Raw genomic sequence first — 143,871 nt, forward strand, 5'->3', positions numbered from 1 at the left:
AGACATGTAGACCAATGGTACAAAATAGAAGACACAGAGACAAACCCACATAAATACAGTTCTCTCATAGTAGACAAAGGTACCAAAAATATAGATTGGAGATAACCTCTTCAACAAATGGTGCTGGGAAAACTGGAAATTCATATGTAACAAAATGAAATTAAACCTCTATCTCTCACCCTGCACAAAAATCAACTTGAAGTGGATCAAAGACTTAGGCACTAAAAAGAGACCCTGCACCTAATAGAAGAAAAAGTAGGCCCAAATCTTCATCATGTCAGCTTAACAAGACTCCTAAAGGCAAGAAGTAAAATTAAGAATCAATAAATGGAATGGATTCAAACTGAAAAGCTTTTTCTCATCAAAGGAAACAATCAACAACTTTAAGAGAGAGCCCACAGAGTGGGCAAAAAATCTTTACCACACACACCTCAGATAGAGCACTAATCTCCAAGATATATAAAGAACTCAAAAAACAACATCAAAAAAACAAATAACCCAATCAATAAATGGGCTAAGGAACTGAACACTTCACAGAAATATAATTAATCAACAAACATGAAAAAATGTTCACCATCTCTTGCAATTACAGAAATGAAAATCAAAACTACTTTAAGATTTCATAAAAAAAAAAAAAAAAGATTTCATCTCACTCCAGTCAGAATGGCAATTATCAAGAATACAAGCAATAGTAAGTGTTGATGAGAATGTGGGGAAAAAGGTACTCTCATACATTGTTGGTGGGACTGCAGACTGGTGCAACCACTTTGGAAAACAGTGTGGAGATTCCTCAGAAAACTTGGAATGGACCCACCATTTCACCCAACTATCCCACTCCTCAATTTATACCCAAAGAACTTAAAATCAGCATACTAAAGTGGCACAGCCACAACAATGTTTATAGCAGCTCAATTCATGATAGCCAAACTATAGAACCAACCTAGATGTCCATCAATAGATGAATGAATAAACAAAATGTGGTATATATACAATATGGAATATTACTCAGTCTTAAAGAAGAATGAAATTATGGCATCTGCAGGCAAATGGGTGGAACTGGAGAAGATCATGTTAAGTAAAATAAGCCAATCCCAAATAACCAAAGGTCAAATGTTTTCTCTGATAAGTGGCTGAAGATCCATAGTGGAGGTTGGGTAGGGAAGAATGAAAGAATTTTGGATTATACAGAGGGGAGGGAGTGGAGAGGTGGGGTGGGTGGGAATGGGAAGAATGGTACATTGAGACAGTCATTATTACCCTATATACATATATGAAAAAAATTTTTAAAATAAACATTAAAAAAATAAAAATTAAAAAAAAACAAAAAAACAAAACAATCCTGTGAGAGCCATAGAGAATTTAAGCAACTTGCCCCAAATCACCCGGATACTAAATGGTGGGAGCAGAGATTTATTTCTCTTCTGATGTCAATTTTGACAGTTTATACTTATTAAATAAAAAGCCATCTGGAAAAAAATTGAATTGACTCATGATACACTGCATATCAGTATAAATTCCAGATGAATCAAAGACTTAAACATAAAAGGTGAGTTTTTTTTCTCCTGTGGTGCTGGGGAATCAAACCCAGGGCCTCTGTATTCTAGGCACATGTTCTACCACTCAAATATGCCCAAAAGATAAAATCTTTTGGTTTTTTTTTTTGGGCACTACAAGGGCTAAAACCAGAGCACTCTACATCGAACCACATCCCCAGCCCTTTTAATTTTTAATTTTGAGACAGGGTCTTGCTACAGTTGCCAAGGCCTTCCTTGAACTTGTGATCCTCCTGCCTCAGCCTCCTGAGTTGCTGGGATTACAGGTGTGCACCAAGGCATTGAGCTCAAAACCAGTGGTTCTTGGTGCTGATGCAGCTTTAGAATTACCTTGGGAGTGTATTTAAGAATTAACAATTTAAGTTGGGTGTGGTGGTGCATGCCTGTAATCCCAGTGATCTGGGAAGTTTAGGCAGGAGGATCACAAATTGGAGGTCATTCTCAGTAACTCAGAAAAACCCAGTCTCAAAATGAAAAATGCAATGGGCTGAGGATGTAGCTCAGTGGCAAAGCACCCCTAAACTCAATCCTCAATACCATAAATAAATAATAAATAAATAAATAAAACTTTAAGATTATCCATTTATTCCAAGCAGAATCCCTCCAAAGGAAAGCTAGGCCCTGGTATTTTTTAAAAAACATCTCTGATCAAGCAGGGCACGGAGATGCACACCTATAATCCCAGCGACTGGGGAGGCTGAGGCAGCAGCATTGCAAATTCAAAACCAGTCTCAGCAATTTAGTGAGGCACTTAGCAACTCAGGGAGACCCTGTCTCTAAACAAAATATTTATAAAAAGGGCTGAGGATGCGATTCAGTGGTTAATCATTCCTGGGTTCAATCCCTAGTACCAAAAAGGAAAAAAAAAAAAAAAAAAAAAAAATAGCATCCCTGATAGATGAGTAAAATAAAAGTCAGGACTGAAAGGTGCTGATCAAAAGAAAAATGGATAGGTTAAAACAAAATCAGGAAAAGGAGAAAGCTCTCTTTGTATGTTATGAAACTTAAAAGTTCTAAAGAAACAACTGATAAATTTAGTAGTGGGGGGGGGGGCGGGAAGCGCCAGCGGCGGGGGAAGGCGAGGGTCATTCCCAGTACCCACCCCCTGCGCGGGGTCCTTCGGAAGAAAGAACCAGTGGAGGAGGTCTGGGTCCTGTGCCCTTCAGCAGGGAAGCATGGTCTCGGCTCAGCTGTCCCCACACAGTGGACTCAGTACCTGCCACCGTGCCTTCTGTTGCCGCTTCCCCGGGGGACCCGGAGCTTCTGGGACCCCTGTAGGTGCTCTACGCAGCCCTCATAGGGGGGGACCCCCGCTGTGGCAGGCGGGTGGCTGAGTTCTGAGCGGCGTGGCTGCACTGACTGCGGTTGCGACGGAGAATGGAGTGTGTCGGGCCCCAGGCAGGCAGGACGGGACTGCATTGTTAAGCAAGGCCGGTGAGAGTGTCCTTGAAGCTTTCCTCATTGCACTTCTTAACGGAATACTGAGAGGTGACAAGCCCCTTGTTACGTTCCTAAATGCAGCTAACGTCGCAACAGGTCTGGTCCCTATGGAGACTGTTGGGAGATGGGGTCAGAAAGAGAGTTATCTCGGATACTTGAGGAGGGCAGTGTAGAACAGTGGAGCGCAGGCTGGTGTTTAATACACGGCCTTTGAGCAGACATTTAGAATTAGACATTGAGTTTTATAGAAGGGAGTTAAATTCAGTGTAGTTTACCTAAGCCAGTTTTCTAGAGTTGTCTGGAATTACTTGTCATTTGTCTTTGTTTATATAAGAGTAGAATGGAAATATGATTTAAAATCTTAGAGAAATAGTTCATTATTTGTAATATTCATTATCCTCATAGTTTTATTTGTAGCCATGAAATTAATTAGTTTTATCATATATTTAAGTTTTTGTCTTACATAATTTTTTTTAATCATAAAAACCGGGTTATCTATGAGAGAAGTATTATACAGAGGGATTCTAGCCAGGTGTCAGATAATATGATGTCGGAAGGCCTATTCCAAAAGGAAATATATGCTCAATTATATTTAGACTCATTATACTTGAAAACACTGCAGGCAAACAAGAAATATGACACTGCCAGGATCGTATCTCCCGAAGAAGCTATTGAAGAATTTTGAGGAGCTAGTTGCCACATGGCCCGATGATGTTCAGCCTGGGCCTGATTTTTATGGACTACCGTGGAAGCCTGTACTTCTCACTGTCTTCTTGGGAATTGTTTCATTTGCCATTTTCTTCTGGAGAACTATTCTTCTTGTAAAAGATAGAGTATATCAAGTTACTGAACAGCAAGTTTCTCAAAAAATTAAAGACATCATGAAAGAAAATGAACTGGTGCAAAACTTGTCAAATTATGAACAGAAGATCAAGGAATCAAAGAAACATGTTCAAGAAACCAAGAAACAAAATACGATTCTCTCGGATGAAGCAATTAAATATAAGGGTAAAATCAAGCTACTTGAAGAAACTAATGAGATTCTTGATGACAGAGCTAAAAGTCTTCACGTTATGTTAGAATCTGAGAGAGAACAGAATGTCAAGAATCAGGACTTGATATGAGAAAACAAGAAATCTATAGAGAAGTTAAAGGACGTTATTTCAGAGAATGCTTCAGAATTTTCAGGGGTTCAAATTGCTCTTAATGAAGCTAAGCTTAGTGAAGAGAAGGTGAAGTCTGAATGCCATCGGGTTCAGGAAGAAAATGCTAGACTTAAGGAGAAGAAAGAGCAGTTGCAGCAGGAAATCGAGGACGGGAGTAAATCACATGCTGAGCTCAGTGAGCAAATAAAATCATTTGAGAAGTCCCAGAAAGATTTAGAAGTAGCTCTTACTCACAAAGATGATAATATTAATGCTTTGACTAATTGTATTACACTGTTGAATTGGATAGAGTGTGAATCGGAATCTGAGGGTCAAAATAAAGGAGCTGACTCAGATGAATTAGCCAATGGAGAAGTAGGAGGTGAACAGAGTGTGAAGGTGAAAAATAAAATTAAGCAGCTGATGGATGTCTCTTGGACACAAACAGCAATATCAGTAGTTGAAGAGGATCTAAAACTTTTACAACTTAAGCTAAGAGCCTCAATGTCCACAAAATGTAACCTAGAAGACCAAATGAAGAAATTAGAAGATGACTGCAATTCACTACAGTCTGCTAAAGCTGGGCTGGAAGATGAGTGCAAAACTCTGAGGCAGAAAGTGGAGATTTTAAATGAACTGTACCAGCAGAAGCAGATGGCTCTACAAAAGCAACTGAGTCAAGAAGAGTATGAGAGACAAGAAAGAGAACAGCGACTGTCAGCTGCAGATGAAAAGGCGGTTTTGGCTGCAGAGAAAGTTAAAACTTACAAGCGAAGAATTGAAGAAATGGAGGAAGAATTACAGAAAACAGAGCACTCATTTAAAAAACCAGATTGCTACTCATGAGAAGAAAGCTCATGATAACTGGCTCAAAGCTCATGCTGCAGAAAGAGCTATAGCTGAAGAGAAAAGGGAAGCTGCTAATTTGAGACACAAAAAATGACCCAAAAGATGGCAATGCAGCAAGATGAACCAGTGATTGTAAAACCAATGCCGGGAAGACCAAATACACAAAATCCTCCCTGGAGAAGTCCACTGAGCCAGAATGACTCTTTTGGCCCATCCCCTATGAGTGGTGGAGAATGTTCCCCTCCACTGACAGCAGAGCCAGCTGGGAGACCTGTCTCTGCTACTCTTAATCAAAGAGATATGCCTAGAAGTGAATTTGGGTCAATGGATGGACCTTTACCTTGTCCTCGATGGTCTTCTGAGGCATCTGGGAAACCCTTTGCCTCTGAATCAGGATGTGGTCCAGCTCCTGTGAACAGCAGCTCCGGGAGCTCTTCTCCAGCCAAGGTGGTGGATGAGGGCAAGGTTAATATGGCTACAAAAGGGCCCCCTCCTTTCCCAGGGATATCTCTCATGGGCTCCCCTGTGGGAGAGCCTCTACCACCACCTGTTTGGTATGGACAGCCACTTCAGCTTGGTGGGCCTTTTGGGCCTCGGCCACTTCCTCCATCATTTGGTCCTGGTGTGCGTCCACCACTAGGCTTAAGAGAATATGCACCAGGTGTTCCACCTGGAAAATGGGATCTGCCTCTTCACCCTCGGGAAGTTTTACCAGGACCCACACCATTTAGACCTTTAGGTTCATTTGGTCCAAGAGAGTACTTCATTACTGGTACCCGATTACCACACCCAACCCATGGTCCCCAAGACTACTCACCATCACCTGCTGCAAGAGACTTAACACCTTCAGGCTCTAGAGATGAGCCTTCACCTGCCTCTCAGAGCAGTAGCCAGGACTGTTCGCAGGCTTTAAAACAGAGCCCATAACCATACCTCTGACACTTAGGCAGAATGTGGACTATGAACTATTCATTGTGTTAAGGGATTATTGGCTTTGAAATCCAAAAGTTTTAAGGGTTTGTTTTTAGAACTAAGCTGCCTTGGCAGTATGCATTTTTGAGTCAAAAAATTCAAAACTAGCATTTCCTCCTCTAAATAATGATCACCTCTTAAGCTAAAGTAGTATCCTTCCAACTTTGAAATGTGCAATAAGGAATACCTGTGTTTTAGTTAATGTAGCATATATAGTTGCTGAATGATTTAGAATGTCACAAAATATGAACATTTCCTGTGGAAATGCTTTAAGAACATGTATTTCCATTATCCTATTTTGAGTGTATTCCAGTTGATAGAGAGCAATGGTGTTCATAAGCTTGATCTTTCTCAATATCTGGTCACAGACTGTTACACTAAAAATGTTTACTCAAAGATCATAACCTTATTTCCCTTCTTGCTGAAGTTCTTTATAGTAATAGTTCATAAAAAATTGTTTATTAATAAAAAAAATTTAGTAGTGGGGAATTATTGCTTAATAGTTTCAACATAGTTTCCATTTAGAAAGATGAAACCTTCAGGAGCTGGATGGTGCTGATGGTTGCACGATAGTGATGGTATTTCATGCCACTGAACTGCATACTCAAAATGGTAAAAATGGTATATTTTAGGCTGAGGATGTAACTCAGCGTTAGCACTTGACTAGTGTGTATGAAGCCCTGGGTTGAATCTCTAGCACCTCAAAAAACAGAACAGCAACAACAACAGAAAAGGAGGGGAATACATTTCAAGTTATATTTTATCACAATTTAAAAAATCATATTATAAAAAAAATCATAGGTACTATCCAAATATAAACAACAGATTAGAAAAAAATAAGGCCACTCATCATAAAAATTCATTCATATATAAAGAGCTCACACAAATCAATAAGAAGAAAAACAACAACCTGAAGTAAGATGGGTAAAAGATATGAACAGTTTACTGAAAAGAAAATAGGAATGTTTTTTAAACATAGGAAAAAGCCCATTCTCACTTACTGTAAGAGAAAAAATGCAGTTACACTAAAATATCATTTTCATTTAAGTTTACTGAGGAGATTTAGAAAAAATTGGGTAACTCAATTGTTGGTAAGAGCCTAAGGGAAGAGCCATTCATTCTCTGCTGGTGGGAGTACAGATTGGTATATTTTCTAGCACGCGCCTATTTGGTAGTCTCATTCAAAAATCTCAAACTCACCAATCGTGGTGGCACATGCCTATAATCCCAGTGGCTCAGGAGGCTGAGGCAGGAGAATTCCAAGTTCAAAGCCAGCCTCAGCAACTTAGTGAGGTTCTAAGCAACTTAACAAGACCCTGTTTCAAAATAAAAAATAATAATAGTAAAAAGGGCTGGGGATGCAGCTCAGTGGTTAAGCATCTCTGGGTTTGATCCCTAGTACAAAAAAAAAAAAAAAAAGAAAGAAAAAATTCAAATGCTTGCACAATTTGATCCCACAATGCCACATCTAGTAATTTATCCTATAGTCATATTGATATAGAAAAGAACTTGTATAGAGTTATTAACTGCAATTATTTGAAATAGTAAAAGGGAGATACAAACATCCACTAATCAAAGACTCGTGAAATATTGATATGTCCATCGTGTGAACCTGCGAAAAAACCCCGTAGCATCTGTATATGCTTTTATGGAATGATTGGCACTCTGAAAACAGCAAGTGACACAGGAGAGAAGGAAGATACAATAGATACAATTTTGGTAAGAAACTGGTGAGCCAAGTTGCTTACCAGTCAATAAAGGGGCTTGGGCTACAAAGAAGACATTTACGCTGTGTGCTTTTTTCATATTATTATTATTATCATTTTAAAAATTCTGTGCATGTTTAATCTCTCCAAATGGATTATTTTTTTCTTTAAAGACAGTTTCACTGGAGAGGGAGAGAGTGATATGAAGGGACAGAGGGTGAAGGGCTTATTGTGGCTGTGGCCCTAGGCTCGTTTGTAAACATCAGGGGATCACATGTGTGTGTTTATGTGATGTAGAGATAAAATCAGCAGGAAGGAAAAAGTTGATGGAGCCAGTTCTCTGGGGAGGAGGGCAGGAGTGAAGATTAGCCCAGAAGGGAGGCATTGGCTCTGGGCAGAAGACTGGCCCCTGTCCCTGAGAGGTAGGGGCACAGGAAGGATCAATCCCAAGAGAGATGAAACTGGGGGTCCAGGTAGTTTTCCAGAACTCCTGCCTCTTGGCCTCTATTTCCTTTTCTTTCTTTCTTTCTTTTTTTTCCTTTTGGTACTGGGGATTGACATCCTCAGCCCTTTTTTTGTACTTTATTTACAGACAGGGTCTTGCTGAGTTGCTTAGGACCTTGCTAAGTTGCTGAGGCTGGCTTTGAACTCAGGATCCTCCTGCTGCAGCCTCCCAAGCTGCTGGGATTACAGGCATGTAGCACCATGCCTACCCCAACTTCTATTTTCTCAGAAAAATATTAAATTATCTGCTGCTAGTGAGAGAGGAGATGATGGCCCCGGGGCGTAAGAACAGGGTTAAAATGTAAAGTAGCTGTCATGGGAAAGCCAGCAAGCTCAGAAGATGAGAGCTGGCAGGGAAGGGTGGAGGGTGTGGGGAGGGGTGTAGGGAGGAGACCCCTCAGCTGTAGCCCTGGCAGTCTACCTGGTTGAGAAGTCTTCTCTAGCAGTGTTCAGCAACTAAGCAGAAGGCCAGAAGAAAGTGACAAAGGGAAGGAAGGGGGGGAGAGGGGGTTCCAGGGGATCCAAGTGTGTTGAGCTATGTGGGGGGAGGGTAAGCAGTATGTCCTGTGGGTTGCCTATTTTTCTCCCCAGTGGATTGAGACCCCCTCCCACCTCCAGGGCAGGGATCCCCATGCCTGAGTGGGTACCTGATTGTGGGATGCGCTCCAAGGATAGTTCTCAAATTACTCAATTGGGCGGGGGTGTGGCTCAGTCATAGAGAACTTGCCTCACATGCAGGAGGCTCTAAGTTCCACACCTAGCACTGAAAAAAAAAAAAAAAAAAAAAAAATCAACTGATTCTGCAACACAAAAACAGCAAACAACCAAAAGCCCAAAACAAACAAGCGAGAGCCCCGTCTTAGTCTTAACCATCTTAACCGCTTTATTGATGCTGGTTCTCAGAAGGCTCTTGTCCCACATGGCATTATCCAGCTTATTTACCTATTTCGGTCTCAGGAGACTTGTTTTTGCCATTGCCAAATATAACACCTGCCCTCAAAGGAAGAAGAGGTTGAGGATGTATTCTTTTAAATATGCTCCGGGCTATGTGACAAACCACCTGCTGGACTCCACGTAGCCTCTTTGCATGACTTTCATCAGTTGTGCTTGAATCTCTCTCTTAGGGATCCAAGGGTGCCTACCTCTCTCCCAAAATGTGGTGGTGTGCTGTGGAGGGTGTGGGTAGGAACTCCCGCAGCGGGAGGCGCGCAGGACCCTGGGAGATAGGTAACACTCTGTCAATGGCACCTTAGTGCCAGTGCTTTGCAGCTCAGAGGAGCCAGCAGGCCAGGGGATCTTGAGCGTGGAAGGCATAAAGAGGGACCTCTGTGAAGCCATCTGAAGATAAATGTGTGCCCTAGGTCATTGGGAAGGGTTTGCCTTTCTTCCCCTCCACAGGATCTGCTCTCCTCTCACCTCCAGCAGCAGAGGAGCTTACTGCAGTTTCGGGGAGATCCTCCTTCATTCAGGTATTCTTGGGACAGTATCTGAGCTAGGGCACTAGCAGTGGCCCTGGCGTGGGAGGAGGAATGCAGAGGCCCCTCCCTTGAGGGCTCACAGGCAGGAGCCTTCAGATCCAGTTGGTTCAAGGTCCCATGGTTGCCTTTGGATATTATTGTCTGAATCCTCAGATTAACATCTCACTACTGAACCCTGAGCAAACGAGAGACAGCAGTGCCCTCCAGGGACCTGGCAGAGTGTACATGTCAGGCAGCACGTAGCTGCTAGGGCAGGGATGGAGCTATTGCCATGGAAACGGCCCAGGCAGCCTTTCCACTCACAACCTCTAGGTTCCTTTGTTCGAATCATCTGTTTCAAGGAGACACTTGCATAGCTCTCTCTCCTTTTTATCTCATCTTTGGGAAGAGCTGGGGCGGATTTGTGGGTAAATGGGGTGGGAGAAGTGGAGCGAAGCCTGGGTGGGAAAACAGCTGTTGGGTGCTGGGCTTCCAGCAGACCACAGGGGCAGTGGCTTGTGGCCCAGCCTGTAATCCAGTCGCTTTGCTGAGAGGAGCCCTTCCTCACTGATCACACTGGACACCTGCTGCCCTCTCCTCCCCTGGCACAGAGAGCAGAGCAAGGTCAGGTAGAGCAGGACGTGCTATAATTAAACCTTGTTCAGTTTCCTAAGAGCCAGGCGTGAGGGTCTGGGGATTCCAAGGCAGTGAGGTGCAGCTGAGGGAGCACTAGAATTAGAATTAGGGGCCCTGGATTTTGGCCTTAATCTTGGCACCATGTGACCTTAGGCAAGTCATTGCCATCCTGGCTCAGTTACTCATCTGTAAAGTGAGAGAGAGTGAACAGAACAATTTCTAAGCACTGTATGAGAGTCATCTGAGAATCTTTATTACACAGGGAAAATTTCTAGGCCCAACCACAGGGATTCCTAATAAATGTGTCTGGGTGGAACATGGAAATCTGCATTAAGATCAATGTAAATTCACTTCATTTTAAGAGTCTGTTGATATACTTGACATAATTAGAGGCACCTTGAAATCAGTCATACCAGAACTATGAATCACTGAATTTCAGGTGAATGTCAAGTACACTTGGATAATTGAACAGAATCTACCAAGAGCACATTATCTGATTACTCCCAGGCCTTTATGGCAGTGATACCACTTATCTCATCATATAGTATGTTTTGTTGCAAAAAAGAACCATCACTGAAACTTTTAGGCAGGAATGACGGCAAAGTGTCCTTTAGCATCAGGAATGGGTGGACACTCACTCAGACTCTCAAGTGACCATCAACTTCCAACTAACAAACAGGGCCAAGAACAGAACATTTAATACTTTCTTGAAACTTCCTTTTGCTTTAGTAAATGCATTCCCTTTGCATCCTTCCTGACTCTTCAGTTATTTATTTATTATGTAATATCAACAACATATTGGGCTGGGCACTGGGGTTACAATGGAGAAGAGATTATAACCAATTACAATCAGATGTCATACATGCTAAGAAGATGCCATGGGAGTACCTAGGAGGGATTTCAACCCAGGTTAGCCCCAAATATGTCCTCCCTTCTTTTGTCTCTAAGTATGGATGTTCCTCAAAACTCATTTTGTGCAGATATAAAATGGCTTTTACTGGCAGCATTATGGAACAGAATAAGGGTAGATTTGATGAACAGGCTGAATTGAAGGTGACCCTGGCAGAAAAAATTCCACAGTTGGTGATGTGAAGTTCAAAGTAGATATCAATCAGTATCATGAAGGTCCAAATATCTGGGAAGAGATGAATATCCTATTAGGCAGGTGATAACTACACAGGTAGGTGTGTTACTCAGTTTTACATTACTATAATGAAATACCTGAAGTTAGGTAACTTTATAAGGAAAAGAGGTTTGTTTTGGCTCATAATTCTGGAAGTCCAAGGCTGAGGGTCTCATTTGGCTTTCTTGCTGACAGAGTCCCAACATGACATATGGGATATGTCTCTCACACATACCCCATGGAAAGAGACAAGGAGAGCACGTGTGTATGTGTCTCTCTCTTATATTGCCCCAAGTATTCAATCATAGGAAGTCTACCCTTGAAGGCCTTATCTAATTCTAATCAATTCCAAAGGCCCCACCTCTAAATTTCATAGATTAAGTTTCCACCCTCTTAATAAATTGAAACATATCCCTTGAGGGATATACCCAAACTATATCCAAACCATAGCAGTAGATATCCCATGAATGATCATATGGTCAGTGGTCACATGAACTCAGCCTCAGGGTTCTGAGGCAGGACCAGGGTGGTGTCTTGTCTGGGGAAACTGGGAGAATGAGCAGGGCCCTCAGGCAAGGACACAAACATGAAGCATGGTAGAGAGGAGTGGTGAGGAATTCCCTGGAAAATGATGTTTGAGTTAAAACCTGAAGGATGAATAAGAATTCACCAGAAAAATAGAGGAGGAAATTATTCCAAGAACAGGATGCCAAACCTGGAGGACCAGGAGAAGAGGCTATCAATGCCTGCTATCTGAATATAATCAGTGGGCTCCCTTTTGGAGAATGAACAAGAACTTGGAAAACTAACATAACTGGGAAGATTGGCCAGGCCCTGGAAGACATTATGGAATCTTCAAAGACGATAGAATCTGGGAGTGAAACTCCTTCCTAACCAAAGAGAAGATTGATAATCTTTTTGCAGTTCATCTGAAGATCCTTAGGAGACCAAGTTTAAATGCCTTCTTTATTTTTTAGAGATGATTAGGTAGTGGGAGAGAAAATAGGAAGTTGGGGATATAGTTAGACACTTTACTTCCACGAATCCCTAAAATTTAATATCAATTTAATGGATATTATTATTTTTGATTTAGTCAGTTGTCTTAAAGTCTAAGAAAAGAAAGAAAACAATTAAAAAACTTTTCCCCACCTATTTTTATTTTTATTTTTTTAAATTTATTTTTATTGTAAACAAATGGGATACATGTTGTTTCTGTTTGTACCTGGAGTAACAACAAACCATTTGCATATTCATATATTTACATAGGGTAATGATGTTTGATTCATTCTGTTATTTTTTTCCTTCCCCCCACCCCTCCCAGCCCTCTTTTCCCTCTATACAGTCCCTCCTTCCTCCATTCTTGCCCCCCTCCCACCCCCCATTATGTGTCATCATCCACTTATCAGTGAGATCATTCGCCTTTTGGATTTTTGAGATTGGTTTATCTCACTTAGCATGATATTCTCCAATTTCATCCATTTGCCTGCAAATGCCATAATTTTTTTATTCTTATTTTAAATTTTTTTTAAATTTTTAAATTTTTTATTGTAAACAAATGGGATACATGTTGTTTCTCTGTACATGGAGTAAAGGCATACCATTTGTGTAATCATAAATTTACATAGGGTAATGTTGTTTGATTCATTCTGTTATTTTTCCCCTTCCCCCCACTCCTCCCACCCCTCTTTTCCCTCTATACAGTCCTTCATTCCTCCATTCTTGCCCCCCTCCCTAACCCTAACTCTAACCCTAAAACTAACCCCTCTCACCCCCCATTATGTGTCATCATCCACTTATCAGTGAGATCATTCGTCTTTTGGATTTTTGAGATTGGCTTATCTCACTTAGCATGATATTCTCCAATTTCATCCATTTGCCTACAAATGCCATAATTTTATCATTCTTTATGGCTGAGTAATATTCCATTGCGCATATATATATATATATATATATATATATATATATATATATATATCAATCACAGTTTCTTTATCCATTCATCAATTGAAGGACATCTAGGTTGGTTCCACAATCTGGCTATTGTGAATTGAGCAGCTATGAACATTGATGTGGCTGTATCTCTGTAGTATGCTGATTTTAAGTCCTTTGGGTATAGACCGAGGAGTGGGATAGCTGGGTCAAATGGTGGGTCCATTCCAAGTTTTCTAAGGAATCTCCACACTGCTTTCCAGAGTGGCTGCACTAATTTGCAGCCCCACCAGCAATGTATGAGTGTACCTTTTTCCCCACATCCTCTCCAAAACCTATTGTTGCTAGTATTCTTGATAATCGCCATTCTAATTGGGGTGAGATGGAATCTTAGGGTGGTTTTAATTTGCATTTCTCTAATTACTAGGGATGATGAGCACTTTTTCATATATTTGTTGATCACCTGTATATCTTCTTCTATGAAGTGTCTGCCCATTTCCTTAGCCCATTTATTGATTGGGTTCTTTTTATTTTGAGTGTAAAGTTTTTTAAGTTCTTTATAAACTTTGGAGATGAGTGCTCTGTCTGAAGTGTGTGTGGAAAAGATTTTCTCCCACTCTGTAGGCTCTCTTTTCACATTATTGATTGTTTCTTGTGCTGAGAAAAAACTTTTTAGTTTGAATCAATCCCATTTATTGATTCTTGCTTTTATTTCTTGCACTATGGGGGTCTTGTTAGGGAAGTCTGGTCCTAAGCCAATGTGATGGAGATTTGGGCCTACTTTTTCTTCTATTTGGTGAAGGGTCTCGGGCCTAATCCCTATGTCCTTGATGCATTTTGAGTTGAGTTTGTACAGGGTGAGAGATAGGGGTTTAGTTTCATTTTACTGCTTATGGATTTCCAGTTTTGCCAGCACCATTTGTTGAAGAGGCTATCTTTTCTCCATTGTAAGTTTTTGGCACCTTTGTCTAGTATAACTGTACTTAGGTGGGTATGTTTCCATGTCTTCTATCCTGTACCATTGGTCTACCAGTCTATTTTGGTGCCAAAACCACACCATTTTCATTAGTATTGCTCTAGAGTAGAGTTTAAGGTCTGGTACAGTAATACCTCCTGCATCACTCTTCTTGCCCAGAATTGCTTTGGCTATTCTGGGTCTTTTGTTCTTCCAGATTAATTTCATGACTGCTTTTTCTGTTTCTATGAGCAATGTCGTAGGTATTTTAATTGGAATTGCATTAATCTGTATAGCGCCTTTGGAAGTATGGCCATTTTGATAATATTAATTCTGCCTATCCTAGAACATGGGATATCTTTCCATCTTCTAAGGTCTTCTTCAATTTCTTTCATCAATGTTTTGTAATTTTCATTGTAGAGATCTTTCACTTCTTTGGTTAGATTGATTCCCAAGTATTTTATTTTTTTTGAGGCTATTGCGAATGGAGTTATTTTCCTCATTTCCCTTTCAGATGTTTCATCACTTATGTATAAAAATGCTTTAGGTTTATGCATGTTGATTTTATATTCTGCTATTTTGTTGAATTCATTTATGAGGTCTAGAAGTTTTCTGGAGGAGTTTTTTGGATCCTCTAAATAGAGAATCATGTCATCAGCAAATAGTGACTGCTTAAGTTCCTCTTTTCCTATTTGTATCCCTTTAATTTCTTTAGTCTGTCTAATTGCTCTGGCTAGTATTTCAAGGACGATGTTGAATAGATAAGGTGAAAGAGGGCACCCCTTGTTCCAGTTTTTAAAGGGAATGCTTTCAGTTTTTCTCCATCAAGAATGATGTTGGCCATGGGATTAGCATAAATAGCCTTTACAAGGTTCCTACTATCCCTATTTTTTCTAGTGTTTTGAGCATGAAGGGGTGTTGCGTTTTGTCAAATGCTTTTCCTGTATCAATTGAAATAACCATATGATTCTTATTCTTAAGTCTGGATTACATTTATTGATTTATGGATATTGAACCAACCTTGCATTCCTGGGTTGAACCCCATTGATTGTGGTGTGCTATCTTCTTAATATGTTTTTGGATACGGTTTGCCAGTATTTTGTTAAGTATCTATATTCATCCAGGATATTGGTCTAAAATTTTATTTCTTTGATGTGTCTTTGCCTGGTTTGGGTATGAGGGTGATATTAACTTCACAGCATTTCTATGAAGTGCTCCTTTTCTATTTCCTGTAATACTTTGAGAAGTATTGGAATGAGTTCTTCTTTGAAGGTCTTATGGAACTTGGCTGATAATCCATCTAGTCCTGGGCTTTTCTTGGTTGGTAGGCTTTTGATGGCTTCTTCTATTTCATTGCTTGATATTGATCTGTTTAAATTGTGTGTGTCCTCCTGGTTCAGTTTGGGAGGATGATATGTCTCTAGAAATTTGTCTATGTCTTCAGTAGTTTCTATTCTGTTGGAATATAGATTTTCAAAGTAGCTTCACACTGTGTTATATATTTCAGTGATGTCTGTCATGATATTTCCTTTTTCATCACGAATTTTAGTAATTTGAGTTTTCTCTCTCCTCTTTATTAGTGTGGCTAAGGGTTTGTCTATTTTGTTTACTTTTTCAAAGAACCAACTTTCTGTTTGGTCAATTTTTTGAATCGTTTCTGTTGTTTCAGTTTCATTGATTTCAGCTCTGATTTTAATTATTTCCTGTCTTCTACTACTTTTGGTGTTGTTCTGTTCATCTTCTTCTAGGACTTTGAACTGTAATATTAGGTCATTTAGTTGTTGACTTTTATTCTTTTCTTGAATGCGCTCCATGCAATGAATTTTCCTTTTAGTACTGCTTTCATAATGTCCCAGAGATTTTGATATGTTGTATCATCATTTTCACTTATCTCTAAGAATTTTTTTTATCTTCTCCCTGATGTTTTCTGTTATCCATGCATCATTCAATGGCATATTATTTAGTCTCCAGGTGTTGGAGTAATTTCTGTTTTTTATTTTGTCATTGATTTCTAATTTCATTACATTATGATCTGATAGAACACATGGCAGTATCTCTATTTTTTGCATTTATTGAGGGCTGATTTGTGGCATAACATATGGTCTATTTTTGAGAAGGTTCCATATGCTGCTGAGAAGAAAGTGAATTTGCTTGTCAATGGATGGAATATTCTATATATGTCTGTTAAGTCTATGTTATTGATTGTGTTATTGAGTTCTATGGTTTCTTTGGTTGGTTTTTGTTTGGAAGATCTATCTAGTGGTGACAGTGGTGTTTTAAAGTCACCCAGAATTATTGTGTTGTGGTCTATCTGATTCCTGAAATTGAGAAGGATTTATTTGATGTACGTGGATGCACCGTTGTTTGGGGCATAAATATTTACAATCATTATGTCTTCCTGATTTATGTTTCCCTTAAGCAGTATGAAATGTCCTTCTTTATCCCTTCTGACTAACTTTGGCTCGAAGTCCACTTTATCTGAAATAAGGATGGAAAATCCCGCTCTTTTACTGAGTCCGTGTGCGTGGTTAGGTTCTTTTCCCATCCTTCTACTTTTAGTCTGTGGATGTCCTTATCTATGAGATGAGTCTCTTGAATGCAGCATATTGTTGGGTCTTTCTTTTTAATCCATTCTGCCAGTCTCTGTCTTTTGATTGATGAATTTAGGGCATTAACATTCAGGGTTATTACTGAGATATGATTTATATTCCCAGTCATTTGGGCTTATTTTTAGTTTTTAACTTGACTTGGTTTGTCCTTTGAATGGATTTTTCTCTAAGGTAGTTCCTCCCTTTGCAGACCTACATTGTTGTTTTTCATTTCCTCCTCATGGAATATTTTGTTGAGAATATTCTATAGCATAGGCTTTCTATTTGTAAATTCTTTTAACTTTTGTTTATCATGGAAGGATTTTATTTCATCTTCAAATCTGAAGGTTATTTTTGCTGGATATAGGATTCTTGTTTGCAACCATGTCCTTTCAGAGCTTGAAATATGTTGTTCCAGCCCCTTCTAGCTTTTAGAGTCTCGGCTGAGAAATCTTTTGATATCCTTATTGGTTCCCCGCTACATGTAATCTGATGCTTTTCTCTCGCAGCCTTCAAAATCCTATCTTTATTTTGTATGTTAGGCATTTTCATTGTAATGTGCCTTGGTGTAGATCTGTTGTGATTTTGTGCATTTGGTGTTCTGTAAGCCTCTTGTATTTGATTTTCCATTTCATTCTTCAGGTTTGGGAAATTTTCTGCTATTATTTTATTGAATAGTTTGTTCATTCCTTTGGTTTGTGTCTCTGCGATCTCTGTGCCTTCCTCAATCCCAACAATTCTTAAATTTGGTCTTTTCATGATGTCCCATAATTCTTGGAGGTTCTGTTCATGATTTCTTACCATCTTCTCTGTTTGGGCAAATTGATTTTCAAGATTAAATATTTTGTCTTCATTGTCTGAGGTTCTGTTTTCCAAGTGGTCTAGTCTTTTGGTGATGCTTTCCATTGAGTTTTTTATTTGGTTTATTGTTTCCTTCATTTCAAGGATTTCCTTTTTTTTTTTTTTTTTTTTTTTTGAGAATCTCTGTCTCTTTGTTGAAATGATCTTCTGCTTCCTGCAGTTGTTCTTTCAACTGCTTATTGGAGTGATCATTCATTGCCTGCATTTGCTCTCTTATGTCATCCTTTGCCTCATGAATCATCTTAATCATGTATAATCTGAAGTCCTTTTCTGACATTTCTTCTACCATTCTGTCACTGGATTCTATTACTATAGATCATTTTCTTCCCTTGTTTTTTTTTCATGTTGTTTATGTATCTTCCCCTCTAGCTGAGCAGGTCTGGGGTATTGTAGTTTCCCCCGTATAGGCTTATAGTGACCCTAGAGGTTTACAATACCTTTTCTTTAAGGGGGAGATCAATATTAGCAGTGCCCAGTTCAGATAATATGCAACCCTAAACCAAATAGCCCCTATGTGGACATTAACAATATTGTCATAATAAATAGAATGAGTTCAATTATTATCTTCAGTATAACAAATAGATTTGCAATAAGGTCTGCAGTTTCTAAAGGAGGACAATGAGGATGGGGAGGAGTGTAGTATGTAGCTGTTAATGGGATAAGAAAAGAATATATAGAAGTTCTAGATCATAGAAAGAGTGAGAGTGTAATCAAAAGAAGTTGGTTGTTAGCATGCAAAAAGGGAGAAAGAGACTCTGAGGGAACAGGTGAACAAAAGAAAGTGAGAGTAAGAAAAGTAAAGAAATAAAAACATAGAATTTTTCAATAAGGAGAAAAAAAATCTACAGTAGGGCTGGGGATATAGCTCAGTTGGTAGAGTGCTTGCCTACCAATCCCCAGTACCACAAAAAAAAAAAAAAAAAAAAAAAATCTACACTATAACAGTCGTATAGTATTCAAACCTTCAGTAGCCTGATGTATGAGAGGTACCTGACAATGAGCTTCCAGTCTCCAGGAGGCATCTTAGGATGAGATTTGCCCCACCTAATGATGGGAGATACTGCTTCCAGGATTATCCAAGATGGCCTCTTTGGCTTCCAAATGTGTTGGCAAATGGGGAGCTGCAGCACAGGGTGTGGGTGTGGTTGGCTGGAAGTCCTGGAGACCGGTGCAGTTGGTCGGGCAGGGATCCTGGTGGTGGGGAGCAGTCAGTCAGTCTGAGGGCCCCAGAGGCAGGGAGTGGTCAGCCAGGCTGAGGAGTCCTGGAGAAAGGGCTCAGTCAGTCTCCAGGAGTCTTACAGTTCCTGGTTGATTTCTCAAAATGGCAGCAGCCACGTGTAACCAAACCTGCAGGTACTATGACAATGAACTTCCAGGTACTAGCAGGCAGTTGGTGCTCCACTGGCAGTCTGCTGGCTGCTGTCAGATGATTGGCAGATGAACCTCAGGTGGTGGGTAATGGGTAGGTGAAAGGCAGGCGATAGACAGGCAAGAGGCAGGCAAATGGCAGATGATAGGAGCCAGATAGCGAGCAATCTGCACTCAAATAGTAGTCGAAATGTTGGCAGACTGCAGGTGATTGCAGTAGACAAATGGGGTAAACAGCAGGGAATCAATAAGCAGCAGAAACTGCCTCACCAAGAAACATATCCTCTGCTTGAAACCCAAGTTATGGAGCAACAAGGAACACAGCCTCCCTCTAATCCGCCATCTTGGATCTCTCTCCTTTCTTTTCTTTTTCTTTTTTCTTTCTTCTTCTTCCTTTCTTTCCTTCCTTCCTTCCTCTCTCTTTCTCTTTTTCTCTCTCTTCTTTTTTTCCTAATATAAGGGTTTGAACCTATGTGATTTCTACCTCAGAGTTACATCACTGACCCTTTTCTTTTTCATTTTGAGACAGGGTCTCCCTAAGTTGCCCAGATTGGCCTTGAACATTTTTGATCTTCTTACCTCAGCCTATGCAGTAACTGGGCTTATTACATACCCAGTGTGTTAGTCACCTATTTGTTGCAGTGACCAGAACATGTGAGAAGAACAACTTAAAGGAGGAAAAGTTTATTTTGTTTAATGGTTTCAGAGGTTTAGTCCAGGGTGAACCAACCCCATTGTTCTGGACAGAACATCATGGCAGAAGGGCATGGTGTAGGAGCACTCCTCAGCTGGGGCAACCAGAAAGCAGAAAGGGCCACAAGAAAGATAATCCCTTCTTGGACATGCCCCAGTGACCCACTTCCTACAGCCATGCTTCCCCTGCCTACAGTTAACACGATTAGTTCTTTCAAACTAGGATGAACTGACTAGGTTATAGCTCCTGTAATTCAATCATTTCACCACTACATATTTCTGCATTAACACAGGAGTTTTGAGGGGGACATCTTGTATTCAGACCATAACTTCCAACCTGAAATACTTTCTACCTTCAATTCTGAAGGAATTTTCACTGGATAATTGTAGTTTGACAATGCTATTCTTTCAAGACTTCACAGATAATGTTTTGTTTTCTTCTGGTCTCTACTGCTTTTGGTGAGCAAGCAATTAGCTCTCATTCATTTCTTTAATTCTCTGTGTATAATGCCTCCACAGCTCATTCCATTTTTAAATTTTTTCTTTCTCTGTGTTTTCCAAAAATTCAACTGATGATATGGTTATCTTTGTTTTTTTATCTTACTAAAATTTTGATGAAGTTCTTGGGTCTCTAAATTGTTGTTTTTCATCAAATTTGAAAACCTTTTGGTTGATATTTCTTCAAACATTCTTTATCTTTAATTTTTTCTCTTTCTGGGATCTCAGTTGCCATGTGTTAGACTTCTTACAATCTTGCAAGTCATAGAGGTCCTGTTCATTTCTTTCCATTCTTGTTTCCATTTTTGAAAGAAATGAATAGGACTTCAATGATTGGAGAATTTTTATTGATCTATTGTTAAGTGCACTAATTCTTCTACATTGTATAATCTACTCTTAATCTTATCCAAAGATTTTTCTTCATTTCAGATATTAGAATTTTCATTTTTAAAAGCCCAATTTGATTATTCTTCAGTTTTTCACATCTCTCCTAAAACGTTCCATCCTTTCATCAGTCATATTCATCCACAGGTGCCTTAATAGGTTTATCATAGTTATTTTAAAGTCCTGTTTGCTAAATTAAACATATAGGTTTCTAGTGCATTTGCTTCTACTGAATGCTTTCTCATATTTTCCTGCTTCTTCACAAGTCTTATAATTTTTTTGTATACTCAATATTGTGGATATTACAGTGTAGAGATGGAGTTTAGTTATCTTACACCAAAGAGTGTTAAGTTTTGTTCTAGTTGGCAGTTAATAAGGAGAATCACCTCATTCTTAGAAATATTTCTTTTAGGTTCTGTTATAACTGGGCTCTTTTTCTCTGACTCCTAGTTGTAATTAGCCCTTTGTCTTGAGGCATGGCTCTTACTCCTAAGTTACACCCCTTCTGGAGTTTCACTGGAAAACTAAAGCCCTCTAAATTAGGGGATTTGAACTTCAACTCAGTGTCCCTAGTACCAGACAGCTATTGAAATCTCTGCACCCTTTTGGCCTCCCAGTTGTTACCTTCTTTTGACTTTCTTGGATTCTTTCCCTAAATATGCAGTTTTGAATCAGTCAAGGATATGAAGGGAGTTTGCACACAGATTTTGGGGTACCTCCTCTGTGCCTCCCTTCTTACTAGAATTTCTCCCTCTTTGTCCAGCTGCTTACTCTGACCTCTGACTCTGTAGCCCAATAAAACTGATGATTTCTGCTCAAACTCTGTTCCCATGTCCTTCACCAGTCTTCCTAGAGACTGGCAGTTGGAGCTGTTGCCAAGTGGTTTTACAGGGCAGTTTCAGATTAGCCACTCAGAAGAGGACTCTGCTCTGAGGAGAGGCGAGCCCACCAGGTGAGCAACGTAGCCTCTGCTGATTGGCAGATAAATGCTTCCCACCTCAGAATTTTAATTTGAGTTTCCCAGCCTTTCCTGCTTTGCAAACATTTAGCTAAGATGATAGATAACACCTAATTGTACACTTGTCTTCCTGAAAGCATTTCGAGCAAGCCTCTCTCAGGATCCAGACTGGCTGGAGATAAGACAGAAGGAAGACTGTTCCTTAAGTACCATTTTCCCTCTTAGGAACTCAGCTTCAGCTGGTCTCCCATGGGCTTACCTGAAGCTGGACAAGGCAGGCTCTGGGTGCTGATCTGGGTACTGATCAGGGTGCCCCTACTAAGCTGACAGGCTAAACAATGGCTTAACTCCATGTGGGGAGAAGGTGGACAAAGGTGTGGAGGAGGTGGTTGTTCCTGGTGTTCCCTGGTGAATGAAGATGTCACTAAGCAGAAAAAGGATATAGGAGGAGTAGTGTATTAGGGGAGGAAGATCATACCTCCATTCTGAACTGTTTGATTTGAGGGGCCTGTGGGACACCCAGGTGCCATTCAGTAGTCAGGGAACTCCATAAGTTTGGAGCTCAGAAGAGAACCCAAGGGTGAGGAGAGAGTGAAGACTAACTCCAAATGGCCCGTGGGCAGCAGGTCACTAGGTGCTGTGGAGTTGCTCCAGTCCTTCCTAAAGTTCTTCCTGTGGATTGAAGAAGGTTGTTCTACACCTCCCAGGTGGAGAACCTCTATAAGCAAAATTTTCAGAATTGAAAAACTCCTACCTCTTAACTACTCTGTGAGTTGAAGCAAATAGCTACTTGTCTCTGGGACTTGGTTTTTGCATTTGTAAAATGAAGGGATTAGCACCTCCACCCCTATGGAACCTATACTTCTATATCAGTGTCTTAAGGTGCTCCTCCAAATGAGGAGGGTTAGAGGGAATGAGACTTTTGACAAAACACAGTCAGATCTTAGAGCTCTAGAAAGAAACTTGCAGTGGCATTCTTGAGGCTTGAGGGTCATGGAAGGGACTGATACTTTTTACCTATTTATTTATTTGATACTGGGGATTGAATTTAGCTGTGTTTTATTGATACTTTTTACCTTTTTTGGGTTTTTTTTTGGTTGGGGGAGGGATTGAACCCAGGAGTGCTTTACCTCTGAGCCACATCTCCAGCCCTTTTTATTTTTAATTATTTATTTATTTATTTATTTTGCAGTGCTGGGTATTGAACCCAGGGCCTTGTGCTTGTGAGGCAAGCACTCTACCAACTGGGCTATCTCCCCAGCCCTTATTTTAATTTTGAGACAGGGTCTCCCTAAGTTGCTGAGGCTAGCCTCAAACTTGTGATCCTCCTGACCCAATCTCCCGAGTCACTGGTATTACAGGCATGAGCCACTGTGCCCAGCACTTTTTAACTTTTACTCAACATTTATAGTAGTTTTTCAGTATCCATGGGGGATCTGTTCCAGGATACTCTCCATCCCTGCAGGTAACAAAACCCACAGATGCTCAAGTCCCTTCTATAGAATGATGTTGTATTTACATATAACCCATTTACATCCTCTTGTATACTTTAAATCATCTCTAGATTACTTACAATATCAAGTACAATGTATATATTCCATGTAAATAGTTATATTATATTATTTAAGGAATAATGATAAGAAAAAGTGTGTTTATGTTCAGTAAAGACACAACTATCATAGGCTGAAATAATTTTTTGTTTTTGGACCCAAGGATACTCTACCACATCCCTAGCCCATTTTTTTTTTATTTATTTTTATTTTTATTTTTGAGACAGGACCTGGCTAAATTACCTAGGCTGGTCTCAAACTTTCAGTCTTCCTGTCTCAGCTACCCGAGTCGCTAAGATTACAGATGTGTACCATCATGCCTGGGTTAAAATACGTTTTTGATCTGTGGTTGGTTGAATTTGCTGATACAGGACTGGTGGATACAGAGGGCCAACTATACCATGCACCAGGCACTGAGGAAACTTTTTGCTTCTATTATGTTGATCGATCCTTACAACACTCATTCACATCTTCAGATGATAAGCTGAAAGTATGAGAGGTGAGATGCCTCCTTGAGCTCATTTGACTTAGAGAGTTAAAGAATCAGGATGCAAATTCAGGGCTCCTCAGTTGCACACCAGTGCTGGTCAACAGCAGCATGAATTGATGGCAAAGCTGAGAAGGGGTGGGAGTAAGAGGCTAGTTTGGTAAACTAATTTGGATCTTGTAAACATTTTTTTTTTGATGTTGTGTAACTAATAATAACAGTAAAAATATTCCTTTAAATTTTTTTTTTTCAGTCCTGGAGATTGAATCCAGTGTCTTGCATATACTAAGCAAGTTCTACCACTGAATTATACTCCCAGCCCAGATTCTTTTCAAAGTCTCTTCAAATTTCAAAAAAGGTACTCAGTAAATTCTCTTTTTTTTATTTTGTTTTTGTTTTGTTTTGTGGTGCTGGGCAAGCACTCTACCAACTGAGCTATATTCCCAACCCTATCAGTAAATACTTTTAAAATTCCTTCTTAAAAAATTTTTTCACACATACCTATAATCCCAGCAGCTCAAGAGGCTGAGGCAGAAGGATCCAGAGTTCAAAACCAGCCTCAGAATTTAGCAAGGCAATAAGCAACTCAGTGAGACCTCGTCTCTAAATAAAATATAAAAAAGAGCTGAGGGTGTGGCCTAGGGGTTAGGTGATCCTGAGTTCAATCCCCAGTACCAAAAAGGAAAAAAAAAAAAAAAAAAAAAATTCCAGTCCTTTTTTTAGATAAAGGAAAGGAACACCCAAACCATTTCTAGTGTAATGACAGTTAGTTTCCCACTTGCAGGGCCAACAGGGGTCCTGCCCCAATGCCTCTCCTCCCTTCAGGTCAAGGGAGCACAGAAATTAGGGTGGGTCTGACCTGATTGTGAGTAGGAAGGTGCTGAAGGGAAGGTGCTGGTGGGCTATGGTGGGATGACTGTTGCCTAGTGGTCTGGGGTTGGTCAGTGGTCCTGTGTAGAACTAGACAGGTAATTACAGGAAAAAGCACAATGTGTGGCACAGGGTAGGCACTGAATAAACCATAATTATGATTATTTTCACTGTTCTTTTTGAAAGCACTCTGTACAGTGGAATCCCAGGCCAATGCAAATGCTAGTGCATATGAGAATGCAAGTGAGCTCTCAGAGAGCAGAGACCAAATGGCAGGGACAAGAGGATTGTATTTACTATCATATCCCTAGGTCTAGCAAAATACCTGGTACATAGTAGGTATTCAATAAATATTGACTAAATAAATGAATAAATAAAATCAGGCCACACTGTTTATTTCTCCAGTGATATAGTATAACATGTTGGTAAAAACATTCTTGAGTCAGCTATGGTGGTGCATGCCTGTAATCCCAGCTACTCTGGAGACTGAGGCAGGAGGATTACAAATTCAAGGCCAGTCTGGGAAAAGTTGTCTCAAGATTAAAAAATTAAAGGGCTGGGTTTGTAGCTCAGAGGAAGAGTGCCCCGGGTCCAATCCCTAGTACTGCAAAAAACAGTAAAATCTGGACTCTAACCAAATTTTCTGGTTCATAGCCTGGTATTGACTAGCTGAAAGACTTTGGGAAAGTTACTTAACTACTATGTACCTCAGTTTCTTTTCTAGAAAAGAAGTGGGGGGGGGAGATAATGAAAATAACTCCTTCAAAAGATTGTGGTGAGGTTTAATGAGTTAATACAGGAGATAAAGTTGCCCAGGAGTGGCATCAAACTTGTGATTTTCCTGCCTCTGTCTCCAGAGCAGCTGGGATAACAGGCTGGGCCTGTAATGAGATGACTGAGTTTAGCCCAAAGGATGAATTATTAACGACTAAATTACAGTATCTTTTTTTTTTTTTTTTTAGTATCTTTCAAAATATACTGAAAAGGCAATGTCAGTGCAAGTCTCAGCTCACCAAGAGAAGAGTGAGGGAAATTTGATAAGCAGAGTAGTTCTGGATCCCAAAAGCAAAATTCCTAACTTTATGGCATTTGCTGGTAAATGGATGGAACTGAAGACTATCATGCTAAGTGAAATAAGCCAATCCCAGAAAACCAAAGGCCCAATATTCTCTCTGATATGTGGATGCTAACACACAATAAGGGGGTGAGGAAAGAAAAGAATTTCATTGGATTAGACAAAGGAGAATGATGCGAAGGGTGTGGGGATGGGAACAGGAAAGACAGTAGAATAAATCAAAATAACTTTCCTGTGTTCATAAATGAAAACTCGACCAGTATAACTCTACATCATGTACAACCACAAGAAAGGGAAGTTATACTCCATGTATGTATGATATATCAAAATACATTCTACTGGCAAGTATATCTAAAAAGAACAAATAAAAAAACCATTTAAAAAAATCCCTAATTTCTGTTTCCTAGAGATGAGATGCTGGGGGATCACCACCCCAGTGTCTTGTTCATAGAGGAAGGGAGGAGGTGGCTCAGACCTATGACGATTCTACCTCCTAACACAGCCTGTACCTTCCTGTTGGCCCAAGACCTGAGAAATCTTCACAGCACCAAATCCGTGCATAGTCAGAAATGCTTCCTCTGCTGATTGAAATCTAGAAATGAGCACATTTTCATTAAGTGACTAGATCAGACATGACCAATATCAGAAGTTAGGAACTAGGATAGAGAAGGGCTTTCACCATTAATCCTGCTTATACTAAAATAGGTTGTGTTACTTGTACCAGTCTGGGTTCAGTCACGGAAGTTGAAATGCTATGAATATTGTAGAATCAAGACTGTATTAGAGGAATTAGACCTTACACTATTGTGGAAGGGCCTGGGAGAGCCCAGATCTGCAAGGGGAAGTTGAAGGATCAGAGTCACGAATGGTCCTAGTGCTGGTTAAATGAGCTGAAACTTGCAGGGAAATCTGAAAGCAGCTGGAATGACCCCTCGAAGTGGGCTGTTGTTTGTGGTGGACTCAAGATGACCCCTGTGGATTTGAAGTAAATGTTGGTTGGTGGGGTTTGGGCTTAATACTAGTCAGCAGGGTTGGCAATTGGGAAAGAGCAGAAAGGAGAGCTGGTCACTAAGAGGGGAGCCCACCTGTACTTTTACTGCTGTCTCTCATCTCTAGTGTATGATGACCTTCAAAGCATGATGACTGTGCCTTCTGTCCCCTCATCTGGCTCAACTTCAACTTTGAGACCTAGGACTTTAGAGGCAAGAGGATTTTGTGAAACAGAATTCCCAACGTTGCCAAGTTGATGCTAGCAAATTATTATAATGATGTAATATCATTGATGGTTGCTTTGGTTTATTTGCATGTTTATTAATTTGTGTCTTGCCTCATATATAAAATAACTTCTTTTTTCCTTTTCTTTCTTCCTTTCTTTTTTGTTTTAGTGTTGTGGGCTGAATCCAGAGATGCTCTACCAATGAGTTATGTCTCCAGTCCTATTTATTTTGAGACAGAGTCTTGCTAAGTAACTTGAAATCCTCCTTCCTGAGCCTCCTGAATAGAAGTGGTCTGTGTGTCATTGACTTTGGCCTTCAAAACATATTTCAGAGGTGTTTTGGAGAAACATTTATAATTTTATTTGTCACTTTTCTGTTACTATAACAAATAACTGAGACAATCAACTTACAAAGAGAAAAAGTTTATTTTGGTTCAAAGTTTGGAGGTTCTGGTCCATGACTGGTTGGCCTTGTTGGTTTTAGGCCTGTGGTGAGGCAGCACATCATGGCGGGATTGTATGGTGGAACAAAATTGCTCACTTCATGGCCAGGAAGTGAAATAAAGAAGAGAAAGGACCTGGGGTTCCACAATCCCTTTTGAGGGTATACCTCCAATGACCCAATGACCTCCCACTTGATCCCACCTTTTAAAGGGCTCACCAACTTCCAAATGGTACCATCATGGGGACCAAGTCCTTATCATTTGAACTTTGGGGTCATTTAAGATCCAAACTATAGCAATTGAGTTGAATTTTATTTTACTTTACTTTTTTGAGGTGGGATCTCACTATGTTTCCCAGGCTGGTTTTGAAATTGTAGGTTCAAGTAGTCCTTCTGCCTCAGCCTCCCAAGTAACTTGGACTACAGGCATGTTCCATCATGCTTAGCATGAGTGTAATTTTAAAAGAAAGTGACAGATGTTTTCATGAAATAATTCCAAAGGAATATTAATATTCAATAAATTCATCTGAGAGTCTGTTCCATTGCAGATGGGACTGTGGATGTGACTCAGGGTGTCCTCAGAGCCAAAGCAAATATTTTGTGACAAGGTTATCCCAAAGGGAGTGCACAGATTTTTCTGGTCTTGAGACTTAAGAGAAATATCTCATAGGGGTCCTTAAGAAGGTAGTCTTTTATATTGATCAATAATTCAGTAACTACTGAAATTAATTATTAGATAGTACTTTGTAGTAGTCCTTAGATTCAGTCCATATAAAAATGTCAAGCACTTATGTGCAATCCCTGATTATGGTAAACTCAGTATGGTTTTTGTTTGTTTATTATTGTTGTCAATATCCTATACGGTTGAGCTCTGTCCATGAAAATATAGGAACTGAATTGTTTTAGTGGTTGTTGCCAACTTTTAAATTACTTTTTATTATTTTCAAGCCAAATAGAAACGTGCACCTCCTGTGCCTTTTTTCCCCCTCTTGGAAAATATAATTACTTGGAAAAAGTTCAGATTCTGCTAGTCAGTCATTTCCATTGTATTTCCCTCCTACAGAGTCTACCATGTACCTGGTTTGGCAGTCATGATGACTCCAGGTTTATTAGAGAATGCACTAACTAATAAGATCTTTTGAGATCAGAAAACAGTTTTTTGTCGTCTTCCTCCTTTTATTTCTGCCCACATTTTTGAAGTTGTTGCCTTGCTGCTTGAATCACATAAGGGCAGCGGGAGAAACTTCACTGAAGTGATATTTTTCTAGGTGCTACTTTGTCAGAACTAGGTGGTCTATTTCTTTACTTTCTTTAATGTGTTTGGCTATAAAATAATTAATATAATTCTGTTCTAGAAAAGTGTTAACATATGAATATGTTAAACACAACATTATTTTATTTAAAACTGGAAGTGATTCGAAAGGGAAAATATATTTAGATGACAGGTATAAAATTGATAGAGCTTTTCTGCTCCCACTTACAAAATTTAATGAAAAAAGTATATTCTATTCTGAAAGGTCATAATAGCTTTTGCGAAAGAGGTAGACATCTTATACACTGAGCAAGATGGATATACTACATGTAGCTCTGTCACGATAATTTTTGTAGATACCATCTTTTAGTGTCCCATGTGTACTCAGTGCTTTTATATGGTAGATTCCTGTTTAAGTACTGATTTATTTTCTTTTGCTGGTTTATTATATTGTTGTGTAGAATGTAAGATGTACAGTGAAATAAGTTATTAAAGCATGTGTAAACATTGTTATGTATCTCTTCTCCTAGTTGGAGAGTTTTGAATAAAATATCTTTGAAATTAAAAAAAAAAAAAAGAAGGTAGCCTTTTGATAAAGAGCCTTGGAAGCATTCAATGAAACTGGATTAAGAGTTTGAGACAAAGTAGTCCTGGCACGTGCTCTGGACTTTCTTGGCTGAGGGGCAGGAGAAAGTTTCCAAACTTTATCTCCATGGGAATGGATGCTCTGCACATCCTTCAAGCTAGGTGTCATAGTTTGGATGTGAGAGATCCCCCAAAAGCTCATGTGTGAGAGAATGCAAGAAAGATTAGAGGAGAAATGATCAGGTTATGAGAACTTTAATCTAATCAGTCAATTAATCCAGTGATGGGATTAACTGAGTGGAAACTGAAGGCAGGTAGTGTGTGGCTGGAGGAGGTGGGTCATTGGGGGTTTGGAGTATATATTTTGTTTCTAGTGTTTGGAGTCTCTCTCTGCTTTCTGATCATCATGCAAACTGCTTCTCTCTACCACTCTTCTGCCATGATGTTCTGCTTCACCTTGAACCCCAAGGGATAGAGCCTATTGTGTATGGATTAAAACTATGAGCCCTCAAATAAACTTTTCCTTCTCTACAATTGTTCTGGTCAGATCTTTTAGTTAAAGCAGTGAAAAAACTGACTAAAACACTAAGGGTTGGCAAACTTTTCCTCTAAAGGGCAAGATATTAAAGTTTTAGGCTTTGCAGGCCATTGGATCTTTGTTAGAACTACTGAACACTAGTACTGTGAAAGTCATAGTACTGTCATAGTACTGTAAAAGCAGCCACAGAGAATAAATGAATGTGGCTGGGTTCCAATCAAATTTCATTAAGGGACACTAAACTTTGAAATTCTTATAATGTCTATGTATCACAAAATATGAATTCTTCTTTTGAATATTTTTTCAACATTCGAAAAGCGTAAAAACCATTTTTAGCCATGGAGTATAGCTGTAGGGAAACAGGCAACAGACTGAATTTGGTTCACACGCCATGATTTGCTGACCCCCTGCTTCATATGGTCCTCCATAAAGAGAGCAACTCGTAACTGACTAAGAAAGTTGACTAAAAATTAGTGCAATGGGGTTACTTTAGCAAAAGACGAAAAGCTGGGTATTTTGAAAACAACAGAAATGCATTGTTAACACTGCTTTAGGCTGGGGAGTCCAAGATCAAGGCATATTTGGTGTCTGGTAAGGGTGTGCCCTTTGGTTCATGTGTAGTGCCTTCTTCCTGCATCCTCATGTGGCAGAAGGGGCAAATGAACCAGCTCCCTTAAGCCTCTTTTATAAGGTCACTGATCTCATTCATGAGGGCAGAACCATCATGACCAAAAATGTCTCCAGATGATGCAAATGTTCCAAGGGGACAAAACTGCCTCTGAGGGAGAATTGCTGAGTAACTGAATGATTAGAGTCCTCATGACCCAATCACTTCCCAAAGGACCTACTTCCTAATACCACCACCTTGGGGGTTAGGATTCCAACATATGAATTTGGGGGTGGGGCACAAACATTCAGACCATAGCAGAGTGGTTTGAGGGTAGTTTGAGTAATACTAGTCACCATAGTAGACAAAACTCAAAATGTCTGTGAGTTACTAAATGAGTGCATTTCTCCTTACATAAAGTAAAAATGGAGATATATATATGTATATGTAATATATATGTATATATGTATATATATATATACATATGTCTATATTGTGTGTGTGTGTGTGTGTGTGTGTATCTACACACACATATTTATGTATTTTAGGAGGGGTACTGAAAATTGAGGCCAGGGATGCTCTACCACTGAGCTATGTCCTTAACCCTTTTAATTTATTTTATTTTGGAGTCTCAGTAAGTTTCCTAGACTGACCTCGAACTTTAGGTCTTCCTGCTTCAGCCTTCCAAGTACCTGTGATTACAGGCATGTCTGAATTCCATGCCTGTGTGGATGGCTCTCCTTTGAAGGCTGCAATAGATGGGGAAAGACAAGATGATGGTGGGCTTGCTTCTCAAGTATATCAGCTCAGAAGGGATGCACAACATGGCCATGTTCAGAGGCAAGAGAGTGGGTGAGGGGCATGCTGAGAAAGATATTACCTGACTGGTCAGGTCCTGGTATGGATGCTTCCCTGTGAAATGGAATTTGCTATAATTTGAATCTGAAATATTCCCCCAAAGCTCATGTGTTTAAGGCTTGGTCCCCACACAGAAGTGTTCAGAGAGGGGACCTCAGGGAGGTTATTTGATCATGAGGGCTCTGATCTCATGAATGGATTAATTCATTTTTGGAGTCTTTTTTTTTTATGTACTAGGAATTGAACCCGGGGTACTCTACCACTGAATCACATCCCCAGTCCTTTTTGTATTTTTTATTTGGCAGGGTCTTTATAAGTTACCCAAGCTGACCTCAAACCTGTGAACCTCCTGTCTCAGCCCCAAGTAGCTGATATTACAGGTGTGTGCCACCATGCCTGGCTTTTTTAAAATTCATAATTTAATTGGCTATTGGGAGAGGGTAGAAATTTTAGGTGAGGTCCAGTTGCGGGAATTAGAGGACCTAGGTCATTGGAGTTGTGCTCTTAAAGGGATATATCTTTTTCCTGGCTGCTCTTTCTTTGCTGAGAGGTGACAATTTTTTTTTTTTTTTTTTTTTTTTTTTTTTTGCCATGTGCTTCCACAATTGTAGAGTGCCTCACTGTAGAATGAACCAAAAGCCACTGGGCCAAGTGACCATGGACTGAAACCTCTGGAACCATGAGCCCAAATAAACTTTCCTCCTTTAGGTTGATTGTCTCAGGTATTTTGTCACAGTGACAGAAAGCTCAAATCTGTGTTGAGTTGCTAGCTGTTCCTGTCATTTTGATGTTCTATACAGAGAACTTAAATGGAGATAATGCTATTGATTAAAGGGTGGTTCTGTGAACCAGTCAGAGTAGAATGAGGACATTCTTCTATGAAAATTAAAAATACTGCTGGGCTGGGGATATAGCTCAGTGGTAGTGCACTTGCCTAGTATGCATGAGGCCCTGAGTTCAATCATTAGCACTGAACAAAACAGTAGTGAAAAATAAAGATACTAACCAAGTCACATACTGAGATACATGGAAGACCAAGACTTCCCTCTAAAAACCTCTTTTGTATTGAATGTGCCCAGAAGATACAAGCTCCAACACGTAGGAGGTGGAAGTTTCAATGTTCTTTACTCAAAAGCATGACTGTAGCATATTTTGTCTGGAAAAGCTTCAAAGAGTTGTGACCGTTGCCCAATGTGGCTATAAATAACCATTGACCAAGAACCTGGAGAACTTATAATATTAAGAAATGTGACCTCTTGTTGAACCTTCCAAAATATAGTCATCTTGAAACACATTCCCAGGTACCTCTCAGCCATGGCTGAAAATCATAGTTTAGGCTGATTACTCATGGGCTGTCCTGTACCTTAGAGGACGTTAGTAGCTTCCCCTGCCTCAACACACAGATGTCAGTAGCATCCTCTGTTCTCCTACCAAAAATGTCTCAACCAAAAATGTCTCTACATGTTGCCATATGTCCCCTGGAGAGCAAAACTGCCCCAGGTTGAGAACTTCTTAGTAACTGGAATGATAGAGGTTTCTGAACAAAACTGTTGAATATGAACTGACTAAATGTTGCAGGTCCTAAGCCATAAATGATGACCTCTGGAGTGGTTCATCTCCGGTCATCCTTTCTGACATTTAGGAATTGCATGGGTCCTTTAAGAACCTCTCCTGGTGTAGTGGGGCACAACTTAAGAGCAGACCAATCACCATTTGAGAGTCTTTATTAAAGTCGGCTAGCTGATTGTCTCACACAATGCCCCGAAAATGGCTATTGGGAGAACAGCCCCGACCATAGGGTTGCAGGGGTTTTTATACCATAAGTCAGTTCATCAATCATAAGTGTCTGTTGCTAGGATTCAAAATTATAAAATAATATCATGGTATCTGAAATCACTAGCAGAGGGGGAAGTGGGTCAAAATGACCTTACTTAGGTACAAAGAATGGTTACTAACATCTAGACAATCACTGTTGATATCACTATTAACATGGTACATTGTTTAGGAAACTAGGAATCAAAAAGAGAACAATTTTTCATTATACAAGAATTGCCATTTCATCATTTTGTATTGCCAAACAAGTCAAGCAACTGTTGACAAGTACAGAGGTGGGGCGTTCCCATGGGAGAAGCATTTCCTACATAACATGGAGTCTCAAGGTAAAATGGAGTCTATTTAGTCATTGCCCATAGAGCCTTGCCTATAATATTTCCATGGAGCCAAATATGTCAACCCATCACACCGGAAAAAGATGTTAGCACCTATTGAGCAGCATAGACAAGATGGCTACCCTTAGTAAGTTCTTTTCAATTCTCAGTAGCAGGAGGGCATTGAGCGATGCATCGGAAAGTGATTTCATGTCAATCCATTTAAAGTAAATAAAATGAAGGATATGAAATTAGGGTTAAAATATGGCAGAATTAACTTTTTTGAAACTATTCTCTGATCTTTCAGGTTGTTCCTATTAACCTCGATCTTGGAGGGAGCTCTAAGTTGCAGGTTTTGAATACATAAATACTGTTCAGAGCCCTTGACCGTTACTGTTTTCTGGCTTCCTACTCAAAAGGCCAAGATGTGATTGATAAAAGTTTAAAACCAGATCTATTTCTGACTGCTTTTTCCACAGTGTGATGGGGAGTGCACTTAGTCTTACAGCTGTAACAAAATGAATAATAATTGTTATTGTATTAGCCAGAGTTCTTCAGAGAGTCAGAACCAATGGGATAGATAGATGATAGATATAGATAGATAGATAGGTGACAGGGGATTTGTTAGGAGAATTGTTTCATGTGATCATAGAGGCTAAGAAGACCCATGATAGCCCCTGTGCAAGCTGGAGACCCAAGGAAACTGGTAGTAGGGCTCAGTTCAAATCTGAAGGCCTCAGCAGGGAACTGATAGTGTAATTCTCAATCTGAGACTGAAGTTGAGAACCAAGGAGGGCTGCTGGTGTTAATTCTCACAGTCCCAAAGTCAGATGTCCAAGGGCAGGAGTAAGGGCATTCCAGGTCCCAAAGCACTAGTGAGAGCAAATTGGCTTTCCTTTGCTTCTTTGTTCTGTCCTGACCCTCAGCTGACTGGATGGTTCCCATCCACTTTGGGCAAGGATGGATCTTCCTCGTTCAGTTTACTGGATCAAATACCAACCTCTTCTGGAAACACTCTCACAGACCCAGAAATAATGTTTTACCAGCTACCTGAGTATCCCTGAATCTAGTCAAGACGACATCAAGAATTAACCATTGCTGTTATCTTTGCCATTATTATTGCTATTACCATTGATATAATGACGGAGAATAGCAGAGTGACTTTGCCTGAAATTATGCAAACTTGTGGTGTACAATAACTCTCCACCTCTTGTTATTAAGGAGAAAATTAGAACAAAATACAATCCAGACTCTTTAATATGACCTTTGAGGTCCTTCATGTTCCCACTCCTGTCTGAATCTCGCCTCATCCTACCTTGGTTCATCAAACTCCATCCCCTTGGATTTTTATTTATTTAATTTGGTGGTTCTGAGGCTGGAACCCAGGGCTTCGCACATGCTAGACAAGTGCTCTACCACTATGCTACATCCCTGCCTCCCCCTTGGCTTTTTGAAGTTCCTCCATCTGGGGAGATTTTTGGCAGTAGGTCTGAGGTGGATTCAGAAACCAGTACTTTCTTTGAGCCCCGCCCCCACTATGGTTTTGATGGATAGATAGATTTACAAGTTGTGGCCATGACCTGTGCTTTGAGCCTCACCTGCCTCCAAAAGTCAAACAGATACTCTGTGGAGTTCAGACTTCTTCTCTATGGATGGGTAGCTGCAGTGCAGTAGCAATGTGGGCTGGAGCCTGGACTTGCTGAGGGTGACGGGCGGTGGAACAAGCTCTAGGAAGTCACAGCCCAGTAGGCAAAGTGAATAAAGAGGCTTCCACTTCAGGAGTCACCCCTAAACTTGAGGGACGAAGGAGGAGTTCAAGGCCTTGGCGCTGGGCCGGCTGCTTGGAGAAGAGAGTGGAATCTCATAAGGGGTGGTGATGGTGGTGTCAGTATTTAGAGTAAAGCTTTCCTATTGTTGAAATTGCCTTCCAAGACCCCAAATTTGCCCATGAGGTCCATGAGAGTGGATTGGAGGTGAGGATTTTGAGTTCAGCTCCCTGGTTTTTGCTCCAGGGAATTTGGCAGTGGGAACAGGGCAGGGAAAGGTGCATCTCTACAGGAGAAGAAACTGCTAGAATGGTAGACAGTGTGATTACTATTGTCAAGAGACCTTCTCAGAAAGCCTTGACCCCACTGTGGTCGCAAGCTATGAGTCATCGGTAAGAAATCTCGCCATGTAAGAAGAGTTGTTGGGAGTCAAAAGACCCAAGTTCAGTCCTAATTTCAGGTTATTAGAACTTAAACAAGTCAGAACACTCTCACCAAACAATCCAGATATGATAGCAAATGAGAAAATGTTATAAAATGCTCTAAGTACAAGGTATTATTGTAAAAGTTGACATACCTTCATTAGGAGGGTGATCCTTGTGACAGGACAGAATGTCTTGTACCACTTTTTCTGAAGCCATGGTGTCTGCTGTCATCCACTGAAGCACTTAATAGGAGCCACTTGAAAGATTTATTTGAAGCTTTGCTCCAGAGTGACTTGCTGGCAACTTACCAGGTAACTTCTTTCACTCAGTTCTTTCTTACCAGGCACACTTAAAGGTCAGTGGTTGTTATTGCTCGGTACCAGAATTAGGGATAGTTCTCATTTTATTTTGTATATGGTTCTGCCTTTTATATATATATATATATATTTTTTTTTTTTTTTTTTTTTTTTCAGTGCTGCAGTCAGAACCTAGGACTTTGCACATGCTAGGCAAGTGCTCTACAATGAACTGCATTCCCAGACCTGGTTCTTCATTTTAAAAACAAAAGTATGGACATGCGATGTAGTGGGAAGAGATTGGGGAACCATTAGAGATCAGGTGTGACCAGAAGGTGGAGTATATGGGAGAGTGGTGGGAGATGGAGCAAGAGCTTGATGATAGCCATGAAGGACATGGTGTTTGGGGGGTCCCTTTTTCAAAGGCCCTTAAAGCCATGCTGCCCCAGGTTCAAAGCAGTGAATTTCACAGTGAGATACCCAGACCAGTAACATCAGCTCACCTGGGGATTTGGAAATGCTGACTCTTCTGGGCATGGTAGCACATGCCTGTAAAGCTAGCAAATGGGGAGACCGAGGCAGAAGGATTGCATGTTTGAGGCCAGCCTCAACATTAATTTAGCAAGACCCTATTTCAGAATAAAAATAAAAGAGCTGGGAATGTAGCTCTGTGGTAAAGCACCTCTGAGTTCAATCCCCAGTACCACTAAAAATTATTTAAAAGTTTTTAAAAATCAAAACCAAAATAAAATAGGGAAAGTGGGTGCTCAGTCTCACTCCAAACATTTTGCATCAAAACTCTAGATAGGGCCCAGTTCCGTGTTTTAATACCCATAGGATGATTGTGATGCATACTGAAGCCTGAAAATCACTGAATATTTAAAGTATTACCAATTTGGACAATATCCCCTATCCCCCAATGTGCTAGCAAAAAACCCAGCCACATCCATTATCTATTAGCCCATCCTCTTGGGTGGGATCCCCTGGGTTTGTTCTCCAAGTTCTAGAAAAATTCCCTTCTCAGTCATAATGACAGTCAGGTGAGGACTTGCCTCCAAAAGAATAGTTTATTCACAGGCACTGAAGCTCAGGGAGGGACAGACTTTACAGCACTTCTCAAATCCAGCTGCTTCTTTCTGGGTTAAAAAGATCTGGAAATAATCCAAGGAGGTGCTCAGAAGGTCCTGGGTCATCTAGTGCTAGGGTGTTACAATGTGTTCTCTGCTGTTTCTCTAGACTCTGCTGCTCTTCCCTGCTTGTTCCCATTAGTTAAGGACAAATTTCTCACTCTGCTGATCCCACAGACAAAGATGCCTTTAGTGCATTGAAATTGCTATGAACCCCCCGGGTCCAGGTTCACCACCTTTGACCTTCAGACCCCTCACCGGGTCACCATCTCTGCTTCACCTGAACTTTTTCTGCTCTTACACTCTATCTGGAATTACAACCAGTCCTGTACATCTTATCTTCCTTGAAGTCCAAAGTGCTTAGCATACAGCCAAGGAGCCCAGTAAATCATAGTTACTATTATTGATGTTACTATTTTGTATTCGACAAGGGGAGAAGAGAGGAAAAGCATCCTAGGGAGAGGGAACATCAAGATTGGTTACGTAATTGGTGGAGTTCAGTGCAAAGTGAAAATATGAGGCCTGGCTAGAGGTGGGGGTGATAGTGATAGGGATCTGGGGAAATCAGTCTCTTCTTCCTACAAGTCTATTCTTCTAACCCATGTCTGACAGGCAACCACCAAGGGATGCAACCTCTGTGTGGGGACATGCATGGAACCTGGAGTGGATGAGAGGCCCCACTGAATCACTTGTCAAATATACCATCACCAGGACACCTGCAGCCCAGAGCAGGAATGGCTGCCAATCTGCAGAGAGCATGCTCAACTCTGGTGCCCCTCCCTATTCAGGCACCTCGACTCTGGCTGGGGCTGGAAGTCAATGGAGGAGTGACTTGGTTGTCACTCAGGCAGAGGGTGACAGCTCACATGAGTTGGGAAGGGGGATATTGAGCTCCTGGTTCCTGAAGTTGGTGGCCAAGAACTCATTTGAGGGATGTAGGGGGAGTGGGACACACATGAGTCGTCCTCTCATCGGTGACACCTATGGCTTTCCAGAAAGGGCCAGTTTCATGGCCCTATGACTATCACAGGGCCTCTCTCAGAAGGGGTCTATGCTTGGCTTAATGCTCTGCTGTTGCCATCTTGGAATCTTAATGATTCCAACTTTGAACTTGGGTTTAGTTAGTGTAGTCTAATGGAATAATGCAGCATACCCACGCACAGAGGAGAAATGAAACGTGTGTCTACCATTCCTGACTGCCCCATTTGCTGATAACATTCCTGATGCCCTATGAACCCAGAATTTGGTGGGCTTGTGATGGGTGGGAGTACAAGGTAAGCATGTTATGTCTAAAACTGAATCAGTGGGGACTTAGCTCCAGAGATCACTTTCCATTCCAGCTAGAAATTTCTTCAAATGCAGAAAGAAAGCATTTGAAAACAACCAAGGAACCCTATCAGATCCTTTCTTTCCTGTCAAGCATTTTTGCTGAAGAAGATGACACAGAAGAAAGGGACAGCTTGCACAACCCTCAGTTCCTTCACTTGCAGTCCTCCCTTACTCAGCAGGGAGCCAAAAATAGGAAGCACAGGTATGGCACATGTTTTAATCTACTTTTTGTTGCTCTGATCAAAATATCTGACGAGTACAACTTAGGGGCTGAAAAGTTTATTTTGGCTCACAGTTCCAGAGGTTCAGTCTATGTTCCAGGGGTTCAGTCTAAGGTCAGCTGAGTCCATTGCTCTGGGCATCAAGGCAGAAGGGCATGGCCTAGGAACTCCCGTTCATGCAGCCAGGAAGCAGAGAAAGAGAAAAAGCAAAGAGCCCACAGGGAAGAGTGACCCTTCCAGGGTATGCCTGCAGGGACCCGCCTCTTTCAGCCAAGTCCCACCTGCTTTTGTTGTTGTCGTTGTTGTTCTACTGAGGATTTAACCCAGGGGTCCTTGACCACTGAGTTACATCTGCTGTCCTTTTTATTTTTTATTTTGAGTCAGGGCCTCACTAGAGGGTCTAGCTAAATTGCTGAGGTTGGCCTCAAACTTGGGATCCTCCTGTCTCTTGCTCCACTGAGTGGCTTGGAATATAGGCATATACCACAGAGTGTACCCACACCCCATCTATCTGCAGTTACCACTAGTCAGTCCATTCAAACGAGCATGGGCTGATTAGGTTACAGCTCTCACAGTCGAATCATTTCAGCTCTGAACAGTCTACATTAACATAGGAGCTTTTGGGGAACACCCAATAAAAACCTTAACAGTGAACATATTCAAAAGTGATAGAAAAACACTTGAATTTGCTTTGCAAAGCATTTCCACCGTATGAATGAAATACGCCTGCTGTACAAAGCTATGAAATACAAATTGTGTAATTTGGGTGATTTCGAGTATGAGTTAAATGTGTTTTTTTAAAATATTTTCTTAGATGTTGATAGACCTCTATTTTTATTCATTTATTTATATGTGGTGCTGAGAATCAAACTCAGTGCCTCCTACATGCTAGGCAAGCACTCTACCACTGAACCACAACCCCAGCCCTGAGTTAAATGAGTTTTTGTTTGCATTTATTGGTATTGCATAATAGGAAGATGAACAGTAAAATTCATTATAATAATTTAAAATTATAACTGTTCTGTAGTTAAGACAACAATCCATAGCAAATCAAAAACAACATAATTTGAGAAAAAAAATAAGCCGAGCGTGGCGGTGTATACCTGTAATCCCAGCGGCTCTGGAGGCTGAGGCAGAGGATTGCAATTTTAAGACCAGTGTCAGCAATTTATCCAGGTCCTAAGAAATTTACTGAGACCCTGTTTCAAAATAAAAAAAATAATAAAAATTTAAAAAGGGTTGGGGTTGTGGCTCAGTGATAGAGCTCCCCCGAGTTCAATCCCTAGTGCCAATTAAAAAAAAGAGAGAGAGAGAGAAAGAATAGAAGAAAAAATCCTTATATTTTAGTATCTTTAATGACAATTACTCTTTGAACAAGGTGTCTTACAATTTCATTTTACTCTGGGACCCACAAGACTTACCTTCATGGTCCATAGGCTTCCTCTCCACCCTAAGACAGAATGGTTCAACCTCATTTTTGAAGTTGTCAGGAGTCTCAAGAAGTTGAATTGAACAAAATATGACAACTAAACTACATCTTTAAAAAAGTTTTCTTTTGCTCCTTCGCGTGTTTATTTATTTCAGCTAGTTAAGGCTGTGCAACCCTAACCTTGAGACTCTCCAGCTTCTGAGTATCACTTACTTTTCCAAAGGCTTTCAAGAGATGAGACTATTTCCACGTGAAAATGGCTGCACAGCAGTTATCTGCACAGACTGTGGTGACATGCCTAGGTACCTAGTGCTCAGGGGAGTAGTCCTTAAGGAATACCACCAGTCACAGCATTTGCTAGCTCCCAGCTACACTGAGGTACACGGTCTCTATATTATGCCGATCACCCCCTGCTTGTCTTTCATGGCCCAGTTAATCTTCCTGCTGTTGCCAGTGCCCAAGTCAATCCTGATATACTTGGTCCTGAAGAAAAGCATGACAGTAAATGGATTGTACGACTCATACATTTTCTTGAAGTCAGGTACTTCTGTAATATCCACAGGATAAAGAACCAAAAATTCTAATCTTTTCAACTATGCTTTGTGAAACCTCATCCATCTTCATGCAGGTGGAGTTCCTGTCATGTCCAAACCAAGTGACCACAATGAGGTCTCCTCCCAGAGGTCCACCTGCCATCTGTTCTGAGGCTGTTTGCAGGTGCAGGAGCTTGTCTGACATTGTGGTCTGGCCAGGCTCTACGGCAAGGTGCTGCACATGAGCTGTCTCCTGAAGGTGCCAGTTCCTCCCCTAGCAGCTACACTGCATCTTAAAGAATGAGTTGGAATTGGATAGGCAATTAAGGGAGAAGAGGGCAGGGCATTCCAGGTTGAAGGGTAGGGTGATGGGCGGCACACAGTCTGAGTTGAGAATCGGAGATAGCATGGTGCATCAGGAATTCATTTTTTTCAAGTGGTAAGATAGGGAAACAGCAGGAAAGATTTTGAGATCCATGAAAAAACCTGTATTTACTGGGAGTCTGCCATTGCCAGGTAGTGAGAATGCACATGAGCATTAGGTAAAAGAGGTTGGAGAAAGGTGCTTCTGCCTTCAGGGAGTTAATAAGTTGGGTGTGTGTGCGCGTGCACACACACACACATACACACACACACACACACACACACACACACACACACGGCATTCTCCATGGGTTGGAGTTATCAGAGATGACTTTGACCATAGTAGTTATACATGTCTTATGTTTGGGATGAAAGGCAGGGGAAGACCGGGGTGGAGGGGATGGACAAGAGAGAAAGGTGCAGCCACCATCTGTTAACACAGGTTCAAAGGTGGCTCAGAGGAGCCCAGTTTCCACCACCCTGGGAAGAGATCAAACTTGCTGGAAGGGAGAATTTGTGTCAGGAGGGAGGCTAGAACAGGACGGAACAGGGAAGGTCATGGATACCAACTGACTTGTGCAACTTGGACTTGATCTTGTGGGCAGTGGGGTTTGATCAAAGCAGGAGTGTGGTGAAATTTTTATGTGTGTAGGATGGTGATATGGATGTAGGAATAGTGCCTGAAGGGTAGGGTTCCTGGGGGTGGGAGGAGGATGAGGCTAGGGAAACATTATGAAGGGCTTTGAATGATAAGTTAAAAAGTTTGAAGTTTATCTTTCAGACGAGTGCTTTCCAAAAGAGTTTTAAAGCAGTGAACCCTTTCTTTTGTTTGTCAAAATAATCTTAGCAGAAGTCCAGTGTACCAAATAGATGTAGGCAGCCATCAGTTCACCTGGTTTGAAAGCCTTTGCTGAAGGTGATGGGGATTTGGGGGAGCTGTAAACTCCATGGCCATGTGTGATCTCGCTGAAAGGACAGAGAAGGAGCAAGAGGTGATGAGGAGGTAGATGACAGACATGAAAAGAGCATGGTGGGTTTGAAGATTTAGGAAGGAGAAGTAACAGGAGGGAAAGGGAAGAGCCCAAACCCACAGGAGGGATGAGGGAGGGTTCTTGGTGGTGGTTGTGGGGTGAATCCTTGCTTCCGATCAGGGAGGAGAACTTGAGAACATCTGACCCAGCCACTGTTAGAGGTGGTCCTTACAAACTTGGTTCTCTAAACTTTGTTCACTGCTGGACTTCTTTGAAAAGACTTCTGGAAGAAGATTTGAATGTGATGAAAAGTGCAATGGCATGCACTTGTTCAAGCAGTCTAACAACCTGAAGAAGTAAAAGAACTCTTCTTTCTGGGCTACCAGCAAATTTGGTTTAAAAGTTCCAACATAGTTCTTGATACTGCTGAGACTGCTCTTGAACCCTGTGTTAAAACACAGGTCTCTGACTGTTAAGAATTGTGAAGGCTTTCAAATTTTATCCTACTAGCAAGCTAGAAAGCCTGACACCTGGGTGCTGAGAGAAAGCATGTCTCATGGGTTAGAGAGAAAGGACGGCTTATTACTCACAAGTAAGAGCAGTAGCCAGAGAATGATCAATTTTGCATTAATTCCTCAAACCCCTATTTCCACAGGGTGACATGAAAGAGCCAGTAATGCTTGCATATGCAGTGGGTTACATTGTAAGACAGGAGCCCCAAGTTTAGAGAGACAAAATTTTATACTGGACAATAAACTTACCTAAACTTTTCCCAGAAGGCAGACACTATTACACTGGACAGTAAGCAAACTTGACTTTTGCTCTGGAAGAAGACACTATCTCTGTCTTCTGAGGCCGTTTGCTACAGAGACATCCTTGGAAAGAGCCTGGAATAAAGGCAGATAGTGCTCTGACCCCAAGATATGCAAAAATGCCAGCGATTTGGGAAGAATCATCTCCTAACATGACAAGATTTTGATAATGCTGGAGGGATGACGAATTTCTTTCATTCCTTATCTTTTTTTTTTTTTTTTCACTGTGGAACTCAACATATTTATGACTTTTTCAGTTATTTAAAAGGTCAAATCTTCTATCACATTCATGTTCTTTTTTTTTTTTTTTTCCTATACTGGGATTGACCCAGAGACACTTTACCACTGAGCTATGTCCCTAGTCCTTTTTATTCTATTTATTTTTTGAGAGAGAGGGTCTTATTAAGTTGCCCAGACCGCCCTTGAACTTGGGACCTTCCTGCCTTCGCTCACACTAGCATTCTTTGAAGTGTCTCAAAGGCCACTAGGATCTGAAATTCTATACTAAAAGGAAGTTCTACTTGTCTGTAAATGGCTAGTTCTATAATCCTTCACTGACCAGGTCTTCACACTACTTTGATTCTTTTTTTACCTCAGAGCACTCAGATTCCTTACTAGCTTGAAGTTTTGTAAAACTGGATCAATTCCATGGGACACAGATGCTGACTGAGCTCATAATTAAGAGATGTATGAGTAATGCTCAGAAACTTTCCTAAGGGATTTTCTCAAGTTCGTTAGAAAGAAAATGCATATATAGCTTTGCAAAAAGGAGTTGTAAAATGGAACAGCCAACACACCTTGATGAAAGATTTTTACAAGTCAATTGATGATAGCAAATTTCCACATATTGATGGTTCTTCTGGGATGCCAGTCTCATTGCTTTATAATCTTATAAGATTCACACTCTGGCACCTACAGATGAGTATAACTTGTTAAATCAGCCTTGCAGATAGGACCAGGAACTACAGTTCCTTCAAGCTAAAGCCCTGGAGAAGGGTAAACTCTTAGTCCCTTACAAGGTTAACTATCTCAAGGGGAGGTTGCATCTTGTTGCAGTTGTCCAGCAGTATACATTGAGTAAAACTATTTTTGTTTCCATTAAAATGGGTGTTTGAACCAGGGATCAATACCCACACCAAAGGCAACTGTGTATAGATTTTATATCATAGAGCTCCATCCATTGTGTTGTGGGTGGCTTGGAGAAAAACAGCTAAGCACAGAAGAATCATACTGGATGGAAGAGACAAACATAACCAAATCCTCTGCACTGAGGAGTGTAAATGTAAAATGTCAGATCCACAGAGAAATGTCAGCATACCGTTAGTAAACAAAGCTGTTGATGTTGCACTACTCCTTGAGAACCATTGGTCATCCAAATCTAGGAGACACTGTAAATTGAAGATTTAAGAAGAATAAACAAGACCAGCATGTGGCACACACCTCTAATCCCAACCACTCGGGGGTGTGGGGGGTGGGGGCTGAGGCAGGAGGAGGATGACAAGTTCAAAGCCAGCCTCAGCAACTTAGACAGACATTGTCTCAAAATTAAAAAAATAAAAAAGGGCCGGGAATGTGACTCAGTGGTTCAGCTCCCCTGGGTTCAATCTCCAGCGCGTGCGCGCACACACACACACACACACACACACACACACACAAAGAATAAACAAACTGGGTGTGGAGGCGCACACCTGTAATCCTGTAATCCTAGTTGGGAGGCTGAGGCAGGAAGTATCACAAATTTGAGGCCAGACTCAGCAACTTAGTGAGACCCTCACTCACAATAAAAAATAAAATAAAATAAAAAGGGCTGGGGATGTGTCTCTCAGTGGTAGAGTGCTTACCTAGCATGTGTGAGGTCCTGGATTCAATCCCTAGCACTGCAAAAAACAAAACAAAACAAACAGATCCTGCAAGCCCTCCCATCCCCTTGCATCCTCATCTCTGTTTTTACTCACCCTTGAAATCTTATGGAGAGTAACATTATTATGTCCTAAACAATTAAAAGTCCCAGCCTCAACCCTGGTACTAGAAATTGAAGCCAGGGGTGATCTACCACTGCATCATATCCCCAGTCTTCCTTATTTTTTATTTTAAGACAGGGTCTCACTTAATTGCTCAGGCTGGCCTTGAAATTGTGATCCTCCTGCCTTAGCATCCTGAGTAGCTGGGAATATAGGTGGGTGCCACTGTGCACAGCAGAAAAGTCTTTTTTTTTTTTTTTTTTTTTTTTGTACTGGGGATTGAACACAGGGACACTTAACCACTGAGTCACATTCTCATACCCTTTTATTTTTTATTTTGAAACAGGGTCTCTCTTAATTGTTCAGGGCTTCACCAAGTTGCTGAGGCTAGCTTTGAACGTGTCATTCTCCTGCCTCAACCTCCCAAATTGCTGGGATTACAGAGGCGTGCCTCTATGTCTGGCTGAAAAGCCTTTTAATCAACATGTAAACAGATCTAGTATTAGAGGTAAAGAGTTGGAGAATAAATCCCACATACAGGAGAGCTGAGACCCTGGAGAAGAGACAGTCTGCTGTTGTTCAAGACTCCACATGTTGGTCAAACATCTACTGTTCAGGAGAGAAAATTAGCTTTACCATCTCTACTGCCAAAGGCAGAGGTAAAGACTTTCTCCCAGCCGCTTCAGGAAATAGTAAATGGTGTGGACTGTATGAGAGACTGCAAGGTTTCAAGCCCATTAGAAACAATAGCTGCTTTGTCCATGCTCTCTGGTAGGGGAGCTCATCCTTTCCCATGGCTCTAAATACAACTTCAGGCCGACAACTCCCAAGTTTTATCTCCAGTCAGATTTGTGATATGAACAGAAACTCATATAACCAGCCGTCTGCCTGTCATCCGTACTCACATTATCACAGCATTTCAATTTAACATGTCCTAAATGAAACTCCGGATCTATGCACTAAACCCATTGTTCTCCATACCCGCCCCCGCCCCGTCTCAATAAATGGTACTACCCGTCTACTTGAGCCAGAAATCTGAAGTCCTTTTTCACCTCTCACATCCAGTCCACAGCAAGTCATGTCAGTTCTATCTCCAAAACATGTCTTGACTCCATCCACTTTTCTCCCTCTCTCCAGTCATCATCCTTTGCCAGGTCTCGCCTTCTTTTGTCTGGTTGACTACCTGTCCTGCTCTCTTCCAATCCACAGCAGCCAAAAGTGATTAGAAACACACACACACACACACACACACACACACACACACACATTGACTCATGAATGGTGCCATCGCCTGCTTAGTGTTCTTTCGAGTCTCCCCTTGAAGTTAGAATAAAAACCTCACCTTCACCTCATGGCCCTCCAGGTTCGCCATGAATCTGAGCCTCATCTCATGATTCCTTCCTCTAGGCAGCTTCCACTCTGTGCTTCTCTCAGTGACTTTTCCTTGTCAAGATGTTTCCGGCTCTGGTGGCTTGAGTGTGCTGTTTCCCTCCTGTAAGGTTTTTTGGCCCTGGCTTTGCCTGGCTGGCATCTGGGGGTGCCATGCATATTGTGTTTTCCTGGAGCAATGCCCCCTGGAGGTGTGCAGCCAGGCAGCCCTCTTTCCTTACCATGCAATCTAAAATTGCCTGCTGACTTCTTACTCTCAGAGTCTGCATCATAATTTGTAGTATATGTTAATTTGGATCTTTGAATGTCTGTCTCAGACTATAAGGTCCATGAAGCTAGGGATCATGCTTGACATGTTAACCGCTGTATCTCTGGGCTTGATGCTATGCTTGGCAGAACATGTACTCCATACATTTTTGCTGATTGAATGAACGAAAACCTACAGGGCAAGGGGAATAGGGTCTTACAGTGCTGAGTAGGGATGAATTGAGCAGAGGCATGACACAGATACTGAGAGAACTCTGAGCTTGAGGGCATGACATGCTGGTGCTTCTCTGAGAGTTCCATCTGTCAAAGCCCTTATAACTGTGTGCTGATCGTTCTTTAAGTGGGGGTAAACATTAGCACACCATAATTGCCCTCAATGTGAACTCAATCTGCACAGTACTTATCTCTTGTTATGATCACCAGACCCACTAAAGGAAGACAAATTAGTTCAGGATTCTCTGCCTTTCTTCTCCTGAATATACTCCTACTAGATGCCCTGATATTCTTTGTCCTTTTAAGCTTCTGTGTGGTTTATTTTATTTTATTTTATTTTTATTGTAAACAAATGGGATACATGTTGTTTCTGTTTGTACATGAAGTAAAGGCATACCATTTGTGTAATCATACATCTACATAGGGTAATGGTGTTTGATTCATTCTGTTATTTTTTCCTTCTCCCCCACCCCTCCCACCCCTCTTTTCCCTCTATACAGTCCCTCCTTCCTCCATTCTTGCCTCCCTCCCACCCCCCATTATGTGTCATCATTCGCTTATCAGTGAGATCATTCGTCCTTTGGTTTTTTGAGATTGGCTTATCTCACTTAGCATGATATTCTCCAGTTTCATCCATTTGCCTGCAAATGCCATAATTTTATTATTCTTTATAGCTGAGTAATATTCCATCGTATATATATACCACAGTTTCTTTATCCATTCATCAGTTGAAAGACATCTAGATTGGTTCCACAGTCTGGCTATTGTGAATTGAGCAGCTATGAACATTGTTGTGGCTGTATCTTTGTAGTATGCTAATTTTAAGTCCTTTGGGTATAGGCCAAGGAGTAGGATAGCTGGGTCAAATGGTGGTTCCATTCCAAGCTTTCTTAGGAATCTTCACACTGCTTTCCAGAGTGGCTGCACTAATTTGCAGCCCCACCAGCAATGTATGAGTGTACCTTTTTCCCCACATCCTCTCCAACACCTATTGTTGCTTGTGTTCTTGATAATCACCATTCTAATTGGGGTGAGATGGAATCTTAGGGTAGTTTTGATTTGCTTTGTCCTTTTAAGCTTCTGTGTGATTTATTTTAGTTCTTCCTTCTCCACATCCGGAAGGCTGCCCCTGCTTTTTTTTTTTTTTGTTTTGTTTGGTTTGGTTTGGGGATGAAATCCAGGGGTGCTTAATAACAAAGTTACATCCCCAAGGGTCTCACTAAGTTGCTTAGGGCCTTGCTAAGTTGCTGAGGCTGACTTTGAACTTATGATCCTCCTGCTTCAGCCTTCAGAGTTGCTGGAATTACAGGCGTGCATCACTGTACCCAGCTGAAGGTCATCTTTTCTTTTTGGCTTCTGTGTTCCAGAGGAGTCCTGGGCATTCTTACCCTTGACTTTGGGCATTCTTGCCCTTGTCTGGATCAATCAACTTTCAGGCTCAGGTCTTTCTGACCATGCGGACTGATGGATCAGCATGCCACCTGTGTTACCTAACACCCACTCTCTCAGTCTACGGGCAGCTCTCTCTGAAGAGTGAGGGAGCCATTTCTCATGCCCCTGTGGTTTGAGGAGAAGGCATTGTTTTATCACTAAGCCCTTAGAAAACCATTCCCCAGAATAAAGACATACCCCTTTCTCTGTAATGTCTTTCTACTTCCTTTTTTTTTTTTTTTTTTTGGTTTGTATATGTAGTCAACAGAAGTTAAGATCATAGCTGAATGGACATCAAAGTTACTGCTTAAAAAAACTACTTGGTAGAATTTTGTGTATGTATATTTATTATTATTATTTAATTTTTCTTATATTTGATCATATTGTACATACTATAAAATTCAATGCATATGAAAAATAAACATGGAATATGAGGTCTCCCTGTCATGTCCATACTTCCCCTTTGTAAGTTTTTTGCATAACCTTCAGAGGCTTTTTATGCATTTACAGAATGCATGTACAGGTAACTTAGCTTCACTATCCTTCTCCCTCCCTCCCTCTCAGTCTGTCTCTCTCTCTCTGTGGTATTGGGGATGGAACCCAGGAGTGATCTACTCCTGAGCACCATCCACAGCTCCCCGCCCCCTGTTAAATTTTGAGACAGAGTCTTGCTTAAATTGCCAGGCTGGCCTTGAATTTGCCATCCTCCTGCCTCAGCCTTTCAAGTCACTGGAATTACAGGTATGGGCCCCAGTGCCCAGCTTTACTCTCCTCTCCTAACCATTTTTTTTTTTTTTCCTCTCCTAACCTTTACATTGTTTTGTTCCTTGCTCTGTCCCTAAACGGTATGTTCTATATTGATACTCCAAAAGCTTTCTAACTTTTTAAAAATACATAAATAAATATATAAATATATTTTTAGCTATAGGTGGACACGATACCTTTATTTTACTTTTATGTGGTGCTGAAGATGGAACCCAGGGCCTCACATGTGCTAGGCGAGTCACAACCCCGTCCAGCTTTCTAACTTTTTATAGCTATGTAATATCCTATTATTTGGACAATGATAAATTTTGGGAAAATGTAAAATACAACTTCACATTAATTCAAATATATTCTTGAATAAATTTTTAGAAATCAAAGGATTAACTTTGGGGCACTTAACTGCTGAGCACTTAACTGCTGAGCCTCATCCACAGCCCTTTTAATTTTTTTTTTTTTTTTTTTTGAGACAGGGTCTCACTAAGTTGCTTAGGGTCTTGCTAAATTGCTGAAGTTGGCTTTGAACGTGCCGTCCTCCTGCCTTAGTCTCCCGTGAGGCTGGAATTACAGGTGTACACCACCACACCCTGCTGTTCACTTTTAATTTGATACAGAGTGTCAAGTTGCCCTCTAATTTACAAGAATGCTGTCTTTATCAATACAGTTTACACAATTTTTTCTTGTCTGGGAACTGAAAAATGCATTGACATTGTACTTTCAATTTGCATTTCTCTTGATCTCAAGCATGTATTTTATGTTTAGAGAATCTGTTTCTTTTTCTAAGAACTCTTCATGCTTTTGCCCACTTTTTCAAATGGGACAATAGTCTTTTCCTTATTGATGTGTAAAGGTAATTTACGCTTTAAGGAAAGTTGTTCATGATAGATTTGTTTTTAAGAATTAAAAAAATTTTTAAGGTATCAAAATTCACCTTTCTTTCAAGAAATCTGTTTTTTTTTGTGTGTGTGTATGTGTGTGTCACACTTAGGAAAGCTTTAATTGGAGGTTATTACAAAAGTTCTCTCACGATTTTTTTCTAATAATTTTAATTTTTAGGAAGATACATCTGCTCCATCTGGAATTATAAGAAGTAAGAATCCAAGTTAATTTTATTCCCACGTGGTCACCTTGATGTTCCAACACCACTTATTGTTTAATCTATCTTTTCCCTGATGACTTAAAAAAAAAACCTTTATCATATGCTAAACCCTTAGCTGTCTCTGGATCTGCCACAGGGCTTTTTGCTTTTTTCCACTGGTTTGTCTGTGTAATCAGGTCTAGCTTCATGTTTTAAACTCTTTTAACTTCTGTTATTTCAAAGGGTTACAACAGTGTTTTCGATTTGTGTCAGTGGTTGTGTTGATATCCAGCAAATCTAAATAGACTAGTCTCCAACTAACTATGGAGACTGAATCCTTAACTCTGGTCTAAATAACTTTTTATTTATCCCAGTGCCAACTATTCTAAAACAGGTTCTGACACTTTTAAGGAACACTGGGCTGAGGTTGTCTAGACACCACATCCTGCTTGCACTTAAGTCTCCAGGACTACCCTATAAGGCAATGTGTTCTCTGGGCTATTTTGGTTGCAAGAAACAGATTCGCTGAGGTTGGTTCATATAACACGGGGTATTGTGTGTATATTTGTAGATGACAGATATGAATCTTAGTCACTTCATCAGGAGAAGTCACACAGCAAGACCTCACAGGAAGGTCTCTTGTCTTTGTTTTTTAATGCCACATCATTTATGTAATTTAAAAATGTAAACATATGAAATTGATTGTATCAGCTTGAATGTTTGTATATTGAGGACCTATATCAAACATTTTAGAATGCTGCCCTGTGACAAGTGCTGGGAAGGAAAAAGGGTACACAGATATGAAGATCAAAGTATAGAAAGAAAAAAGTGAAAAGAAATAAACTAGAAATAGAGGGTTTGTATGTTGACTGATGAGAGCGTGAATAGTGAACTACTTACACCTGAGGTGCTTTAAAAATCAAAAGTCAAGCTGGGGGCTGGGGTTGTGGCTCAGTGGTAGAGCACTTGCCTAGCATGTGTGAAGCACTGGGTTCAATTCTCAGTACCACATATAAATAAATGAATGAAATAAAGGTCCATTGACATCTAAAAAAATTTTTTTTAAAGTCAGTCTATGCTGGAGGATTGTAAGTTCAATGCCAGCTCATAAATTCAAAGCCAGCAGAGTTTAGTGAGACCCTCTCTCAAAATAAAATATAAAAAGGGTTGAGGATGAAAAAGAAAAAAAAGGTCAAAATGCAAGACTCCAGATGTTGGGGTGTGAAGTGAGAAGTAGGAAATCAGATGGAGCAATACAGGGAGGTGTCAGGAGGAAGCAGATGTCTTCAGGAGAGCCAACATTTCAAGAACCATATCCACAAGGATAAAATAGTTTATTCCACAGTAACAAATGACCCCGCACCTCAGTGGCTTAAAACTGAGACTTACACTACTTGTCAATTACAGGTTGATGGGGACTCCACTCCATGCCATCCTCCACCAGGGATCTACACTGATGCAGGCTCTGCCTCTATGCTTCTACCATAGCCAGAGTGCTATCATAGTGTTGATGTGCACTTGCTGAATTGTTTGCTAGCCAAAGAAATTCACATTGCAGCAACTAACCTTAGAGGGACACGGTAATGCAATTCTGCCTTGAACTTAGAGGGAGAATAGAACTAATAATAACCACTGGTAGTTACTGCAGCCTGTAGAGATGTGAGCCATACGGTGAACAAACCCAACATTAGATTTCTGAACAGAACTCTGGGATAGAGTCATGTTGGCTCACAAGTCAGCTGAGATCTGCTGGGAGGTGGCTGCATACTGAGGACACCAGCAGTCCACACCTGTGCTTCAGGCATGAATTGCTCCTCAAAACTTTTCCAAAGGCTTAGCAATCAGAAACACGGACAACCATACATTCCAAGAATGGACAGTCAACCTTGATCTTTGCCCTAAAAATCTGGTCTCTGTAATTAACGTTTTTATTTTTAGTCCAAAGAGATATTGGACAAATAACTGTCAAAGCAAAAAACCAAGAACAGGGACATATTGTTCTTCTAGATGTTTTAGCTGGTACTTTTACCTTGACTCCCTGAACTCCTATGTCCCCTTGAAATACCAACTAAGTTGCAAATGGGAGCAGCCAACTCCACATTTCCCTCTGATGGCTCAAATCCTGCCAATAGTGGTGCCATATTTTTCTCTCTGATAAGATTTAGGGAAGCAATTTTGTAATATTCTCAGATTGACCAATGAGTGTTCTGTGGGCTTTTTGAGTGACAGCTTTCTAGTTCTGCAGAAACATAAATACTAAACAAAACTGTTAGCCTCGCTGGGGCCAGGACTATAGATCTGTACAATCCATTGTGATGAGACCACCTGTTTCTAAATTGCCCATCTGGGTTACCTAGCAGGAAGCAGGCACTGGATCTGTGAACCTGGGAAGCAATGACATAGCAGGCATTGCTGGCTATTTCTCCCCCAAGACCCTGATATTTTTTGGACTCTATCCAATGACAAAAGGGAAAATGACGCTTTCCTCAGCTCTAGGGGTGGCCCCTGATTAGTCCCAAGCCAGGTTACTTCAGCCTTGGCACAACTGAGATTTGGAGCTGGATAATTCTTGACTGTGGAGGCCTGTTGTATGTATTTTACGATGTTTAGCAGTGTTGCTGCCAGTAGCATTTCTCCATTCCAGTTGTAACAATCAAAAATATCTCTAGAGCTGGGTGCAGTGGTACATACCTGTAATTCCAGCAGCTTGGGAGATTGGGGTAGGGAGATCTCAAGTTCAAGTCCAGCCTTGTCAACTTAGTGAGATCCTCTCTCAAAATTAAAAATAAAAAGGGTTGGGGGTACAGCTCAGTGATAAAGCACCCCTGAATTTAATCCCCAGTATCAAAAGAAAAAAAGTGACTCTAGATATTATCAAATGTCTCCTGGGCTTGTCACCCAATTGTGAGCCACTAGGATAGGCTAACCATTATAAACCTATTCCTCTTTTTAAGTAACTGGTTGAAAAATGGAAATGTGATCATTTGGCTAATAAAATTAAGAGGAAAGAAAGTTGCTGAAGGCTTTCAGGAAGTGCCTTTTTCTGTTCTCTCCTTCTCCTCCTCCTTTTTATAACAAAAAGACCCATGATAAGATATTTCCTTTCTCTTTCTCTGGATATCATTATCTGTGGACAAAACCTGGATGCAGACATCTTGCCACCAGTTTGAAGATGAAGCAAAGTCAGGGAGCAAAGCAGAGCCAAGAGATTCTCAGAGAAGTAGGGCCAGACCCTGACGCATGGGCCTGGCACCTGGCCAACCGCCGGGCAGCTTTTATTTGAAACAACAAATATCCTTATTGTTGGAGGCAGGGTGTTCTGTTACTTGCATCTGAAACCAAACTAAGCGAAGTCATTGGGAGAGAGTGGCACAGAAAAAGCCTCCTTCAGTCTGCTGGAGATGCCACCAACAGGACCTGGGCTCATGCCTGGTGGGACCAGCCCCTTCTTAATTAGAAACAATACATTTCCCATTATTGAGCTGACAGGAGGTTAGGAAGTTCACTTCGTTTTTCAGCAAGTTCATAAGAAGAAAACTGAGCTTCTGCTATCTAGAGGCAGGGACGAGGCAGCTATAAAGATAAGAACAAGATGCTGCTGGGCCAGGAAGAGATACAAAGATTGGAGACAGGCAAGGGGTCAAACTGGTGCTGAGGGGCCAGAGGAGTCAGATCTAGATGCTAAAGCTGACCCAGATTCAGCATCTCCTAAACACTAAACCAAACACCCAGAGTCACAGTATAGCCCCCCCCTTTTTTTTTTTTTTTTTTTTTTTTTTTTTTAATCATTGGTTACATATTGGAACCACCAGGAAGGTTTTAAAAAATTCTAATGCCTGGGTTCCATCCCCAAAGATTTTGATGTAATTGGACTGGAGTGTGGTCCGGGTATCATTTAATTTTTTTCAATTTAAAATTTGATGGATTTATGTATCTTTACTTCCAGTCCCATGTCCTTTTTATTTTACTGTGCTTCCTTCACACCAGAAGGCTCTTAATTCCATTTCTTTTGGCAAGCAAGATATACTTGTACTGGTACATGCCAGGTGGGATGGTGTACACCTGTAATCCTGGAGACTTAGGGGGTTAAGGCAGAAGTATCACAAGTTGGAGGACAGTATCAGCAACTTAGCTAGAACCTTAGAAACTTAGTGAAAGCCTGTCTCAAAATAAAACATAAAAAGAATTGGGGGTTTACAAAGGCCAAATGTTTTCTCTGTGCATGACAATATATAACGGGAGGAGGATGGCGGGGGGGAAGAGAAGAATGAAGGAACTTTGAGTGGTGTAGAGTAAAATGAGATGGGAGGGAGTGGGGGACGGAAAGATAGTAGTATGAAACAGACAGTATTACTCTATGGACATGTATGATTACACGAATGGTGTGAATCTACCTTGTGTACAACCATAGATATGAAAACTTGTACCCCATTTGTGTACAATGAATCAAAATGCAGTCTGTAAAAATAAAAAAAGATTTTAATTAAAAATAAAAAGAATTGGGGGTTTAGCTCAGTGGGAAAATGCCCCTGTGTTCATCCCCAGTACCAAAAAAAAAAAAAAAAAAAAAAAAAAAAAGGATAGAATGTCTCTCAGACACCTAGTTTCTTTCTTAAAGGATAATTTATGACTGTATGCAGGTGTTATGGTTTGGATCTGAAATGTCCCCAAAGGCTCATGTGTTGAAGGCTTGGTTCCCAATACAGCAGTATTCACAGGTGATTGGATCATAAGGCTCTTATCTCATCAATGGATAGGTCCACTGGTGAATTCATAGTTGAATGCACTACTGGGAGGTGGTAGAAACTGAAGGCAGTGGGGTCTATTTGAAGGGAGTGGATCCTTGGAGTCAAGCACTGAGATTATATCCTGTCCCTGAACCCTTTACTCTCACCCTTTCTGCTTCCTGACCACCATGAAGTGAGCTGCCCTATCCTGCCATATGCTTTTTGTCATGAAATTCTACCTTGCCACAAAACCATAATGATGAGGCCAAGTGACTATACGGGCTGAAATTCTGAAACCATGAACCAAAATACATCTTTGCTCCTCTAGGTGGATTTTTCTCAGGTATTTTATCACAGCAACAAAAAGTAACTAAAACAACAGGAATATATTTATTTTTCATTAATTCTTTTATGTACCAATGGTGACTTTCTATGCATACTGTTCTACATCCTGCTTTTGACTTAACTGCACATTACAGATCATTCTATATTTATATTTAGTTTTTTTTTTTAAATACAGTGGTCAATTTATTTTTAATTAGGAATTGAACCCAGGACTTCACACATGCTATGCAAGTGATCTACCACCAGCCCTTTTTGTTTTATTTTGAGACAGAGTCTCAATAAGTTACTGAAGCTAGACTTAAATTTGCAATCTTCCTGCCTCAGCCTACCAAGTCACTGGGATTACAGGTTTATGCCACCACTCCTAGCACAGCCAAATAACTCTATTGTGTGGATGTGCTGTAGTTTACTTAGCCAGTCCTCACATCGATAGAATTGAGGTTGGTCCCAGTCTCTCTATGGCGCAAGATGTGAAGACTCTTACACAGCATGTGTGGGTAAACCTGTAAGCAAAATGGAATCACTGGTCCATAGGGCAAGTGCACCTGTATTGTTGGAGAGTGTTCAATAGATCTCATGGAGGCTCTGTTCTCCCACCAACATTGTGATTGTCTATATTACAATATGGGGGAAAAAAAAGACAACGCCCAGAAACTTCAATGTATATGTAACTCATAAGACTAGAACAAGAAGAGAGGCTTAATAGTGTTTCACGAATTTCATTTCCTCCTAGGGAGATCTGTTCACTTTGATGGTAAGGTGTTTTATTATTGTTTTATTTCTGCTCAGCTGATGGGCCAAAAGTGTCAGTAGAATGTAAAGTTGCATTTTTATGATTGTGGATGATGTTAGTCATATTTTCACTTGTCAAATAGTTATTTGTTCTTTTCCTGTGAACTCTGTGTCCTTCACCCACAGTTGGATACATTTTTCTTAAAAAATTGAAGATCTTTATATAGTAGAAAAACAAATCTTTTAATGACTTTTGACTTCACTTAATAGGCTCTCTTATCATCTTTTCTCTTATGGCACTTAGGTTTTTAGTTTTCCTCAGACATGGCTGAGATTCAACAATCTTGATTTAAAAAGCAAATGAACAAGTTTTCCCCAGGGTTTGCAGACATTTTGGGAGTAGTCTTGTTTACTTTTCCATAGTTAGAATCAGTCTATTTATTTTTTAAGCCATTAAGGTGTATTGCATTTTAAATTTATAGATTAACCTAAGGGGATGTGAAATTCATGAAGTACTGTTAGGCCTCCCTATGTATTCAAGTCTTTTGACTTCCTTGCATGGATTAAGTTCCTAGGAATTTTGTCTTTTTGTTCACTGTTATAATAGAAGAAAAGATGCCATTAACATCTGTTGTTAATTTGGCATCAGGATTATTAAAAGCTCTCCAGGTGATCCTCACATAATAGGTATATAAGGGACAGGAAGGGAGGGTTGCCTGGGAACTGCTGGCTCTCATCTAGAAAGGAGTACTTTGTCATTGATGTTGTTTAGAATTGCCAGCAATGTGTAATAAAAGCCAAACTGACTAAGGGTTTTATTATTGCTTATAAATTCTCTATGGTAAACTGGGCACGGTGGTGCATGTCTGTAATCCCAGTGACTCCGGAGCTGAGGCAGAAGAATTGCAAGTTTGAGGCCAGCCTCGCCAACTCCATGAGACCCTGTTTCAAAATAAAAAATAAAAAGAACATGGATGTAGCTCTGTGGTAAAATGCCCCTGGCTTCAATAGCCAGTACTGATGAAAACCAAAAACAAACGAACAAACAAAAAACAGGAGCAGCCACCAACACCCCTAAGTGTACCCTGTCCCAAAGAGCAGTCAAGGCTGACAGCCATTGTCCTGAAGTCCTCCACTTCTCCCTGCCTTTCACGTTCAATTACTTACGTACTGTCCAGGTCACCTCTTACATTTTTCTCACTGTTTTCACCACTTCTCTTCTGCTATTTGTCTAACAGAAACCTTCAGCATCATTTCTCATGACTTTGGTCTCATTCCCCATCCATCTGGACCAGAGCACTGTACTTCTATCTGCTACAAACCAATCTGTCTCACATCCCTGAGAGTCTCCAATTTCTGTTCCTGCTACCTGGACTTTTTATTTATTTATTTATTTATTTTAGGCCCTGGGTTCTTATTGCACAGAGGAGTTGTTATTATGAATGATGCATTTAGGAAACTGGTATTCAGGATTCACTACATAGAAAGCTCTGCACTTTTTATCTTGTGATCTCATTAACTTTGCAGATGAGAAAACTTGGGCTTTAAAAGACCCAAGACCAGCTGGCATTCCCATGCCAGCCTCCCATTCTCATGGCTCTATGCCAATCAGGATGAGAATGTTAGACACATAGCCCTCAAATTTGTGATGGTCTTGGAGGGGTCTCCCGGGAATATTTCTAGTGGCTTTTTTACATGTGCTGTGATGCTGCGTGCATGTGTGGACAGGTGCTGGGTCACACTTCGTGTGTGTGTGGAGGGGAGAATCATCTGGCTTAGGGTCAATTCATTTATGTCAGTTTTTCTGGTGTCAATTTGCCTACTGACTACTTCCCCCCAATTTAACTCCCATTTAGTATAGATGTTCTATTTTTTAGTCCTTGGATGTATTTTGGATTTTAGAAGGTCAATTTGTTTAAGGGCATTTTAAACATTTCAACATAGCGCAGTCAATGACTACTGGGTGTGGTGACTATTTGCCAAGCTTTGGGACTTCCTGGACTCCTTTGAAAAACTTCTTTTTTTGTGGTGCTGGGGATGGAACCCAGAGCCTCATGCGTGCCAGGCAAGTGCTCTATTACTGAGCCACATCCCCAGTCCTGAACATCTTCCTTATATTTTGAGACTTTTCCACCTTATGACTCCTGACTCCCTGGCCTGCTTTGGCAACTTCCCTGCAGCTAGGGCATGGACACGGGACTAAAGCTCTGCCAATCAGCTGCAAACTGTTAATTTAAAAGTCAATACTCTCAAGAAGGAGATGCTATGCAGCATTCCTTCCATCAAAGATGCAAAGAGACAGACAACCCAGCTGTCAAGGGCAGCTGTGGCACATCCTGGCTGTAGCACCCCATGTCTGGCATCAGGAGCATGGGCAGAGATGCTAGCCCAGTGGCCATGGCAGTAGAACTTCCCCTGGCAGAGTTTTATGGTATAGTCCAGGCATCAGTCTCAGGTGATTAGCTTCTAAGCCTAATTCTCTGATTCTCCAGAAGATCCAGCAAGGTTTAATATTCTTCAATAAACTCCTTTTGTCTTTAAACTAGATTGAATGGATCCTGTTTGTACCTCTTACAGATAAAATGGGATTGTTGTGAAACCTTGTATCTTCCATTTTTATATTTTAACTGCTTTTAAGTATTTTTCTTTCCTAATCTCTCAGATTTAAGCATTATAATTGAAATATAAGAGATTATCCAGACCATGAGGGCCCAATATTAAAAATAACAGTATGCCAGGAGTCACAAGAATTTATATACAGGCCAGGTCCACCACCCTCATTCTTAAAAATCTCTACAGGATCCCATGCTACAATTTGATGAATGTTAATAACAACAACGATGATGACAACAAAGTAATATTTAGCAGAGAGAGGTTTTTTGGCTAAGTGGTGTCTTCCCAGGACAGTTACAGAGGTTCAATGGCCGGGCTCAGGTCAGTCTAATGTGGGGTCAGTGCCAGCACAACCCTGGTATGAAATCAGAAAGCTGGCATCCACACCCAGTCAGACCACCCTTGGTTGGCACTGCCCTGTGGTTCCCGCTCTCCCTCTTCCAAAACTCCACTGCCTGTGAAGACACAGACACACTGGGTGTGGTGATGCACACTTGTAATACTAGCAACTTGGGAGGCTGAGGCAGGAGGATGGCAAGTCTGAGGACAGCCTGGGCAATGAAGCAAGACTCTGTCTCAAAATATAAAGTAAGAAAGGGCTGGGGTGTACCCAGAGGTAAAGCACTCCTGGGTTCAATCGCTAATACAGCAAAACCCCAAACCAACCAACCAAACAAGGACACAGACACATTGATTTTTTTAATGATAGATTTTTCTATTCTGTAATATTTGTCACATGTTACTTTTAAGTTTCTGACTAAACAGTTAGTCCCTTAGCAGTAAGAATCATATTTTATGTCTCCTTGAATCATTGTAAGGGTTTAATAAATATTTGTGGACTGATTTGTCTCTTGGAGCTATGGTGTGTAAATTGTATGGCCTCCATCACTTTTCAACATCTGCATGTGTCTATTGTGTGTGTGTGTGTGTGTGTGTGAAAAAGAGAGAGAGAGAGAGAGGGAGAGAGAGAGGTATCTGTGAATAACTAAACTCTAGATATAGAGACTGGAGTTCAAAAAATCAAAGATACTAGTCTCAGCCCTGTCTGGGTACTTTCCCCTTAGTTTGTCATGTATGAATTGAGGCATATAACAATACCTACTTCAAAGATGGGTGCAGTACTGCATGTCTATAAGTCCAGTCACTAGGGAGGCTGAAGCAGGAGGATTACAAGTTTGAAGCCACCCTTGAAAACTTAGTGAGACTGTGTCTCCAAATACAAATTAAAAAAAAAAAAAAAAAGGGGGGATTGGGGATGGGCTCAATGATAGAGTGCCCTGGGTTCAATATCTGGTATAGTAAATAAGAAAGAAAGAAAACAATACCCACTCCAACCATCTCCCAGGATTATTGGGAGCTTTGAAGAGATAATATGTACTTAAAGCATCTTATGATCATTATCTGGTTCACATGAAATGGAACCAGAAGGGGATTGGAGGGGCCATTACAATTAGTCTGTGGAAAAGATATCACAGTTCACATGATCTCACTGGCTTTGGTCCCACCTGCCTGGGGCCAATGGGTTTTGGAGTACAGGGCTATTGGGTTTTCAAGTGTTTCTAGGCAGCAGGCATTTTCCTCTTCTAGTCAAAACCACTGATTCAGCCTCAGACTTGGTAACATCTAAACCCATAGCCAGCTCACTTCCCTACCCTCATCTTGGCTCAGGCCATTATCTTATCTTATAGTTTCTCCCTTTTCTTGTCTCTGGTCTCTGACTCTCTTCCCTCATCCAATGGAGGGCTGTTATTGTCCTACAAAAGCAAGTGTGATCATATCACTTCCTGCTTTAAGCATCTCTGTTGGCTATCTAAATCTGCTGGATATCTAGGGTGTATCTATATCTAAGGACAGAAGCCCAGTTATGAGGTTGTTGTAATTAGGTAAGAGATACTAAGTGTGTGAACTGGGGTAGATAGGGAGGTGGGAATGATTTGAGGAATGATATATAAAGCATATAAAACTAACTCTCCGTATTGTTTGTATAACAAACCATGGGCATCTCTATGATTTCTTCTGTTGCTTTATACAATAAATATCTAACTGCACGTCTACTGTTTGAAAGGTACCATTCTAAGCATTGTATATATGAGGGAACAGCGGAGACACAGACTCTTCCTTCTTGTAGAGAAGAGAAAGAATAGGAAATCAATCACAGTCAAATGATAGTGACTTGGGAACTTGAGATAAAACGGTCAGAGGAAAGCCCTCTGTTGTCTGAGATGAAACTCACCAAGGGAAAAAAAGCAGCAAGAAACAGGTCTAGAGAATTTCCAGATAGAAGAAAAAGGAAGAGCAAAGGTCCTTGGGTGGAAGTTTGGCATTTTTGAGAAAGCATGCCAGTGTGAGTGTTCAGCAGTGTACTGAGGAAAGTTTTATGGGATGGGTGGAGAAGGAAGTAGGGACCTTAAAGTCTAGTGGACATTGTTAGGAGTACAAATTTTATTTGAAGACTGGAAACTGATAAATGACTTGAGCCAGGTAAAGATGATTTTTTTTAAAATTGGTACTGAGGATTGAACCTAGGCATGCTTAATTACTGAGCCACATCTCCAGACCTTTTGTTATATTTTATTTAGAGACAGGGTCTTGCTGAGCTGCTAAGTGCCTTGCTAAGTTGCTGAGGCTGGCTTTGAACTCTTGATTCTTCTGCCTCAGCCTCCCGAGTCACTGGGATTACAGGTGTGCACCATGGCACCTGACTCTGGTTTGTATTTTAAACACATGACTTTGGTTTCTATTGAAAAAGACATTATAGGGGTCAGTGTGCATGGAGGTAGGCCAGAATGGAAGCTGGGTGGTATAGTATTAGCTAGGATGTGTCCAAAGACATGGAGAAAATGGTCATACCCAGAGTCAATTTGATAGGTCAGATTGCTGGTTGATGGATTGACTAGTGTGAGGGTGAGTAGCAACAAGGAGTCAAGGATGATTAAGATGAATAGTGATGCCACTTGCTGAGATACCTGGACAGGAAAAGATTTGGGAAGAAAAGTTGAATTCAGTGTTGTACATATTAAATGTGCAATGCTGTCACTTCATGGAGATGACAAATGGCAGTTGGAGAAACAAGTTTGGAGCTCTGGGAGAGGTGCTTGCTATAGATTTACTTTTGTGAGTCACCATGTGTAGATGACATAAGTTGCAAGGCTGGAGGGATCACCCAGGGAGAATGTAACTAGATTAGATTAGGGTGGAAGGTACCCGGGAATACTCCAGTACTCACTTGTATAGAAAATGGGCCGAGGAGCCTGGGGAGTAAGGTTAGTGGGAAACCATTAGAGTGAAGCATCAGGCTCTTACTGGCCAAGGAAGGTGTGTCCAGATGCAGGATGTGAACAACTGTCCCCAGCATCTTTGAGAGATGGAGTAAGAAAAGGGCAGGAACAGAAGAGAACACAAGATTTTCAACATGGAGGCCATTATGGTGACTAGGACTAAAGCAGTTTGGTCCCAATCCTGACAAAGTACAGGGGAAGAGTAGTGAGGGTGTGTATTTGGCAAGGGTACACAGTTTATAAGTTTTGCTGAAATGTGGGGTCATAGATGCTTTCATTTATTTTTCCTGTTTTATCTGTATATTCTTTTTTCCCTAACAATGAACATTCATTTCTTGTTTTCCTCTTGATACTGGGGATTGAACCCAGGGCCTTGCACATGCTAGGCAAGCACTTAACCACTGAGCCACATCCCCAGTCCAATTTATGTAAATCTGGAATCTGGAATCAGGTATTAGCTGTTGCTGTGGACCCTGCTCCTCTAAGCATCCCTAAACCACTCTACCCCACCTAATCCCACCCAGGTCCAAGATCATCCAGTTACATACTTACTATCACTTAGTTTCACCCACATTAGTCCCAAAGCTGCAGACAATACTCCTTTCCTGCCTTCTACATTCCTGGCTTCTAGAAAGGAAGGATACGAAAATGGGAAAGAGAATAGGATCTTAAAGTCAAGACGGATATGGGCTCCTTTTCCCATCCACCACTGGTTAGCCGTGAGTTCTTGGGTAAATCTCTTAAGGGCGCCGTGCTTCAGTTTCCTCATATACACAGGGTTAGTAAAACCCACAACTCATCAGTGGTCTGAGGGTTGAATGGGCCGACTGTTATAATGCCTGTCAGAGTAAGCAAGCAGTCAAGGCGGCTTCCTTCACATCAGCGTTCCGCGGACCGGTTGAGCCATAATAGGTGAGAACCAAGATGCTTCAGAAATGTGACCGGGTGATGGGAGTCCCTCACATGATCCCCAGATACCAGACGGTGTCCCTCTCCGCCACTGGGCTAGGGCGTGTGCGGGACCAGTGACTCATCTTTCCAGTCGTTCCACACCTCGGTCCGCGATCACGCGCCCCCCACCCGTAGCCGAGCCTGACGCGGCGGTGGCTCATGCGCCTTTGCGTTCCAGCCTCTTGCCACGGAACACACGTCCCATCCCGGGCGCCCGGCCCCGCCCCCCGCCCCAGGCGCGTCTCTGCAGCTTGCCGGCTCGGGTGTCTGAGCGGCCGCGCCCGCGGGCTGTGAGCGCTGATTGGCTGTTCCGCGCCGGCGGGCGGCCCGCGGGCACACACACCCTCCCTGAGCGACCAATGAGCGTGCGCGCGTCACTGACCCGTCCGCCCCTAAGCCGGCAGCCCCTCAATAAGCCACATTGTTGCACGAACCCCAGCGCTGGAGTCCCAGGCCACCGCTGGCAACGCCGTGTCACTCAGCTAAGATACGCGGGAGGGAGCATAGCGCGAGTGAGCCTGAGAAGTCCGATCGCCCTAGTGGAGTCGGGCTGTGATTCTTCCTAAGTTGAGCCTTAGTGACCCTGTGGGAGAAGTTAGCGCCTTGACGTTGGGCAACCAGACACGTCGCCAGGAGTGATACTTAGGCGCCTTTCTAGCAGTTTTGACTCCAAAAACCTGTTTCTAGAGACTCGAGATCCCCCAACCCGCGATAACCTTCTCGGTGTACCGCCAGGAATCCCCGCTCCCGCCGAGCAACCGAGCCCGCGTACAAAGCAGTCGGACCGCGTTACCCGCCTCCCCTCTAAGCGCTCGCGCCTCAGTTTCCCAAGTCCGCGCCGCTTGGCCGTAACAGGATGATTGCCTCGCATATGATCGCCTGCCTCTTCACGGAGCTCAACCATAACCAAGTGCAGAAAGTAAGTCGTTGCGGGCGGGGGCGTTTGGCTCGCTCCGGACAAAGTTGCGTGTTCTCCGGGAAACTCTTGGATCTTGCAGGGGCCCGCTTCCTCCTCATTCGGGACTTGGGACGCAGAAAAAGACTGAGTAGCTGGGAAACTCCTGGGAGCGAGGAGCCACGTCCGCTAGGCACTGGCAGGCTTGTGCGCGCGTGCGAGGCGCAGGCGCTCGCGCACCGCTCGGCTCTCTTCCTCCCTGCTGTCCCGCGCGCGCTCGCGGTCTCCCCCTACCCCTTTTCCCTTTTTTTCTGGAGGGGCGGGTAGCTCAGCACGTATTCAAGGACTGTTGGGCCCACGTGGGAGGAACCCCCCTCCTATAGTCCGAGTTCCGGCGAGAGCACGTGGGGAGAACTGTAGCTGGGGGAGGAGGCTCCGCGGCCGCGTGGGGCTCCTGGGGGCCTCCAGCGCTTAAGGATGCGTTAGAGAGGCGTGCGGTTCATCTTGTAGTTCCTCACCACCCCGCGGAGGAGGACCAGAGTAAAAGACGACCCAGGAAGGAGCAGGAAAGCGCGAAGACGAGTTCTGCCGCCGCGCCCCCTCCCCGGAACTGAGGTGCCCGGAACTGAGGCTCGGCGAGGGGCGTACATCCCCTAGCAGATCTGCCTCAGGACTGCCCCGCCTCGCGTTCCCGGGGCCCGCCTCCGAGAGAGGGTCGGACTTTTTGTTACTTTTTGGTTTGCCCTTAAAAGTTGCTCCCAGAGGACCCCCTCCCCCTTCCCAGATTCCTTGGGATTTTGTGGTTCTGAAAACCAGCTTTTTCCCTGCGCTAGGCCCCGACTTGTCTGTGCCCATTGCGCTCTCCGCAGCCCCCCAGACCCTAGTCCCACGGCGGCCCGCCCGCCAGTTCATTTACATAAGAAAGAGCCTCGGGCCCTGCCTTGAGCCTCCCTCTCCCTGCCTCGGGGTATGAAAGTGGGGGTGGGTTAGTTAGGGCCAGGCTCCTGGCGCTTTCACTCGGGGGAGAATTGGGTTTCTGAAATACCCGGGATTAGGAGATTGGCTCCTGGCCTGAGTCCTTGGCTATGATTTGAGGGAGGGGATGGTCTGAGATGGGGGATGGGGTGGGTTGGGAGTTTTCTTTTGTAGCTGGGAGGCAATGACAGCGTTGCTCAATTACATATTTGAGATTTCAGTGTCTGATGGGAACACATATTTAGGGAAAATGTCCTGACATCGTTCTGTGGGGAGAGCTGCTCATATTCCCATTCTGGCGGTCTTGAGGGCATAGGAAAGAATGGTAGTTTATAATCTTGATGTTTCCAGAGCCTTGGCAGATGCACCTCAGACCCGAGGAGGAGGCAGAAACGCTGGTTTAGCTGAATTTTACTCTGTAAAGTAAACGTCTTTACTTTCTGACCCCTTCTTGGGATGTGGCCCTGCACTTTAATTCAGTTTATTTAAAAGCATGTCTCTGCGCTGGCAGGATCTTGGCAATTTCTGTGGGCTTCTCTGCCCAAGATAGGAATTAACTGTGGGGGGAAGACTCATCTCTTGGCAAGCCCTAAAATACAAAGTGGAGAACCATTAATCCCAGGGGGGTCTCAGTTGAGTGAATACCGCTCCAGGACATTTGAATTCTTGAACTAGCTTACTCTTCCCTAGTTCAGATGAAAAGGTTAAGACTGGAACTGTGGAGTCATGTCATTCTTGGGGCCTGGAAGGGGGTTCACCTCCCCAGATTTCAAAGTGGAAATAGAATTAGCCAGGGAATCTGGAAATGTGTTTTAATCCTTGTCTTGTGGCTTACTCACCACAGGACCTTGAGCCCCTTTGGACTTCCTATTTCTTTTTGAAGATGCAGATGAGAGCAGCCTTGTCCATTTTACAGAATTATAATAAGGCACAATGAAGTGACAATATCTCTGGTAGGCTTCTCCTCCCTAGGAGCCACCTTTCAGCCTGTGAAGTGTCCCTGAGAACATTTGGATGTATTTCCTGTAAGTTACCAATGGGGGCAGAATTGAATCAGGCCCTTAACTAACTCACCAGGTGTCAGACCTGGGATTTAGACTCTTAGTTTAGGTGAGCAAAGTTTGATTCCAGCTGTTACATGCGAAGTAAGAAGAGAATCACAGAGAATGAATTTCTGGAAGGAAGAATTAGGAGAGAATGAAGTTTGAGTTTAATTTTTATAGTCTTTTGGAAAGGTGTTTATTTGGACTTTACTGAAATCCTTGTGTGGTGATGTCGTCTTATGTATTCTAGTTTGAGAGCATGGAAGGTTTAGGGTCACCTGCCCAGAATTGGTCCCATCAGGATCACATGTCTCCTGATGGACAATCCTAGTATTTTAGTCATTAGGGAGAGAGTAAGGGTTATTTGCTCACTTTTGCCAATTGAAACTTTGGAACTTATGAGCAAACATGGAACATCTACTCTGTACCTGGCACTGTCCTAAGCTCTATACATAAGTTAGCTCAAAAACATTTAAACCACCCTATGAGATAAGTATCATTATTAAGAGCATCTCTATTTTACTGGTAAGGAAACTGAGAGGCACAAAGTAACTTACCCAAGGTCACTAGCTTTTTAGCAAGAGCACTATGGTGGTTTTTTGCTTATTTTCATTTTTCTAAGAGCACCATGCTCATGGCCACTACTTGCCTACCTCTAAGGAACATTAGTGGACTACTGACTTACGCCTGTGCCCACTCATGGATACTGGTAGCTACTCTACTGCCAGTATCCATACCACTTAGTATGTCCGGAAATAGAATTAGCGCTCCTGTTGGGAGCCCCGAATTCGTTTTCACTTGTCTTTCCTTTCTGACTTCTACTCCTTTGTCAGCTGATCTTTGGGTTACATCAGAGGGCTCCTAAGTTTTCTCCATTTCTGTTCTCTTTTTTAAACTAGACTGAACTACTTCAAAAAAGCCTTCGACAACTTTGTATTGGCTACCACATGTCCAGGACCCCATCCTTCGTCTCAGCCTCATTCTTCTCCCTCTTTTTATTCCCCAAAGCCTTAAATTGCCATGCCTTTAAGTGCCTGCCATTCATACCGGGTCATTCTACCCTTGCCCTTGGTGGCCCTGAACATGCAACCTAGCTTTTCTCAATTTAATCCCTTCCAGCTCAAATACTACCTCCTTTTCCTGCTTTCTACCCCTCCTGTGTGCCCACAGTGGTGCACTTAAAACTTGAGTTTGTTTCGTTTCTACCATACATGAGAGTTGGTGGTTTTCAGTTTCAGTTCCTTCCTCAGGGCAGGGAGAATCCTGGCTGTTTCAATTTTATCACCTGATTTCTGCCTACCGATGAGGTAGGCACTCAGTGAGTGCAAGAGTGAAAGAGGAGGCCTTCTTGGAGAAAGAGGCAGAGTGAAGAGTGGGCAGGTGGACCCTTAGAAGGAAAAGCAGTTCTCAGGGCTACTCTTTCACCAGAATCATGGCCTGAGGCTGATTCCCAGTGCGAGAGAGGAAGGGGGAGCCTTTCCTGTCCTTAGCAATCAAGGCTTTGTGTACTGTCTGTGGAGAAATAGAGGATTCATTTCACTGAGGTAAATTAATCTACACGCTACAAGATTTTTGTCTCTTAGGAATAAAAATCAGAGCAGAGTTAACTATGGACTTGAAGTATACACTCCTTCCTTTATCCATCGATACACGTAGACTGGTGACATTTTATACCAATTCTGAAATATGTAGAGCTCACTTAAGGCTCCTTGCTGTATGAGCAAGTAGTGACCTTCAACTGTGGACTTGAGGGGAGCATCTTGGAAGCAGAAAGATTCAGCAGCAACCAGAGTCAAGACAGATAAGCATACATTTATTTATTTATTTATTTATTGAAAGAACCTAAGAGTGCAAGGCCCTCTGGGTACCACATAGGAAACAGAAACAAAGACACTTCATTTATCTGGAGAGTTGAACCTCCAGGAAAAGATAATTTATGGCCATTAAACCTAAAGAGGGTATTGCCATGGGTTGGTGGGGAGTTAGAGATCTCTGGGGAATTTGACTACATTTTGAACACCTACTGTGTGCCAGATAACCTCCAGATAAGGGGTTAAAATAGTGGGAGTAAACTACTGGCTCAAATTTAAATTAAGATTATTTTTGACTATTAATTCCTGCTGGGTTAGCTGTCATTGACAACAGGTACAATTTGTCATTTTTCAGTTTGTAACATTTTACTGTCTTAATACAGCCCCTTCTGTTGCTCAGAAGGCAGCTGTTGATGGTGGTAGGAATACTTTGTAGCTTTTGTGAACCATCCATTTGCCAAAATACTATTCACTAAGAAGCACTTTTTTCTTTACCCTTGAATGGATTAAAATTCCCTCAGGCTGCTCAGCCAAAGTCAGCATTTAACTTTTTTCCCCCATTTTTCAAAGTTGAACTTTTCTAGTACTGGGAGGAGTTTGGGGACAGTTGAGGGCCCTTTCCTAGGGACAATCAGAACAACACAAACCACAGAGTTCAATGTGGCAGCTGGAGAAAGAAGATCTGATGAATCAAAAAAATCTTGGGTGCCCCAGAAAGTGGGCCTTCTTTGTTTAGAGACTTCCTGTTTCAAAGACCAACTCTTGATAAGAGGTTCCTTATTATCATTGTGGAGTTTTGAAGTCAGCAAGTTTGGTTTGTTTTTTAACACTGTGTGTTGTCTGTTGTTGCCATTTCAAAGCAGTAGGGGTGGGGCGTGGCAAAGCAAAACTTAGAGTTCATTGGATGCCTCTTAACATGGTCCCTCTTCTTTGCACTTTAGAGGCTGTTGCTGCTTATTTCTAAAGCTGTTTTCTCAACCTTGGTGCTTTTGACAGTTTGGGTCAGAAAATTTTGTTCATGAGGGCCTATCCCAGCAAAAGAGTCAGATTTATAGACCCTACCCAGGTTTATGGAGTTCTGTATCTTTTTACTATTGCTTTAGAGCAACATTTTTAAACTAGGAGTGATTTTTGTACCTTGGGCAACTTTAGATATGTGTGTTGCCATTTGGGGTTGTCACAGTTGGTGGTTGAGTATGTTTTACTGACATCTAATTAGTAAAGACTGAGAGATGGATGATAAAAACCCTCCAGTGCACAGGGTGGCACCCCATTCCCCCATAAGTAATTATCTGGTTCAAAATCCTTTTAGATGGAGGTTGAGAAACTGCTTTAGAGGAACATAGCCCTCTTTCCTTTCAGTTTTCAAGTGCATTGTTCAGAGCCGGTACAGCTAGTTGCTAGCCTTGCTTGAGACCAAAACCTTCAGCTCTCAACAGTGTCACATCATGGGACATCATGAAGGGAGATAGGATTTTACAATAAGGAATTTAAGGTGAGATCACCAGTCCCCACCCATCAACAGATGCCCATGATCTCTCCCTGAAGGTAGCTTTTGTGGGGCAGGAGCCAGGTGAGGTTTCTCTGTTCTTAACCAGAAAAATGAGGGCAGTGCCAGTTTTCCAGGAAACCAGTGGGAAAGAAGTTTGCTCTTGTCCTTGGGAGAATCTCCCTCTGGCTGTGTTGGAGTTTCCAGGGAGGCTGGGTATTTGCCAGGTATATGGCCAGGGCAGGTGTGTGAGCTGGCAAAACCGGAGCTCAGGAGCTACTGTAGCTGGGGACCAGAGGAGAGGGACCAGTGACACCCACTAAGGGGCAGGAACAGTCCAGCAGTTCTTGGGAGAGGCTGTGTAGTGAGATGGAGACAGGCTCCCTGGGGTTGAACCAGTTTTGAAGCTTCTCTAGGCCTCAGTGTCTTTCTTTTGTAAAAGGGAGAGATTGTTGAATATCACCCTAAAGAGGGTTGTTTTAAAGATTAAACAGAAAAAGGGTTAATATGTCAAGCTCTTAGAACTGTTATTGACATATAGTTGATTATGTATGAAATACTAGTACACAGAAGGAAAAAAGACACACTCTTTCATATCCTCTTACCCTACCCAGCTGAACAGGAGCAGAAATAGGTCCTGCTTGGACCTAGATAATTCCCAAGAACTTCTTTTACAGTATGTAGGTGCAAGCTTGCTTGTGCTTCCTGATAGATTTGATCAGAGGACTGCGGATGGTGGGGGCGGGAAGCTGGGGAAAAAGGAAACATCTTTGCTAAAAGGGTTCAGCTTCTAAAATGTCTTTCCTGAGCTTAGGAGAGCCAACCTTGATTGCTTCCTCTGAGGTGATTTCTTTCTGGTTCTCTGATGAGGCACACCCCCATTTGGTGTTCTCTGGGATTCCTTGCCCATTGGTGCACCCCAGGTTGAAGCATCTTCCTGGTGATGCCATGAGAAACATAGCTGCATTATATGATCGTGGTTGTAGTTTGTCCACTCCTTTTTACTGGTGAATAACCTCCCTGCTGTTCCCCAGTAAGTTTCCAGAGAGCCCAAGGATAGAGACTCCAAGGGCAGTTGCTTGGACCTCTCCCTTCAGTTGGATCCTTGCTCACCCTTGCTCACATCTGCCATAGGCTCTGGCTTCCCACTGGGGAAACCCTTTGAGGTGTCCTGGGCTGAAGGATCATAAGACAGACCATGAGAGGTTTGGCTCCTCTCGACTCCTAGAGATTCCCTGAAGGGACTTGGACTTGGAGGGAACAGCTACTCCCACATTCTTTTGGCTCTTTGGGTCTCAGCAGGGAGCTCTTTGCTCCTCATATCCAGACCCCAGGTCTTCTTTCCTGCTGAGAGTTGGGTGCCCCTACTTCTTGACAAAACTCAAGGGATTCTCTGTATAGAACCCATACTCTCTGGCCCTTGAGTAGCTTGGATAGCTTTTGTCTTATTCCAGTTGGAAACAGAGTTTGGTGTATACCTGTAATCCCAGGGATTTGGCAGACTGAGGCAGGAGAATTCCAAGTTCAAGGCCAGCATCAGCAACTTAATGAGATCCTGTTTTAAAATAAAAAAATGAAAAGGGCTGGGGATGTAGCTCAGAAGTAAAGTGCTTGCCCAGCATGTGCAAGGAAGACCCTGGGCTCAATCCCCAGCGCCAAAACCAAAAAAAAAAAAAAAACCTCAAAACAATCCAGTTTGGAGGTCAGGAGTCTTGACCCTGTTCCTGTGAACAGTGCCACCCTCTTTTATAGGTGGTCACAAACTTTTTGTGCTGTTGTCTGTGGATCTTTAAGTATTCCCTTGACATTCCTTCCCTGGAGGGACCTTGGGTAAGCCATATTTCAGAGTTCACCAGTTTGATTCAGGCTCTGAGAACCTGGCACTGGAACCCTGGTGCCCATCCATCCACCTTCCTACCTCCTTTGACCCTGCCTTCCTGGGTGTTCAGCATCTCTACCCTTGGAGGCTGGAAGTGGTCTGTATTCTCAAGAGACATATTCTCAACCTTTTTATTTTCTCTATATCATTGGATAAGGGAAGGAATGAAGACAGAGTACCTGTCAACTTTAATTAGGGTAATCAGAGCTTTTGAGGTTGCCTTCTCCACTCCTTTTTTTTTTTTTTTTTTTTTTTTTGCGGTGCTGGGGATTGAACTCAGGGCCTTGTGCTTGCTCGTGAGGCAAGCACTCTACCAACTGAGCTATATCCCCAAACCACCCCCATTTTAAAATTAATTAATTTTTGCTGTACTAGGGATTGAACCCAAGGCCTCTTGCATGCTAGGCAAGTGCTCTGCCACTGAGCTACATTCCCAGCCCTTTTTATATTATTTTGAGATAGGGTCTTGTTAAGTTAGCTAGCCTAGCTTTGAACTTGGGATCCTCCTGCCTCAGCCTCCCAAGTTGCTGGGGTTACAGGCTTGTGCTATTGTGTCCAGTTTCTTCTTTCCCATTTAAGGGCTTCCTCCTCTTGCTTCTGCTCTCTCCCAAATATTCCTGTCTCAGTACCCTCTGTGAGCTGGCTGCAGTGGTGCACTCCTGTAATCCCACCTACTCAGGAGGCTGAGGCAGGAGGATTGCAAGTTTGAGTCCAGCATGGGCAATTTAGCACAACCCTGTCTCAAAATAAAAATGAAAAGAACTGGGGATGTAGCTCAGTGGTAAAGTGACCCTGTGTTCAATCCCCAGTACCCAAACAAAACAAAAACAAAACAAAACAAAACAAAAACCCTCCACGAAGCCTTCCAATGATGTCCCATCAGTTCCTTCCCTCACAAAAGGCTTAAAAGGTAACAAAAAAGTACAATACTTACTAAGAGTTGACTTCTGACCATATGCTTTTTGTGCAGTAGCTCCAGCCACCCTTAAGCTGCCCTCCAGGATATGAACTTTTATTATTTATCATTCAGATGAAGACACCAGGCTCAGAACCAAGGACAAACTAGAATTCAAAACCAGGCAGCCCGACTCCAGAGCCCATGCACTTAACTTCCAGTGTGGGGCTGCTCAGGACGACTGGAGATGGTTGATTCTGCTTCAGTTTCATGGGGTTATGAGTCAGGTGTCAGCCTGGAAGGGATCTTTGGGATCATGTAATCCAAACCCCTTTTCACAGTTCAAGAAGCCAGCTGCTATGTACTAGTACTAAATGAATCAGCCCAAGCTTTTATAGGATAAGCACCAGATCTGGAACTCAATTTCCCGATCCCTGTCCTTTAAATACCATCTGTGTAGTATGCACTCTTATCTTTTAGCTGTGGGTTCCTTAAGAACATAGTCAGGATTTGCTTTGTGGGCTGTCCCTATGGGGACCTATAATTTATTGCCCAAACTGGGCCACTTTTGAGAGTACTATTCACAGCCATTCCACTACCACATGTGCCAAATGAGATTGTCTTGGGCAAGCTGGGACATATGGGTGCCTCACCTATGGTGGGTGTGATCTTGGGGTGGGTGGGACAGACTGGCACTAGACATGGAGCAGAGGGATAGAACCAGAGGGATTTTGGTTCAGCAGGTGAACAGATGGCAACAGCAGGAGTGGGGAGTGCAGATGTCACTGTGGGGTGAGAGGCTCAGCGGGGAGACTGGTTACTGGCATGACGCTGTCTAGGGTGGGCAGTCTTATCTTTAGGGAATCTGGCTTCCTAGGCAGGGCAGGCAGGGTGGATTGAGAGGAAGAGATGTCAGGATCTTATACAGTGAGGGTGCAGGCCTGAAGAGCAAGGTCAGACCCAGAGCACCTGTCAGTCTGGAGTAGCCCGCTCTTCCCCTTTGCCAAATTGCTCTTCCAACTCTTGGCATTCCTACCCATTGTAGGTAACCATAACAGAGATGCTTGAGCACCTACTTTATATTGAGTGTTGAGAGAGAGCTGTGGGCATCACAAATATGACATAGATTTAGCTGGTGCCTTTAGTCCTCTGGGACCAGTGAGGATGAAAGAAATGAGGTGTCAGAAGTGAATTGACATCATGGACTGGAGAAAGGCCATTTGTGCTGAAGGGCGAGTGGGAGTTTGTTAGGCCAGAGGAGAACATTCTAGAGTATACATTCATGTGTTTCTAACTTTTTTCAAGACAATGGATCTTTAGAATTGATTTGATGTGATTAAGTGATTGTAAGTCCTTGTTTTATTACAGTGAAAGAAACCACCTGTTGTCTGCCTTTACCTTCAGTTTATAATTGGAACTTATTCTCAGGAAGCTTCTCCAAGCCTCAGTTTCCTTGTCAAAGATTAGTTGGCATATTTACCTCCTGCCATCCATGGGCTGAGCCCCTTTCTGGCAAAGGCTAGTGTCTCCTTCACTCTGGTATCCTCAGCGCCAGCCCTGGCACACTCAGTTTGGTGCTCAGTCAATATCCATGGGTAAATGGACTTAGCCAGGTTATGTACACCTGGGATATAGTATTCCTTTGCACTGCTGCTCCACCCCCAGAAAACAATGTCTGAGGACAGAAGGGCCCTGGGCTACGCTTCCCAAATGCCCATCTCCTGGACCCTGGGACAGGTGCTGCTGTCTGAGGTCTGTCTGACTGTAACTCAATGCAGCTGAGAGTGAGAACTGGAAGAACAGGAAACCCTGTGACTCACAACCGTGCAACAGGATCCTGGAGGAGTGGCCCATAGCCTCCCTGGTCAACTCCACACTTACCCTGCTGCCCGAGGCTTGTGAGTACATGGTGTGTCAGAGCTGGAATCTCCCCAAGGTGGCACAGAGGCCCTGGTGAGGGGCCTCCTGATCCCATCTGAAGAAAGTATTGTAGTAGATTTGTTACTTTTTGTTCAACTGGTTTTCAGAGGACAGGGGCTTAAAGAACCAGTGTTCTTCTGCTTCATGTCTTCCTCCCCAACTCATCTTTTCCCCTTTATCAGAAACATCTGGTTTTGCCTTGGCAACTTTACAAGATAAACTTGCTGCTCTTTGCACAGCCTCGGCCCTCCCAGGAGGAGTCTGTGAGGGCATTATTATTAATGAGGTCATTGGTAGCAGTTGCCTGGCTTTCCTGATGGGCACACCTGTGCCCCAGGTTGGGGCAGTCGACTGGCCACCGGATGTTGTGGGTCTTGCCAGGAACTAGGCTTGTGGTTTGGGGAAGCTTCTCCAAGCCTTGGTTTCCTTGTCAAAGATTTGTGGTAAATCATTGGCAAAGGAATAATGCAAAAAATATGAAATTCTTTCAGAACTAAGTTGCCCATGTGTGTCAGCACAGAGTCACTGGAAGGCTGTGTGTGGCTGAATTTAAACAATGAATCTCTCCTGGATTGTCCTCTTTTGACCTCTTGGGTTTCTTTCTGTGCTTTGACCATGTGTAGTAGGTAGACTAGGGCCAAGTCGGTGCCGCCTGCCTTTTTCTCTTCCTACACTGAAAAATCCAAAGAATGACACCAAACACATGGGGCAAATGTCACCCAGAGACAGTAACAGATCCCTGATGTCAGCCCCACTTTCTGGCACTAACACCCCTCCCTCACCCTCTTCCCCGATTCAGTGTGATCATATGACTTCTAACAGCATAGATCTGTTTCATACTTAGTATGAGAGGACTCACTTTTGTGTCTGCTCCTTTCACCCAACATTACATTGTGAGGTTCATCTACATTTTTGCGGATAGCAGTAGGTGTATATTCTTAATCTGTAGTATTCTTGGCCCCACCTCGGTCTGACTGTGATCGATTTAAAGCAGACAAGACTAAGTCATACTTGTAGAGAACACAGCCCTTCCTAAATTTCTTTTGAGGAGGCCAGGTTGGAGCATTGGCCTAATAATATAGATGATTTGGTTGTATCTTCAGGACAAGAACAGTGTGAAGAAAGCTGGGGTCTGGAAGCTAAAAGGTCGTTCCACTGCCAACTGAAGAGAGGGTTCTAGATATTAACAGAAATCCAAACAAAGAATGGAGAAAGGAATGGGACTGTGCCTCGGGTATCCTTGCATCCTTTGCTCTGATGCTTCTAAGCTTGTAGATCCACTTTCTTATCCTATTTGATCACTTGAATTCACCCTTCTGCCAGGAGGGTGTGTTCTGTAGAAATGACTGTTGAGCATTTGCTCATTCGTGTATTATTTATTTTCCGCCTGCTTACTAAAGGATTTGTCGATTTGGGTCAGCTTTCAGTAAAAGGATTTCTAGAACAAGAGTTATCAAACAGGCAAGGATGATTTTCAAAAAAACTTAGACTAAGGATACTTAATTGGAGTTAAGGACAGAGCTCTGAGCTTCCTGACAGTCAAGGCAAAATGGATGGCTGTCCTTATGTCAATATTTTCATCTCATTGGAATAGCAGGAAGCACAGTGTATCTGGGCAGGACAAACTTTCTCCTGAAACTCAACCCTATAGGAAATTGACCAGCCCAGGAAGGGTTAGTGATAGCACGGGGTCCTTACATAGTAGGGTAGTCTTCATGGTCCTTCCTTCCTGTGATTCCTTGATTAGAAACAATGAGATCACATTTGGCCAGCTTCTTGTATCTCAAGGACTCTCGTTAACTCTCATTAATTGTATAGTTATGTTCATGCTAGGATCATCTAAAAAATTCAGTATTTTGTTTTCTTATTTTGATTTGTTGTGGTCTCATTTGAAATATCTCAGATTCTACATTGTACTAATTGATTATGAGTAAAAGTTGCAAATTACAAATAAAGAGTTCTTAAAAATGATAGAGTTAAATCATATGAAGCAATTCTGTAAGGAACTATGTAATGTAGTGATTTAGTTGAATAACTTCCTGGCACCTGGAATTCATATATATATATGTGTGTGTGTGTGTGTATGTGTATATATATATATATATATATATATTCATATATGTAGTATATATATATATATATATATATATATATATATATAATCCCTATATATATATATAATTACTATTTTTTGGTACCGAGAGGTATTTTACCCCTGTGCTACATCCCTAGTCCTTTTTATTTTGTATTTTGAGACAGAGTCTCATTGAGTTGCTGAGGGTCTTGCTGAGTTGCTGAGGCTGGCCTGGAACCTGCGATCCTCCTTACTGGGATTTTAAGCATGCACCACCATGCCTGATTGGAATTTGTAATCATTTTAGATCTTGGGCTTGCTCACACCTTCTGAGACTTTTCACATTGTGGTCTCCAGGTCAACATTCATCACCTGAGATGACTTAACTCTAAAGCTCTCTCTTCTGAATGCTGGTGTCACAGGCCCTGACACCTATGACACTTCTGGAGGCTGCCCTGCATCATGTCTACTTTTCTGATCTATCAGGACACATCCCTCCTTGCATTCCAGAGGCATTTATTGGTCTCCATTTTAAGCCAGATTCTTCAGCATCTTATAAAGTCCTATAGAATAGGGACCTTGATTTCTTAAAATTTTTATTGTGATAAAATATGTGCAATAAAGTTTACCATTTTAACCATTTCTAACTCTTAATTCAAGGGCATTAAGGACATTTACATTGTTGTACAACCATCACCACCGTCCATATCCAAAACTAATTTCTCTTAAAATTATGTGTGTATTTTCTCTTAAAATTGTGTTTTTGTACACTGTAGAGTTTTATACATAATTGGTGTTCAATAAATGCTATAAAATGGGAGACAGCATAAATGCTATAAAATGAGGTGGCAGCAGTGGTCAGGAATTCAGGATGAATGATAATGAATTTCTCAGATTTGGACATTGAAATTCATTGTTTCTTCTTTCCTTTTAAACCTCTTAATGTACGCAAGGGTGAATTTGTAGCCTGTTAGATAAACAAATTGTCAAAGTTGGACTTTTGTTCTCTTCTAGACATTATTTGATCAGGCCCATTTCTCACTGAGACCAGATAGGCTGACTCCAGGATCCCCGCATTGGCCCCCAACCATTCAGTTGGATTTGGCCTGTGAAATGAGGTGGGCCCTTCTGGACCAGCCTGGTTGTCATTCATCTGGGTGATCCAGATTCCAGGCTTAACTCTGGACTTGCTGAAGGCTGCTCGCTCTCTGAGAAGCCCTTTCTAGTTCTCACCTCCAGGCCTTTCCTTCTTGGATCACTGCCATTCCTGGTCAGGGCTGTTCCTGACCCAACCTGTCCACTGTACATTTTGAGGTGGATTCTCTGTGAGAATGACCTTTTGCTTTCTCCATTCCTTATATTGTTTCCATGACACAATTTGTCTTCCTTTTAGTGCTGGTCCAGGGGGAAATTTGGATATTTAAAGGGATGGGTGTTAATGGTTTCCTATTTTGGGTGTTATCTTTTTTCTAAAGGGTATGGGGTTGATTTCTTATTAGGGCTACTCCCACCCCCACCCCCACCCCCAGCTCTGTAGAGGAAGAGCTGGTGTTTTATGGGAAAAATGAAACTGACCAAAATTGCCCAATGAGGAAGTTCTAAATCTCCTCAACATTGCTGAATAAGTATCAACTAACACTGCTATCTCTTTCTCTTTAATACACACCCTTGCCTCCTAGGCAAGCAGGCAGTCTTCCCAGACCCCAGCCGGGCTTTGCTCTGGCCTGCCTCTGGTTCCCCATCCTGGAAGGCTTCTTCCTTTCCTCTAGATAAAGACTTAAAGAGAAGCAACCCTGATAGGCCACACACCCACCACAGACAGAGAAGGAACAATTTGGGGAAACAGGCTCTGCCTTGTTAACCCTGGGTGTGACGAAGTCTGGTTGAGAAACATCCTTGGCCTTCCAAGGATGCCACTTGGTGCAGAGAAATCTAGAAGAAAGAGAAGAGGTGTAGGGCTGGGGATATGGCTCAGTTGGTAGAGTGCTTGCCTCGCACACATAAGGCCCTGGGTTCAAATCTCCAGCACTGCAAAAAAGAAAAGAAAAAAAAAAAAAAAAAAAAAGAGAGAAGAGGTGGAAAGAAAGCAGGGCTACATAGAGCTCCATGTTCAGCACCACCATTATGGTTACCATTGTGTTCAGGGCTCCTCATTCTATGTTATAGCAAGGAAACAGGGGCTCAGAGGAAGTGTGACTTTTCCAATATCTCATACCTGTCCTGGTGCTACAGCTAGGATTTGCACACTGGTTTTTCTGGTGCCAAAGTCCTCACTTTACCACCACCAGCTACAAAATGAGGCTTGACGAGAATGATTCTGCTTCGATAGTTTCCAACAACTTAAATCTCTTTCCAGCAAGTGCAGGGTTTGTCTTTCCAACTCCCAGCACCCTGGATCAACACAGGATTATTTCAGAGGCATACACTTGGCCCTGTGTCTTAACTACTGACTTTTAAGAGACCCCAGGCAGAAAAGTGGTAAAGATGACCTTTATAAACAGTGTTAGCCAAACATTGTTGGCCAATCATTATATGTCATTGGCATGGTAGAAACCTGCCCAGGACAGGGGAGGGTATTTGAGTCACCAACCCTAGAGGTGTTTATTTGGTTAGTCTGAAATGGGTGTTTGGAATTTTTAATGCTTTTAAAAAACTTCTTGTTTGATTCTGATGTGCAGTCAAGTTTAGGAACTCATCCCAAGTGGCAGAAGGGAGATTAGGCAAAAGTTATCAGAAAGCAGATTTATTTCTGATGGGAGAATAACTTTCTAATTCTGACCAACAATGGAACTTAAAGAAATGTAAGCCTCTGATGCTTGGAAGCATTCAAACATGGGCCAGGTGTCTATTGGGGTGATAGAGAGGAAATCCACAAACTCAGATGCTGTGTTCACTGGGATTTTAAACTGTTTACCCCAAGGGCCTTCCTTTCCAAGAGTAGATATTGTTTAGCTGTTGACCCATTGATGTGTGTACATATTGCAACTCCTACGTGACTTTCTTCCCTGGCATTGGGCCTTCTCTGACTGCACTCTGGGAGAAAGTTGGCAGGATTCTGAAAATTGCATTCACTTCTCTTCCAATCCAGGAAGACCATCCCTTGTGTGGAGACTACCTTGTTTCTGACTTCTGCTTCCTTGACCACTGTTCACCCTCTCTAGCACTGCCCACTGTGTGGGCTGCACTGCTGTGTTTTGGAAACTGTTGACATTAGGTGATTAATCATCCCTTCCTAGTGACCCTAATAAACTGGGTGGATACATCATCATGCATAGGTACTCTCTACTCCTGAGTTCAAAGAGCTCCAAAGTGAAAGAGGAGGGAAGTTTGGGGTCAAGATGCTGGACTTGCATCTTGCATCTGTTCCACATCCTTTCTCTTAGTCTTCCCATGTGATGGAGAGGACTCCACACAAGGTCGTGGGGTCATCTAAGAAACTGCAGGACAGGCAAGCATGGTGGTCCTGACACCCTGGTGGTAGAGCGTCAGACCTGAACCCCAGCTCTGCTCCTCACCACCCAAGTGCCCTTTAAAACAGGCTTATAGAATTCTATAAGAAGACAATGGAGATGAAGTCAGTACAGCCTCAGGTTGACTGCTGACAAGGAACAAATGCTTGATAAATGTTTAGCTACTGCTAACAGTCATCCTTGTCATTTTTGCTTTCATCTGTCATTGGACACCGAAAGATGATTCTAATCTATAGAGCAAAGGGTGACATGACTTAAGGGGTAACTGCTTAACTTGATTTTGGGAATTAAGGAAGAGAGAAGTAACTGACTGGATCTCCCCAAAAGTCTTGTAGCAGTTTTAACATTGAAGGTAAACTAAGAATGGCTGTTGTGAATTTGCCCTTTTGTGAACATGAACTTGCACTTTAGGAAGTGGTGTTAGGACCTCTTAAGGCAGTACAGGATCAGCCCTTTCCACATGGACCCTCCTGGGTATTTACCCTTTGTAAATACCCAGAGCCTTCTGTGGCAGAGGTTGGTAAAGGGCCTCAGTGAGACTTGTAGGCTTTCCTCTCCTTGGAAAAATAATAGTAAGGTGGAAGCTCTAACTTTGTCATGTGTCATACTCATGTATGTGTCCCTAGACATATCTACTACCCCTGACCTGCCAGACTGGCCCTGTAGGCTATACTCTCTGCTGTCTGCCCTTTATCTCTGTTTTTCGGGGATCACTAGACTAGAAGATGACTTTTTTTTTTTTTTTGTCGTGGTACCAGCGATTGGACTCAGGGGCGCTAATCACTTAACCACATCTCCAACCCTTTTTAAAAAACTTTTATTTTGAGACAGGGACTCGCTAAGTTGTTTAGGGTCTCACTAAGTTGCTGAGGCTGGCTTTGAACTTAAGATCCTTCTGCCTCAGACTTCCAAGCTGCTGGGATTATAGGCATGTGCCACTGCACCCGGCAAAAGGTAGCCTTTTAATGGGTATGGCCAGCCTGAATTCCCTGCAGTGCTGTTAGACCTGCGTAGACCTGCTGCAGTCTTGCAGGAGAGGGGCAGTCATCTAGCAGAGTGCATAAGGGCACAGGCCAGCCAGACCGCTCCATCCAGTCTCAGCTTGGCCCTATTTGTCTGTGTGACTTAGGGCACATCACTTTCACCTCTCTGTGGAATGGAGGTAATAACAGTACCCACCTTCAGGGGCTCTTGTGAGGGTTGATGAGTTAATGGGTGCCAAGGTTTGAGAACAAGATCTCATATGAGCTGGCACCATGGAAGGGCTCACTGTTATTACTGTTATCTACGAGGGCATCTCATTCTGGTCCTGGATGTGGCCTGGTGTTGGCCTCTGGTCTGGGTGGCCTTAGACTTTGTGCATTTGTGCACCCTTGTGTTTAGGAAGCTGAGGTCAGTGACCTGGCCTGGGGACTGGAAGTGGGGAGCCCTGGGAGGCTGAGGCAGTGGTCATAAGGCAAGCGAAGTACCAGGACCCTGAAGTGAAACAGAATGGGCAATTGGGTTCTCTCTGATTTAGACCAATGGACTTAAATAGTCTGAGATATTTTTTAATACATACTGAATACATACAATAGGGAATTCTGGGAAATTCTCATCTGTGCAATTCCAAACCCAACTGACAAGACTGGTCTTTTTGTAGGCTGGGGAAGGAGTGGAGAAGTGACTGAGAGCTGGCCTAGTGGGAGGAAATTGTCCTGTTGCCATTGTTTGCTCCTGCTTTGTCTTCTCCAGCCCATGTGAGGATTGTGTGTGTCCATTCCTTGCATTTTGAACACACGTTGTGGAAGGGGGAGACGTCGGCTGATGTGCCACAGACTCTCTTTCATGCTGCTCATGACTGCTTTCAACATTTTACCCCAGACTCTGGTCTTTCCACTTTTAGAATCTTGGAAGACTGATAAGCAGTCAGGATCTTTGAAGTGATCTGAGGGCCCATCTTGTTATTCTGCAGGGGCAGAAACAGTCCCAAAGAGAAGGGACAGTCCAACCCCTATAGGGAGTTAGGATATAGCTCAGAAGGAGATGATGTAATGGGTCTCTCTCTCTCTCTCTCTCTCTCTCTCGCTCTCTCTCTCTCTCTCTCTCTCTGGGTTTGCCTTGAAAGGATTAAATAATACCTTGTACTGTTCCTTCGGAAATCCTAGGTTGCAAGTTCAGTTAAAAAAAAAAAATTCAAGTGGAGCTGACAAAAATGGGGGGAGAATATAAAAGGCTATAATAATATTAAAGACCACATCTGTTTAATAAAGCTAATTATGCTCCATTATTAGAGTTGAGCCCTGGCAAAGGATCATTTACTTGTTTCTCAGGGGAGTAACTTGGTAGTGGGCATCAACTAAGCTTTGCCCTTGGAAATCCATGAGTTTCAGAGAGGGTGGGGGATGCAGAGTCTCTTTAGTTCCTCAGTTGGCTGATGACAACAGGACCACATGCTCATACCTTCAAGGCACAGCTGGGTCCTGGCCCACCACTCCTGATTCTCTCTACCCTGCCCGCCTAGTGGCCAGCAGCCTTACCTGTCATGGATGCTGCCGCTGAAAACAGTGAGAATGCACCTCCTTGGATGGGTTTCTGTCAGCCCCTTTTCTGATAGGATAAAACTGGGAATACCCATGGCCAAGGCAGATGAGAGCTTCTAAGAAGGAAATTGTCTGAGAGGAGCTCCTGAGACTTCTGGTGTTCAGTATGGGAAAAATTTGTATACATTTATGTTAGAAAATGAGATCAGGGAAATAACTAGGGAGAGTTGTCTCTACCTCCAAGCATAAGAGAGGTGTGTTATTGTTTATACAGAGCCCCTATTATGTGTCAGACACTCTGCTAGGCTCCAGGGATATAAGTGTGAACAGAGACACCATTCTTTTAGCCCTTGGTGCTTATGGTCTAGACACTAATATCGATGACCCCCAGCTCACTGTGGTTCCACCAATCATTTTTTGACTTTTTGATACTGGGAAAGTGATACACATCCACTTTGAATTTTGAATCTTGATCTTGGCTTAGGCTAGAAATAGTAGTAAGATAATCTTTCTTCATGCTGGGCAGTAGCCATGGCTCCCAGTTAGCCATGCGATCGCAAGGATGAACAACCAATATTCTACAGTGTAGAGAGGCTAAGCTCTAATTTTCAGTAGATTAGGGCTTAAAAAATATATTTTCAACTTGAGATATTTTCAATTTAGAACGGAAACATCTATAGACACTCATTTTCAAATTGTGGATGGTGTTGGGGAAAGCTAGAGTCCCTAAAGTAGCAGGGAGGCCCAACTGTTATATTCAGGAAGGTCAGAGAAGAGGAGTCTGTGGAGAGAGACCTGAAGGGTTGGTGAGAGATGGCAGAGCCTATGTGCATGGGCCCTGAGACAGGGAAGGGTAGGCTGGGGAACTGCACCAGGGATAGGTGTTGCTCAAGGGTAAAAAGACATACCATAAGATCAGGAGGTGGGCAGAGGCCAGGTCACATAGCACCTAGGAAGGTTTTTGGGTTTTGTTCCAATGGGAAGCCGTGGGTAGATTTTAAGCAAGAGAACAACAGAGTCTGACTGGGGTGGGTAGGAAAACAGATGGAAGATATGAGTATAACCAGAGATTGTGTAAGTCCAGGTAAGAGGCAGAGGCTGCTTGGCCTAGGGTGAAAGATAATGGGATTGACATGACTAGCCATGTGAAGTATGTGGGGAACAGAAGAGGGTCAATAAAGAACTTTAGTTTCAGGGATGTCAGGTATTTTAACTTAATCGGTCAGAAAAGAACTAATTTCTTCCCCAATTGTCTTAACTACTCTCTAGAAATAAAATTAAATCTATTTTCATTATTTAGTTTTAAAAGGATGATCCTGACAATTTGCTTCCCATTAATAGTCTTTAATAATCACCTTCTATCCCTGACAGGTTTTATTCTTTTGAAGGGATGAGCAATATTCTATTTCACAGACCTGAGATATATATATATATATATATATATATATATATATATATATATATATTTTAGTCCCTAGGTCTCTATTCTTGTTTTCTTTCTCTTTCAGGTCGAGCAGTATCTCTACCACATGCGTCTCTCTGATGAGACCCTTTTGGAGATTTCTAAGCGGTTCCGCAAGGAGATGGAGAAAGGGCTTGGAGCCACCACCCACCCCACTGCTTCAGTGAAAATGCTGCCCACCTTTGTGAGGTCCACCCCAGATGGGACAGGTACTGCACTTGGGGGGTGGCTGCTGGCTCTGAGCACCCCTTGACTGAGGGGCAATTTGGTTGTCATTGCTCAGGGACCCAGAGGTTCTTTGGTTTCAAGCTTCAGAAACCAACCTAGGCTAATGTAAGCAGATGGGGAATGAATGGAAGGCTGTGGATGGGCTAGGCAGGAAGACTGGGAAAGCTGGCAGTCTGGGCGGGCGAGGTTGAAGCACCTCTTTGTCAGCACTACCTGGATGCTCTGACAGCTGTTTGTTTTCCATCCATGTGCTGAGAAAGGCTTCTTGGCTGTCTGGGATTTTACAGTCCCACGCAGATTGCTCACCTTGGTGGTGATGAGCCACAATGAACATACTGTGATGGTCACAGCCATAGGCTCTGACAGCCACTCTCTGGCCCACTTGTGCACACATACCTGGCACATTCTTTAGGCATGCTGGAGAAGCAGTGTGGTTCAGATTGTCCTAGATTCTTTCATTTTCTTTTCTTTTTTTTTTTTTTAGATGGGGATGTCAGAGGTTGCCCAGGCTGGTTTCAGACTCCTGGGATCAAGTGATCCTACTGCCTCTGCCTCCCAAGTAGCTGGAACTATAGGCACATGCCACCTTGCCTGACTTTTTTTTTTTTTTTTTTGGGGTCTTTGTTCTGGGGATTGGACCCAGTGGCACTGAGTTACATCCCCAGCCATTTTTGTTTTGTTTTATTTTATTTAGTTTTTAAACAGGGTCTCTCTCAGTTGCTGAAACTGACCTTGACCTCTTGATCCTCTTGCCCCAACCTTCCAAGTCACTGGGATTACAGGCATGTGCCACCATGCCTGGCTCATCCTAGATTATATCTTGAGCTTCATGAAAAAAAGTACTAGAGGTCCAAATAAACTTGGGGAAAATGTGTAGAACCACAGTGCCCACAAGGTATCAAAGGTTCAGAAGTTCTATTGCAATAAGAACCTGTTACTCTTTTTTAATCCCCTATTTGGATACAGAATCCCTGTTCCATGGTGTGCCAGCCAGCAAGAGATTTTATCATACAGGTGGAGGTTGAAACTGGAAAGGTGGGTAAGGGCTGGATTCAGAAGGCCTTGCATGCAAGCCTCAAATGTTCAGTCTTTCTTCGTAGGTATTGGGGGTCAATGGAAGGGCTGTGAGCAAAACTGTCTTGGTGATGTTATATCATCAGTGGTAATTGTGGAACAGAGGGGGAGTGGAGGGATCCAGATGGGAGACATAGACATGGCCCTGGTATGTTGTGGTGGGCAGAGAAGAGAGAAGATTCAAAAGGGGATGTCAGAATGTTGAGCACAGCTGCCTGGATGGCGGCATCCCTGGAGAAGGGGGTGCAATGAACTGTGAGAGCTTCCATATAGCTTGTTTCATTCAGTTCTCATAATAACACTCCATGTCAGAAATGAAGCATCTGAGAGGTCCATGAGTATGGGGGCAAGGGGACGCGCCTCATATCTAGAAAATAGAGAAAGTGCCCAAGGGGCAGTTACCAGGGCAGTAGAAGAACCAGGAAGCCAGAGTTCAAGAACTGGAAGGGAGGAGAGAGCTCCAAGAAGCCAGGTGGTCTTGGGTGAGATGTCTGTAGAGGAGTCATGGGGCTGGGGGCTGCAGGAGGGCATGTGTTAGGGCTTGTTCCTGTGCCATATGCCTGTTTCCATCACATTTGTGTCCTTAAGGCTCACCATCCTGAGAGTCTCTAGGGACTAATCTAACAAGACTTTGGACAGTTCCTAAAATAAGTATATGTTTTCTGAAACCTTGGGACCCAGCCTGGACCCAGCGCTGACTGTGTGACCTTGTTCAGGATTATTCTGAGTGTTTGTGCCTCAGCCCTTCAAAGACTCTCTGGAGGTGGTAGACCTCAGGAATTCTCCCTCCAGTGACCTCTAGATTAGTATGTTTACTGAACCTGTATCTCTCTCAGACTGCAAACCACACCCATTTCTATTATTTCTATTTGACATTCTGATAAATTTACATCTCTTGAAGGACAGTTTTTATTTACCCAGCTCTAGTATCAAGTTAAGTACCTTAAATATTGTCCAACTATATATGATGGGCTAAGGACTATCCTGAGCTCCTACATGTGTGATCTCATTTTCATTTCACAAAACCTTAAAAGGTGTAAAATTTGTACCCTGTACATATCTTAGATGAAGAATTTGAGATTTGGACGGTCAAATAACTTGTCAAATATCACACAGCTAATGACAGGCTCAGCCAGGAATCAAACCTGAATGTGCTAAAGTCGAGGTATTGTGTTTTTGCTTGCATGGGTGTGTGCACTCAGCACTGCAGCACACAGCTAGTGCTAAACATTTTTTGAAATGAGGTTGGGCCTGGTGGTTTAGCCTGCATTAGAAGCAGGTGAATAAATTTGTTGGGAGGAACAGATTATATGGCAAACCATGTATATGACATCTCTGCAATTCCATTTCCAACCATATGCCCTGAACAAACTCCTGTATGATTCATATCTGTATGAATCCAAGGAGACATGTCCAATAATGTTCATAGCAGTTTTGCTTATATGACTGCATATTGGAAACAGTATGTGGTATGTTCATGTGATGGGAATACCATTCAGCATATGAATGAGCATATATGAATATGGAGACATTGAAAAGAGCCCAGCGTGCTGGTGAATACCTGTAATCCCAGCAACACTGGAGGCTGAGGGAGGAGGGTGGCAAGTTTGAGGCCAGATTGGGCAACTTAGCAAGACCCTGTCCCAACACAAAAAATAAAAAGGGCTGGGGATGTAGCTCCATGGTAGAATGCCACTGGGTTTGATATCTGGTACCACACAAAAAATTTAAAAAGTAACAAGTGAAAAGTTGTGGAAAGATATTTATCTCCCATGTGTAAAGTAAATTTTGAATATAAATTTAGAAAGAATCCCTCAAAGCAATGCTATACATGGCAAATGGACCCACACCCACACACATCCTAATGTTATCAGGATATAAACTGGAACATGTACACCAGGTAGCTAACTGGGTTTTTTTCTGGAGAGAGGAAAATGGAACTGGGGAAGGGAAGGTGAAGGAATAAAATTTAGAGTGGTCAACATCAAGGCTTTCAAGTTTATGTTTTGTCATTTGGGGAGTGAGTAATGGGATGTGGCAGTGAAGGTTAGGGGCTCCTAAATTGATAGTGACTACCAAAAATAAAAATTTCTCCCTTTTTTGGCATCACAGTAAAACGCTGGGAGGAAGGACCAAGGGCACACTTGCACAGGCAGACAGCTGAAGTCCTGCCTTTTCCCTAGATGTGCAGTTGTGGGGCCTGCGCTTATGCACCTGCTTCCTGGCCAAGGTCTGGGCTCCTGTTGTTGCGGCTGGTGATAAGGTGTTTCTCCCACAGCGGGCTCAAGACCTTTGCTCCAGTGTTGTCTATTCTACACCGCCTTTATCAGAGTCTTGGGTTCTCAGACCATTGATTTCCAGCATTACTTTTCTAATCTGAGGAATTAAGCCTTGTATCTAAACCTCTCATCTAGAATGACCTAATCCTCAAATCACTAGCTTTCTGACTTCTCTGAACCATATCCTCACAGCAAGAGACACAGATGCATAAATATTTATCCAAAACAAGATTCAGGGACCAATGTTTACTCTCAAATGTGATGCAGTTGGATCTATTTACCTTACATTTTTTTTTTTTTTCAAAGTTGCCAACCAGAATCTACTAAATGTTTTTCAATTAGAAGTTTGAAAGCTGCTGCCTTAAATGATCCTTGACCCAATCTTGTTCTAGATTGGCAGTAAGGTCAGGTGGACAATCTGGGAGAGACTAGGAAGTTTTAGGGCATCCAGTTTTGATGGGCACCTCCATTACAGTGGAGAAAAATGAACCTCCAAGTCATGGTTTATGGGTTCTCTATGAAGGGATTCTCTATGAAAAGGCAGGGCATATCAGCAGGCACCAAGCCCTGCTGGGGTGGAGAAGTTCAAAGACAAATATAAAGTACCTTTGCTTCATAGGCTGAGTGGACTACATGTGTGAAGATGTATAGTCAACACGGATAAAGTTATGATGGATATAAACAGTCCAAGAATATCTTACTCAGATGATTGAATTCAGTGTCAGCCAGGTTATATGCAGTTATTATATGTTAAACATTAAAAATGTTAAGGAGGCAGAAATATTAACTACCCTGATTTGATCATTACACATTGTATCAGATTATGACATGGCACCCCATGAATGTATACAATTAAATTAATAATTAAAAATATAAAAGAATGAAAGAATGTCCTTGTGTTTTCCCCCCAGTTTTAAAAAAGTTCAAAGTTTTCCATAGTGAGCACCATTATTTTATTATATTTTGCCTTATCACATCTCTTCATCCTTCTATCCATCAGTTCATCTTGTCTTATTTGATTCATTGCAAAATAAAGTGCCAAAATCAGTTCAGTTCAATCCAAAAATTTGAGCATTCCTAGAATTCAGTATTCTTTTGAGGTTACATCTACCTGCAATGAAATGACAAATCTTAAGTGTATCATTTGATGAGTTAACAAAAAATATATATACCTGTTTAATACAATCCTTATCAACACACCCCAGAAAGTTCCCTTATGCTACTTCCCAGTCAGTTCCTCTCTTGCTTTAATATTTTCTACACATATTAGCTTTGCCTATTTCAGAATTTCACCTAAATAGATTCTTACAATATTTATTATTCAAGTCTTTTCCTCATCATAATGTCTGCATGCCAGTGCCTGGGCCCTTAAGCACAACACTAGTGGCACATTTTATGTGTATGTGTGGCCCACGTGACTAGCACAATGTATTCATTCTTCTTTTTGGAAAGTCAGGTCTAGCTGATCAATTGGATTAAGAAAGTCCTCTCTGAGGCAAGCCTTCTGTGAGGCAGTGGTGTACCAAGTTTCCTTGTGCCCTGCCTTTGAAGAGTGAAAACTGTCTTCGGGGAGATAAAGCTTACCCAGATGAGACAATTAGAGAGTGATACCAGGCCATATAATGCAAAGTACATGATATGATAAAGGGAGACTGCGCTGGTGATCAGTTGCATGGAAGTTAGTGAAACCCTGAAAGAAGTCCTTATCTTGGTTGCTGTGCATATATCAACAGCCATGCAATAAAGACACAGCTAGCACACAAGCAAGTTAATAAATGGATTTATGTGGTGCCCACAATATAAATCAAAGATTGCACTGATAGCCTCCATATAGTAGATGGCATTTACTTGCGTCACACATTGTGCCCAACACCTTACCCTTCTTTGTATTGAATTTGGATGGTGTTCTCATGAGTGTTCGTATATGGTATCCGTGTCCCTGTGTACTGGGGTGTTGGTTAGAGAGGTTATGTTGCCCCCCACCTTTTTTTTTTTTTTTTTTTTTTAACAGATGATGCAACCTGAGTATCAGATTTCTAATAAATTACCTGAAATCATGTGTCTAATACTGTACATGTCAAAACAGGATTCAAACTTAGGTCTTCCTGCCTGAAAAACTTAACATGCTCAAAGCCTGCACAATATTGAAACATAGTGTTTAATCCTTCAAAGGGTGGTTTCATCTCTGTGGGGCTAATGGAACACCTCTATGTGGCTGGCACATGTTTTAAAGTAGGAAACATTTCCATAGTAAAAAAGCAACAGACTGTGCTTTCTGAACATACTTAACCATGTGCTTTATATGCTCCAGGTTCCTCCCTTCAATTGAAGCCGCTCTAGTCCCCCTTTCCCCCCCTCCCCCCACTATTTTTATGTTTTGGCATGCCAGTTTTATTTGGGAAAAAAACATCCTGTTGCTTCAAATGGTTTCTAAACCAATGGCATAGATGAACCTGTTTCCATCTTCCTTGATTGTACCAGACCACCAGCATTTATGATAGTGTGATACAATAACTTAATAATATGGAATCACTTCATTGCTGAGCTGTTGAGCAGAGGTGGGCTTTGCATTGTAACAGAGTAACAGGATCCTGGACCTTAAGAAAAGGCTTCCAGATTTAGTAACTGTGGTGGTTCCAAGTACATGGGAAATTGTGCCTCAAAACCTATGTCTTGCAGTACATGCCCAACATTCTTGGAACAATCCATGCTGTGTGTGAACAGTGGAAGAACAAGGTCCCCTCCATCCAAAGCCATCTCATAGAAGGTGAGCAGGATGTTCAGTGTAGTCACCTGGGGCCACTGAAAATATAGTGCAGGGCTGGAAGGGGCAGGTCCCTTTGGAGGCATTGAATTAATACAGGGCGAGTTAGGAGAACTGGATGTGGAAGTCTGGATGTGTGTCTTTGATCTGCCTCAAAGTTGAAGGCTGCATGCCTCAGGCATTGGGTTAAGAGGAAGAGCTGGAAAAGTATGGTGGGATCAGGTGCAGTCCAGCCATTCTGGTTTGCTTGGGACTCTCCCAGTTTCACCATTGAAAATCCCATGTCATAGGAAATCCTTCCATCCTGGGCAAACAGGATGGATGACCATTCTGCGTGGCCTGGGACCCAGGCCTTTGTTGTTACTCAGCTCGACTGTCATGGCAGACTTGTAGCCAGCCTCCCTTGCCCAATCCCCCTGACCCCAAGGAAAACACAAATCTGACCTGCTGAAGAACCAAGTTACTGGCAGTGACATTTGTCACATGCCTGTAGTCATGTTACATAAACCTTGTGTTGGTAGCCGCTTTGGACGTGCCATTTTCTGGAAGCCACACATCAGGGCCATCTCGTATAGTTATTCCAATCCACTGTCATGCCACGAACTTCCACACATGGCTACTTCATCTACATGTCCCCTTTTCTCTGTCTAGCAACTTCATATTCACTAAGTCCTAGCCATCTTGTGTTGCCTCCCAAGAAACCTTGTCACAGCAGAAATAATCCTTCCTTCTGTACTGTTCCCTCTCTCCCTGTCCAGTTTGGGACTGGGTTACATGTAGCACCAGGCAGCTAAGACATTTTCTCCCATAATCAGTGGCAAAACAACTAATGGCAGAATGGGAGATATGTTGTGGGACGGTTCTAGAACAGATTCACTTCAAACATTTTTTGAAATAAAAATTTCTTTCAATTTTTTGGGTATGGACCCCAGCCTCAAGTTTAATCAAATGAAATCTTATGATATAGAGTCCTACATAAAAGACAGAGGTACCAAGAAGAAATAAAAATTGGGAGTGAGGGTGTAGGAGGTTAGCTGTATCTTTTAAAAAGAATAGTTTTTATTTTCCTATTTTATGTTTATTTTTTAGTTTTTTAAAACTGTTTTTGTTGTGAGCTGTATCTTTTGGAGGGGCGGGTACTGGGGATTTAACGCAGGGGCAATTTACCAGTGAGCCACATCCCTAGCCCTTTCTTATTTTTTTATTTTTATTTTGAGACAAGTTCTCACTGAGTTGCTCAGGGCCTCGCTAAGTTGCTGAGGCTGGCCTCAAACTTGCAATCCTCCTATTTAGCCTCCCTGGTCGCTGGGATTGTGTGCATGTGCCACTGCACCTGGCTGTGAGCTGTATCTTAATTAACCTCCCTTAACCCTTACTAAGGGCAGACCTTGCCACTTTAATGAATGCCCAGCACTCTGGGAACATTGGTGAAAACCACTGTTAAGAAAGGGGCTCCTGTCATGTATAATTAAAAAGAAGAAATAACATGAGATTGTTTGAAAAAAAAAATTTTTTTTAATTATTTTTAAAAATTTATTCTAATGAGTTATACATGACAGTAGAAAAATATTTTTATACTACGAAAAGAAGATGCCTTTGGCATTTTAAAGAATTGGGAAGCTGTTTGAGATAAATCCTTATGTGTATGAAGATTAATTTATTCATATAAAATGCTCAATAATCAGAAGAAACTGATTTATATAAAATTTCACAATTAAAAAAGAAAAGAAAGGGTCTCTTGGAGCTTATCAGTCTGAAGTTTCTTTAATTATCTGAAGCTGGGGAGTGAAGGGGCTAGACTTCAGATCCAGCCTCAACCAGGACACTACCATTTTTTAACACAGTTGCTTCAAGTGAAAGGGCACTGCTGCTTAAAAAAACAAAACCAAACCAAAACTGTTTGCAAGTTGTTCTTAGAGCACTGACTGGCACCGCGCTCTGAGGGCCTGATGAAAGGAACAGGTGGTGATCTATTTTAATGAGTGGCAAGTACCTAATGATTGAAAATAGACCCTGTTGGAAAATATAACTGGCCCTTGCCCCTTACCCTTCAAAATATACAGACACATTGCTAGGACCAGAGACCTGTTTGTACACAATATTAACAATGCTGGAGCGATGACTTCTTCAAATAGTGATGTCACATTAACTAAGGTGACATTGACTATTATGGCTAGGTGGTTAGTCAAATGTCATTTCAATCCTCAAGGTTCCCCTGTGACAGGTGAGTTCCCAGAAATTAAAACCCCTTTATCTTGCTGACCTTATGTATCTGATAAGAGTGGAACTGAAAGTGGGCTGACCGGTAGTCTAGGATGAGAAATGAGTCAGCAAACAAACCCTGCCGGAGGGAACCACTTCGGCTTTCATTGTAGGGCAATTTGATGGAGGGCGGCGCCATCCAACATGCCTATCTCCTGTTCCTCTTAGCTGGGGACCAGTATCACTTCTTTGAGTGTCTTTCTCCCCACCCTGCTTTGGTAGGAACTTGGTGCCCCTTCTCTTGCCAGAGTGGGGAGTCCTTCAGCAGAGAGGACGTGGAGAATGTCCTGCAAGGTGGGAACAATGGTTTGATATAATTGTATGGGAGAGAGCATCAATTTGTGGCTTAAAAAAAGAAATCCTGCATCAGTAGGTTCTGAGTTCCACTGTAAAGAAGGGTGTGTCACCTCTTGCTAGTGGCTATGTATCTGTCACCTCACTTGCCCATCCTCCACTCAATATGGAAGGTCCAGTCTGAGAGGATATGGCCATCTAATAAACCCAGGGATATGAGCTGTGGTTACTGATAAAAGTTTAGGGTGACTGCTTTCTTCCTTGCCACTTTATGACTTCCAGAAACCATGAAAGATGAGGGTGTGGTATCAAGGGAAAAGCACAGACTTTAGAGTCAGATGGACTTGGTCTTAAATACTAGCTCTCATTTACCCCTAAATGACCTTAACCTAGTGATTCATCTTCTGAGACACTGGCATCATTTCCTCTGTCACCCAGGCCAGCTTGGGGCCTGCTGTCAAGGTCTTATATTCTTGGCATAGTTAGTGAAAAATTCCTTTATTTGAGGATTTGCAACTTTCCCATACATAGCCTCCTTGCTCATTGCAGGAGAAAATTTGCTAGAGAGCTAGTCCTGGGTTTGAATCTTGGTTGGAACTTGACCTGAGTCTGGTCTCCTTTGCAAATTGGGATTAGGGTGCCTAACTGGGTTGTTGAAGATAAGTGAGATGTTTAAAAACAAAGAACCCACTGTTTACCTCAGTTTCTCTTGTTAAAGACATCTGTTGAGCTTCAGTCTACTAAATCACCTGCCTTTGTCTTTTCTCTCTCTCTCTCTCTCTCTCTCTCTCTCCCCCTCTCTCCCTCCCCTCCCCCTCCCCCCACACACTGCCCCTTTCTTTTTTAGCATAACCATCCAAATGGGAGTAAGTCTGAACTCTGCTAGGGACAAGAGAAATGAAGATAGGGTTCTGGATTTCATTTTTCACAAAGATTATAATAGAAGAATTTTAGCTTGGCGCGGTGGCCCATGCCTGTAATCCCAGTCTCTTGGGAGGCTGAGGCAGGAGGATTGCAAGTTCAAGGCCAGTTTCAGCCACTTAGCAAGATTCTAAGCAATTTAGAGATACCCTGTCTCAAAATAAAAAAGGCTGAGGGTGTGGCTCAGTGGTTAAACAAAACTTTGATGATCACTTACCTCCTTACATTAGAATAATGTTGGCCACATTTACGAGAGATTAGAGAGATCTAGAAAGGGTGGTAACGAATACAATCTTTACTCTTCAGAATTTTTAGAGATAGGACACTAAAATCTTCAAACTGAATATTTTGACATTTTAAAAATCAAACATTACTGCACAGGCAAAAATAGTGTGAGTCAGATTAAAAGATAAACATCATCTGAGGAAAAATAATTGCAAATACATAATCAACAAAGCTGTTTTCTTTTATATACAAAGAGATTTTTTAGAGTGCGAAGAAAATCATGAATGTGTTCAAAAAAAAAGACATGACTAGGTAATTCACAGAAAAATTTGAAAGGTCATTCAACCTTTCAAAATGTTAACTTTATAAAAATGAAAGAAACCATATTTTTAAAAAATGAGATATCACTTTGACCTAGCAGATTGACAAAAATTAATTGCTATATAACATGGGACACTGTGTGCCCATGCCACAGGGGCAGTGAACTAACTGAGCTGGAGTTTACAAGGTCTGTCCGCTGTCTCTAAGGTCCAGCACTTAACCATGTTCCATGGGAGGGGGTGTCATGAATGGTGTGGATATGGGCACACATTGAAGAGTGGTCTGAGAGGACACTTTAGGATTTCTGGAGTCATAGTGCCGACTCAGATTCCTGACTCCGAGTGTAGTCCTTGGCTATGATAGTTGGGGTCATGGTGTTTGTGGAAGAGTCATGGGGAGTAGAAATGTGGAAGGATATGGAGAGGTGTGTGCTCTAGATGAGTCTGTGAGGAAAGCAAGGGATGACGTTCCTTCTTAGAACAGAATTTTTGACAGTAGTTTATTATTGGCAGTTTCCCTTCAGTCCACCAGAAAATACGGCAAGATCACATTCCTGATGGAGTTGTGCTCCTGCAGTGAATCCAGCTGGGCTGGCCTTGGATGATAACCAACCAGGGCCAGCCCTGCCGCCTCCTCCCCCGTGGTGACTGATTCAGCGGATCGTGTGTGTCCTGGGCCTCAGAGTGCTGATGAGGCAGTTCATCTTTGATTTTCCTTTTCATCCCTCATGACAACCACCACACAGCGTTTCCTAGAATCTGGCTGAGTTCCCACTATCAGGGGAGGCTCTGAACTGGAGTGTCTGGAAAAGTCGCCCATGGCCATGAGGCGGGCAGAACCACCCCAGACGGGTGGTTGCTTTAGTGAGCTGGCAGCTGTAGCGTGTGATGGGTCTGCCTCCAGACGCCTGTAGGGAATGGAAAATTAGTTCTCAGAAGGAATGCTAAAGTCACTGGAGTTGCTTCCAATGACTTGGACAGATTTCTATACTCTCCCGGGTCCTCGTGGGCCTGGGAACCTCTCCAGCGTACGTGTGGGGCAGTGTTTGCTGAGAGCCAGGATAGAATGTATCTGGGACCTAGTGAGCATTCCTTAAGTTTTTGGCCCAGTGTTGGGGGGCACATTGTCTAATTGTTCCCTTCACAACATTTCTGTGATGTATGATCCCATTTTAGAGGTGAGGCAGCTGAGGCTCAGAGGCTCAGGAACCAGTCTTGGATGAAAAGTGACTGTGCCAGGATTCTCAACTAGGTAACTGGCGGGAGGTCCTGTCTACCATTATCACATGTCCTGACAGCCGGTTTCATGCAGGTGCCTCCTGAGGAATCTCCAGTGCATGATTCTGCTCCCAGTTTCCCCTTTGCACTCAGAGATCATGGTGGTGGTGTCAGGGAGTTGGCAAGATTTAGCTTTTCTCACGGCCAAAGAACTGAAGGTGCTGAGGGGACCTGGGTGCAGAATGAGCCCTTCATTTCATTTAGTGAGAGCAGGTGCCTGACCCTCCCATCCATTGTGCCTTATTTCAGTGGCTGGCTTCCATTGGGAAAGGGGCTAAGTGTTGACAAACATGTCAATTAGTGAATTTCCCAGGAAATTACTTTATATCCTTCCAAAAGCCGTGCCGTGCCATGGGGCAGCAGAAGACTGGGGGAGCCATTACGGGTTGAGGAGGCTGCATGTGGTGAGCCCGCTCCTCTCCCAGCCCTGGCTCTGGGCTCTGGGCTCCAAGCCTCTTCAGCACTTTCATTCTGTGCCATACAATGGGGCACTTCCCTGTAGCTGGCTGTATTATTATCCAGAATCTGGATGTTTCCTGTCTGCACTGCTTGTTTCCTGGCGGGAAGGAACTCTGCCTTTCTGGTGCACGTGAAGATTTGGCTGATTTGTGTGTCTGGGAAGTTTTGGAGTCCTGTCCCCTTTCTGACTCCTTCACAGCTCTGGGGGTTGAGCAGAGCAGTAGGGTGGCCCAACTTGTGTCTCTTACACTCTGGGGTCAGCATCCTCTGACATTCTAATAAACCCGGGATCCTTTGGGACCACCCGCTTGGCTTATTTGCTAGGCCACTGAATTTACAGGCTGTTGGGTTCTATTCTACTCCATCATGTGACTCTTTCATTCTGTAGTAAGACATCACCATCATAGTGTGCAAACATTTTTATTCAGTTTTGTACAGTGGTCACAATTTGGCACAGGTTCAGGGCTCAGACCTGCTGGATATTCTGAGGATATGAAGAGCAGAACTGAGGCCTGGACCCCTGGCACAGGGTTTGCTGGGGCTCAGAAGCTCCATGAGGACTTGCAGAAATCACTTAGGAGAGTCAGTCTTGTGAGGGGGTAAGCACCCTATTGTTGGATGTGAAACTGCCTCATTGATGTGAATTATAAAAAAAAGTGCTTAACCTTAAGAGGATCAAATGTAAGTATGTGTAGAAAAGAAATAAAATCCATTGGCCACCCTGACACCCATAAATGGCCAGTGTCTGTGAAAGGACTCAGGGTTTGAAGTCTTGATTGGTCTCTGTGAGGCAGTTTCACTTTGTCTCCCCCAAACTGAGTGTCCTCTTCTTCGTGTATAGAACATGGAGAGTTCCTGGCTCTGGACCTTGGAGGGACCAACTTCCGTGTGCTTCGGGTGAGAGTAACAGACAATGGGCTCCAGAAGGTTGAGATGGAGAATCAGATCTACGCCATCCCTGAGGACATCATGCGAGGCAGTGGCACCCAGGTATGGCCTTTCTCTCAGGGTCTACCAATACCTTCCTTGGGATGGAAGGATGGTCACCTTCTCCTGCTGCTCTCAGATTGGGGAGACAGTCATGAAGACATTCCTGGATAGTAGCACAGCTTTAGGGATCCCTGTCGGCCAGAGCCTGGCTCTTACTGCCACATTTTATATGCAGCGGGTGCTCAATAATAAAAGGAATGGGTGGAGAAGTGACATAGTAGAATGCTCTTCAGCATTGTCACATCTTGGGCCTAAGGCTTGGGAGAAGTGGTGAGCCCTCAGAATTCTGTTCCCTGTTCCTTCTATCAAACCAAGCCACTCCTGGGAAAGGAATTCCTGATATATATTTTTTTTAAATTAAAATTTTTTCCCACACATGTGTATAGATAGGGTAATAATGTCTGTCTCATTCTACTGTCCTTCCCATCCCCACCGCCCCACCCCTGCCCTCAGTTCCCTTTGCATAATCCAAAGTTCCTTTTTCTTTCCTATCCACCCCCTACTGTGGATCATCATCTGCTTGTCAGAGAAAATGTTTGGCCTTTGATTTTTTTGGGATTGGCTTATTTCACTTAGCATGATAAGGATTCCTGATTAACAGAGCAAGTGAGAAAGATATTTTTTAGGTCCTTTATTTGTCTTTGAGGGTGTCCTTGAGGGTAAACCTGTTTTCCTTGTTTGAATGCTGGGGTTGGTGACGGAGCCTGGGTCACTGGGATTGTGGACATTTTATCTCTGCTGAGGGTGTCACATGGCTCCAGTAAAAGTCAGAAAGACACAGAGGGGTGAGTCTCTTCCACTGCCTCCCCCATGCCTATGCCATGCTGATGTTTTGAGGAGGGTGTGCCCAGTGTTCAGGCAATCTGGCTGTGGGATTCTGGGCAAGTGATGGCACCTGGCAGAGCCTCCTTTTATTCATCTGTGAAGAGGGATGAGTATGGACACTGGTAGGGATTAGAGGAGAGGCTACACTTTAAGTATTTCACACAGCCTGGCCCATAAACTGGTACTCTTACTATTTTTCCACAGGAGCTTTTGTCTGTCCTTCCAATTGATTCTTTGTACTCTGTTCTGGGACTCTGTGGCCAGCAATTGCATAGTTCCCCATCATGGGGGATGTGGTTACTTTTTCTTCCTATTGCCTACATCACCCATTCCGAGCCTTATCCCTCAGATTACAAATATTTGAGAATCAAGTAAATAAGATAAAACCAAAAAGGGCACCTGAAATTTGACTATGACTGTGGAAAAAAACTTACAGTTTGCTAAAGATGTGTTGGGTGGATTTTTATGTCATTTGATACATGTTTATAGCCTATTGCTGATCCCTCAACACCATGAGAGGCACAAGGACCTGACAGTCCTTGTAGTATCCTCCCTGGAGCCTGGCAAGGGTGTGGGACTCCAGCAGACAATGCGGAGTATCTCTGCTAATCCAGAAAGAGAATTCGTTTTAAACATTCATGATCTGAGTGAAATTTTCCTTGACAAGCTTACTGAAAATCTCCTAAACTATTTGACTTCTATTCTTCATATAAAACAGAGGCAAAATGTATTAGTCCAAATTAATAAACAGAAACCAAACACTATGAGACCTACATGGAAGAAACAAAGAACCACTGGGATGTTAGGAAGTCTTGGAATAAATGAGAGAAAAAAAAAGAAACAAAAAAAAACCTATATAAAAATGAGTGGAACTAAAACTAGGAGAAAATATGGGTGTCGATTTTGCCCTAAGTAAGAGAAATAATACTATATATACCTAAAGTGACAGAAAATATTTGGAAAAAAGACTGAAAGGAAATCCAGAGGGTATAAAAATTTTATGTATCCAATGACATAAACTTTTTTTAGTGGTATAAATTAGTGATGCTATATTTCCTGTATTCCCCTTTTGGGGTGTTATAAGTATTTTAAGTAAAGGGAAATAAATGGATTTTTAAAATGCAAATTTAGTTAAAACCAGGACCAAATTACCAATCCCCAAAGTTGTAGAGGTTTCTTGAGGAATTGTGAACCTGGGCAGTGTGGTCCCGTTTTCTGGCACATCACTTCCATTTCAAAGCAGTGGGTTACAAACCTGAAGAGCAGCCACTGAGCATTGTGAGTGGATCCTTAGACCAATAAGGAAAAGGAAACCTTTCAAACGCCACACAGTGATGCCCTTTGAGCCTTTTTATAGCAGGAAGGTGTTAGCTCTTTCTCCCAGCATCTTCTCTGTAGGTCTTAAGCTAACAGAAAAGGGAATAGGCTTCCAGTTCAAGGAAGCAGATGATCTTCTCTTCCCCACTTTAAAAAAGGCATAAGTTCTTTGAACCCAGCACCAGCCAAGGGAACTTTTTGCAGGGGTAGAGCTGCTCTCTATTTGCCCTGTTTGATTCGATAGCCATCAGACCCTGAGGCTTTAAGCACTTGGGAAGTGGAGCTACTGTGATGGGAGAGCTGAATTTTTAGTTTTATAATTTTCTAATGAATTGAAATAGCCCCAGATGGCCAGTGGTTACTTTCTAGGGCAGGGAAGGCAGCCCGGGAGAGTACAGTGGTCAGGCTTGGTGAGGGGAAGGTTCTCGTTGCTGCTCGTTGCTTCTCCTTTCTAAAGGCTCCTCGTCTCTAAAGATTGCTTTATTTCTTTGAACAGCTGCTGCAACTTCCTTTTTGTGGGGATAAAACTGTTTGTGCTAAAGATCATTTTGATAAGTGTGTCAGGAAGAAGGTACTGGGAATTTGTTTAATGTATCCTGTATTTTCTCTCCCATCAACTTCCCCAACAGAAGAGCAGAACTTGCCCAATGTATGTCTAGAAACCCTATTTGCATATTAAAATACTTGACCTCTGTTCAAGGAAGTTGGCCCATGTGCTCTGTGATCCCCTTGGTGAGAGAGCCCAGTCCTGGCTTAGCACTTGCCCTTGAGAATGTTTTGGTTTACAGGTCGAAGGTTCAGCATCCGCTGTGATTGACTTCACAGGGGACCAGACAGAGGGACAGAATCCACCTAGGAAGCCCAGGTAGAACTGGCCCCCTCCCAAATTGGGCTGGCCTTGCCTTCCAGGGTCCCTCCTGTTGACCATACCCCAAGCACCAGGAGGGCCAATCAGGACTGTGAACCTCCTTCCCTCAAACTCTCAGTTTCTAAGTAAATGCAATTAACTTTCGGCATCAGGATCACCTGGAAGGCTTATTAACAAATTGCTAGGCCTCTCGCCCAGAGTTTCTGCTATGGTAGGTCTTGAGTGGAGGGTGCTGGATTTTGCATTTTTAACATGTTCCCTGGTGATGGTCCAGGATGGCACTTTGGAAATCTTTAGTGGAATCTTCTTTGTTTCTCTCTGGAAAGGATAAGATAGTTGTTCTCTTCCACCGCCCCTACTCCCCATAGCTTTTCAATTTTGCCACCTGGTTAATCTTGCACTTGGAATCTCTTCAGCCTCTTTGGCTTCTCCTTATATTTTGTACTAAATCCCCCTGGCCTCAACCTCTCAGTATCTGGAGGGTCACCAGCTTCTTTTGAGGATGCTGAGTAGCCAAGAAGAAAGTCAGGGGGCTTCCTTGGGGCTGATTGAAAGCCTGGCTCATTGTGAATGCAGCTTTCTCTAGGGCTTAGGAGCTGTGGGTTCTGCTCAGCGTGGTCACAGTTGTAAGACTGCTCATCCACAAAACCCTATTTATTTTTCATTGCTCTTCAGAGAGAACTGAATCTTCCGTTTTGAAATTAGAAAACAAAGGTAACTTCTTTGACTTGCCCCCAGGCGATTAGTTTTCTAGAATGGAGGAAAAAATAGAGAAATGGTACTTATTTTTGCTAAGTTTGTTCATAGAATGCCAACACAGAATGTTCCACCCCTCCCCCAGTCACAAGAAACAGGGATGCTGAAGTACCTCTTGGCAGTGAGGTGACTTTCCTTTTTGGTAAGATAATTGGCTGGGCATCTTGTGTCAGGGTCTGACAGGGCCACCAAAGGTGTTCTCTTTGTAGGGCATGTGTGGACTTTCTGAAAACTTTGACTGTGATTTTGCCTTCCTCTCAGGGTTGTTTTGACAGATGTTTGGATAAATAGTTTAAGTGGAGGACAGCATTTAATGAGCACTAACTAGTGTTAAGCCCTTATATGTACTGACTCATTTAATCATTTTGGGAATGGTTTGTGGGCAGGTCCGGTTATCATTCCCATTCAATAGAAGAGCCAATGAAGACTGAGAGGAGGGTAGGATACGGATCTGATGCAAATACAACTAGTTCCTTTGTGAGGCAGAAGTCTTAATTTCTATGCCATTCTGCACCCTTGCTCATCCTCCTGTGTCATGTGTCCTTAGCTGTTTGACCACATTGCTGAATGCCTGGCCAACTTCATGGATAAACTCCAGATCAAAGACAAGAAGCTCCCATTGGGCTTTACCTTCTCGTTCCCCTGCCACCAGACTAAACTAGACGAGGTAAGATGGGTTCTTCAGAAGACTTGCATTACTTCACTCCTGGGGCCTGGAAGACAAGGAAAAACTACCTGGTGGCCATCTACCTGCTGCTCTGGTATTGGCAGCAGCAGTGAGGGATTTTACAGCTGAGTATTCAGTATTGAGAATTCTGGCCTCCTGGGTGACTCTGTGTGTGTGTGTGTGTGTGTGTGTGTGTGTGTGTGTAGGGGGATTAGTGAAAAGTATCAGAAACTGGATGCTTTTTGTTGTTCTCCCACGCATATTGCACAGTATCCTGATCTCACCCAGGCGACAGGAATGAGAAGCCAGGAACTCTTCTGATCCTAAGTGTTTTTTTTTTTTTTTTTTTTTTTGCGGTACTGGGGATCGAACTCAGGGCCTTGTGCTTGCGAGGCAAGCACTCTATGAGCTATCTCCCCAGCCCGATCCTAAGTGTTTTGATAAAGAACCTTGGAAGAAAGATGCCTGGGGGGTTAAGTGATTTGAGAATATACGTATCTTATTTTGGCAAGTCTATAGCCTGCTCCTTTCACTTCTTAGGGGCAATGAATCATGAAGGAATCATTCATTTGATCTCCTTTCCTGAACTTGGGAGGAACCTGTTTCTTTTTCCTGGGCTAGTCAGGAGGCAGTCTACAAATTCAATCACGACTCTAGCTGAGTGCCAGAAGGGGTTCTATTAATGATGCTGTTGGCAGAGTGTGTTCTGTGTTTGGGTTGTAGAAAATCAATATTCATTCCTTGGTTGTTTTGTAGAGTTTCCTGGTCTCGTGGACCAAGGGGTTCAAGTCCAGTGGAGTGGAAGGCAGAGATGTGGTGGCTTTGATCCGGAAGGCTATCCAGCGGAGAGGGGTAAGTGTGGAATAGTGGGACCTTGGGATCTGCAGGCTCTTTGGGGTTCACTCTGAAGTCTGTCCTTGAACTCAGCCTGAGAAGCTTTTGTGGAGTTTAAGGAGAGATTTTCTTCTTCCCTGCTATTACCCAGTAATTTTATATATGATCAGATGCCTTTGGGGTTTCGAGATTAGAATGGTGGAAAGTAATCTTAGGCTTGGTGCCAGTAAAACCCTTCAGTCCTTAACCTGAAGAAGACCTCAATATCATTTCAAGTAGGAAGTTGGCATGATGTTGACATGACGGTAGAATGAGGCAGAGAGAGGACAAGATTAAGTTCTGTCATAGGAAGAATAGTTGGGAGGGAGGGAGAGAGAAGGAGGAAGACGAGGGGATGTGAAAGGAAAGAGAAACAGAAATAGAAGAAGACAATAAGATGGACAGTAATGGCTACACACTAGACCACAGGGCTGGTGTCAGGAAAATGGTCCTCCACAATGAGAGCAAGCAGGGTGGAAGTGGGTTCCCTGTGTTCACTTGGTCTGGACCCAGCCTTCCAGCTTTAACCTTCCTTGGCTCTGAGTTGGGTTAGTAAGGGGGAAGCTCCATTGCACTTGAGCTGTGCATCTTTCTGCTCTTTCTCCATCTTCACATCCTGTATCCATCCCTTCTGCGATGGCGAAGGTGAGAGCCCTCCATTTCATCCCCACAGGACTTTGATATTGACATTGTGGCTGTGGTGAATGACACGGTTGGTACCATGATGACCTGTGGTTATGATGACCAGAACTGTGAGATTGGTCTCATTGTGGGTGAGTGAGCTCTGGGTGTGAGCCAGATGTGTAGATGGGGGTGTGAGCTGTGAAGGAGGGGAGGGATCTATAGCCTGGGTTATATTTGAAGATAAAGGTGTAGTCACTTCAGAGGGCCAAGCCAGGGCTTGTGGAGCTGGGGGTGGTAGAGTTCTGGACCACTTATTTGGTTGCCCCAGGAGTCTGCAGGGAGGGATACCAATACCCCAGCAGCCTCAGAAAATAGTGAGAGAGGGAGATGGGGGCAGGGGAGGGACATGTAGGGAGTTGCTGAGCAGTCCCTTGCTTTGGTCAGGCACTGGCAGCAATGCCTGCTACATGGAGGAAATGCGCCACATCGACATGGTGGAGGGTGACGAGGGGCGGATGTGTATCAACATGGAGTGGGGGGCCTTTGGGGACGATGGCGCGCTCAATGACATCCGCACGGAATTTGACCGAGAGATCGACATGGGCTCGCTGAACCCTGGGAAGCAACTGTGAGTGAGCCTTTGGGTGGCAGGGTTGGGTGGGGTGTGCTGGGAGCTGAGGTTGGGTCTGCTCAGGGACAGGGGATTGTTTTCAGGTTATCTTTATAGTCTTTGCCCCCAAAGTTTGCCAAGTCACCCACTGATTATGGGAATACTCAGGAATATAAATTGCTAAGAGGGCTTTAAAACCAAAGAGAGTGGTCAACCTTCAGCACCTTCACTTTGGAAGGTCATATTCTAGTTTCTTAAAGCCCATTAGTAGCTCTCACCCCTTACATCCCCCGAAGGACCAGGCTATGTCAGATGGCTGCTTACTACCAGCCCGCAGAGTCCCAGGTTCTCCTGCCCCAGCTGCAGACTGACTGAGGCCTATGGAAAAGTCAGCTAAGGACTTTTTTGGCCTCCACCCTGGGCCTGTGGCCCTACCATGATCCTGAAGTGGATCCAGCATTTTGCGACTTGAATGCTCTACACTTCAGGCGGGCCAGACTTGGTTTTATGTTACTTTCGACTCTTACACAACCTCATTTCATTCTCACATTTGCCAAACGTCCCTGTTGAAGATCTTGAAACAGGATTGCTGCAAGTAGTAAATGTAGTTGCAAAACATTTTGAGCAATGCAGCACCTCTCTGGTCTTTTTGGTGCTGGGACTGTTTGGGGAAGGCACAGATTTCTACTTGGAAAGGAAAACTAGCTCTTTTTTTTTTTTTTTTTTTTTTTTTTTTTTTTTTAACCAGGTCAGTGGTGGGCAGCCTTTTTCTTTACTGGGGAGTCCTTGCTTTCTCAAAGCATGGTTTCGTTAAATCATAAGCTTCTCATACATGTTGGAATGTGAGTCCATTTACCTGAATTTAGGAACATACCGATTGTGTCTGCCATGGGTGACCAGAGGTTTATAAACTGAGAAGTCACTCATTCAATGCCTGCCTCCATTAATGAGGCACACCCAAGTCATTTCAAGGAGCCATGTATCCTTTGAAGTGTCAAAAGACAAAATTGCCAACCAGGCTTTGGCAGCATATCCCTGGCTTATCCATAAAGACAAAGGTTGGAAAGTCATCTTTCAAATTATCAACTGTGGTAGCCCCCAGATCATGAGAGATGACATCATACTATGGAGCCACTTGCCCTGGGAATGTTTCCCTCAGCTCCCATACAGCAAGCTTTGTGGAAGATGTGGAATCCTCACTGTTGAAGCCAGGTTACTCCCAAGGCGGGTGCCCATGTTGGTGCTTTGACATTTTCAGTGTGCCTTGTGCTTGGAACAAATGCTGCCACTTGACCCTTAGCTTCAGTGTTGCCTGTCCTGGCCTGGGTTTCCTCTCTGTAGGTGATGTCCAAATCCCTTCCACACCCCTGCTCTTGGTCTCTTTGTCCCTGAAGCCTGTCCTAGTTTCTACCAGAGGGCCCTGGGAGCCTCCTCTCTCTAAGACCCAGAGGTTTTCTGAGACACCAGTGGGTCTTTGCCCAAAAGAAAATCTTCAGGGCTTGATTTCCAGGGCTTGATTTCCTCCGCCACATAGTCCTAGCCAGAAAGACTTTTAAAGAAAACAGTGTCACCTAGTGCTGGAAAATTAAATTACCTGATTGCTCCCAGTTTGGGAGCTAATCTGTGCCTTTCTAAAACATGTCCTTCCCCTGTCACCTGTCTGCTCAGAAACTTTCAGTGTGTTCACCAGACTCTTGAGATCTGTTCCAACCTGGCCTTATAAACTTGCCCCAGCATCTTCCTGCCCCATTCTCCACCACCCCACTCCCCGCCTTTTCTCAGGCATCCACAAATGGCCGGCAGCGGGAGGACACTGTGAGACTTGTACCCCATATTTAATCAGAATGATTTTTTTTTTCTCTCTTGAAAATAAATATTGGGGCTCTACATGAGATTTTTATATCAAAGAAGTTTTTTTTTTTTTTTTTTGGTAGAGAAGAATTTTTTAAAACATCACTCCCCTACACAAAACTTATTTTACCTAAAATTCGACCTTTTCCAGAATGTTCTATACTCCCTGATATTTTCATCTGGCTATTTAGGTCCTATTTTTTTCCATAGTTAAAGACCCACCAGCCAGTCCTGAAGCTCCTGCAACCCCCCTGTCTATCACGTTGACACACAGATGAATAAAGTTAATACTTAATCCTACACTGACCTCTAAAGCATGCCGAATCTCACGTATTTGTGTCTTGCCTCCCTAGGAATGCTGTGCATTCATGAACAGTGGGAATGTATTGTTTGATTTACCTGCAGGTTTGAGAAGATGATCAGTGGGATGTACATGGGGGAGCTGGTGAGGCTCATCCTGGTGAAGATGGCCAAGGAGGAGCTGCTCTTCCAGGGAAAGCTCAGCCCAGAACTGCTTACCACAGGCAGCATCGAAACCAAAGATGTCTCAGATATTGAAGAGTAAGCTTCTGGCCCCACCACCACTCTGTTCACTAAGTATCTTGTTCTAGGGACAAGCATTTGGGGAATGTGGACAGGACACTGGCTTTTGACCTTTTGAGCAGGAGGACCACATGAGGGTCTCTTTTTTTGTTTTTTGGTTTTTTTTGGTACTGGGGATTGAACTTGGCAACTTTCAACCACTGAGCCACATTTCAGCCCATTTTTTAATATTTCATTTAGAAACAGGGTCTTGCTGAATTGTTTAGGGTCTTGCTGAGTTGCTTAGAGCTTCACTAAATTGCTGAGGCTGACTTTGAACTCGATCCTCCTGCCTCAGCCTCCCAAGCTACTGGATTACAGGTATGTGCCACCTCACCTGGCCACATGAGGGTCTTGAAGGTGGCCTGTGGTCGGCCTGTGACTTCACTCTTGTGAATTTTGAGGGCAATGCTACCAAAGTGACTCAGGGTGCTGGGAATGGTTGGCCTGCACGTGCAGGGACTTGGGCTATTGCATTAAGTTTAATGCTGGAGGCATTAAAGGAGGTACCTTAATGGCTTGTTTGTATCTGCCTCCTTTTCCTTCTCCTAAATCTCTGACATCTCTTTCCTCATCAGCAATTCTTAAAAACAAACAAACAAAAAACAAAAAACAAACAACTATCCTGAAACCTGCTTCGAAATAGAAAATAAGTCCTTGGAGGTCCACAGATACACTCACCCATTCAGCCCAGTCGGATGGGAGTGAGGATGGCCTGATCTTTGTGTTTTGATGAACAGTTTTCTAATAGTTAGGTCTAGGTTTCCATTCTTGTGATTTCTACTTGTGGATGGAGGAGGTCCTGTTAGTTCAGGGACCAACTGTGGAGAGAAGGTGATTTTAGTGCCAAAAGGAGCAGTGAAAGCATTCCAAGGACTTCGTTCTGAGTGAAACCCTTAAGGGAACAGTGTCAAAAGTTGCTACGCCTCAAGGGGAGGACACTCAATGTAGTGAGGCATTTGGTTCCCCTGAGAAGGGAGCCTGTCCTTGCCCATCATCTTCAGACACAGACAGACTGACTGCTTTAGAGAGAACAGATGGACACCACAGCTGGATTCACATGTTTAGAGGTGACTGATGGCAGAGATTACATCTGTCTAACCTCAGGCAAGCAAACAGCAAATGCAAACTCACTAACTTAGCGTGGAAGGTCCAAGAACCAGGCCTTGCCTTCATATTAGTGCACACAAAAGAAATGTTTAGTTTTCCTCCCTAGGGGAAAATGAGCACATAGAGGGGTGAGCCAGGGAAGCACTATATGTGAGTGTGAGTGTGAGTGAGTGTGTGTGTGTGTGTGTGTGTGTGTGTGAGGGGTGTCTGGGAAAGGAGTCTCAGGGTGGCTATGTTGCATTGTACTCCCTCCTTGTTGTCCCTGCCCCCGCCCTGCTCACAAACAGGTAGCAAAGCCATAATGAGGGATTCTGTCCTCACTGGCAGATGGAGTTTGCTGGTGCTGATGGGCTTCCTTGAAAGCCCATACCTTCCTCCGGTCGGCCATAGTGGGTCAGACAGGTGCCCACGCGCAATCTTTCTCTTTCCCAGGGATAAGGACGGCATCCGGAAGGCCTACCAGGTGCTCGTGCGGCTGGGTCTGAATCCATTGCAAGAGGACTGTGTGGCCACTCACCGAGTCTGCCAGATTGTGTCCACACGCTCAGCCAACCTGTGTGCGGCCACCCTGGCTGCTGTGCTGCGGCGCATCAAGGAGAACAAGGGCGAGGAGCGTCTGCGTTCCACCATTGGGGTTGATGGCTCTGTCTACAAGAAACACCCTCAGTGAGTCAGGGTCTTGGTCCCAGGAGTGATGGAACCCCTAGAGCACCTGGGACCTGGTGACTCTATAGACAGCTCTGTTTGCATCCCAAGGAGTTGAGGGTCTTTGTCAAATGGAAGTTCCCAACTGGGCAAGTGGGAATTGGGGGATGTCATTCCTTGCATGGGTGGAGGTGATTTCTGAAGGCTGCTGGTGACTCAGAGCTCCTCTGGCTGCTGGGTGCTCTTCTTGCCACCCTCTTCTTTATAAGCTAGTTTTACATTCTTTACTCTTGTGATTCTTGATGGTTCCTGCAGGTGCTGTGTATTTTGCCAGGGGCCACCTCAGCCCCAGGGGTCACGAGCCTCTGATTTGGATATTGAATTGATCCCACTCTGTACACGTTTTGATCCCTAAGGTTATATATATCCAAACATTCAGATTTCAGTTGACCTGGAAGTTGCACTCAATTATTTTCTCATCATTTTCTCCTAACATGAGTGCCAGGTCAGTGTGGCATCATTAACTGAGTTGGTCACTCCAGAAGGCCTCAGCCCTGAGGTTCCCCGTTCTCCTAGCTCAGGGCCTCAAAAACCTTAATTAATGTGCACACGAATCACGTGGGGATCTTTAGAGGCAGATTCTGGTTCAGAAGGTCTGGGGTGAGCTAGAGATCCTGCATCTCCTGCAACCTCCAGTGAGGCTATTGGCCTACGGACCACAGTTGGAGTAGCACGGCCATGGCTCAAAGCAGTCACCACCTGGAGAGTTCCTTGCTGCACATGCATGTGGTCTTTAGCTGTTCGGATACCTTTGGGATGATTGGCAGAAACTGGCAAAAGAGAGGCCAAAGTGCAGAAGAAGAGTATTTCTAGTTGTTCTCTTTGGTTTTTTTTCCTCAGGCAGCATCAAATGAAATAAGTCATGGAACATGAAAAATGGGTAGCTTCAGAGCCACCTGATTCCATTGGGCTGCCCTGGCAGAGGCTGATTGCCATCTCTTGGGCAGAGGAGTGACAGCACGTAGGGAACAGTGGCTTATTAGTAGATTTCTTTCCTTTTAGAGGGGGATAAGCCCAGCCAGGGCCGTCATCTGTGTTTTTATACAGTGATTCAGAGTGGAGGGAGGAGGCTGAGGGTAGCCTGTGCTTCTGCAGGTAACTCCAGCTTTGGAACTGAGGCAGTGAGCCACTGTGCAACCATTTGCGCCACTAACCTTAACTGTGGACACTGTCTCTTATCTCATCTGGGCGGCTACAGTTTTGCCAAGCGTCTTCACAAGGCTGTGCGGCGGCTGGTGCCTGATTGCGACATTCGCTTCCTCCGCTCTGAGGACGGCAGTGGCAAAGGGGCAGCCATGGTGACGGCGGTGGCTTACCGACTGGCTGATCAACACAGAGCCCGCCAGAAGACCCTGGAGCCTCTAAAACTGAGCCACGAGCAGCTGCTGGAGGTCAAGAGGAGGATGAAGCTTGAAATGGAGCGGGGTCTGAGCAAGGAGACGCACTCCATCGCCCCCGTGAAGATGCTGCCCACCTATGTGTGTGCCACCCCTGACGGCACAGGTACACAGCAGGGGTGTCACCTGCTCACCTGGTTGGCCTTTGTTCTGGCATCAATGCTTGTCCCTTAGCATTAGGCTTGGACGTTTGAATTGGAACCTATTTTTGCAGTTGTATCACTATGTTACTATAACACTAGGGTGTTCCATACAGTCATCCAGACATTCCTCAGCTAAAATCAAACAGTAATAACAGTACTTACTGGTGCCTACTATGTATCAACACACTTAATGCATATTAATTCCTTTAATATTTGTTGACTTAAATATTAGTAGTTAATTTTATATATTAACAAACTGCTATGTGTGGCAGAAAACAGGCCTAGAGAAGTTAAGAAACGTGCCCAAGTTCACACTACTAGTGCATGTCAGAGCTGGGATTCAGATCCAGGAATTCAGATACCAGATCCACAGGTCACAACCATCACTTGGTCTGGGTCAAGTGTAGACAAACTGTACTCCCTGGGCCAGGTTTGGCCTATGCCTGTTTTTGTAAATAAAGTTTTATCAGCACACAGCCATGCCCATTCCTCTGTACAATGTTCATGACTGCTTTGCATTACCTTGGCAGAACTGAGTGTTTGCAGCGGACACTGTATGGTCCACGAAGCTTAAAATGTTTCCCGTCTGTCACTTTACAGAAAGAGATTGCTGACCCCTGTTGCAGGTCTTGCAACATAAGAAGTGGTGGTCTTTTCCCAATTCAGAGAAAATGATTGCTGAGCAGGCCAGTGTAGCAGTTAGTGTAGGTTCCAGAGACTAGGGTTTGGTTCCCTGTTCCCTTTTTCTAGTGATGTGATTCTGAACAAGTAACTTTGTCCAGCTCAGCCAGAGTTTGATCATCTGAAAGAAGGGAATGAAATGCATCCCTTGAGGTGGGCTAAGGGTTGGATGGAAACTGTGAGGCTTGTGGCCCACTGAAATTGCCTAACAGTGTAAGTTATTTTCATTTTAAAAGATTTCCCTTCTACTTCCTTTAAAGAATTACACTCTCTTGTTCCTTCTCTAGTCTGGACTCTAACCTAAGGTGGTATTCAATTTGGCACAAGTAGAGTATTTAGATAGTTTTAAGTGTGCTCTGTCAGCATCCCCATGTTCTGCAGAGCTCATTCTGAATTCTGGGTCCCCACCATGTGCACTCATTTGAGAATCACTAAGGAGCCAGCAGAGATTTGGTCCTGGGCATCTTTTTCCTTCACTATTAAATAGAGTTCAAACTCCATTGCCCCCTGAGGCTGTTGAAGCTGTAGGGTGGCCCCCTGTCAGGGAAAGTACATTAATCTGTTACTCTTTTGTCACCCCATCTCACCACTTTCTTGGGCTTATTTTGCAGAGAAAGGGGACTTCCTGGCTTTGGACCTTGGAGGAACCAATTTTCGGGTCCTGCTGGTGCGTGTGCGAAATGGGAAGCGGCGAGGAGTGGAGATGCACAACAAGATCTACTCCATCCCACAGGAGGTCATGCATGGCACAGGCGAGGAGGTGAGGCAGGATGGCACCTCCTGGAGGGTACAGGAGGCTTCTTGCCTTCAGTGACAGCTCTTTCTTTGTTCAACCATGGACCTGGGGAGGAATTGGTGGGCTCCAGGCCCAGGCTGCTCTCTCCACTGGTTTGTGCCTGAGCCTGCGTTTCTTCTGGATGGAAACCTTGAGCTCATGCTGAGGCCTGTGGGTGCAGCCCATCCAGGCCAGGACCTCTTCCTTAGCACTCAGTCTTCTCCCTGCAGCTCTTTGACCACATCGTCCAGTGCATCGCTGACTTCCTGGAGTACATGGGCATGAAGGGTGTGTCCCTGCCTCTGGGTTTCACCTTCTCCTTCCCCTGCCAGCAGAACAGCCTGGATGAGGTAACAGTGCCTTCCCAAAGGGCTCTTCAATGGGTTTTATTGACCCTAATCCAGCCCAAGTTTGGAGCAGGGGATAAAGTGAACTGAGAAGAGGGAAAGAAGGGCACTAGTGACCCTTGGGGAGGAAGGGCCCATTGATAAGAATGAGTTAGTCAAGGCTGGTGGAGGTTAAGTGGGGTAGCTAGGATCCAGCTGTCTTTGGAAAAACAATGATGATGATGCTAATCAAAATATTAGCTCACATATTTTAAGCACTTACTATGTGCCACATACTGCACTTGACTTCCTATGTGCATTATCTCATTTAATCCTCACAACCATCTAAGTTAAGTGTTTGTATACCCATTTTGCAGTAAGGAAGATAAGGTCTACAGAGGTACTTAGTACCTTGCCCCAGGTCATCTAACTTGGGAGTAGCCAAGCCGCTGTTTGAATTGTTTTCCTTGATGCCTGAACCCATGTGCTCAAATTCTGCTCTCCCGCTCCTGAGGCTCTTCTTATGGACTCAGGACATTTTCATTCCATCTCCTGTTATATAGATGCTCGGGCCCTTCTAGTCTCACCTTTGCTTCTCATTTCCCTTCGACTTGCCTTGGATGGATGAAAGGGGGTTGAAGGTCTGGTGCTCCCAGATGTTCTGGGCAGGAGTGCATCGAGGAATGGAGGCCAGCTGAGTAGGCAGTGCTGGGATTTGCACTGATGGCTTTGATATCAGAGTTCTACTATTTGAATGGTGGTTCCTCTCTGACTCACTGACTCTTCAGCCAGTGATGAAGAAGCCTGCATGCAGGCTGCAGGGATGCAGTGCTGTGGATGCAGTTGCCAGGTGCACAAGGCATGGTTGCTACCTTAGCTGCTTCCAGACTGGGCTGTTGAAGCAAATTCAGAAAAGTAAGAGCTGCCTTTTAGACCATGGCAATGGGATATTACCGCCCTGAAGACACACAGTGAGGTGATAATCTGAGTGCAGTCCTGGAGGATGTGAGGAGTACTTGGAGAAAATTAGAAGAATGAGTTGAGGGAGTTGTTTTTTTTTTTTTTTTGGGGGGGGGGATTTTAAAAAAATTATAATCTCTCCATAACATAGAAAAGAAGAAAACGATTAATAGAAAGATAAAAATAATATTCCAACAAACGTTCTTCTGTGCTTTTCCTACAAAATTCTTTAAATTTTAAACAGACCTTGTTTTTTCATGACAACATGTATTTATCTTTATGTATTTTATTGGGTAAACTGGAAGGTATGTTATAATTATTTCTATTTGAATAGAAATAGTCTCTCTATCTGAATAGAATTGCCATCCTGCTGGATCTTAATCTATATGTTCCAGTTTTCTGTAAGGAGCACATGTTAAGTCTAGAATCATAAAAATGAAGAGCAGACAAAGGGGAAGACAGTTCTATCTGTTGGAGATGAGGTCATCCTGATGATGAGGCATTAGCAGGTGCTCAGGAGGCCTGAGGGCCTCTGGCTGTGCTTACTGGCCACTGGCCTTGGGCAAGTCTCCCAGCCGTTGGGGCCTGTTCTTGTCTGTTTATAAGGATCACCTGAAGTGATGATACTTGCACATTCTATAAACTTTAAAATGCCAAACACAAACTTTTGCCAGAGATTTGAAGGTAACATGTAGATGAGAGCCATGGGTGGAGGTGAGCACACCCTTGTCTGGATGTGGGTGTAAACCAGGGCTACACAGGGACATGCTTTGTTCTTCTGAGTCTCTTGGGATCTGACCATGGTGTGACACATCCAGGCAGATGTGAAGCCAAGTTGATGGGCATGAACCACCAAGCAAGTGGGTGGCAGTGAGCACACAGCCCACTGGAGGGAAAGGGATCTGGGAGTGCTGACGCTGGTTCCTGATGTTCTGTAGCACAGAGGGCGCCAGCAAACAAACATTTTGCCCATGTGCAAAGCCACTGGGCATCTGCTTCCAGATGGCCCTGTGACATGGTCAAGGGCCACATTAGAGATGGGCCCACAGAGGACTTTGAGAAACCTGGAGAGCTTTCTCACTGAGAAATGTGGTAGGGTGTGAGGCCTGGACACTTCCCTGGCTGTGGCCAGGTACTTGTTCACTGGATACTGAAGTGTAAAAAATTAAGAGACATACTGGCCCTTCTGGCTTACGTGAAAGACAGGGACAGGGAAAACTGCTTTTTCCAGTGAAGGAAACATGTATTGGGGCATTTGCAAGGTGCTTGTGAGCCCATTTATTGGAGTCAGCAGGTCTGGAGGTGAGTCCTGCTCCTATCTTCAAACTAGGCCTGGGCAAGTCCCTTGAGTGCCTGGGTTACCTGTAAAAAATGGGTGTGATTGTGATAAATGTTCCCCAAGGTGGCTGTGAGGATTAAATGGCACAACACATGTCATGTACCAGCACTGTGCACAGGAAGTACTCAGTAAAGCCAAGCAAGAACCTTAGAAACAGGTTTAGGATCATTTGTGGGTGAGATGACTGATTAGTTCAGGGAATGTGTCTAATTTGTGAGGTTGGGAGCCCAGAAATGACCCGGAAGCCCTTCTCTGAGGTTTTTTCCATGTATATTTGTGTTATTTTTATTTTTTTTTTTTTAGAGCATCCTCCTTAAGTGGACAAAAGGCTTCAAGGCGTCTGGCTGCGAGGGAGAGGATGTGGTCACCCTGCTGAAGGAAGCAATCCACCGGCGAGAGGTAAGGGAGACATGGTGCCAGACCCTGTGCATTGATTCTTTGATGCCCGAAGTGATCTGTGTGTTCAGAGAGAGGGGCAACATCAAGTGCAGTTAGTTGTTTTGGCTGGAGGGAAAATTAACATCACCCAGCTCAGCAATGGTCGAGTGTCTACAGTGCGTCAAGCTCCGCTGTGGGTCTGGGGATTCAGGAGTGACTGCAATAAAATCTTGTTCTCTTAAACATAAACCCATAGCCCATTGGCAACTGCTGTTAAGGGCTTTGAAGAAAAACGAAGTTGGACGAGGAGAGCAGATAGAAAGAATGAGCAGGGAAGTGGCAATCTTTTTTTTTTTTTTTTTTTTTTTTTTAATTTCAAGGTATTTCCAAGTGGCAATCAGTAGTACAACTAGAGAAGTCTTCATGCAAGCATTGGGCAAGGCTTGCTTGAAATGAGAGAATGAGTCACAGCATTTGAGATGTATTTTATATACATATAAGTGTTCTTGCAATTGTCTGAAGGGAGACTATTGGGGTTGACTTGTGGACTAGGCACCTGTTTCTGCTCTCTCAGGAATTTGACCTGGATGTGGTGGCTGTGGTTAATGACACAGTTGGAACTATGATGACGTGTGGTTATGAAGACCCTCACTGTGAGGTTGGCCTCATTGTTGGTAAGGACATCAACCATCCTTTCCAAGTGGGGATGCACAGCCTTGGGTGGGCAGGAAGCTGGAGCTGAGCGAGTTCTGGTGCCCCTGTGATTGGCAGGTACGGGTAGCAATGCCTGCTACATGGAGGAGATGCGCAACGTGGAGCTGGTGGATGGAGAAGAGGGGCGGATGTGTGTCAACATGGAGTGGGGGGCCTTCGGGGACAATGGATGCCTGGATGACTTCCGCACAGAATTTGACAAGGCTGTGGATGATCTTTCACTCAACCCAGGCAAACAGAGGTAGTCATCCAACTCTGTGAGGGCCTTGCATCCTAGAACTGGACAGCATAGCATTTCCAAGGATGCTCATTCTCTTGTGATGTCAATGGGTTTCTTGTGAAGTACACCTGGAAAGTTCTGAGTTAGTAAACATAAGGAAGTCTTCAACCTGAGGGCCCTGGAAGAGTGGGACGGGGGGCCATCAATATCTAGATCTGAGACTGTGAAGGACAAATGGCAAGTGGGACCACTGCTGCTTCCAGGGTGAAGCAGTATTGCTAGGGCGGTCCATACAGGAGCGAATCCTTTCTTCCTTCCCCACACCATCCAGCGTCTAGCAACCTCTTGTCAGAATTCATTAAGGGCCAGCATCACAAAGCCCCATGGGTGGTGGTGGTGGTGGTGGTGGTGGTAGTGGTAGTAGGGTGAGGGGAGGGTGCAAGCAGAAAGCACCATGGGCAGCTTTGCTAAAGGTGGTAGATCAGCATGAGAGGATGCTAGGGATCCTGCCCAAGCGTATCAAGTGGCATTCCTTTCCCACTAGTTGCCCTCCACTTTCCCTTGTCTCAACACATCCCACCACCTTCCTGCTTAACCTCAATGAATGTTATCTGCATTGCAGGTTCGAGAAGATGATCAGTGGCATGTATTTGGGTGAGATTGTCCGTAACATCCTTATCGATTTCACCAAGCGTGGGCTGCTCTTCCGCGGCCGCATCTCAGAGCGGCTCAAGACAAGGGGAATCTTTGAAACGAAGTTCTTGTCTCAGATTGAGAGGTGAGAGTTTAGGGCTTAGGGAAGAGTGGGGCCATGTCCTTTGTACTACTCATGGACAGACAAGCTGAAAGATTTCACAGCTCAAGTGAGATCAGCATGTTCTTCTATAATAACAGGCACATGAAAGATGTTGCTGAGCATGGTACGGGACCATGAAAAGTGATATTGTTGTGTTTTAGATCAAATAGCAAGATAAGAAAGATACATGATCATAAGATGTGTTAAAATGCACAGAGGAAAATAATGTGATAGAGCATCCATACTTGACTTGGAGGTCCTTCCTCACTGCTGGCTGCAATCAGGCAATGAGAATTGAGTGAAGAGGACAGAGGCTTCACTAACAAGGATTCAGTAAGCGTCAGGCAGTGCAGAAGCATGCTATGCTGTGACTTGTCAGACTGAAGCCTCTTGTCTTCTGGTCTAATGGTAGAAAAGTCTGCTCCAAATTACAAGGGTGACTTTCAGAGCCTTTTAAAAAAAAATTAATGCTCTGGTTACTCTCAAGGCATAGACCAGAAACTGGATGACTGACCTGAGTGGGCCCCAAGGGCACCTGCACCATTGAATAGAGAGTATGTTTAGTTGATGGGCAAGGAGGTGATTCCAGGGCTCTGGAATAGTTTTCTTTGTAAAACAGGGCTTATTTTCTTCCTACAATTTTATGTGCATCTATTTATTTCCTAAAAGGCACATGCAGAATGCAGACCACCCAGTGTGGGGAGTAGAAATCAAGCGGGAATGTAATGCTAGTGGGTTGATGCTTGTCCTGAAGACGCAGGACAGCAGTGAGAGAAGGGATATGAACACGCTTGCAGCTGGAAATGCTGCCTGCTGGCCTGGTTACTGTCTTTATTATTTCCAAATGAGAAGACAGTGAAGTTCCTTTGGGTTTGAATATGTTTTGTAGTGACAGTGCTCTACCTTCCGTGGGCAAACTAGAATGAGGGCCTGTTTCTGTATTTCCTGCCACTCTCAGGAAGAGCGAGCATCGGCCAGGGCCATGAGCTCTGTTCTGAGTTGGGGATCAGGGCCTACCTTGTAGGGCCTGCTTCCCAAGGCCAGATGCCCAGAGAGCCTCTGAGGATAAAAGAGCCGGACCTGGGAGAGGTGGGTCTCTAGCCCTCTCTGCTCTTGACTAACCATGGGTGGTCTCCCTTCCACCCCAGCGACTGCCTGGCCCTGCTGCAGGTCCGTGCCATCCTGCACCACTTGGGCCTCGAGAGCACATGTGACGACAGCATCATCGTCAAGGAGGTGTGCACTGTGGTGGCACGGCGGGCAGCCCAGCTCTGTGGCGCAGGCATGGCCGCCGTGGTGGACAAGATACGAGAAAACCGTGGGCTGGACACCCTCAAAGTGACAGTGGGTGTGGACGGGACCCTCTACAAGCTTCATCCTCAGTGAGTGCCTGATCCTGGACTGCTGTCCCTATCTTCTTTCCCCTCCTTGTCTTTGTTCTTTTCTCTTTTTTTTTTTAACTTTAAGGAAAATTATCGGCCATTCCAAAAAGAGTGTTTTTAATGTTCATAGTTTGAAGATCAGTTATCAGAATCAGGCCTGTGTTTCGGTATTGGAAGTGCCCCTCCACCCAATTATACCCCCCAACTCCCCACCAGGAACAAAGGCTGCGCCGACTCAGTCTCTTGATTTTCTTCCCCAGGTCTCTATGTATACATCTATATTGTTTACTAAGTGTGTGCTAGAAATCGAGCAATATTTTTTTTTAATCTTTTTTTAGTTGTTAATGGACCCTCCCTCATTCTATTTATTTATATGTGGTGCTGAGAATTGAACCCAGTGCCTCACACATGCTAGGCAAGTGCTCTACCACTGAGCCACAACCCCAGCCCCCTTGAGTAATAATTTTGAACTTGCCATAAATAGAATCACATGGCTTCTTCTATGATTGGTTTTTCTCACACAGCATTTATGCTTTGTTTACTTATTTTGGAGGTGTGGTCTTGCTGTGTTGTCAAACTCGTGGGTCTCCGTCTATCCTCCTGTCTCAGCCTCCCAAGTATGTTGATGTGCTATTTGGATTATTTCTTAGATTTTGACTGTTACAAACAGTGCTGCTGTGAATGTTCTAGCAAATGTGCTGGAACTCAAGCAAAATTTTTCTGCCTATGGTCTAGGGCAGGGGATTGGCAAGTAATAGCCAATGATTGCTCCTGTAAATCAAGTTTCATTGGAGCTCAGCGGTGCTCATGTGTTTATGTACTGTCGATGGCCACTGTCATGCTACTCAGGAGGAGTAGGCACAGACCATACAGCCCATGATGCTGAAAGGATTTGCTGCCTGGCCCTTCGTAGAACAAGTTTGCCATGACTTCAATATGGAAATACCAAGTTTCCTTTTCTTTTGACTACATTCCTTCTTTCCCTCTTCTTCTCCTTTCTCTCTTCATATTACCATTTTGTTTCTGTCTTTTTCTCTCACTTGTATATTTGAATAATTTATTTTGAAGTCAGGAAGTACCCCATATACTCTGTTCTGGAAGCCTTTTGGCTAAAAGTGAAAGGATTAAACTGCCCCAGCCTGGAAGGCACACGCAGGATGGAGGGAAGATGGAGAGTCCTGGATTGAACTGCGACCACCTTTTGCCACATTTGTTTTAAGGAGCCAAGAGGCTCTTTGAGTCTGCACCATTAGTGAAAAGAGGGGGACCTCCAAAAATCCAAGTCCCTTTCCTCAGTGATAAGTGTCATTGTGAAAATGACACTTGGCTCCAGATGAGGGTTGGGAAGAGTACTGTTACTCAATTTTCTGTTGCTGTCACAAAATACATGAGATAACCAACGTATAAAGAGGAAAGGGTTATTTTGACGCACAGTTTTGTTAGTTTCAGTCCATAATTGGTTGGCCTTGCTACTTTTGGACCTGCGGTGAGGCAGCCCATGGTGGCAGTAACGTGTGTGGAGCGAAGCTACTCACCTTGTGACTGGAAAGCAAAAAAGAAAGAAAGAGGCAGAGCCCCAGTGACCTAAAGACCTTCACTAGGTTCCACCTCTTAAAAGTTCTACCATCTCCCAATAGCACCACATTGGGGACCACACCTTTAACATGAGGGACTTTGGGGGACAGTTAGATCCAAACTGTAGCAGGGTTAGAAGCCCAGTCACCAACCTTGGGACTTGGCATCCTTGGCTTCTCAGGTGGGAGGGCATCCTGACCCCTCTTGTGTTGGGTTGGATGGTGACTCTCTTTCTCAAGTTCCTGTGAAAATGATCTGTGATCACTGTAATGTCCTAACAGAAAGCCCTGTACATCTGCCCTTCTTGCCTTCAGTGGCATGAATGTGGGTCTGATATGAAGTGATATCCTTGGAAAATGCCCAGGGTTTGGTCCTCCCCTGCAGAGGAGGTTACACACTTCTGCAAGACAAGCATGTGGCTCACAGCACCGTTGAACTTCTTCCATGATTAGCTTTAAGAGCACAGTTCACCAGCATCCCAAGGCATTTGTCCCAGAGTAAAATCTTAGCTCCCTTGATTACCCATGGTGATGTTGAACTTCAACAGATTACTAGTAACTCCAAGGCTCAATTTTCTAGTACAAATACATAGTACTACATAGCTGTCATCGTCCTTCTCTTAATTACTCCTGGGTTTCCAGCTTCACTTCTTAGCATCTCACCTCTGACCACACAAATCTGTCATGACTAACATGCTTTTTTCTTTTTTTCTTTCTCCCCCTTTTTCCAGCTTTGCCAAAGTCATGCATGAGACAGTAAAGGACCTGGCCCCCAAATGTGAGGTGTCCTTCCTGGAATCAGAGGATGGCAGCGGGAAGGGGGCCGCACTCATCACTGCTGTGGCCTGTCGCATCCGTGAGGCTGGACAGCGGTAGAACCCCTGCATTTGGAAGGGACTTCTCTGCTTCCCCCTCTTCCCTGTTTTAAATTATAAGGAGTCATCCTCTTGTGTCAGAGACACAGTCCCTTCAGCATTTCCTTGGCAGAGAGGACCCTGTGGGACGGGTTTTTTTCTCTGCATATGTTCACTGTAGAGTTTTGTGCCCAAGCCTTGACCTTCCTGGGATACAGAAGTCAGGATTGTTCACCCTGATCACAACCATTCCCATTGGTTCTCATACAACTTAAAAAAAAAAAAAAAAAAAAAAAAAAAAATCCTTAGTCACCCCCAGTGGAATTCCACATCTCCGTACAATCCTAAAGGATGGGACTAACCTTGAAGATGCGGTTGCCTCACCTTGGGGCTGAATGGGACTCTTCTGGGTGGACTGCATTCCCCTGCGTGGATGTCAGTACTGTTTCTCCCATCAGACATCTGGGAGGCCTCCACTAGTGACTCCATCTGACCCTCCTCTAGGCAGACGTGGGGAGGGAGGAGGGGTGGCAGTGGAGGCAAATCCCATGGAAAAATCCCTGTGGCAGCCCTTTCTCAACCTGGCATTGCCCTGTGGATTCCAGCATTTACTGTACCTGGACTCAAGGAGTCCCGCGTCTGGGCGATGACACCAAAGCCAAGAGCTGACACATCCTGCAATGTGGGTTCATTGCTGCATCTCATTGTGGGTGCGTGGATCATCCACGAGCAGTAGACCTCTGGGGGAGAGGGGATCCTTTCGAATTGTTTTTAAAGATTTTTCCTGCAAAAGTGGAGACACTGTATTTTCATTTTAATTTATGTTTGAAATTTATTTAGTTCATGAAGTAGGTCTGCTCCTTCATCATGTAACTGTTGATTGTATGTAATGTATTTATGTTAATTTGTTCTGTATATAGACATGCAGGGTCTCCTTAGACTCATTGGTAGATTAGTACAGTTAAGGACAGAAGGTGAAGATACTGATTAGCTACTAGAAATACCTCATTCGCCTGTGGGAAGAGAAGGAATGCCTCTTCAGGGTGAGTGAATGGAAAAGCATCTGCTTTCTGCCTCCTCCTTCCCCTGCAGTCTTGGAAACGTGTGGAAGGCAGGGATGGAGACCAAAGCTGAGCCCATGGATTGAAGAAACCACAGCAATTGGCTGCTCTGTCAAGAGACTTCCCTGGGGCGATATTCCATGGGATGTTAACCAAAGGAAATCAAAGGAAGCATTTCAAATAGACTCATTGCTTAGAAATCTTTATTCTTAGGGAAGTCAGTACTATTTTAAAACTGTCTGACAAGATAAAGGAAACCACCAAAATTTTTTAAAAAAATTGTATATAATCGTCAACATCAAACCAAAACCAAGCAATTAAACAACCAAACAAACAAAACCTCAGGGACAACATTTTTGGTGTATTTGTGCTCTCCTGGCAAATTTCACCTTGGGTTTGTTGTGTAAATGTTTTATAAGAAATGTCTGTGCGCTTCCCTGGGCTGAGCTGGCATTGGTCTTTGTTTTTTATACACAGTATTTATTTCAAACTGTTGGCAGGGATGGACGTGGCATCTCAGCCGCCATACTCTTTCCAAGAGTGCAGTTAATTTTGTATCAGCTCACTCTGCCCTAAAATATGAATCATCACAGACATTAAACCTGGATACAACACAACAGAGGGAATGGCCTTGTACCACTGTTAAACAGGACACAAGGACGAAAACAGAAAGATGGAGAGGAAACTCACGGCTTGATCGCACCCAGTTTTTGCACGTTTTTCAAACTTGAGCTGAGAACAGTGCCCAGTTATCATTTTTCAACAAGGTGGAGTAGAAATAGGTAAAAACTACCCAGCTCCTCCTGGGAAGCAGAGAGGAAAGGGGACAGATCCTCACTTGTTCCATTCTCACTGTACCTGTCTGTGTTGCTCCTCTGCTGCCCCTGTCTGCAATGATTGATCCAAAATGTGGGTGCCTCCCACTACAGTGAAAACAGAAGGCCAACTGTGGCTCGCGAAAGGACACCCGTGAAATACAGATGAATTTTATTTTTGAATTGTGACTTAAACTTTAAATGTAAAACTTAGGCACTGTCTATGAAATTACACTTTTTTTTTTTTTTTTTAAAGGTAGAGACGTGTGTGTGGCTATTAATGATGTGTTGTTGGTTTCCAAACAAGCCATGGGCCATGCACATGGACTGTCTGTTCCCAGCATTAGGCTGGCAGCCCCCTGGCTGATGCTGCTTTACTGGGTGTAAATACAGTGGATCTCAATCTTTGACTGAGGTACACGGAATATGGATCATCTCAAATCCTTGAGCACGCAGTCTAGTGAAGATGTTGTCACTATGTACAATAGAGAAGTAGTTGAATTAACTATGTGATGTTAACTATTATTAATAAATTTTAACATTTTTCAAAATACTCAATGTGTGATCTGAGCAAAATCTTCTAAGTGCATTTTTAAGGCAGTCAACTCTCGGCATCATACTACTTCCTGGCCAGTCTATTGATGGTGTCTTGACTTTAAGATTGTAATCATCTCTCATTATCCATGGGGGACTGGTTCCAGGGTCCTCTGAAGATAACAAAATCTGTGAAGACTCAAGACCCTTATAGAAAACATGAAATAGTATAATATTTGCATAGAATGTATTATACATGTACTCCATATACTTTAAATTATCTTTAGATTACTTATAATACCTAATATAATGTAAATGCTATGTAAATAGTTGTTATGCTGTATTGTTTAAGGAAAAACAAGGAAAAATGTACATGTTTAAATATACAAATATTGCACATCAAATGATTTGTACCTCAAATAATGCAAATATTCTTCCTCCCCCTGCTTTTTTTAATACTGGGTATTGGACCCAGGGGTCCTTTACTACTGGACTACATTCCTAGTCCTTTTTGTTTTTCATTTTGAGACAGGGACTTGCTAAGTTGCTGAGGCTGGCTACAAATTTGCAATCTCCTGTCTCAGCCTCTGAATCATTTAGGATTACAGGTGTGCACTACCATGCCCAGCTTTCCTGAATAGTTTTGATCCTAGGTTGGTTGGTTGAATCCTTGCATGTGGGCCCTACAGTTATGGAGGGTGACTGAGTTTGACAGGCATGGGGCCAAGACTCATATATTTCCCCTTCTCCCAAACCCAGTCCTAATGGAACTGGAAGGCAGCTTTTCCTGGGTCACTCCTGACCCCTGGATGTCAGCATTACAGAGAACCACAGCCCAGCATTTCCTGCTCAGGCAACTGGGCTGGGATTGGCATCACTCCCAGGGGCTCCAACTGTCCTCAGCAGGCAGATGTGATTTACTTTGAGGATGATAGTGCTGGTTTTAACATCCAGTAAGCACTTGCCTCTGTCCTTTCCCTCCTAGGTCCCCAATAAGTAAAACACAAATCTGGGGAACAAATTCCCCAGAGGGTCCCTAGTGATGCCCATTGACACTGACAATGTTGCTCGACAATAACTGAAGGAGGAAAATGAGCAAGGCTAAGAGAATAATAGAGCCAATGATGAAGGAAAAATTCAAATTAGATCCTATCGTTTTTAACAAATTGGGAGCTTTCTCATTGATGAAAGTCTGTTTAGTAGGGGAAATAGGCAATATGCACTCTACTGTCATGTACAACAAATTAGAACGAATAACAACAAAAAACCCCTAGGTTTTGCATAATTTTCCATAAATTTGTGCTAAAAAATTACACATACATGGGGACTAATATTTAACTTTAAAGGTTTGACTCATATGATTTATAATAGCTAAAATGAAAAACTATCTATATAATGGTTGGCTCACTGTTTCAGGGTCCAGACAGTAAAAACAATTCTCTAATTATTCCAAACATTGTAATTCAGTGATGTGATTATACAGACGAGAGAAAGCCGAGAAGCCAAATAGTACAGAGAAGCAACCCAGAAATTATGATAGCAAGAAAAGTTGCTTCTATCCTGCTGCCTGGATCAGAGTTCAAAAGCTGGGGGGCGGGGAGAGAGAAACTGGAACCACTGAGCTGAGTGGGGGATGTAGAGCTATCTGGGTTTCTCTCCCTACCACCTTCTAGTGTTCTGCAGTGTTTCCTGATGCTGAACCTAGTGAGAAGCGAGTTGGTAAAAGGAGCCTGGGAAATGGGATACAGAACGGCGGTGGGAGGATGACTTGAACTTCAGCAATTAGCAAAATAACCGGCTTGTGCTCTACAAGATCATTACATGGTGTTAATCAAAGAATATTGTAAACATTGTAGAAGAATATTTCATAATATGGACAACATTGACAGGATGCTGCTTCAATGCCGGAAGTGTGTTAGAATGTGAACAGGTACCCTCTGAGGATGTGCCGCATCCTTGGACCCAACCGACTGAGAATTGGAAATGCAGTTAGGCCTTGATGTTTGCTGGAGTGCTGAACATGTGTATTCTCTTATCATTCCCTAAACAATACAGTATAACTATTTACATTATATTAGGTATTACAACTCATCTAGACCTCTACATTCTCCTGTATGGGAAGATATATAAAGGTTGTATGCAAATACTACACCATTTTATATAAAGGACTTAAGCATTCATAAATTTTAGTATCCTTGGCAAGTCCTGAAACCAATCCTCCATGATACTGAGAGATATGACTATATTACTGAAGCCAGAATTGATGATAGGCAGTTAGAGTAGAATAGGGAATCGGGTGGAATCGAAAAAATGGAGGCCATCTGGGTCTGGGAAATTGGAGACCACCCCTGGGAGAATGAAATGTCAAGGTCTCCAGAGCCCTTTGAATACCAAATTTACCTGCCTGTACTACCCCTACCAAAAGGCTGCAGGTAGGGAATTGCTAATTAATGCCCCCAGGGCTGTTACCTGCCTGAATCACTTTTGACCCTACCCCCGCCCCCCTCCATCTGCTGCTCACCTTTTTGCTGCCTTCCAACATCTCCTGGGTCTAATCACGTTGGCAGGAAGGAGAGGGAGGGGGAGAGAGCAGGAGAACAAAGGAGACTCTAATCTATAAAAGATGCAGGGTACTCTCACTTCTTGGGATACCAGAACACCAGCCATGGCCCCTTCCCCCTCCCAGGAGAAGTCTGTGTTACTACCTTTAAATAAAACCTGCTTCATATGCTTGCCTTCACCTGCTTCTCTGGTGTTATACTTCAACATTTGAGGAAGCAGAACTCGTCACTGATAACCGGCGGTATCATTATGATCCTATTTTTTTTTAAAGCAATGCTATATGACATAGCAGATGTAGTGGACTTCCTGGATGTTCCCTCTGCCTCACTGACCTGTGGAAGTAGGGCAGGCAGCCCTGTCCTCAGCAGCTCCCCATGGATCGCCCACCCCGCTGGACATCTGGGAGACTGGGCCTTGTCAGCCATCCCAGCCTGGCTGTTCAGTGCAATGTTGGTACCTGTCCTTAGGTCACTGTGGGTGCCCTTGAAACTTCAGAAGAACTGCTCTGTCATTTCCCTTAGCGGATGGGGGGTCTGGGGTGGCATAGACCCTTTATTCTCCCCAGGCCCCAATACTAGACAAGGTGTTCAGCAGAGAATTTTCTAAGTGTGTTAAGATGGATTCCTGCATGGGAGGCCCTCAGCATCCTGGATTCTTTATGCCCATGCCAACTCCCCCAGCTCCATCCCTCACCATGGGGAAACTGTTCCCTTCAAATAAGTAGAAGATCTGTACACCATCTACTCACAGCTTAGGAATAACTTTTCTAGCCTCAGTCAAGACCATTGAGCTTTTTTCTCTTTCTTTCTTTCTTTCTTTCTTTCTTTCTTTCTTTCTTTCTTTCTTTCTTTCTTTCTTTCTTTCTTTCTTTTTCTTTTCTTTTCCTTCCTTCCTTCCTTCCTTCCTTCCTTCCTTCCTTCCTTCCTTCCTTCCTTCCTTCCTTCCTTCCTTCCTTTGAGTATTTTCCAATCTGCACAAACTTTTCTTGGTTTTTAAATTTTTTTAATTTCCTTTCGTCCTTACTCTCTTCTTCATTCTCATTCTTCACTCACAATGCCAACCATTGTGCTTTATGTGCAACTTATTTTTGTATGTGTTTTTATGAAGCATATATTGTAATTTGTTTTTGGTGGTGCTGGGGATGGCACCTGGGGCTTTGCAAATGCTATGCAAGTGCTCTATCACTGAGCTACATCCCCAGCCCTTGTGTGCATTGAAAAAAATTACAAATTCTATTGGCTAAAAGTCTCTTTCTGTCTACCCCCGCCACACCGAAAAGCTCTATGTTTTTAAAGGCCCACAAGTGTCATGTGCTTAGCTAATGCATTATTTCCCATTGCCTCAAATGTCCCATTGTGTGCATGTACTCACCATGTGTTCCTATCCATCTTCTCAGAAGCGGTCACGTGCATTGACTCAATTCTGGCTACACAAACATGGCAATGAATGTCCCTGCAATGAGCTTCTTTGCACGTGTCCCCATAATTATCCTTGTGATCATCTCTCTGGGCATCTGCCCAAGAGCAGGACAGCTGGATCACAGGATGCACATTTGCCACATTTGACCCCCATACTACCAGCTTACCCTCCTGAAAGGCTGCCCCTGCCTTCAGTCACCAGCAGCAAAGTTCCACTAACACTTGGCATTATCTAGACATTTAATCATTATTAATCTGATGAGTGTAAAGTTGGATCTTATGATTGCTTGAATCTACTTTTCTCTCGTTACTGTGGGTTTCAGCATTTCTTTGTATGTTTTGACCTTTTGGATTTCCCTTAGTTGATTCCTTTTTCATATTCATATTCAACCAGAGTTCTTTCTGACTTTTTTTTTTTTCTGATGCACTAGAACTCCTCATTTAATCCAGGTATCAGTTCTTTGCTGACTGTAGATATTGCAGGTATCCTCTAACTTGTTAATTGTGTCTCTGATGTCCTTTGTGGATTGGGAATCCTTTCTTTTGGAGTAATCAGATCCACCTATCATTTTGGTTTACAGTTTACAGTTTTGTTTTGTTTTTCACATGTTTTGGGGGTACTGGAGTTGAACCCAGGGGCTTTTTACCACTGAGCCACATTCCCGGCCCTTTCATTTTTTAATTTTGAGACAAGGTCTCGCTAAGTTGCTTAGGACCTTGCTAAATTGCTGAGGCGTGCTTTGAACTTGAGATCTTTCTGCCTCAGCCTCCTGAGTTGCTGGGATTACAGGTGTGTGCCACCGCACCTGGCTATGGTTTGTACAGTTTGTTCTTCTGAATTTTCTCATCCTTAAGTCACTAACATGGTCTTCTATTAATTTTATTTACAGGTACTTTTTTGCCTTAAAGGATAAATGAATTCCTTAGGAAGTCTGTTTTCCTACATAATATTAGGTAGGGTCCAGTTCCCCTCCCCCGCCCATGCTACTAGTAATTTATATATTTTCTTACTGGCTTGGGACAACTTTCCTAAAATATATTAGTTTTGAAAGGTTCTATTTCAGAGTGTTTCATTCTCTCTAATTAATCTGTTTTGTTTGTTCTTGGGACAGTAACATTCTATTTCTATTACCAAGGTTTGGTAGTGTGCCTCAGTATCTAGCAGGGTTAGTATTCCCTTTTCTTTTTCAAAGCTGACTACACTAGTCTTGACTATTATGCCATGTACATTTTAGTAAGTAATCTCTGAAACAAATTTGCTTAAATTTTGGAATTTTGTATTTATTGATCGTGGGGGTAAAATTAACTTTTAGCATATTCACAAAGGCATTAAAAGTCTCTTTCTGTAATTATAAAATCTTTTCTGCCTATTGTTAGAGTTTAAAGTTTATAGAGATTTTGTGAATTAAGTTAATGCCCAGGTAGTTCATAATTGCTGGGCATGGTTCTTGATTTTTATGATTTTTTTGGTTGGTTAGTATAAGTGTACAGCATACGTTTCTAACCTTAGAGTCACTGCTTTTGTTGTGTGTGTGAGAGGTACTGTCTTCTGCATCTTAGGATCTACAGCAGATGTCATTAGTAACCCAACCCCAGTTTTGACAAAAATGTCTTCAGATTCCTAATGTTCCCTGGAAGTAGGATTAACAGACAAAATACAGGACACCCAGTATTTTATCCTAAATATTGCATGGGATACCCTTATACTAAATAATTTTTAATTAGAAATTCTAATTTAACCAGGCATCCTATATATATTTATTAAATGTGTCAATTGTACCTGGGAGGCAAGGAAAATGTACCTATATTTTCCTTAATAAAAAATGTTTCTTACAGGTTTTTGGTAACAATTCCTGGATTTTTTCCCCCATTCTTAGTATTTTAGACTATTTAGGCTACTATTAAAAAAAAAAAATGCCATTTGCTGGTGACTTAGAAACAGAAGAAATTATAAAGTAAAAAATCATTAAGTCAAATGATTATAAGTTGGATTAGGGACTGTGCATTCCATATTTTGACATTTTTATGACATCACAACTTATCAACAATGTCCATATTTTCACATTTTTTAGTGCACAGTTGTTCAACATACTTTAAAAACTTTGATTTTAGAAAAATTCAAACACATACAAAAGTAGACTAATGACCCTCTGGACTTAAATAATTATCAACTCACAGCCAATCTTGTTTCCCATACAACCCTGCCCTCCTCATGCTTTCAAGCAAATCATTGGCATATTTGGGAGGTGGGGTAACTAGGCACTGAATCCAGGGGCACTCTTCTACTTAGCTACATCCCCAGCACTTTTTCATTTTTTATTTTTGGTCAGTGTCTTGCTAAATTGCCCAGGTTGACCTAGAACTTGGAATCTTCCTGCCTCCTGGGTAGCTGGGATCTCAGGTGTTCACCACTGAGCTTGGCTATCGTAGGCATTTTGATACGCAAATGCTCTTGGAGGAATCTTCAAAGATAAGAAGTAACTGTTTTTTTTCAATCTATCCATCACTCCTCCCCAGGTAAGCATGGCTCAATATCAAGAAACCCCAATTAGTGTTTAAGCTTCCAATTAGCTCACAAATGTATATATTTTTTAAAGTTTGTCTGTTTGAATTTGAATCTGAAGAGGTCTATCCAATGCACTTGACTGATGTATCTTCTAATGCCTCTGGTACCCTCCAGTTATTTCCTTCCTTTGAAGAAATTGGGTCACTGCCTAGAGTTGTCCATGATTGCATCTCCAGTTTGACATGTTCTTCTGTCCTCTGTATTTCTGCAAATTGATACTTAAATGTCGACTCTCAATCAGATTTAGGTTTGATATTCCAACAAAGCTACTTCAAAGGGATTATTGTTATTACATCATTATTTTGTCTCTGTCTATAATTGTTTCTACTCCCCCCCTTTCAGTTGAATTGTGTATCTTATCTATTTGCAATTTTTTCCTCTTTTTCTTTTGAATCGAACTCAGGAGTGTTTTACCACTGACCCACACCCCCAGCCCTTTTAAAAATTTTTAAATTTTTGAGACAGGGTCTTGCTAAGTTGCTTAGGGCCTTGCTAAGGTGCTGAGGCTGTCCTTGAACTTGCAATTCTTCTGCCTCAACTCCTAAGTCCCTGGGATTACAGGTGTGCACCACTGTGCCCCACTTTCCTCTCCTCTTTTCTTGATTGGTCTTGCCAGAATTTTATTTCATTAAAGTTTTCAAAGAATTAGCTTTTGAGTTTGTCTTTCCTTCCTTTGCTTCTTTGATTATTGTCCTTATTTTTACTTATTTTTCCTTCTTGTTTATTGAATTTGACCTTTTACTTTTGTTCCAATTTCTTGAATTAAAAGTTTTTCTTTGAAGTATGAATTTCCGGGGTTGGGGAGATAGCTCAGCTGGTAGAGTGCTTGTCTTGCAAGCACAAGGCCCTGAGTTCGATCCCTAGTACTGCAAAAAAAAAAAAAAAAAAAAAAAAAAAGTTTGCATGAAGTATGAATTTCCCTCCATCTACTGTTTTAAGTCCCAGGAATTTTAATTGATTGACATTCTGAGTGCACACTAATTTGTTATATGTTTTCTTTTTTCACCTTTTAAAATTTAATATTTTCTTATTTAGTTCCCAGCAAGATGTTTTGCAAACTATCCTTTTGTTATGCATTTCTAATTTTTTGGCATTAGGGTCTGAGAAAATGATCTGTTTGTTATTGATTCAATGGTTTTATCAAGTAGTCCTTTGTGGCCCGGTATATGGTCAATGTCATAACCCTTCTATATCTGTGCTTAAGAATAGTTTTCTCTGGTGTTGAATAAAAAATTAGAGAAAGAGAGAGAGGGAGGGAGACAAGCACAGAGGCAAAGTGACTGTGGATATATTCCAGAGTATGAACAGAAATTTTTTCTGGGTTCCTTGATGGTGAAATTACAGATGATTTTTAGTTTCTTCTTTGATAGTCTTTACTTGCCTTTTATTCCAGATGGTCTTGGAAAAAATGTTAGAAATTTCACATGCCATTCACTTCATTGGGTGAGCAAAACAGTAGCTTGGAGGAAGTAATGTTTGCCATTGCCCACCATCTGGGTTAATCACTTAGTTCATTTTATGTTGCTATAGCAAAACATTGGTGGTTGAGAACTTTTTAAGACAAGAGGTTTATTTTTCTCACAGTTCTGGCAGCTAGGTTGGCTGACTGCATCTGGTAAGGGCCTCTTCTGTGTCACAGTGTGGCAGATGGCACCACATAGTGCAATATGTGCAAGAGACAGAGTAAAGAGAAAGGAAGTAAGACTGAGAAGGGGCCGTGGTTACTCCTTTAAAACAATCCACTCTCCTGGGAACTAGTCCACTTTCTCTAGAGGGCATGAATCTCTTCCAAGGGTGATACCTCCAAACCTAATCACCTTCCACTGAAGAAGATCCACCACCTATTAATACCATTACATTGGGGATCAAACTTCTAGCACATGAACCTTTGGGGGACAAACTATATCCAATCATAGCACCCACACTTCTGGACCTTCCATCTCAACCCTATAAAACGAGGGATTTTAACCTCTCATCCAGCTTGAACGTTTATATTCTGCTATTGTAAGCTCCATCTGCTGCTGGGGTTACCTGAAAACTCTGGGGCCATGGATATGGTCCAGACTCTTAGGTGCCAGTACAGTAAACTGCACAAATTGGCCCTAAAAGTGCATGGTCCCCCTATAGGGGGCTGAAGAATGAGGACTTTCTCACTGCGTGTTGAGGAGATGATGTGGCCTTTTCCCTGCTTTTCTTTAGCAATAAAAACAGTTCTTTCTTGCATCATGCTCTTGGCTTTCCAGGCTGCAAGCCCATTTTCAGGGAAAGCAGACAAGAAACACGCCAATAAGAGTGTTGAAATAAACAGGAGTTAGTATCCTTGGCAGCTCTGGGTCCTCCGGTCCTCTGAGGGACAAATGTGCGCTCTGTTTTATTGAATGTTTTCCATCTTAATAAGCAGTGGGAAATGCCAGAACCATCTGCAGCTGCCTGCAGCACAACACAGGGTACAGCACAGGGCCTCTGAGCATCACCATTTTCCCATTGCTCAGGAGTGCTAGGAAAGCCCTCACCTTGGGGTACTGGAGTCGCCCCAGGAGACAGGCTCTGCAGTGCAGGACTGGTGACCCCTTTCTTGGCAACTTTCCATGTATTTCTAAGCCTCAGATGTTACCCTAAGGTCATTTTCCCATGCTCCACAGAACGAAAATATTGGGAAAAAGGTGTTTGTGCATGTGTTTTATTCAGTTCATATACATTATGCATGGAGTGACTATGAAGTTGCTGCACAAGCGCTGGGTTGGTAGAAATGTCACTGTACTGAAATCAAATTAAATCTAGTTCTAAGCCCTCCCTCACTAGGGGATAAGATGTCCAATTTCCGGTATTCCCCAGGATGGCAAGGAGTCCCTGAGAAACGACACAGGTGAGAGTTACTTGAGAAAAGGCCTCCCATCTTCAGTTCATTGAGCTATCACTACTTTCTGAACCCAGATGATCTATTGGAGATCTCCCGGGGCCCACTGGTAGTGATACAATTTACACTTGCCTAGAGATTCGGAGAGATGGTGCCCCTGGAGGCGGCAATGGGCACTGCAATTGACCAATGCCGGTCCCTTATCAGCGGCTCCGCCTCCGAAGCGCCCTCGTGTGGATGTATTTGGGAACTACTTCCTCAGCAGGAACCATCGCTGTTTATCCCTGATCCTAAACTGTAATATGGACTCTGATGGATCTGGAAGACGGGAGACTGCTTGCTATGTATCTTTTCCATTTAGATTTCCCAAAACAAGCAGATTAACTTAAAACCATGCGTTTCCGTTGTTTCTTAAGATGTAGACAATATTTCAAGGGAGGAGGTGAAAAGAGATGAAGAGGTGGAGAGAAAGACTGAAAGAGGAATGTTGAAAAAAGGAGGAGAGGGGAGGGAAGAGAAGGAAGAAGCTGCTAAAAAGGTTTGTCTCCTTTAAAGGAAGGGCAGAGGAATCAGGGGGAGGGGGAGGGAGAACAGGCAGAAAGCTTTGTCTGATCAGCTCCTTCAGGGCACTGGCCACACCCACCCAACTCCCCTTTCCCCTCCAGGGCCTCTATGTCCCCATCCTGCATAGATTGCCCTCAAAAGCTCCAGTCTACCATTAGAGAGAGCTGATGGTGTTAAAGAAGTGGCCAGTCTAAAAGAAAAGACACTTTGTTTAGGTTTATTGTAAGCCAGTGATTTAAACTCCCTACCTGAACACCCATGGAAGCATAGATGGGGCTGGCTGTGAAAGGCTCCCTGAAACACTCTTGGGCACCCTGCCTTCCACTGGAATGCTTCCAAAGGCCTCTTCGAGCTTTGTTTGACTAGCTGAATAGAGACTTCTGGGTTCTCTTGTTCTCTAATATTTACAGAAACTCAGGAGTGCTTATTTCTCTCCTCCACATTGTTTGTTCACATGATGTACATGTTCCTCCTGCTCTCTGGAGTAAATGGTTTCACTTATGTATGGTTCAGTGCTGAATCCCCAGTTGACTCTAAACTGGATGCGGCCTCCTCTGTTGAAGACAAGGAAGGTGAGTCTGGGACAGGAGAGAGCTCCATAATCTTTCCCATTGGCAACATCTCACCAGGTAGAGTGAGGTCAAGGGTCAATACTACCACCACCCCAAAGGCTAAATGAGAGGTCTCCAAGTCCCTCACTGTCCCAGCCCATGTGATAACGTCCTGGTCACCAGCCTGTGAAGCTGTTGGAAGCTGGTGGAAGCTTTTTTAGGAGACTGAACCCAGCAGCAGGTCATTGGGAATCTGCCCTTGAAGGAGATATTGGGATGCAGGCCTCTTCCTGTCTTTTTGCCTCCTCACCAACATGCAGTAAACAGCTTTGCAACACAGTTCCAAAAGCAACTGGCCCGGGAAACCATGGACAAAAACCTCTGAAACTCTGAACCAAATAATTTGATTTTCTCAGGCATTTTGTCACAAGGATATAAAGTTGGCTAACATGCCTCTTCTCCACATGTCCCCTCTCTCCTTTGCCTTAATTCACTCATTCAGTCAGTCAACAAACATTAGTTGAACAATTTTTAGGACTGCTGTTTTAGCTGCTGGGGATAGAGCAGTGAACAAATTGGACAAATTCCTGCCTTATATCCAAGTAGTGAGAACATGAGTACTTAACACCTGTCCCCTGTGGTTAGTGCTCTCAAGACAAATAGAGCAGGGTAAAAGGACAGAAGGTGCTGGTGTGGGGCGGTGTGGCTATTTTATACGCAAGAGTGAAGAAAGGACTTTCTGATAAGGCAAAGACAGCAGAAGTGAGAAGATGCAGGAGAGACGTGTGTGTGTGTGTGTGTGTGTGTGTGTGTGTGTGTGTGTAAGAGCTCTCCAGGCAGAGGGAAGGACGAGAGCTGTGGAGGAAGAGAATGGAGGCAGCTGGGAGTGAGCACAGGGAAGCCAAAGGGGGGGAAGGGTTTGAGGCCAGATCTGGACTTACAGGCTGTCATGACGTGTCTGGACTCTTCAAGCACGAGGAGAAGCCAATGGCATTAAGCAAAGGAGTGTCAAGGTCTGAGTTATATTTTTCAAAAGAGCGTATGAGCTGCCATGTAGGGAACAGACAGGAAAACCAGTTATGAGGCTCCGGCATGCTTCGGTGAGACCACGGTGCAGGGAGGCGGCCGCATCAGAGCCTGGATATAGTCTGAAGCCAAAGTCAGCAGATTTGCTGATAGAGCAGGCACGGGTGTGAAGGAGAGACTCAATGCTGACTCCAAGGTGTCTGGCCTGAGTAACTAGAAAAAGGGAGTCGCCACCCATGGGCATGGTGAGCAGTGAGGGAGGAGCAGGCTTTGAGGAGAGAGTCGAGATCTACTTCAAACTAATGCAACACGCTCATACCAGCATCCACTTTGTACTCTTGAAGTACCCTTTCCCATGTTTGCTGACCAGAAGTGTGAGGCAGGAAATGGAGCTTGTGACCCTGGGGTATCTGGTAATACTAGCTGGTGAGGAAGTGCTCAAAGATGATTAGGGTCTGGTCCAAAGGACTAATAGCCAATTAGAAGGGGCCCTCACTTGCTAAGGATGGGATCAGGATCTGGTGGTGTAGCTCAGTGGTAGAGCCCTTGCCCAGCATGTAGAAGGCCCTGGGTCTAATCCCTAGCACAGTAAAAAAGCAAAGGAAGAAAGAAAGAAAGAAGAAAGAGGATGTGAGCATCAATAAGGATAAAACTGCAATGAATTGTAACATCATCAATGTGTTTAAATCTATGAGTTTATGAAGATACTAAAATTGATCTTTTAATTGGTGCCTGTTGGAGAATGATAGGGAACCAACTCATTATTCAGAAAACTGGTTGATAATAAAGGGAAGGAATAAGAATTTATTTTGCTTTTTCTATGCAAACTATACCTAGGATAATCAAATAGTACATGAGGGGGCATTTCTCTTTATAAGTCTTCCAGCTAATGAATGAAGAAGGATGATAGAATTTGAATATCATAGCATTTGGCCATCTTAATGAGGTAATGGGTCCAGGCAATGAGCATAAACTGCTCTGACTATGATAAAAAGAGAGACCAAGGGACATTATTTGCCTCCTGATAGAAAGCTCTGCCACCACCTCTAGAATCCAAATGCCAATTTGCAGATAATTCAGAGGAGAGGGGGACATGCAAAACAATACCATGGGGTCCATTCAGCAAGATCCAAAGAGAGGAAAACTCCATAAGATAAATGACCTTATTTCAACAAATAAATTGCCAACAAAACAGAATGGGAGGGAGAACCTAGAGATTAAAAGACTTAAAGATATGTCAATCACACTGTGCCGACCTTATTTGAATTCTGATTCAAGTTTACAAAAAATTATGAGGCAGATGGAAACTGGAACAGCAGCAGTTAGATGATGTTAAGAAATTGTCATTTTTTTGTGAGGATAATAAGGGCATGATGATGTTTAAATATGAGGACTTGTCTTTCAGAGATGCAAACTGAAAAAAATATATATGGAATGATGCAACATGTATGTCTGGGAAAGTCTTCAAGATAATACGGGGTGGGGAATAGAAACAAGATCGGCCCTGAGTGAAGGAGCCCGTGGGGAGTGTGGGGGAGTTGGTTCACCAGGCTACATATGAGCTTCTGTGGATGTTTGAAATTCCTTGTTTTAATGTGTAAATCAAAGATAAAAGATAAGAAAGAAAAGAAGAGAGGAAGGGAGGAAAGATGAAAGGAAGGAAAGAAGAAAAGGAAGAAAGGAAAACAGCAGGGAGGGGGAAAGGGAAGGAAGGGGAATTTTGTTTGGGGCACCTTACAAGAGGAGTTGGTTTGCTATCTAGGTGAGGGTGTTGCATAGGTGGTTGAGTCTGTGGGACTGAAGTTCAGGAGGGTTAAGGCTAGAGACAAAAATTAAGGAATCCTAAATTCATAAATGTAGGACTGGGTGTGGTGTCCCATACCTATAATCTCAGTGATGGGAGACTGAGGCAGGAAGACCACAAGTTCAGGTCCAGCCTGGGCAACTTAGCAAGACCCTGTCTATTACTCTCTCATTCTCAGTCAGTTTTACTTTATTTTTAAATTTTGAGGCAGGTTCTCACTAAGTTGCTTAGGGCCTTACTAAGTTGCTGAGGCTGGCTTTGAACTTGAGATCCTTCCGACTCAGCCTTCTGAGTGTCTGGGATTATACGTGTGCACCACCACGCTCGACTCGGTATAGCTCAGTGGTAGAGCAACCCTGCGTTTAATCCTCACACCGCAAAAATAATTTTTAAAAATAAATGTATTGTAGTCACATAACTGGATGAGATTACCTTAAGAAATGAGTATAAATAAGAGAAAAGAGCAGTTACAGACAAAATCTTGGGGATTTCCAAAATCGAGAGGTCAGAAAATGAGTTGTGCAGATGTGGCCAGGAAAGGAGGGAGAGAAGGGGGAGGGTCACCCTGGGGACCAACCAAATGGGACAGCATGCCAGGAAGGATGGGCACACTCAAGTGCCAAGTGCTGCACAGGGTCAAGTGCACGCTGGTTGAAGAGGGGCAGTTACCTTTGGCAGCCATCAGCTACCTGGGCAAAAGAAGTTTGCGGGGTGTGTGGGAAGAGAAAGCCAAGTGGTATGGATTCTAGAAGATGGAGGAGATGAGAGGCAAAGAGCGTGGCCGAGTGTTTAGGGGAGTTTTGCAATAAAGAGCAGAAATGAGACGGAGGGTGTGAGTGCCGTGTGAGGTCAATGGGGTCATTTTTTTAAGTGGGAGGAATTATTCTTATGGGAATGGCAGGGTGTGGGGCAGAGAGAAATGATGTGGGAGAGAGGGCAACTACTGACTGGATGTCCTGGTTCACCCAGAACATCCTGAAACAGGTCACAGTCCTGTCAACTCCATTGCGTTTGGGGTCATGACACACAGATTTCACTGTCGGAAGCCTGAACGTTGCCCCCGTGGTCTCCCCAGGGAGATGTGGGCTTGCAGCTTCCACATGGTCATTCTGGAAGCTGCATCCACAGTGAGGTGATGGGGTTGAGGCCCTGTGGGTGCAGGGCTCCTGCATCAGCACAGGGCGCTTTGTGAGAGCCCCTGCCAGCCCAGGCTGGGTCATCTGGAGACACTTTCTTGGGCCCCTTTCCCAATTTCTTAGCAAACTCCTCAGCTCCACTCACTGGTGGCATTGAGAAGCAATTGATGACTTCGGGTGCCAACAGGAGTGTGTCCGCTGTTCCAGGAGTGTCCTCAGGGTGCTCTTGCCATGCTCCTCTTGGTCACCGTCTGCAACTGAGGACAGAGTGACAAGGCGAGGCCGGTCCACACAGACCATGCACGGGTTTGAGCATCTAGGAGAGATGTGGAGTGGGCAGCTGGACACATGGGTCTGAAGTTGAGAGGGAAGGGCAGGCTGGACACAGGCAATGGGAGTTGTAAGGCTGCAGCCAGGTACAGAGCAGAGGGAGGAGCGGGGGAGGTAGAGAAGAGGGTGGGCAGCTGTAGGCTCTCGCGTGATGAGGCTGGCCTGTGGGGGAGACGGCTGGCAGGTCACCTCAGGGGAGGACTCCCAGCGGCCCCGGGAGTTTGCAATGTGGAGTGATTTCATGAACTCTACGGGAGCAGTTGTGGTGGAGTTGTGAAAATGGAACTGATTGAAGTGGGTTCAAGAAAGAATGAGAGAAAAGGAAGTGGAGTCTGAGCGTAAATAACTGCTTTGAGGAGGATGTAATGCCATGGTGGGGGAGGTTGAGGTTTCCGGTCAAGGAATTTTTTTTGGTGGGAGAAATTGTAGTACACATGTATGATGATTATGGGGATGACTCAATGAAAAAAAAAAACAGTGTTCCTGTAGACGAGAGAGGGACCAACCGATGAAGTGCTGTGGTTGAGTAGGTAGAGGACAGGATCCAGGGTGTGGGTTGGGGGCTGTAATAGGAGCACACAATGTTCATCCTTCCTAGCAGGAGGAAAGGCAGTTACATGAATACAGATGTTCTTTCTTTCTTTTTTAACCAGAAATTGACTCAAGGGAGCTTAACCACTGAGCCACATCCCCAGCCCTTTTAAATATTTTATTTAGAGACAGGGTCTCACTGAGTTGCTGAGGCTAACTTTGAACTCCTGATCCTCCTGCCTCAGCCTCCTGAACTGCTGGGATTATAGGGATGTGCCAGCACACCTGGCTGGAAGTGTGCTTTTAAAAATGGGGATTTGTTCTCGAAGGCCCAGAAGATTTTTCTTAGGTCTAAAAATGTATTATCTCAAAAACAAATGTCATTATAATTGTGTCTTCAGTTCTTCTCTGTTCTTCATCTTGCAGATTCAGATAGTCATTAGGAGCTGATTCCACCTGCCCAGGGGGTCTTGTCTGTAGTGCCCCCTGGCCTCCCTCAGCTCAGCCCTGTGGAAGGGCTCCTGCTCAGCAGTTGAGTTTGAATCTAGCCTGGCTGACCTGAGTTTGAATCTAGCCTGAATCTAGCAGGTACTTGATGCCTGTTTAGGGAGCTTGTGAGCAAGTGATGTAATTTGTTTCCCTCCTTTTGGTCCAATTAGGATAATAGTAGTACTTACCCCATTAAAAGGATTAAAATAAATAACAGTGCCCAGTGCTCAGCACTTGGTGGGCATCAAGTTTGAGCTGTCTGTATTTTTATCTGCCCTCACTCTGCCTTTCAGGTTGAACTTTGCATAGCATGAATCTCTGCTCTAGAACTTCTGATGCATCCTGCTGGCCCCAAACTCCTTACTACTCCCATCCTAGCCCTTCCTTATTTATTTATTTATTTATTTATTTTTACAAAATGCATTCTGATTCATTTCTGTGGTTGTACATGCTGTAGATTCATACCATTTGTGTAATCATACATGTACATAGGGTAATGATATTTGTCTCATTCCACCATCTTTCCTTCCACAGCCCCCTCTCCTCCCCTCTCATTTCCCTCTATACAATCCAACACTACTCCATTCTTCCCTTACCTGTTCCCCACCTCTCCCCCTTTATGTATCATCATTCACTTATCAGAGAAAACATTCAGCCTTTGGTTTTGGGGATTGGCTTATTTCACTTACCATGATATTCTCCAATTCCATCCATTTACCTGAAAATGCAGTAATTTTATTCTTCTTTATGACTGAATAATATTCCATTGTGTATATATACCACAGTTTCTTCATTCATCTATTGAAGCTAACCCTTCCTTGTATTTCAGGTTTGGAACCAACCCACAGTTCACCAACCCATGTCCTTTCCTTTTGCTTTTTCAAATTTACAGAAGAAGGGCTGGGGAGATAGCTCAGTTGGTAAAGGGCTTGCCTTACAAGCACAGGGCCCTGGGTTCTGATCCCCAGCACCACCACCACCAACGACAACAAAAAATTGTCAAATTTACAGAAGATACTCCTACTCATATCTTAGCCTGGGGAAATCCTGCCCATTCTCTAGGGTTCATTGCAAAATACTGTTTCTCCTGACCTCCCTTCCCTTCTACCTTTGCCTATCTGTACTCCCATAGGACTGCATGCTCTTCAGGAGCAGGGTATCTGTTTAGTTCCTGTCTTTGTTTTTGGTGCATTGAACAGTACCAGGACAAATCAAAGCTCAGAGGAATGACAGGGTTAGTTATTTCCTCCTTGGTGTCCATCTCTTTCCCAGCCCACAGTGATGCACATTGAATGATCTGTTGATCTATCTTCTCCATCACGCCATCACAATGAACTGGGAGGCGAGACGTTGTTTTTATTTCTCCCCACATCACCAGAGCCTAACACACAACAGTGTCTATAAATATTTATGTATAAAATAGAATGAATGGACCCTCCTCCCGCGCCACCATCTCCCTCAACCTGCCACCGCCCCAAATGCAAGTGGCATCCCAGCAGATCTAGGGGTGGCCTCCAGGTGGCGCCCGCTGCTCGAAGGTGCGGGGAACGACGCGCTCAGCTTCCGGGGAAGCGGGTTAGAGCTGTACCCGCCCTGAGCGGAGGGATGGGGACCGCAGGATTGACGCGCCGCTTCCCCCATGGACGCACGCTTGCGTCAGGGATGTATCTCCTTCTGTGCTTCTGGGCCTCCATGCAGATATTTAAGGAACGTTAATTGAGGACGGGTGGGGGGAGGCTGCCATCTTCTGGCGCTCCTTGGGAGATGCTAAGCCTCTGGGTGCTAGCTGGTGAAGGAGTCACACCTCTGCTGCCGGCGGTGACAGCTACAATATGCGCACATACAAAATGTTCTTAATCTGTCATAAAATGATAATAACAGCAAGTGCGTGGCACTATTCAATATTTTTATATACGTCAACGGAAAGGCACATAGTAAAATAAAAAAGTATAAATTCCCATCTTGTTAGGAAACTTAGGTGTAGTGGGATTGAATTCCCGGTCAAGACGTCCTCTGCTAGACAATAGCAGAGGCAGGTTAGAACCCCGGCATTTTGAACCTGAGTGTGCAGTTTCCCAGCTATCCATAGCCTCCTGCTATCTAGCCGAGTGGCCACTGACCTGCCCTGCCAGAGAGGGCCCAGATAGTCACAGTTTTTAAGGCCTACTATGCGCCAAGCGGCTTGCTTTGCATTGAGGATGAGCAGGTGAAGGGAACAAGTGTCTCCTCCGGAAACATTCAGGCTGACAGGGGAGACCAAAATGTTGGGAGGGTGATGTGGTCAATGAGAATGATGGGCAGAATAGTAGGTGCCCAGAGAGGAGCCAGGAGAGGAGGTGCCAGCTTTTTCACTGCCTGGCTTTTTTTTTTTCCCCCACTAGTACATTATAGTTATACATAATATTGGGGTTCATTTTGACTTGATTATAAAAGCATGGAATACTATTTGCTCTAATTCAATTCCCAGTACATCTCCTTTTCCTCTGCCCCTCCCTTTCCTGTTCCCTTTCCTCTATTCTACTGGTCTTCTACTTATTTATAGTTTTTTGATTAGTGCTTTATAGATACACATAAAGGTGGATTCACTGTGGTATATTTATAGATGTACATAGGATAGTTTGGTCAATTTCCTTCCAGCATTCTTCCCTTTCCCATCCATTCTCTCCCCACCCTCAATCCCTTTTGTCCTCTTCACTGATCTCTCTTCTATTTTTATGGTATCTCCCCACTATTTCCTTTATTTTGCTCTTTTTGGGAAGCTTGCAAGCCAGTGATGTAATCTGTTTCCCCGCTTTTGGTAAAATCAGGATAATAATAGCTTCCGCATGTGAGAGATAACATTTGACCCTTGACTTTCTGAGCCTGGCTTATTTCACTGAGTATGATGAACTCCAGTTCCATCCATTAACCAGAAAATGCCATAATTTCATCCTTTTTTTTTTCATTTAATGACTGAGTAAAACTCCATTGTGCACATATAACACATTTTCTTTATCCAGCCATCTGTTGACAGGCATCTAGGCTGGTTCCATAACTTGGCTATTGTGATCTGTGCTTCTATAAACATTGATGTGGCTCTAACACTATAATATGCTGATTTTAATTCTTTTGGTTCGATAACAAGGATGGGATCGCTAGGTCATATGGTGGTTCCACTTAGTTTCAGAGGAATCTCCATACTGTTTTCCAGCATGGTTATACTAATTTGTAGTCTCACCAACAATGTATGAGTGTGCCCTTTCTCCCACATCCTCACCAGAATTTATAATTATTTGTATTCTTGGTAATTGCCATTATGACTGGAGTAAGATGAAATTTCAGTGTAGTTTTGATTTGCATTTTCCTGATTGCTAGAGCTGTTGAACATTTTTTTTTCTTATATTTGTTGGTCATTTGTCCTTATTTTTTAAAGAAGTGTCTTTTTAGTTCTTTTTCCCATTTATTAACTGGGATTTTTTTGGTGTTAAGGTTTTTGAGTTCTTTATGCATTCTGGATATTAATCCCCTGAGACATAAGTGGCAAAGATCTTCTCCCATCCTGTAGTCTTTCTCAGTTTGCTCTTTTCCTTTGCTGTGCAGTAACCTTTCAGTAATCCCAGTTACTGATTCTTGGTTTCATTTCTTGTGCTTTAGGAGTCTTGTTAAGGAATTTGGTGCCTGTGCTAAGATGTTGGAGTGTTGAGCCTACGTTTTTTTCTAGCAGTTGCAGAGTTCCTGGTCTAATTCCTAGGTCTTTGATCCACTTCAAGTTGACTTTTGTGCAGGGTGACAGATACCACCTGGCTTGTTTTGCCCCAGTCTTGTTATTGACCTTCTTTTCGGCAATTGGTGCTCAGGTCTTTGTGCTGGAAACTGTCTGTGCCCTAGTCCTCTAGGGCCCTGCTAAACCCCCAGTCCCTGCCAGTCCAGTCTTGTCTTCAGGTCCTTGCACAGTGGCTGGGATTCTTGTCCTTAGCGACCAACTTCTCTTGTGCTTCCTGCCTGCCTGCTTAGATTTCTGAATAACAGGGACTGTGCTCCACTTGCTTGTTGGACTCTACCAATTAGACACCATGCCCCCATCTTCCCATGCTTTCCCGTCCCCATGTTGGCTCCATCATCAACAGTCTCAGCTTGTCTGATCCTCCAGTAGGCTCTGGGTTCCTAGGCCCTGGTCCAGTGTCTCCATCTGTTCTGCCTCTGAAACCCTCCTTACTCCTGCTGGCTTAATCACATCTCTGCCTCCACTCCAACAAATGCTGGTGTCTATGAGACCAGCAGACTCCAGACTCTCCTTTTTCTCTGATGCATCAGTCTTCTGCTGGCTTTGCTTCCTTTCCCATCCTAGATACAATGTAGGTTGATCACTTGAACCCTTTACTTCCTGACCCCTCAACTTTTCTGTCTCCTTGTAAACATCCGTGCTGGAAATCATCCCCGGCTGGATCAGCTGGGACTTACTTTCTCTTCTCTTCACCTGACATACTCAGGGATGCTTCAGGAATTCACACAGTTGGTGGGTTGTTGCCAGGCAGGACTGGCTACGTGACTTGTGGTGTGCAGTGTGAAATGAACATGCCGGGCTCTTGTTAAAAATTTTTAAGAATTTTAAAATGGTGACAGAAGGGTATCTGCGGAATGCTTGCTTCTAAGCATGGGTCCTTGTGCTTGATCATAAGTGTGGCCTCCCACCTTCACACAGTGTCCAGTACTATTTGATCATCCTGAAGTCTCAGAACTGCTGATTCTTCTTTCTCAGGGGCCTGCCACCACTTCTGTCCTCAGCTATCCCTAACACCCCTCCCCACCCAACACTTGCATCCTGACAGACTTTTTCAGGTGGAAGGGAAAGATCCTGGTTCCCACCATGTGAAAGCCACCAATGTGGCATGGTGGACAAGGACCCAGAATCTCTGTCATCAGTGATCCCCTTTCAGACTGGGTCCTCAGCTGCACATGGGATGATAAAACTACCCAACTTTTCAAGCAGCAAAAGTCACTCCACTATTCTCTGACAATCCTTTCTTACTTGAACTTCACATTTCCATGCCTGTGGTCAGGAGTGGGAAAGATTTTGTTCCCCTTGCTCAGTGCTAGCTCCGTTCTCCCTGGGCAACCCACACCATTTCTTCCCCCAAGGGAACCTTTAACACCCTCTGGGTCCTGGTCTTATAGGTAAGGTTACTGAAGCACTGAGTTGAGACCCACAGGTGAACAGCTAGTCCTTGGAGGAGCCTGCATCTGAATTCAAGGATATGACTCTTCAAAACCTGAAGTTAGACAGTCTCCAAACTTCCCCTAATGACAGGATCACTTACCTAGACTCCAAACTGCCCAAAGTGGTGGTGGTGGGATATCAAGAGGTGAAACATCACCCAGATTCCCCTATAAAAGCTTTCTCCAACAAAGAGTGACTTCCAAGCATCTCTGTCTGCAAAAGGAGACCAGAAGCCACCGGACCAAAAGCAGGACTCCTGTGAAGATTCCTATCTGACTTAAGGGGTTGTGCCCAGCACCCAACAGAGACTCTTCAGTTCATTGATCAATACCCACAAGTTCAGGAAGGGAGCTGGAAATAATGAGGACAACCACTTTCCCAGAATTACCTACACCCCCCAACCCCCGCATCAAGACACTTTCCAGTGCCAGGTCTGCAACATCCAAATTTCAGAATATCCCTCATTCCTTATGCAGTTCCCCCCGGGTGGAGGCGGTGGTGGTGGTGGTGGCCGCTGTACTTTTTTAAAAGAACAATTGTTAGAGTTTACTCTGAATTATTAATGGATGAATCAAAATGACATTTGAGGACTTTCCTTCAAATAATACGGGAGGTGTTGGATAAAGCAAGACTGAATGTGAATGGTAGCTCAGGCTTGCTGATGGATATATGTGAGTTCACTGTACTATTCTACCTATGTTTGCATTTATCTGAGTTTCTCTATAGTAAAAGATTGTTAGCCCAGTGTGGTGGCATGTGCCTCTAATCTCAGTGACTTGGGAGGCAGGAGGATTTTGAGTTCAAAGCCAGGCTTAGCAACTTAGCAAGATCCTGTCTCAAAATAAAATATAAAAAGGGCTGAGGATATTGCTCAGTGGTTAAGCACACCTGGTTTCAATCTTCAGTACCAAAAAAAAAAAAAAAAAAAAAAAAAAAGATTTTTTTAGAAATAGGCATTAAAATGAAGGACAGTAAACTCAAGAGCTCTGTGTATATGAGAGTGGGGGTGGACTGGCCAGAGATGAGAAAAGGTTTAAAATTGGTGAATGCAAGAAGGAAAAGCAACATCTCTGCTTTCTAGACCTTGCAGTAACAGTTTATTCCAAGGACAATGGGTTCCTGAGCTCCAGCCACAGACGTACTAGGTAGTCCCTGCTCATGTAGATCTAGGTCTCAGCTTTGCTTGGCCCTTCTTTCAAGATTCTCAGTAATAATGATATAATGATGCCAATCTCTTCCCTTTGTTCTTCAGCTCCAGAGGAGGAGCTGCTTCCTACAGTTACTGTCTCTGTGTTTATTTTCCTGATATTCCCCTTTTGCCTTTTCAGTTTCCAGTACCCGTTTAATTGATTGCCTAGATTAAATTATTTGTTAAAGTAACTGGTGTGGTTCCTGTTTTCCTAGCTAGACCTGCCAGCTGCATGCCCTCAGAGGCACTGCCTGGGAAGCATATCAGGGTGTAGCCCTACCTCGCTGGCCTGCTCCAAGGAGCCCACTCTCAGAAACCTGCCAGAAGCTCTAGCAAGTCAACTTCTATGGTAGAGAACTCACTGGTCACAGGAGAATCCCCTAATCTTAATCAATGTTTATAAGCACAAAAGGAGGGTTTAATTGGAGAAAGCCAGCAGGGACTCTAAATCTTTCCATTCCAATCAAAGCTGTCAGAGCCAGTTAGCATCAGAACCAGTCAGGTGTCCCCCAAACTGCCATCTCTCCAGCAGCACTCCTGTCACCAAGGAAACCACACATTGGTGAACAGGGCCCCCAGGAACCAGACTGAAACTTAGTTGCCTGGCGTGTTTGTCATTATCAACTCTGCCGAAGCTCAGCATCTTTTGCAAGAATGATTCCCTAAAACTTCTCCTGCCCCAAACCCCTGCTGTCTTTTGTTTCCCAAACTGAGAATATACCCGCCTTCAAGAAAGACATGTGCTGGCAGGCATGACAAGCAGTGGCAGGAGTCACTTATTTACTCAACAACAAATAAGACAGACCATCTTCTGAGTTGGCTTTGGGACTGGCCACAAAAATTGGGTGGCTTAAACAAGGGCAATGTATTGTCCCATAGTTCTAAAGGCTAAACATCTGAAATTGCCATGTTGACCGAGCTGATTTCTTTTGAAGGCTCTGAGGAAAGGACTTTTCTGGGTTTGCAGATTCTGTCTTCTTGGTTCTGTGGCATTCTTCCTGTCTGCATGTCTATCTCATATTTCCCCTTGTTGTGGTGACACCAGTCATCCTGGATTAAGGCTCATACCAATTAGTTCATTTTTACTTATTATCTCTCTAAAGACCTTACAGGCAAATAA

The 143,871-nt window shown here is 43.1% G+C and overlaps 2 protein-coding genes across 3 annotated transcripts; both read left to right on the forward strand.

Moving 5' to 3' along the window:
• The first annotated feature begins 3,628 nt into the window (after positions 1-3,628).
• Positions 3,629-5,914, forward strand: LOC124962846 (transport and Golgi organization protein 1 homolog). Its single transcript, XM_047522131.1, is given in 4 exon segments — positions 3,629-4,110; positions 4,288-4,960; positions 4,962-5,073; positions 5,076-5,914. Coding segments are annotated over 4 exon segments (2,106 nt in total).
• A 56,769-nt stretch (positions 5,915-62,683) lies between these two features.
• On the forward strand, positions 62,684-120,873 carry Hk2 (hexokinase 2). Of its 2 annotated transcripts, none has more exons than XM_047522668.1 (18): positions 62,684-63,184; positions 82,747-82,909; positions 95,646-95,794; positions 100,108-100,227; positions 100,984-101,079; positions 101,774-101,873; positions 102,169-102,352; positions 104,591-104,746; positions 106,310-106,543; positions 107,781-108,085; positions 109,415-109,563; positions 109,809-109,928; positions 112,507-112,602; positions 113,156-113,255; positions 113,353-113,536; positions 114,138-114,293; positions 115,460-115,693; positions 117,999-120,873. In XM_047522668.1, exons 1-18 carry the CDS (start codon positions 63,122-63,124, stop codon positions 118,141-118,143), a joined length of 2,754 nt encoding a protein of 917 aa, XP_047378624.1. In that variant the 5' UTR covers positions 62,684-63,121; the 3' UTR covers positions 118,144-120,873. The 2 variants fall into 2 exon arrangements, with proteins under 2 accessions (XP_047378624.1, XP_047378626.1); XM_047522670.1 differs by lacking the exon at positions 62,684-63,184 and adding an exon at positions 63,285-63,874.
• Positions 120,874-143,871: the final 22,998 nt, after the last annotated feature.

Source organism: Sciurus carolinensis, chromosome 13 (genome assembly GCF_902686445.1).
Source record: "Sciurus carolinensis chromosome 13, mSciCar1.2, whole genome shotgun sequence".
NCBI lineage: Eukaryota > Metazoa > Chordata > Mammalia > Rodentia > Sciuridae > Sciurus > Sciurus carolinensis.

Excerpts from the sequence above, each read along its gene's own strand:
- Hk2 (XM_047522668.1), top strand. The coding sequence starts at position 63,122 with ATGATTGCCTCGCATATGATCGCCTGCCTCTTCACGGAGCTCAACCAT. Across the intron at positions 82,910-95,645 it reads GTCCACCCCAGATGGGACAG|AACATGGAGAGTTCCTGGCT; the intron begins GTACTGCACTTG and ends CTTCGTGTATAG. Across the intron at positions 115,694-117,998 it reads CTCTACAAGCTTCATCCTCA|CTTTGCCAAAGTCATGCATG; the intron begins GTGAGTGCCTGA and ends CCCTTTTTCCAG.